Source organism: Astatotilapia calliptera, chromosome 17 (genome assembly GCF_900246225.1).
Source record: "Astatotilapia calliptera chromosome 17, fAstCal1.2, whole genome shotgun sequence".
NCBI classification, from domain to species: Eukaryota; Metazoa; Chordata; class Actinopteri; order Cichliformes; family Cichlidae; genus Astatotilapia; species Astatotilapia calliptera.
This window is the reverse complement of record NC_039318.1, coordinates 14,150,097-14,294,275: the sequence shown is the minus strand read 5'-3', so window position 1 is coordinate 14,294,275 and position 144,179 is coordinate 14,150,097. Positions and strand designations below refer to the sequence as shown.

Here is a 144,179-nt window from a genome sequence, read left to right as displayed (position 1 = left end):
GAGTGGGATAGGGGACCAAGATGATGGACAGACAGACAGACAGACAGGGAGTCAGTGCAGGTACAGGATATAGGGGTTCAGATACACACAGAGAGGTGTGTTTAAAGTCCACAGCTCCCATCTGAGCTGTGGACTTTAAACCTGCTACTATGTAAACCATGTTTTGTTATTTTACAAGTATAATTATAAATCAGGCTAGTTTTAATGTAATGATATAGAGAAAGTAAGCAAATGTAAGTCCCCCTGGCAGTAATAAGGGAGAAGTAAACTTTATCTAATCCTATCTGTGTGTGTTTCTTAGGAGGTTCATGCTAGGAAACAGGGGTGACTAATGCCATGCAAATGTACCTGTTGAAATTAATCCATGTGTTTCTCTCAAACCATTAACCAACATTCAGATATGTCAATACTCCACATAAGACTAATATCTCTTTCTTCACATTCTAAACAAGCTAAAATGGAGATTTTAAAAGCCTGAAAGTCAACAGGTAGTTTGCAAGTAGCTGGCCTAGCATTGACAACCTGTCTTTCAGTTGTAAAGTCCAGTTTTCAGGTCAACAGGTTTAAATTTAGAGTCTGGTGTGAGAAGAAAGCTGCACGGTCATGGTTAGTACCAAAACCTTCCTGCATGTTGATGTTGCACATGGGCGTTACACATCAACGCCATGCTAAATGATCTGCCTAAAGAACGTGATGTTAATAGAGATATGGAAGAGCATTAAGGGGCTATGACAAATGAAATACTTATACACATGGACCAGAGCTAGGTGATCTATTTATATGCTGGTTACGTTTTTGTACAAATCCAAAAACAAGAAAATTTTTGTAAGTCTCCTAAAAGCGCAAACATACTGTAACTCACTAGGTTTTTTTTAAAAACAAAAATATCTTCTTCTGAACTCAAACACTGTGACTGGAAATGTCACCGACCTCAAATTCCTTGGAGAAAGTGTTGGTGGTCTGGAGCTCCATGACATGCTTCACAAACTGCTTCACTGTCAGCGGCTCGTGACCATCTGGAACACAAGACTGAATATTAACTACATCCTGGTCACCTCAGCCTAACAGTTACAATAAGACTACTAGGGGATCCTTTGAGCATGTCACCTGTGGCCAACAGCAGGGGTGTAGATGGAGCAGATACAACTTTAGGCGATGTGTCATCTGGGTAGAAATTAGCTGCCTGGAAACAGTTTCTGTGACATACACACAGACATAAAATCTGAAGTAAAGTGCAAGGGTGCAAACTATACAGACAGGCACAGTATGTTTAAGTTGGCACGTACCTCCAGTAGATGAGTATTCCCACTAGTACCAGCAGACAAAGGATGGTGAGAGTGGATACGACAGCCAGAGGAATGACTGTCCTCTTCTCTCTGTCCACACCCTCAACAAGTCCGACCCGAGACTCGTGGCTGCTGTTGCTTCGCTCTGTAAGAGAGTAGAAGACAAGTTTGAAAGTCAAGAATGAACTATGAATTTAAATTGCTATTATTTACAACACAGAGCAACAGTTAAGAGCACAAAAAAACTTTACATAAGAATTTCAAACTGTTCCCCAAAGGTTCCTGTGAAAAACAACTGGTCTGGAATTAAGTGTGGATCTAATGCCCACTTTTGGACATAAGTAATCATACTTATAAAGGTGGGATTGACTATATTCCATTTAAGAGGAGCTGTTAACAAAGCTTGTCTCAAATCACCAGTGCTTTTCCTACCATCAGAAGTCTGTTATCATCTTCTAAGATGACATATCTAGCATGTTTTCAAACTGTTTCCTACCATGGATGTATTAAGAGAGCTGAATATACTATCAATCAGATTTCCTGTCTTGCCACAGAGAAGTGCAATTTTCTCCTCGAACTCCTGAGAAAAAGCTCTGGATCTTCACCTGCTAAAGATTCAGACCAAGCCAGAACCAGTTGTCAAACATTGTAATGTGCTGTCTGCAATCTTACCACATAACGCATAGTCAGTTGATCCAGATTTAACTGTCCGTGTCTCCACCAGTAATATTGCTTCTGTATTCTACTTGATTATTGACTCTGATCAAGGTTAAATTAAGAGAAGTCCACCACCTCAAACCTCAAACAATGGGCTGACCTCCCAGCCCATCGTTCCTTCAGTGGGCTGGTTTCAGTCATTATGCAAATATACTGTTTATAAGGTTGGGGAAACCTGCAGTCAGCTGAGACTGAAGAAGTTACTTGGATGAGTGACGAAACGTTTCTCCCACTGAAAACGCTACGTCCAGATGAATCAACTTTTGGAGACCTCAAACCTAGTTAGCTGAAATTGGACTTGTATGCATGTCACATTCCATAACAAACAGCCAGGGCTGTGTCAAATACTACAGTATTTACCTTCCAGTTGCTCCTCCGTTGCCTTGTCGGTGTCCGTCAGTCTGACCAGAGGAACAAGAGGTCCCAACTCAGGGTTACTTGCACCATCAAACAATAACCCATCTACACTGGAGAACTCGTGCACACTGTCTTCAGCTATGCCTTCTTTGTCCTCTTTAGTACCTCCTTTTAAGTATTCTTTATTCTCAAAAGTAGATTCAACCCCTAAAAATGGACCTATAAGGCTTTTGTTTTGATTGTGTTTATAAATTCTGTCACCATGGCCTTGTTCTTCACTGTGGTCAAATAGTATGGACTCTGCTTTTTCACTTTTTGAAAAATTGCCTTTAAGACCTTTGGCATTATTGTCACCTACAGTTCTAAAACCCTTTTTACTGTTATTAAGTACCTTTAGATTTTCTCTAAAGTCAAGCCCATCATGCTCCCCAGAGCCACTGACATCCTCAGCTCCACTTCCGCTATCACCATATATTGTCGTTCCTAATACACTTACCACTATCTTTTTTTCTTTCAGCATCTCCTCAATATTTCTTAAACTCTCATTTCTTACTCCCCTTTCTCTTATATTTTCTCCTTCCTTTCTGTTTAGCTCGCTTTCATTCTCCCGTATCTCATTCTTTGACTCTTTTTCATTCTCATAGTTTTTGCTTTTTGTTACATCTCTTTCATTGATCACTGATCTGTCATTATCAGTGACCATCTTAGTTACTGCTGATCTACTTTTGTCCTCGAAGCTAATAGTTGAAATGTCAAACACTGAAAATTCAGTTTTTACTGCAGCAGCTTCATTGATTTCCTCATTGAAGCCATTGCTGCCAAGGCCAGAGCCTGATCCACTGTCTTCTGCTGAACTTTCTGACAAATCCAGACTTTTGGAATTAAAGAAAAATGTTATTGCACTGACATTGTAGTTATCAATTTGTTTATCCGCCCTGGCTTCCATTTCTCCTATCTTGCTATCACTTTGAGAATGAGGAGACTTGTTTTTTTCTCCATCAGCAGTGTTTGTTTTTGATGGGTTTATGGTACTCCAACCAGAATTAGGAAGGGAATAAGTGGCAAATAATTGATCATGTGAAGACGTGGTAGAGAATTGAGGGTTTTCTACATCAGTCTGCAAAGGAACAAAAGTGGGCTCTTCAGAGGACTTGTCATTATGATGAACGATAACACCACTTTTCCTGTTTTCATGGAGGGCAGGAAAAAGATGGAAGATGGCAGGGTCTTTGCTGAAGGGTGTCTGTAATGGAGGGATTACACTGGATAAATCTCCTTCAGCAGAAAATGCCCATTCAGAGACTGTTGCAAGTGCAGGGTTGATGATAATTCCCTTTTGAGTGTTTTTGAAGCCAGACGAGGCATCAATGGTCGAGTCTTCAACCGTCGACGTGGCTGTATTTGCTGCAAAATATTGCAAAGTCAAAAAAAAAAAAATCCAAGACAGAAAGCTTACAGAAATATCTCCTTTCATTTTGTGTTTCTCAAGCCAGCAAAGATGGAAGCAAAGGAAAGAACTGTTCTTCATTGAGTGTGCGAAAATTCTCCATAAAGGGTACTAGCAGATGAGGCACCCTGGAGATGAAGCAAAGCCTTCATTCTTTAAAGAGGACAGAGGAAAAGAACAACCACCAGAGTGCGCTGTTGAGGCGCAGAAAGAATTCAGACACAGAGAAGGAGTCCCAAAGCAGACGATAATCACCAAGCTCGAGTGGATTCAAGTAGATTACATTGAGCAAGGAAAAAACTTGACCTTCTTGAGGTATGTGCTGAAAGATTTGCAAGAGTCAAACATATTTAATTTCCGGACCAAAAACCAAAGCAAGAAAGGAAGCTGCTGATCATCACTCTAATCATCAAAGCCAACATAATTTTCCTGGCCATCATAATTACCACCACCACATTATCCACATCATGTCACTAAACAACTGATCAGAGAGCGCAGCAGTGATTAGCTACACAGCCACAGGCCATTAGAGGAGAAAAGCAAACAACCACCACACTTAAATCCAGCTTTCCACCACAGAAGAACTTAATCATGTTCCTATGCTTTAAAATTCATCAATATGACAATTCACAACTGCTTTTATTAAGACCTGGAGATCAGTTTTGGTGTTTTATTTTGTCTAATGGTGTGTTTGATTGATTCCTAGAGAAGTTGTTACATCTCACCATTGAACATGGGCTGAGTCGTATGCATCAGCACTCTGAGGAGAGAGGAGGTAGTGAAGGACTTGTAAACTGAATCGGCAAGTGTGTTGCTGGGGGTCGCCGTCTTTTCTGTGATCCAGAGAGATGAGGAGGGTAGCGTTTTTGGCAGGGGCTCATTTACAGGGGCATCGTCATCTTCAGAGGGCGGCGGGAAGGCTTCGTCCACTATATAACGGACAAAATGATAAATAAGAAAAGATGGTGTAAACTGAACCTGTCTCATTCTCAATATGTCTCATAAGACACGTTGTGCCGAAACGATGTTCCAGAAGGTCTAAATGTTCTACAGTGATTATAATTTCAGGTTTAGTTCATTTTAAATGTAGACAAACAGTTTCAAACTGAAACTAAACAGTAAAAGATTTACACCACTTGGCAAGTGCCCAGCGGACTTAATCTTCTGTTTGTACCTGTTAGATTAAACTCCCTCCTCGCTCTGCGTGACAAGCTGCAATAGCAGAAACAAACAGAAAGAAACAAGAAAAGCACTTATTCTCTGATCTGACCTGGCACTGCAGAGGCAGGCGTCGTTGGAGGGGAGGTTATGATTTCCTGTGGAGAGTTGTTGACTGTGTCTTCATAGAAGACATCTGTGATGTGGATATCCTCCATAGGAGTTGTGTAGAGCTCTGGTGAAGCAGAAGGGAGGCTATTTCCACTGGCTTGCTGTGGTGGGCCTTGATCTCTTGTCTGCGAGCAAAAGATACAGTGGATAAAAGAACAGATGAAGAACTGAATTAGGTTGAATGAAAAAAATTGTTGCTGCAAGTAACAGTGAGTCTTTATGTTTGTTCAAATTAAAAGTTTTAAAGTGAAAAAATCAAAGTAAATTGCGGTATGAGCAACTACCTCATGTGGCAGCACTGACAGCGATGCCTCTTCTGTGATTTGCCGGCGAATTGCTGGCAGAGAGGTTGTCCGAACAACTGGAAATAGGAAGCCTGGTTGTTCAGTTAGCTCAGTGGTAACCCATATTGCGCTATTGCCCTCAAAGCCTGCATTAGTGAAAGGCTGGTTCATCATCTGGTCACCTTCAATCCAGTTCTGATCCACATCATGTGATTTTTTACCCTGTTTCTTTCTGACATTCTGAGAAACTGGGGCCTCGGTGGGTGTCTTCGGGGTTGGAGTGGTGCCTTCTTGGACTGGAATGTTCTGGCTGGCTTGGGTTCGGTCTGTGGGCTGGTTCTCATGATATGAAGGTTGGTTCTGGTAAACTCTGGTCTGCTCCAGTGGAATCGCCTCCACTGGGCTGTTGTCCTCTGAAGCTAAATGCATCGGATTCTGCTTCACTGGCTTCTCCCATCTGACTATGGACGAAAGCTTAAAAGAGGAATAAAAAACAGGTATGTCATGTGTATACTGTGTTTATAGGAAATTAGAAACAAAAAAATGAAGGAGTTTTACAATTTCACCTCTTCCTCCTGAAAAGAGTGAAAAATTACAGTAGGATTACTGTTTTTTCTGGTAATCCCAACTCAACATGTCCCTCAAAAAGTCCCTCACAACCTTTTATAAAGCTCTCACAGCCTCTACAAACATAATTACATTAATCTGCATAATAATTAGATGCACTGATTTTATTGCCGACAGGTCAAAAGTCAGCACTGCAAAATAATTGCACAAAATTCAGCTCAATTATGTGGTCAAGTGAAAACACAGATAGCTCAGACAAGCTTACCTCCCTGTTTCCATCCAAATCCTTTGTGACAGCTTCAGGGTCAGAATCGCTTTCTAAAACAAGAAGGAAGGAAGGAAGAAAGGAAGGAAGGAAGGAAGGAAGGAAGGAAGGAAGGAAGGAAGGAAGGAAGGAAGGAGGGAAGGAAGAAAGAAAGAAAGAAAGAAAGAAAGAAAGAAAGAAAGAAAGAAAGAAAGAGTTAGCATGTAAAAATGTGCTCTCACCAGGAGCATGCTTGTGTGTCTTTGTACCTGGGTCTTCCAATGGCATGTCCACGATTATCTGGTCGCTCCATCGTCCTCTGAGTCCATTGGTGCAAACAGCCACCACCTGGACCACATAGCTGCTGTTGGCCAGCAGGTTGGAGATGATGGCACCCTGCAAATTTACATGTTAGACTTATGTTAGATCCTTTCAAATGGACCCTCATTACCAGGCCTCTGGAGAACTTCAAGACATGTTGGCTGTGTCCAAATTCAGGGGTAGCATGCTTCGAAGGACCCTACCCTACGTGGAGTGGATAGGTTGGGTCCTTCGAAGCATGCTACCCCTGAATTTGGACACAGCCTTTGAGGAGGTAATTTAGCCATTTAAATCAGCTGTATTGGATCAAGGACACATCTAATACCTGACACCGGCCCTTGAGGCCTGGAGTTCCCCCACCCCTGCTCTAAGTGAATTCAATGCGAATCCTCTTGAGTCGAACCGAATGTCTTTTTACAATGAATCTGCAGTCACAATGACACTTTTAGTATCTTAAAGATATACTTAACCCTCTTAACAGTTACTAAGTATCTATTTGCATTTATCTGCCTGTTCACTTGCTTCTTTCTACACACAGTCACTCATCTTTTTTCATGTACTCTCTCTCAGAATTACCCACATGGATGACACATGACTCCTGGATGTCTTTAAGTATAAGGAAGTTAAATTCACCACCACTATCACACTAAAACAAATATGAAACTACAAGTCGACAATAAAAAAAATAATAAAATAAAGACTGGAAATGAAAATCTCCGAAATCTGAAAATCTTGTACTCTGAAATACAAATACATGGATATTGTTAGTCACAATAAGGGATGTTCAGTGACTCACTGACAGGCAAAAACTGACTGTCACCACCAACAGCAGCAGCTGAACTATGTGAGAGATACATGGAGAGGAAGAGCAGATGGTAGGAATGCTTGATTTTCACCAAAAGTACAGGAAATTACTGTAATTTCTATCGGTTACCTATTTATCAGTTTAATATTGCTGTGTGGACAGTAGATAATAGTACAAAACAACATGAAATTACACATCCAGGCGCTGTTTTTCAGCATTTTGTGGAGAGATATAAAAAGATCTTGCATACCACATCCTGGTCTCCGTCGGTCCTGTACTCCTGCTTGCGCTGGTCTTGGCCCTGCAGCTTCTGGTATGTGACAGTGTACCAGTCGATGGTTGTGTCATACACTGCACGGGGACGCTCCCAGGTCACCATGATGGTGGTGTCGTTCTGAGCATCAGCCTGAACATTCTGTGGCTCAGAGCTGCAAGCTGGAGGCAGTGCACAGAAAGACAGGTTACTAACAATTTTTATGAATAGCATGCAAGAAACTTTTTTAAAAAAAGAATGAGAAATAAAGAGATGATAGCAGCAACTGCAAGTAAACATCAAGTATGAGCACACATAAACGTTCCCCACATTGAGTTCTGAGTTTCTGAGGCAACTTGATATTAATCAGCTGCTGAAACTGGGAGGCTGAGTGTATGCGTGTGTGCATGGGTGGATGAATTTGTTACAGGGACAAAAAAAAGCCTTTCTGAATTTCTGAAAACGTTATTTCAATTTCAAAAAGAGCTGCAAAATAAATTGCCTGCACTGAGAGAAGCAGGGCCACTGAATTACAAAGTCGAGCTGCTTGGCAACCCAAAAGACCCACTTTATTTCAAGGTCCCCTTTATGAAAATGGAGAGTGCGGTGAATTGTATCTTTTGATGATCATAATCAGGCTAGCCTTGAAGGACCACATTACAACCATAGTGGATGCAGAAGATGGGCAATATTTTTAGTGGAGTGAAAAAACATAAGATTAATAATGCAATACTTATACTGATCCCTGAGCGGTGATCCAATTTTCTCCTCCACGCACGCAAAATTTGGTATAAATTAGATTGGTGAAAAGCTTCAGAGACTCTGAGTCAAACTCTTTAAAACCTAATAAGGATGTTTTTTTTCACAATTTAAAATTATAGCATGCTGTATTGGGATGGGGGTGAATAGCATTGTATCTCAATGTCTTACTTTTGGAGACGCTGGTAAATGCGACTATTAGTGTGCACAGTAAATAATCATAAAAAAAACTTGTAAAAAGGTCAGTAAAAACACATATGATGGATAAATGGATGGCAAACTTTTCCTTTAGACTGTGATGACATACTGGGTGTGAGCACCTCCTCGACTCCAGTGTAAGAGGCAAACACCTGACCCATAAACTGCTGCTGCTGCTCTCTGAAGTTGTTCTGCAGGTAATCCGTCAGCATCACATAACCAGCCTGCTCCATAGTCATCACTTCACAAAACACCTCAAGCTGGTGGCAGACAGAAAACACACAGAGGTAAACAAAGAGAAAATGTTGCACATCTTCCTGCTAATCTCTATCAGGCTGCTGAAATAAACCAAAAGTGATGCTTCTGAGTGTTTCTCTGTGTGTGTTAAAGTGGCTTGTGTTGGTGCCAGGCTGAGGCAGAGAGGCAGCGCTGCTCTATTTTTGGTTAGCATGAATAGGCCTGTGTCATGCCTTGCCACACTGTTTCAATCATGCATGCACTCACAAAACACACACAAATATTCATGTACAATACACACGCAACCATTCGCAAGGCCTCATTCCCTCTCCATTACTCTGCTGCAAAAGTGATGATTATTACACAGATCAATTCGTCAAGTCAGGGGTCCTTAAGCGTCGTCAGTCCAGAATCAAAATGTAGTAATGCTGCTGCGTCAGCCCGTGATGCCATGTTTACCGGATTACCCTGCTACAAAACCCTGCTCTGTGCAGTTTGACTTAATGTGTCACACTGCATCGCTTCAATGCAGCATTTTGTTTTATTTTGTGCAGAGATGTCAAAGACAATTGACCTGATGCCAACCTCACACAACAACCAGACACAACTGCAGGCAGTTCTGCTGTTTTGTTCATGCACATCATGTGCTGTGCATAGGGCACCAAGTGCTGGAGGGGACGCCAATACAAGATAATGAGATATATATAAATGACAGGCTGACACAGACCTGTCTCTGTATGCGAATCTCAAACCTGATCAGGTGATAAAATAAATAACAGTAGCTGAATTTCTTGCTTGTAGCTGTTTGTAGGAGTCTTTACTTCTGACTTAATTAAATACCAAAGGTCCCGAAATTTAAACACGTAGAAGCATCAGCATTTTCATGATTATATAAATAATGCTGTAATGTATATTTGAATGGTTTTATTCTATGTAGTATTTTTTTTTTCTTTTGAATAAATAATTCAGTGTTACATTTGGCCAGTTTTGGGGGTAAGCGTGTGTGTGATTCAGTGTACTTACCTGTGTTTCCGATATGGGCACAACATGCTTAAAGACAATCCATTCCACCATTTCAGTGCATGGGGGGGAAGTCAGTGAGCCGTTGTAGATGTAGTATTTGTCTGTGTTATTTGGCAGCAAGGACCTCAAGGTGAATGCCTCCACTGACCCACTCTTACCTTGCAAAAAACAACAAATAGCAAATCTTTTCTACAAGCTGCAAGAACATCTTTAACATTTTAAAAATATCCCTAAATGTTGTTCTCTGGTCATTTATAGCACTCCTTCATAATTTTTCTCAGATTCATTCTGGTTGTCGTGCACTGTTTACCTCAGCTGTATGTATGACTGCAGTCATTCTGAGGCTGTGAAGGTTTGCAAAAGAAGTCCCATACGAGTCGATGAGTCAATGAAGCTCACTTCTGTTTAATAACAGCTGCACTAAGGTGAGTTGTTGATATTCTGAACTTTTCTGTTGGTAAGCACTGTTGTTTTTGCTGCTGTTAGCTGCTGTTAGCCTCGGTCAGTTGCTGTTATCAGTGAAACTTTCTTTAAAGCGGATCCAACATTGTTAGATTTGGACACTTAACAAATAAACTCTTATACAGTTTGAGAATGTAATTTACCTGGGGTTAATGTTTATCAGAGGGGAAGTGTGATTTTTATTATGCTCGAGCCTAATGCATAACTTTAGCTAATAACTAGTTGTTGTTACTGCTTATCTGGCTTGTTCTGAGTTGGTCTGGAGACGGAATGGAGTCTAAGCAGTCTCATAATTAATAGCAATAATACTGGGAGTAAATGAGCATTTCTATGCATGTTTTCATGTATTAGAGCCCTGACTTCAGCCTAGGAGGTGATGCTTCTGGTGAGGAGAAAGAAGATTAAGGTAGAAATTAAGAAATAAGAGGGGAAAAACAGCAGTGGTGGAGTAGGCAGATAAAGAAAGACATGATGAGAAAAAGATGATGAAAATATTGTAGGGTCTACCTTACAATATAAAGCGCCTTGAGGCGACTGTTGTTGTAATTTGGCGCTGTATAAATAAAATTTAATTGATTTGAAAATATGTTAAATGGTCACAAGAGTTTTGTGATCTTTAAATTTAATTTATAAGACATACTACATATGTGGACAGTCTCTAGTCACACATATAAAACATGATAAGGCAGAACAGTGATGTCTAGCAGCGCTGCTTCCTATGTACTTTTAATGGATTAATTCTTTTTGAGAACACAAAACTTGCTGTAAGAAGTAATTTCACACTATTTGATGTATATTGAGTACAACATTCTATCTGAGCTCAAAAGAAAATATTTACTGTACCTTTAAGTGAAAAATTGAAATTAGGCCTGCTTTCCCTGATTACGTGTTTTGGGTTATATTTGCTAAAACATACGCTTTTGTTTATCTCTCGATTTGATAGCTTGATATTTAATGTTCATTGTTCACAAGCTGCAATGCACTGTCCTGTAGCTTCAACCTACCAAACCTGCTGACAGTGTTAATGGCTTCCACAACAGGAATTAAGTTCTCATTATCATCCAAGCTAATCTGCAGACAAAAGCACAAGCTATTATTGAGGATCACATAGACAAACAATGACAATATTACATTTACAGTATCTGAGGAGAAACCGATTGGACCCTAATAATGACACTTTAGTTATCAGGTGATCAGGTCAGTTATCAGATCAGCCTACCTCAAATAGCACAGCTAAGGCAGCCACCCTTCCTTCTTTCTCTATAGCTTCATCCAGACTTTGGAACTCCTCTGAATTGTAACAATAGATCTGCATCTGATCCATAAGAGACACAAAAGTTATCACGGTGTAAGGTTATTGGTTAAAAAAGCCAAACTGATGCTGTGCACCACTGTCCTTTACCTCCAGAGGGTATTTCATTCCATTCAGACTGTGTTCAGACCCATCTGATGTTGCATTGCAGCGACCCCAGTGGAAGGTGATTCTGCCAACACGAAACCTGGACCTCAGCCCTCCGCCACTCACAAAGAACTCCCCATCCACATCGATTGCCACTAAAATGCACAATAGAACACAAGTTTAAAAGAGTTTCACAGAAGCCAAAAAGGCCGATCATCAATCTTGTTTAGGCAGGACTCATTACTTATATGTATTCAGTCTCTCCTAACTTCAAAGTATGTCTTTAATGTTTGACAGCCTAAGCAACAGATTAGACAGTAGTAACTTTTAATTCTGAAACATACTTCTCACCTCATAAAAATTAAAAACTTCATGTGATCAAATTTGGCACAATCACCCCTTCAAAATTATCTTCTAAAAAAATTAATTAATTAAAGAAACACTTTTTAATCCGAGTTTAGCATCAAGCCAGTTAAACCTCTAGCATATTGATCTGATTAGTTAAGTGGGAGAGGGAATTGTTAATCAGTTTCAGCTGCGCTAGAGCAGCAACAATTTAAAAAAACAATAACAATTTTTTTTTGTCATAAGCACCACAAGGCTGGGCTCGAACCTACTTAGTTACAGTGTTAGCATTAGCATTACGGTCTCAGAGAAGAATCAATATGCCAGTGTTATACTGGTTTAGGTGCTCACACAGCATACTGCTACCAAGCAGAACAATCACAAGCACGGGCTTATGAGATCAAAATCTGATACATCTGAGGCTGATTGGTTAGGTTCCTGTCATGGCCCATCAGCTGAATACTGGTGATCACCAGATCAATTGGTATATCACTTTCTACTTTGCTGAAAAATATCTCACAACATAATAAAACATTTTAATGAGACTCTGTAGGCTATACATTTCTCTCATGAAAATCCTGCCAGCAATGGAATATCTGTTTAATATGCAATTTCCTCTCAGACAGAGCAAGAAAGGATTAATTTTGGAACCATTAACATATACAGAGCGCACACAGAAGCACACACTCCCACAGCCCAGGCAGTATTGGAAAGAGGGTGATGATAGCTCAGCCAGCTTTCATTTGTTTATCAGACCAGACATCACTCCACATGTTGCCTCTCCTGCCTGTCTCTTCACATCGTCCTCATTTCATGCCTTCCCTCTCTATACGTTTTCCCTTTGCTCTTTTGTCGCCTCTTTTCTTTTGCTCAGTTTCATCTCTGCCTCTTGGCATCGATCTTTCTTTCTCCACACGGTCTCCCTCTGCTGCTGTCCCTCTAGTTGCATCGCTCTCAATTACTTAGTCTCTTTCTCTTCATCTTCCTTTGACTTGTTCTGCTTTAAATCCTAGCTGCGCTCTCCTTCATTAACCTCAGAACTGTGAATCATTTTTTTTGTGGTATTTAGAAAGTTAAGCTTATTTCCACAGCCAGAGATTAAGATGTTGTAATTTCGAGCTCCACGAGTATGTCAAAATCATTGCCGTAAATTGAACTGACCATATATTGTATCTCTACCTCATGTGCTCGCTACTTTAATACTTTAATAAGCTGGTGAAATAGTTCAGTAGAGATGAACTGGCTTGTCGTTGGACAGGACAGAATATTTTTTTAAAGAAAATTAAGAAACAGCACTGGTTAAGGTAAAAAGATAGATGCTGGAAATTATACGTATTAGGGTCAAACACAAACAAAAGCACACAAGGGACAGTAGAGGGCTATCAACATACCAGTCTTCCCGTTGTTGTGAATGGTGGTAGACTCTGCTGTCAAGCTGTTCCAGCCCTCTAGCTGTAGATTCTGGTACTGCAGCCTAACCTGGGTAAATGTCTCGTCGATGTCCACAGGAGACTGTCTGGGACTGTTACAGGATGGATACTTCTTACCCCACTTGCGCTGGTTTAGGGTACCTGTATACAGTATGGAGAAAGTGGATTAGTGCTCATAAAAGCTATTAAAGTACAACTGTTACCACCAGACAATATTCACACGAAAGGCAAGGATTACACCTGTACATTGTGGTGTCACAAAACTAAAAGGTAAAAATACTCAACAAGGTCTCATATATCATAAAGGTAAAAAGTAATACTAAAAAAAGACAAAAAACAAATCATCTGATATCACCAACACGTTCTTATCCCATAACGTAACATACGACGCCATGTGACAAATGTCGATATGTTACACTTTCGGCCATCCAACCTGTCTGTATGTTACGTGTTCGGAAACACGAGAACCATTTGGAATGAATCTACAGATGTATATTTATTTTCTCATCAATAATCGCTTTGGAAAACACTATCTAATACGATTAAGATTGTGGTTAAGGTTAGGGATAAGGTTATGGTTGGGTTAGGGCTGGAATAAACAGCTGGAACATGTGTTACCGCCAGAAGTGTCATTCTGTTGGATTCCATCCACAATCCGGTGCTCCTCATAGGGATGCGACAGGTTACCTTTCACGTTTCTATGGGATGCCTCGAGACGTGACAAATCGTTGGTAATGTTATGCGTTGAGAATGAGAACGGTCTCATACCACTGTTAAAGGTATTATTTTTCATTTTTGGCTGATCATTACAATTTAAATGAGTGCTAGAATAACAACTGTACAAAAACAGTAGTTAATAACAGTTGTTACTAAATGTAACTCCTGTTCTGTGAGTAGGCACAAGGCCACTTACAAGTTTAATCACTGAATGTGTGGACCCAGAAGAAAGAAACCACTTCTGCTTTGTGCTAAAAAGAAATCTTCCCTTTAATGTACAGTTCAGTATATTGCACAGTAATATAATGTGTACAGTACAGTTTAGTGGTCCATTCAATTAGAATGTATTGTGTCAGTTTCAATTTTTAGTCAGTTCAGAGCAGACGGTCAAACTCAACAGTAACCAATTGGCATCAGTCAAACTTTATGCTAGCATTTTAATTACTCTATATTTTAATATTGATGTGCTGTGGTTGAAGAGATGTCTTTTTTTAAACAAGACTGTATTTTTCACATATAAAGATTAAAAATAAAAACTAAACAAAAACACATTTGTAGTGAAAAATGCAACATGAATAATCCCAATGAGGTAAACCAAAAGCAGCATTCCTCTTTTTTGAGGGAAGGAGTTTTATGCTAATTTTCACCAGCTCAAATGTCTTTGTGCTGTGAATTATTATTTATGAGACCCTGTCAGAATGTACGTATATGATGATTTTCTGAATTTATCTACTGCATGACACATACTCCGCATTTAAATCCACCTGTATAATGACTGTTTTCTGCTTTGGCTACATTTGCTTCATATTCAACATTTATTTAATTTTGTTCATGTCTGAACTGCACCTTTGTATTTATTAACAAGATATATGTGCAAGTGGTTAAAACATTACTTGTTATGTGCAACTTATATATTACTAGTCATGCATTCAGGCACACACAAGTACATGTTTCTGCATAAATAAATGTTTTAATTTATTGTGCATCCAAATCCATGACATTTACTCAGTTCCTCCAGGCATATCTAGGGAAACGCTCGTTAAATGCATTTATTATGCTGACTAAACTTACTGAGCTTTCTGCAACGCTGATAAATACCATAAAAGATAGTACTGTAAATATCATATTTTACATAGGTTTTACAATAACAACTGGGACTTTACTTCATTCTTTTCAATCTGATCCATTAAAAAAAAAAAAAAAAGATGAATGCATCAAATATGCATCTTTACCAATAACAATTGAGCAAAGACCTATTGTGAGAATTAACATTTCTGCATAATGAAATTGCATAACTAGACGCTTCTTTTCTAAAATATAATCATTAGCATGTGTATACTTAGTATAGTATAGTATACAGTAAAGACAATAAGTCTAACGAGGTCAGAGCAGATGGTTTAACTGTAACTTGTCACACATGACCAAACAGCTATTGGCTTTACATTCCTGCTTGCGTGTGTGAGCATGTGTGTGACGGAGAGAGCGTTGATCGAAATCGATCGCTGTGATCCTTGTTTCGCTGTGCCCTCTTTCAACAGCTGAATACGGAGGGTGAAGGCAGGTGCTTTTTTTCTATCCAAAGATGCCACATGTACGATAAGCAGTTGTGTTACTTTTTCCTCTAATGCTGTCGCCCGGGGACACAGCTGAAGCGACATTCACTCTGCTGTTTTCCAATATAATACAAAATTGAATTTTTCAAACCACTGAAGGGGATTCAGTCACCAATCAACAACCCATTTTTTACAAGCTGAGATTTGTGACCCAATTTGTTTGTGCACTGACCACTCAGAAACCCAACACACAACAGCATCTATCTCTGCATCAAGTATAGATTGACATATGACCTTCAGTATCCGAGTATAATGCTACACCAAGAGACTGTGGAGACTGAAAACCTCAGAGCTACCTCCAGCTCCACTGAGGAATTATCGCATTCTCCAGCCATTCTACCAGTGTATTAAAATCAGCTAAAGGGAGCGCACTTAGTGGCTGCCAGTGGTGTCACCTTATAACCTGGTTCACAGTCTTGGTGTGTGTGCTAATGGGTGTATGACAATCAAATTGTAAAGTGCTTGAATAACAAGCACAATATAAATGTATAGCTGTTTGCCAAGTTTAAACAAGCAGTAAATGGGATGATTTTTCAGTGTTTGCTGGTGAAGCTAAGATAAAACAGTGGTATCATTCTTTCCAAAAGAAATATTGGACTGTCCCTTAAAGACTCTTTAAAGTGCAACTGTGATTTAAGCATATTTTAAGCCTTTACATTGGCTAAGATTTGAACACACAGTATCTGTCACCAAAACCTCAAATCCTACTTTACTTCACTGACTGCAGGCAATCAAAGTGGAGTGCTCTAGTTAAAAGGTCAAAGCAGAATGCTGGTCACACTGTTATTTTGGTCCCAGGTTTAATGACATAATTTTGCATTTATTCTTTATGTGCATTACTGATGTTTGTTCACACGTGGGTGTCGGAGAAACGTCTCTATGTATCAATAAGCACATCACCCCTACAGCTTCATCTGTCAACATCATAAAACATACACACATACACAAAAACAAACAAACACACACACACTCACTCTTCTGACATAATGCTACCATGGCAACAAGTAGCTGACAGGTTGGTGAGAGGAATAAAAAAAAAATCCCCTGAAGCTAGACTTGGATTCAAATGAAGACAGGAGTCTTCATTTGAATCCATAAATACTCACTCGCACACCAGCTCACACTCGGTAAAGGAGTCAAACAGATGATTAAATATGGAAATTACATTTCATATCTCTGAGTTCCACTTGCTTTTTCAGAGTAATACCAGAAAAAAGTCAGCCAATGCTGCCAGTGCTACTGGCTGTTGTTAAAATCATATAATGTATTTTTTTTGTCAACATGTGTTTTTCATGTTTTAATTTTTACAACTTAGAAAGATGAATTTTAATGATTTCTACTCATTCATATAGCATACCAACACAGCCACCACCACAGACATTAAGGCAAAACTACCCTTCAGCCTCCATTGACATGTAACCTCAGTAAAAAAAAATTCCTGATGAATTTAGAGTCTCAGATAACAATGTCAAGTCTTATTAATTTTAAGGTGGAGATATGAGTTTTTTTGGCAAGTTAATAAATGCAGTAAGGTGCGCTTTCCTACAATCTATCTGTAACAGGTAAGAGGAATAATGGTATTTACTGTATTCATTCTTAGCAGAGTGGCACAAGTCCTTATATTCCATTTAAATTGAAGCTCTAATAAGTTTCCTGTGCTCAGTAATACAGTGTTTTTATTATTTCTTACCGAGGTGCTGTAGAGCAAAAATATTTGACCTAAGTATTTATTCACTGATGGATTTTTTAAACAGGAATAAATATGACTAAACACGACTGAAAGCCAACAGTTTGTTTGACATGGACAGATCCTTGATCTTATATAAAAAAAAAAAAACTTTAGTTACCCATATTTTAAACCTCTGGGGCCTCATTCATATCGCCGGCATACACACATAACCAGGTCTGAAATATGTATAAAACAGTAGTGTTCTGTCAGGGTCTTTCTCCTTTCATCTCAGTATTGTGTCAGAAGTCTTCTCACACATCTATTTCCATCACAGGTGATGGATGGGAGACTAGCATAGTAGACAAGCTTACATTGCTTTCACTGCACTTGAGTTGAATTGAGTTTCTCCTGTTGACCATCACAGCCAACATGTGTAACATATGTAACTTGTTTACCATGTTAGTAAAGAAAGCTTCAATGAAGGAGAAGGTAACTCCTCCTGTGTCAAACAGATTCCACAAACGCTTTCAGATTAGCATCAAGTTTAACCAGCTGTTTTTCTAATACAAATCCTACTGTAGATATTGAAAGTCAAAGGCTCAAGCCTTTAATTCACCTGTTTTTAAATAAATATATTTAATATACTTCGGTAAATCAAAATGTAGGCCTGTGTTTCTGAGCTGATTGTAAGCAGAATGTAAAGTGTTTAAAATGAGCTCACAATAATGCTAATCCATGTAACGCTGAGGAGGAATATTTATTTTTGCTGCTTTGTCTGGAATTTGCCAATAATACAGTTTTATTTGTAGTGAAGTATTTTACATCCAACCATTTTATTGCTTCTTCTACTAAAGCAATGTTTCCATCACCTCACACTATTTTCAGCTAATAGTAAATGGCAACACACACACACACACACACACACACACACACACACACACACACACACACACACACACACACACACACACACACACACAGTAGTGAACATGCTCCAGGTACAAAACATGTCCCAAATTCTAGCATTTTTAAAAACCAACCTGATGGATGCACAGCTGGTTGAAAACTCATGACCCATGACAAAACACAAAAATTATAATACTGTATAACTGTTGTTTTGCATTGTGTGGTACATTTTCCTTTTTAGTTTGTCGTTGTTACAACAGGTTTTAAGCTGCTAAAACTGATTCATTTGCTTCGAAATAAGCAATTTGTAATTAATTATTAGAATTGTCATTTAGTCATCTCTGAACTAAAGCACCACAAAAGACAGATAGAAAGGAAAGAAATCATAAATAAAAGTTATTTTTCAGCCAAAAGAGCAGTCAGCTGTTAAAGTGGTCAAGACAGAAACCATTTACACCTGATGCTGCTGCTCCTTTTTATCCCCAGTCATTTGAGCTCACCTCTCACTCAGGGGAGGAGAGAAAACACAGGAGAGGAGGAGAGTGGATAGATGGCAGAAAGAAGAAAAGGAGATACAGCAGCAGAGGGCAAGGAAGCTAATGTAAGAACAGAAAGAGGAGCAGAGAGAGGATGATATGCAAGACAAGTGGGAGGAACAGAGAAGCACAGAATGAGACAAAATGAGGACAGCAGTGTGCATATGTGCAATGAGGTACAGTGCAGATGTGTTTCAAACAGCACAGGATGTGCACATAGACGTATGGCATGTTTGTGTAGTGTGTGTGTGTCTGTCTCCCCTCGCCCACGCTTACACCAATTAAGCTCCCATGGACAGCATAAACACACAGAGAGCTGATTTCACTGTCTGTCAAAGGTTCTGCACTGCCGAGTGAGCGAAGTGTTCGGAAAACATGCGGGATTATTACTCTGAATAATGTAGGGCTTGACTTTTTTAGTGAGTGTCTGCTCCTGTTTGCATCACTGGCGGCAAAGATAACTGGATATGTATCAAATATTAAATACCGAAAAACGGCCTCTGGTTTAGTTTAACTCGCACTGCCTATTTCGAATCTGCATTATCGTCTGGCTGACATAGATAAAACACCAGTTAAACAGCTTAACCTCATTTCATGCACTGAGAGCCCACTATTTCTCAAAGGCCCTGGATGTAACATTTTATGTACTTAAACACGTTCTTATTGCTTTCATTACCCGCTGGGTTGTTTATCTTTTTTGGCAGGGTTTTTTTTAATCATTCTCTCTAGAAAATGACAGAGATGAATGAGCAATTTTAACAAAAGCTGTAAAGCTGTGAAATCGATCTATTGTACTGTCAGTTTACTGTTTATTACCTCATATCAAACATGCCCAAAGTTTCTAACAATGAGGTCAGCATATGTGTTTTTTCTCTATGACCCCCATCCACCCTGCTGTTAAAATCTTCTGTTTGTAAGAGGCAACCAATGAGAAGAAAGTCGGATTAGATTAGTATGGGGGCAGGGAGTAGATAAAATGACTAAACCGAGGCCAAATAAAGATTATTTTGGACTGAGACTAATGTAAAACTATAACATGAAGCTGGAAATCAGCATAATTTTGGCAATGAAACTTCCCTACTTGATTAACTTACATTAATATTACTACGTTGTAGTCATCTGAGTTTTCTGTAACCCTCCCAATTCAATGCAAAATCCTAGCTACGTTAGCCACTGTAGGAAAAACAACTATGGTTGTTGTTTGTCTGTAGTGAGTGTAGGAAGTCTGTTGCTGTTTAGATGCTAGAGAAGATTAAAACTTGAAAGTAACCCAATGTGTTAAGTGATGTTCACTTATGTCAGATGACAACAATACTGAGGTCCGATGTTGAGGATGTCCTGAACTGTTTTTAACCTCCTAAGGCCCGAACTCTTCCACAGCATGCATTTTTAATTTCTCTTTGATATTTGAGCTAAGACCCTGATGAAAAGGACACCGAGGGAACAGTTTACCCTGCCCGGGACAGGGTTACCGGGGCCCCGCCCTGGAGCCAGGCCCGGGGAGGGTGCCCGAGGGCGAGCGTCTGGTGGCCGGGCCTTAGTCCATGGGGCCCGGCCAGGCACAGCCCGAAGAGGAGACATGGGCCCATCCTCCCGCAGGCCCACCACCCGCAGGAGGCGCCATAGGGGTCGGGTGCATTGTGTGCCGGGTGGCGGCCAGGAGCGGAGGCCCTGGCGGACTGACCCCCGGCTGCCAAGACTGGCAATAGGGACATGGAATGTCACCTCTCTGGTGGGGAAGGAGCCTGAGTTAGTGCGTGAGGTTGAGAGGTACCGGCTAGATATAGTCGGGCTCACCTCTACACATGGCTTGGGCTCTGGAACCAGTCTCCTGGAAAGGGGCTGGACTCTGTCTCAGTCTGGAGTTGCCCCTGGTGAGAGGCGGCGGGCTGGGGTGGGTATCCTAATATCCCCTCGGCTTGCTGCCGGTACGTTGGGGTTTTTCCCGGTGGACGAGAGGGTTTGTTCCCTGCGCCTTAGGGTCGGGGAACGGGTCCTGACTGTCATCTGCGCTTATGCGCCGAGTGGCAGTTCAGAGTACCCAGCCTTCTTAGAGTCCCTGGGGGGGGGGGGGGGGGGGGGGGGGGTGCTGGAGGGTGCTCCACCTGGAGACTCTGTTGTCCTGCTGGGAGACTTCAATGCTCACGTGGGTAACGACAGCGAGACCTGGAGGGGCGTGATTGGGAGGAACGGCCTCCCTGATCTGAACCCGAGCGGTGCTCTGTTATTGGATTTCTGTGCTAATCACAGTTTGGCCATAACGAACACCCTGTTCGAACATAAGAGTGTCCATAAGTGCACGTGGCACCAGGACGCTCTAGGCCGTAGGTCGATGATCGATTTTGTAATCGTATCAGCAGACCTGCGACCATATGTTCTGGACACTCGGGTAAAGAGAGGGGCTGAGCTGTCAACTGATCACCACCTGGTGGTGAGTTGGATCAGGTGGCGGGGGAGGACGCTGGACAGACCTGGTGCACCTAAACGCGTAGTGAGGGTGTGCTGGGAACGTCTAGGCGCAGCCAAGTGGCGGAGGGCTTTCGCTTTGGTGGCCTCAGAATCTCATCTCTGATTTTTGCAGATGATGTGGTTCTGTTGGCTTCATCGGGTGAGGGCCTCCAGCTCGCACTGGAACGGTTCGCAGCCGAGTGTGAAGCAGCGGGAATGAGGATCAGCACCTCCAAATCTGAGGCCATGGTTCTCAGCCGGAAAAGGGTGGAGTGCCCACTCCGGGTCGGGGATGAGTTCCTGCCCCAAGTGGAGGAGTTCAAGTATCTCGGGGTCTTGTTCGCGAGTGATGGGAGAAGGGAGCCGGAGATCGACAGACGGATTGGGGCTGCAGCTGCAGTAATGCGGACGCTGCACCGGTCCGTCGTGGTGAAGAGGGAGCTGAGTGTAAAAGCGAAGCTCTCAATTTACCGGTCGATCTACGTCCCTACCCTCACCTATGGCCACAAGCTGTGGGTAGTGACCGAAAGAACGAGATCGCGGATACAAGCGGCAGAAATGAGCTTCCTCCGAAGGGTGGCTGGCCTCTCCCTTAGAGATAGGGTGAGAAGTTCGGCCATCTGGGAGGGGCTCAGAGTAGAGCAGCTGCTGCTCCACATCGAAAGGAGCCAGCTGAGGTGGTTCGGGCATCTGACAAGGATGCCCCCTGGGCGCCTCCTGGGTGAGGTGTTCCAGGCATGTCCCACCGGGAGGAGGCCCCAGGGCAGACCCAGGACACGCTGGAGAGATTATATCTCTCGGCTGGCCTGGGAACGCCTTGGTATTCCCCCGGATAAGCTGGAGGAGGTGGCTGGGGAGAGGGAGGTCTGGGCCTCTTTGCTTAGGCTGCTGCCCCCGCGACCCGGCCCCGGACAAAGCGGATGAAGATGGATGGATGGATGGATATTTGAGCTGATTGGGACCTGATGAATGTAAAAACAAAGAATTACCAGATTTTGTTTTTATCTAATTTTTGTTTCTAAGAAAAATACGAGCCACATATGAGGATATTCATTTAAAATTTTGATAGAACAGTAGCAGTATTATGTCCTCGTAAGTGGATATCAGGCCCTTGTAGAGCAAAATTGAGTATTTTGGTCTAAATAACCCAAAATGTGATGTCCACATATGTGGACGCCAGGTCGTAGGAGGTTAAGGTAAGAACTTCTGTTTTTGCTTCTGTTAGCTGTTGTTAGTCAAACTTTCTTTGAAGTGGCGAATAGACTCTCATACACAAGAATGTATGCAAATTGTTTATCACATGTAAAGTCTATTTCTTTAGGACAAATGAGCCTAACAATACATGTCTGTATCTAGAAGTCATCAGAATCATCATCATTAGCTCAGGTCAGGTCATTATCAACCATCCTAGGGGGCGTGTCCCATTTAAAGCTTGGAACTGAATCGACACACTGGAATCTGGGAAATTCCTAATTATCATAAATGATTCCTACTGGGGACAAATAAGGTGAGTGTACGCTACCAGTAGTACCGTTGCCAGTATCCTAGCCAGCTAAATGTATCTATTTGTCCTGTGAGAGACTAATTAGTGATGAAGCTCCACACTCCACACATCTCTCTCTTTGATTAAGAGGTAAAACCTGTGAAGCTGGTTAATGACCTGCTGCATTTTTTATGTTTTTGGCCTTTTGTTTTGACAGAGCAGGCCCTTATCACAGGGATGCTAATGTAATCAAGCCACACACAAACGACAGAGGCTACTATTCCCGTTAATTAACCCTTCAATATGACATAGGTTATTCTGTATTACACTTTTTCTTTTCTTTTTTTCACTTAAATGACCTCGGACAAGAAAGCCAATTTTTTCTGTTGTTCAATACTGAAGAAATTTAAACTTTATATGCAGAACATTGTAGAATATTTTTAAGGTTATCTGCTATAAAAAGCCAGACCAGGGAAAATCTCCTTCATGTTTTTCTGTGTTTTATTCTCAGTTACTTTCACACAAAGGCATCTGCTGTGATTTTCACAATTCTGAAGAAGTCTCATGTGTATCAGTACTGATAAATGATCAGAATTATAATATTTCTGACTGTCTGAGGCTAAGTTGAATCGAATCGGGACTTTGAAAACCGGAATCGAATGGATTATAGAAATCAGTGATGATACCCAGCCCTAGTGAGCAGCCTAGGCACGACAGAAGTGGATGTAGCTGTAATAGGAAAAGAACTATTGCTAACTTTTCTGTTAAGTTAAGGCCTGATCCTTCTGAAATTCATAGCCAGTGCTCTGACACGGTGTCATCAATCTTTGAATGCTGAAAAAGCACAGTGTATCCAGAAAAACACATTAAATTATATAAATTATTAGAAAATAATTACGCCTAACTTTTTAAAGTTAGGCGTACCGGTACGCCCATGGCAAAAAGTTAGTCTAGAGCCCTGTATAAAGAGCAGATAACAGCGAGCACAGATCACTGCTATCGCACTGCAACTGTTATGTAGGGTTAACAGTTAAGCACTTTTATGCACTACAAATAAATAACCTTGTTCTCGTAAACCTCAATATTCAGTGGTGGATTTTACAATTAGAGAGCCATTCTTCTGTCTCAGCTGGAGTCAGGTGTTTCGATTAGCATCTCAGCTAGCAGTATCACTGATTAAAAGCTGAGCACACAAATAAGAATCATACCTTTGTGTGAGAGTAATTTTTATTCATTTGCGAGCACATACAGACTCACACAGACTGACTGACACAAAGAAGCGAGTCTGTAGCTGACAAGATCTGAGCCACTAAATGAATCCTTTCTGAATGACAGAGAATAGACTACACACACACACACACACACACAATCGCACATCACTCATTCAACAAGATCGACTACAAAGACAGATTGTCACACACATGAGCAGCCAGCATATCTGACAAACAGACCCGTCAGAAAATTCAAAAAGAAAGCAAGCGGGTGGGGGGAGTGAATCAGAGTTCCCATATGAACTTTACGTTATCTCGATGACTCGATAAAGTGGTGAACGTGAGAAAGTCTTCAAACCGCCGCTTGCATAAATATTAAACACCAACTGGTAGACTGGCTCTCTGAATGAATTTACTATTTATCTGAAGTTTTCAAATAAAAATATCTGTATTTCTTACAGAAAACGAGATTCACTTTGACCACTAAAATTATTCCTACTGCCGACACGAGCTTGTATCTTTTAGAATCCCACCTGTTGACCTGTGACTGCTAGGCAAAAAAGACTAGACTGGCCATGCGGGTACACATAAGCGTGAAGTGTGGCGTTTGAACATTTTTAAATGCTGAAGTCACCTCATAACATCTCCCGTCAAGGCTGTGTAGTGCTGCCAGTGCGCAGGGGGGGAAAACCCAAGCAAAGAACTCATTAACCCAACCACATACTGGTGAGAGCAAGTGAAAAGGAGAGAAAATAGGGAGTGCATATTGTGTATTTGTGAATAAAGAAGCACACCTCTGCATCATTACCTCATGTCTCCCACAAGGCTCCAAGAGCAGCCACACAGGCTGAGCAACAACTGGAGCAGAAGAGCAGCCGGCGTAAAGTATTTGGTGACTAAGAGAGCTGTTGAGAACATAGTGGGTGGTGAACACAAGCATGTAAAGGGAAAAAGAAACAACAAACGCATGAAGGAAGGGTGCAATGCACTGCTAGCTGCCTGAGAGATACTTAAATAACAAGGATTTAATGTTTTCTTCATGTCACAGTGGAAATGGCACAATGAGAGCTTTTAAACCGGGATCTGAAAGCTTGTTTCTAAAATTTTCACTCATCAGAAATAAAAGCGGTAAATAAGATGGCTGAGAATAATTAAAGCGACAAATCAGATCTCAGTGAGGAAACAAAATCATGCCTGATGTCTATACTGATGTGAACTGGGTCATGTGCTAGGAATGAAAGGATGCCACACCTTTTACTAGAAATATAAATGACCAACCTACAGAGGGCAGAATTCAAAGACACCTCAAAAATTAAAATGAAAAAATGATGTTCTGTGAAAAGCACAAGGTGCCAATGAGGAACCTGCCAGTTCTGATATTCTATGGCAGATGCCAATCGGGTTCCACGGTGCCAGGCAGCAAGCACACTAGAGGACCATCAGGCCTCCCTCATGAAGTGGCCAGGGGCCTGTTGAAGGTAATTTTGTAGCTCTGACGGGGCTCATTCTCTTCCTGTTTGAAAAAAATGAGCAGATATCAGTCCTGCAGATAGGTTGAGGACCTTCTATGGGTCTGTCTAGCTTTCCTAGAGTAGCGGTCTATTTCCTGGGAGACACAACAAACCTTCTGGCAATGACATATATTGATGTGCCACTCTGGAAGAGCTGGACTACCTGTACAACCTCTGTATGGTCCAGGTATCTCCTCATGCTACCAGTGCTACACTTACCCTAGCAGTCAGTGTCACTAGTGTCAGTGTAATAAGCAACAAATGATAAATAACTAATTAAAGACAATGTCGTTCAAAATAATTGCAAACGCAAAAGGAAGATAACTGGCACTTCTCACATTTAAATAACTACCACTGAAAGTATGGGATTAAAAAGTGTGTTCACAAATCACAAATACAGCAGTGGCCGTTTTAATCCCGAACAGTTTCAGTGTTGATTTGTCATCAGACAGTCAAAACGACTGAGTCTGGTGTGTCACAGAGTTACTTTTCTCCACTCTTACTAAGCACCTTGGGGAATAGGTTTCGCTCTACAATGCTAAAACATCTTCACCCCATTATGTAAGATACAAAGGAAAGACCTATGCTAGGTCTGGCACTTACGGAGCCCCTCTGATGACATGGTCCAAAAAATAAATAAATTGTGGCCACAAAATACTACTTTGTGCCCTCGAAATAGTATAACGTGCCCACAAAATACTTATTTGTGGCCGCGAAATACTATTTCGAGGGCAACGAATGTGGCAACGAATTACGCATTTGTGGCAACGAAATAGATAACGTGCACACATCATATTGATACAATTCCTGGACAGCTGCGTAGAGACATAAGCATAAGAGTAGGCTAAACCTATACACCATGGACAGAGACAGTATGATTGAGTTTTATTTTAGGCTGGGAAAGAGCTACAAATGCATTTTGAAAAGCCTGGCAATGCAAAGAACCATTTTTACGGAGAGACATTTAAACAGGATATTGAGAGCCCAGTTACTTTACAAACTAAAGCACGACCTGGATGCCAGGATAGATTTTATTGTCAACCAACTGCAAGGGCCTGGGAAGGATCACGGTTATCGGTCAAGTGTTTCATGCCCACTAATTAGCATTACACGTTATGCCTATTTCGTGCCCTCAAAATAGTATTTCGTGGGCACAAATAAGTATTTCGCGGGCACGTTATATCCATTTGGTTCCCACGAAGTAGTATTTTGTGGCCACAATTTATTTATTTTTTGGACCATGTCATCAGAGGGGCTCTGTAGTCACTATACAAGTCAAATAAATATGAAAACTGTCTAGCCCGTAGATTTAAAAACAAGATTTGTCTTAATTTGTGTTCCATTTAAAGAAGGCAGAAATAAGCAGAAGAAAACAATTACTAAACTATTTTCTGCTTAATATATTTATTTTATCTCTTTATAAGCTTAATGGAACAGCCTTGAAAATGAAATGATTTGCCCACCACTGCTTAAGGTCAATGGATCATGCAGATGACACAACAGTGACTATATCCCCACCTTACCTGAGTGGGGCCGAATAAGTCATCAAACATCCGATTAACACATCCAGCAGACACAGAGTCCAACATTCCCCTCTCTGCTTTAGTGGCCAAGAAATCCTGTAGCTGATAAACACTCACTGTTCTGGAAACAGCAGCAGAATCAGGCTGAGACATTGCACACAGCAGGGGATAGTTTGCATCAGATACTAGTGGAAATCATGCTGCCTGACTAGAGCATTCGAGAGGGAGAGCACAGAGCAGTCGCTCACAAGCTGTGAGAGGACATGCGCTATCACATCAGCACAAATCGGTGCAATCGGACTTCAAACAGGCTTTGTGGCAGGGAGTTTGACGATTATGGGCAGAGTCTCACGTGCACCTCAGGTGATGTCGACAAAAGTTTAGAACTGCCTGCTGTTTACTGCAGACAGAGCGATGTAAAGTGTGATCCAGCTTTTGGTTTGCTTGTTTGCTTGTCATAGACTGCATCTGGAAACAGCATTGCAAAAAAGGACAAGTGTGAACTATGAAGGTAAAGCTTCAAGTTGTAAAACTAAAAGAATGACACAATAAAGTCCACATAAAACAAATTTCTGTCATTTCACATCCAGTAAACAGAAGAATAACGAATGCTGTCAAGATCTGCCGAGCTCTTATTCCTTCCTTTGTTTATTTGTTACATACCTGTGCTTGCTTTTCCTACTAAATACTGAACGTGTATACACATACACACATGGACCAATCAGGCATGACTACCTGCCAAATGACTACCTCCCCCTTTTCCTGCCAAAACAGCAAACAACAACAACTGTGATGCACGGTGGATTCTGACACCTTTCTATCACAATGAGGCTGTAGTAAAAAAAAAATAATAATAAAATAGCACTTTGAGTGCTCTATAGCGACCAGTCGATTTATTTTCTCTAATGTGAACAACTAAGAACTCTGTTTGCATGATATGACTGGAAATGCAAAAATTTTGTTGGTGCCTCCTTTGTCTGAATTAACATTATGTGATATCATTGAAATGAATGAGTGATTGCATTTTTATTCATACTGTGCTCCTGTTCCTACATGAAGAACATTGTATAGCTGAACTACGTTGCCTTCCCATTATGCACCTCTCTATTTCATTGGTTGAAATAAATACTTTAGCTTCAATGCAACTTTCTTCGGATTGGCTGCCCCTCATAAACAAAAGATTGTAACAGCGGGTGGGTGGATTTTCCGTGCTCTCATCATAAAATGAGTGTTTAGTGCAGTCTGAAGCCTGAGCCTTTGGCTAAGAGGAATTAATGGTGACCTCATTACTTGGAAATTTTGGCCATGCGTAATATGAGAATCAAATATGATCATTTTCTTTATTCTGTAGAATGTTTTCGACCAATTCTTCTAAAGAGATTTGGGTTAGGTTTTTGTTTATATAAAAGAAGATAATTCAACAAGCACGGATGCTCTCAGGCATTCTCTACCATTATAAAATACACGTACAGAGTCCTAAATTTTCTCATAAATTATTCACTGCTTTTCTCATTTAATATTCTCCCAACTGAATCAACCTGCAGTCATGATTTACTCTTTGGTCCTGGTTTTAGATGAGTGTAACCAGACAGTTCAACATGATATCAAGTCACTTTTGCATCTTTTGTTTCGGGATGTAACCTCTTTAGATGTGCATGTGTTAACTGCAAACTTCTAAGATGAAAATGAGTTAGCTTAATTTGTTTCAACTTGTCGGATTGAAAAATGTCAGACCTCGTCTTTCTTTTTCCTTCTGCCTCATCCATGGATATCAATCAGCCTGTGTGTACAATGGATCAGAGGAGAAGCTGTGCAGCTGCTAACTGAGATCACAATACTGTGACTGTCCACAAAATAGTGCTATGGTTAAAATTAAGATTTCTGAGTCAGAGACATTCCTCACTTCCTCACTCGCCTAATAGTACAAGTGCAATATTTCCCCTCCATCCATGCCGAAATCCACACTGTCTGAATATTCACAGACTATAAACCCACACACAGAGCAAATCACAAACTCCTCTGAGATTTGCCAAAATTAAGCTATTACGCAGTCTCTCTTTTTAGTCCTAATGATTCTGCTGCATGAAGAGCAGCGCTCTGTTCAACTGCAGCATAGATACAGGATGTTTTCTTGGAAACCACTGCACAGTTTAACCAAATGTGTGATCTGAATCTAAATGTGAAAATATATGGGTTGATTCATAGTCTGCTTCTCCTTCCAATCAGATAAAATGAAAACTTTAGGGGGGAATTTTACAAATGCATAAGGACAGAGGTATTCATATTTAAAATCTGCAAATGCATGCATGTACATGTGTGTGCGTTTGTGTGTGTCTTCCCCAGACAATGAGGGGAGTATTGAAGCCTGCATTGCCTTCGGCTATGACTTAGTTGGATCAAGAAGAGGGAAGAGGCAGAGAGACACACAGAGAGGCTCAGATACAGATACTGGGGGGGGGGAGGACAAAAAACATTCAGCATTTCCATTCAATTAAATTCTTTTTGTCTTTGTCATAAGGCCAAAGCATCATGTTGTTACTGCTTCAGTGAAAATACTGTCTTATATAACAGTGATCACATCTATTACGAGGGCTCATTTTTATGTGGTTCTGAGGTAAGTAACTTAAAGCAAATAGAAACCACTGACTTATTTTTGATATCCATTAATAAATAGTGCTATTGTATGTCTATTTCCTCTATAAGGATATGAATATAACAGGCAAAAGCAGGGGAAACTCTGGGTTATCAGGCCACTCTTACATCCACACATACACATAACAGATGGGGCCCTAAGGGGTGTCTTCCAGGCAGAAGGATCCAATGGACACCCTGAAGGCAAAGCACAGTAATGATGAGGACAACACAGAGGAGAAGGCGATGAGGAGGAAGAGGAGGAAGGACTAACACTGATACACTTTGCACACAAATATGGCCTCATGTATGAGTATGCCAGAGTGTGCAGGCAGTTTCTGGAGGACGAAGGAACTGATACCACTAAATGGCCCCACAGTTACCTGATCCAATGAAATCCATCAAAAGTGTGACATCGTTCCATTCCTCACACATTACCGAGTCTATATCAGTATACATATCCACATGTTTTTTTCTTATTGAGATTCGATGTGTTTTTAAAGTGTTCCTTTAACTCTTTTGAGCAGTCTAATTTATTTCTCAAGTAGATGAATCAGCAACTTAAAAAAAACAAACAAAAAAACAAACTGTGAATGGTGCAGCCACATGCTGTATGTAATACATTTAATCAAATCAAATCAAATCAAATCAAATCAAATCAAATCAAATCACTTTTATTGTCACATCACATGTGCAGGTACATTGGTACAGCACATGTGAGTGAAATTCTTGTGTGCGAGCTTCACAAGCAACAGAGTTGTGCAAAATACAATAATGTAAACAAGCAAAATACAAGAATGGCTACATCTGAAACTAATAAATATATGTACAATATATAATAGTATATGCATTTCTGGATGTGTATACTAAATATTTTTCTACGTGTGTGTGTGTGTGTGTGTGTGTGTGTGTGTGTGTGTGTGTGTGTGTGTGTGTGTGTGTGTGTGTGTGTGTGTACACATACAGTGGGGCAAAAAAGTATTTAGTCAGCCACCGATTGTGCAAGTTCCCCCACTTAAAATGATGACAGAGGTCAGTAATTTGCACCAGAGGTACACTTCAACTGTGAGAGACAGAATGTGAAAAAAAATCCTTGACTTCACATGGTAGGATTTGTAAAGAATTTATTCGTAAATCAGGGTGGAAAATAAGTATTTGGTCACCTCAAACAAGGAAAATCTCTGGCTCTCACAGACCTGTAACGTCTTCTGTAAGAAGCTTTTCTGTCCCCCACTCGTTACCTGTATGAATGGCACCTGTTTGAACTCATCATCTGTATAAAAGACACCTGTCCACAGCCTCAAACAGTCAGACTCCAAACTCCGCCATGGCCAAGACCAAAGAGCTTTCGAAGGACACCAGGAAAGGTATTGTAGACCTGCACCAGACTGGGAAGAGTGAATCTACAATAGGCAAGCAGCTTGGTGTGAAGAAATCAACTGTGGGAGCAATCATCAGAAAATGGAAGACATACAAGACCACTGATAATCTCCCTCGATCTGGGGCTCCACGCAAGATCTCATCCCGTGGGGTCAAAATGATCATGAGAACGGTGAGCAAAGATCCCAGAACCACACGGGGGGACCTGGTGAATGACCTGCAGAGAGCTGGGACCAAAGTAACAAAGGTCACCATCAGTAACACACTACAACGGCAGGGAATCAAATCCCGCAGTGCCAGACGTGTTCCGCTGCTGAAGCCAGTGCATGTCCAGGCCCGTCTGAAGTTTGCCAGAGAGCACATGGATGATACAGCAGAGGATTGGGAGAATGTCATGTGGTCAGATGAAACCAAAGTAGAACTTTTTGGTATAAACTCAACTCGTCGTGTTTGGAGGAAGAAGAATACTGAGTTGCATCCCAAGAACACCATACCTACTGTGAAGCATGGGGGTGGAAACATCATGCTATGGGGCTGTTTTTCTGCCAAGGGGACAGGACGACTGATCCGTGTTAAGGACAGAATGAATGGGGCCATGTATCGTGAGATTTTGAGCCAAAACCTCCTTCCATCAGTGAGAACTTTGAAGATGAAACGAGGCTGGGTCTTCCAACATGACAATGATCCAAAACACACCGCCCGGGCAACAAAGGAGTGGCTCCGTAAGAAGCATTTGAAAGTCCTGGAGTGGCCTAGCCAGTCTCCAGACCTCAACCCCATAGAAAATCTGTGGCGGGAGTTGAAAGTCCGTGTTGCTCGGCAACAGCCCCAAAACATCACTGCTCTCGAGAAGATCTGCATGGAGGAATGGGCCAAAATACCAGCTACTGTGTGTGCAAACCTGGTAAAGACCTATAGTAAACGTTTGACCTCTGTTATTGCCAACAAAGGTTATGTTACAAAGTATTGAGTTGTATTTTTGTTATTGACCAAATACTTGTTTTCCACCCTGATTTACGAATAAATTCTTTACAAATCCTACCATGTGGATTCATGGATTTTTTTTTCACATTCTGTCTCTCACAGTTGACGTGTACCTCTGGTGCAAATTACTGACCTCTGTCATCATTTTAAGTGTGGGAACTTGCACAATCGGTGGCTGACTAAATACTTTTTTGCCCCACTGTATTTTACAAATTAAATAGAGTAAACAATAAATAAAATATATAAAAATATACAGAGTTGAGACATGTGCAAAACAGTGGCATTACTGTACAGTATGGAGTGCATAATGTTAAAGTTCCAGTAGTGAAGCTGAGGTGTCTATGACGTGTTCATCAGTCTGATGGCCTGGTGGAAGAAGCTGTCTCTCAGTCTGCTGGTTCGGGACCGGATGCTGCAGAACCTCCTTCCTGATGGAAGTAGTCTGAACAGTTTATGGCTGGGGTGACTGGAGTCCTATCCAGGTGTCTTAGTGACAGTAACAAGAGGCCCAATAATATGCCTGTCCAGCCATAAACTAAACAGATAACAACATGACAAGGGATCTATACTGACTTCATATTATAGCTCACTATCTGATATACAGTATCTCTCACTATTTACTTTCTCAAGCTTTTCCCAGCTTTTGCCAACGATGATGACGATGATTTGAAAAACTATCCCTTGTACAGACTACAAAACACAGACCAACCACTCTTGCTTTGGACTAAAACGTATAAACTATCACTTCTTTAAAAAGGCAGGCCGCCACAAATTCCTAAGCAGGAATTGTGTTTCAGTTCTTTACTTTTAAACATTATTAGGACTCAAACCATAGTACGTCTGAGGTAAGCATCTCAAAAAGGGTATTGTGATCTGGATGTAACCTAATTTGAAACCTTCTCCAACTCTCTAACACGCCCCCCCCCCCCCCCCCCCCCACACACACACACACACACACACTTTCTTTTATTTCCTTTTGAGCCCGCACCCCCCACCCCCACTTCTGACCTAACTAAAACACAGTGCACAGTGCTTCACAATGAAGTGTATTTCTTTCACATGTTAATGCTTTTACTCATGGCTCAGTGCACAGCACAAGGCAAGAAACAGAGCTGGTCAGGAAAACAAGACTGCGCGCACACACACAGATAGAATGAATCTAAATGAACTGCCACTGACTTACCTTTATTTGTGATAATGACATTTGGATGAATGAAAGAATGAAAGAAAGAACCATGTCTATTGTAGACATTTGTCATTGTTTCTAACCATTTACACAAAAAACCCTTTTCCACATTGACAAAGAGGGCGTATGTGTGTGTCTGTCGAGGAATTGATTGTACAGATTTGACAAGGGGGAGGAAGAAAAAAACAGAGATGAAAATACATATGAATATGTTGACATTCATGCTGTTTGACAAATAGAACTACAGCGAGTCTCGGAAACAAAAAATAACACAGCTGTATGCGAATTTTGTGTGTGTGCGCATGTATGTAACTCCTCCTTCAAAAATGCACGAGAAGTGATTTATCGGTTCATTAATTAATTAAATTCTTCTGTGACGGCCGATTCGATCCCGTTTTATCCTTTTTGCTTCATTGTTTTTAACATGTTTCATATTTCACCCAGTTAGCAAGGACGTGGATGAATTGTACTTTGGAACAAACAGCCGCGACATTTCATTTTCACAGGCTAACGATATCTGTTTCGGGAATACGGTGACAATTCATCCACCGGTAAAGCAGATTGCGAATGATTACTTTCACATGCTAAATTGTGTGAGAGCTGGAGACACTGTCATGGTAATTTGCAGAAATTCAGGTAAAGGAATGAAGACCAAGAGGAACATTAATCTTTTGCTTTGCGGTGACGTTAACTGCGAATCTCTGCAATGGTAAGCTTCCCTTTTAAGGAGCTGAAACACAGGGATTCAAAGAACAGAAACCCAAACAGTGGATTTGGTGTGCAGGAGAACAGCATTGCCATCTGTCTTCTACAGAAAAAATGTTTCTGTCTGCTCAGTATGCCCATCAATAAACATTTCTAACAAATACTCATAGCTGCACATTATATTCTGTGTACTCATCAGGAGTCGGATCAATAAACCAGACAGAATATGTTGCTGATTTGCCAGTTATTGATTTATACAGTCTATGATCCCTGTAAGCCTAAAACTAACCATTTCTCTTGTATGAGCTTCAAATGACGTGCTTATTATCACCAACATGCTACTTAGAAGTGCAGGTTAATAAGTCTAATAGCTCTGCATTTAACCCCCTGATGGCCTGCTAAGCCTGTTCGCTCCTCCCGGTTCCCCTTGAACAGCTAATCTCTCCCTCTGGGACCATCGCTGTCTGTCTGCGTCCACTCTTCGTTTCTGTTAGACCCACGGCTTAGCTCGGGAGGAGCTTCGTGCTGAGTTAGCCTTTATCATCCAACCATATGGTCTGAGGTAGATCAAGGCTCTCTCGTGGGAGATAGTAACACATAATTCCTTTGCTTGATGTGATGTTCAGACGGTCCAGACTGACATTGACCAGTCTGGTGTAGCTGTCTGTTTCAGGAAGCGTCTGAGTGATTTTGAAATCCTCTGGGATTTCTGGCTGAAACCTTCTGTCACTGTTTGCAAGTTTGCAGTGCGCTCTCCTTCTTTTCCTGCTTGTCTTTCACTTCTCCTTTATCGTTCTTCATATTAGCGATGTAAAATATATTTCAAAGATATTACAACACTGCCTTAAAAATAGACCAGAGATTTGATTTGCCATTTATTGCGCCGTGTAACTGACAGCAGATCAGATTTCTGATGATTCTCATCTGAAATTTCCTCTTAATGCCAAAAAAGGTCAGAAAAGGAAATAAGAAAAGCCACAAAAAGCTCACACAGACCTGAGTATGACCAGTCAACATCTTCGGTGAGCCTCCTCAAGCCTTGGGCCAATGGTTCAGCTTCCACAACTATCAGGGACAGAGAGAGATTATTAAGTATGACGTGATCAATGACTTTTTCTTGGGTTCACTTCAGTTCATTCACCAAGCTGCCTATTAGAAAAAAACTAGTTTCATTTAAGCACACGGCAAAGGTAAGATTCTCTAAGTAACACTGAAACAGCCACAACTTTGAATTATTCCATTTTTCCAACTGGTGTTATATACTGATTTATTCAGTGGCCCTATACATTTATAGGACCACTGAAAAAAATTGGGGTGTGTTTTGGATTTTATTTTCCCAGAATTCTGACACTGACAGAAATGTTTTCTCTTCCGCAGAGCTATGTCAATATATGAAATGACTATTTTTCACTTTTGAAGGGCAAAATAAAATCTTGGTCAAGGTGTTTGAAATGCCACTCACACCAGAAACTACCTTTTAAGGCCCACACGTGACAGATTTCATCATTACAAATTTGCAATGTATTGAACGTAATGTGATATATAGTTCTGGGGCGATCGTGGCTCAAGAGTTGGGAGTTTGCCTTGTAATCGGAAGGTTGCCGGTTCGAGCCCCGGCTTGGACAGTCTCGGTTGTTGTGTCCTTGGGCAAGACACTTCACCCGTTGCCTACTGGTGGTGGTCAGAGGGCCCGGTGGCGCCAGTGTCCGGCAGCCTCGCCTCTGTCAGTGCGCCCCAGGGTGGCTGTGGCTATAATGTAGCTGCCATCACCAGTGTGTGAATGGGTGGATGACTGGTTGTGTAAAGGACTTTGGGGTCCTTAGGGACTAGAAAAGCGCTATACAGATCATTTACCATTTTTTCCAAAGTGACAACATCCCACCTCACACTGTACTTCCCATGAAATACAATAGTTTCAAAGTTACAATTCATAACCAGGAATATAAATAGACATGTTTTTAATTTATGTTTGCAATGAATGCAGGTTAGGTGGTTTACAATAAACATATTCTATATCCTGGGTAGTCCAGTCCAGAGCCTTTTGATGTCTTAATTAAACAAACCAACAAATGAATTCTATACTGAATCAAAACATCTCTATTTTTCATCAAAATGACCTGTGTGTAGCCTTGAGTAACAATCTGTCTTTGCTGGATGGGTTTAATTAATGAAATAATTCCTTCTTCCCATTTTCTGCCACTTGAGCTCATCATGCTCCTCTGACTGTTAAACTATTCTCTGACACAGGGATCAGCAACCTGACAACAATAATTTATGATAATTTGGATGTTTATTATGATTATGATACGATTGCACAATAACACCATGCTTTGGTAGTATTTATGAAATTATTAAACTAAAATAATAAAATTCAATCACTTCTTTTATAATTTTTGTTAAAATCTAAACAGAATAATCATGGCACAGTGAGAAATATATATTCGCATGTACAGGCCGACTTTAGTTACCTGTGTTTTTGCAAATGAATCCGTGTATATTTGCCTGCTTTGATGATGAATGAAACATTGTAAGTTGTAATAACTGAAAATTAAACAGTTCAGTTTCCGCACCAGGTAAAATTGAATTGTCGCCGTAAAGAAACAGTCTTGGCAGTAAAAGTAAATCTGTCTTTCTTAACAGCCGTTCTTCATTTGGACTCTGTTGGTTGCCATTTATGTGTATACACCCATGTTAAACACAGCTTTACAAGTCCAACAAAGATAAAAGAAAAGGGTGCAGGTGATAAATTGCAACAATGTACATATTACAACTTTTCTTGGCAAATGTAACGAATGATAGCAAATCTAAATAACATTTTCCATCTTTTTAACTAAGTATGTGATGCAAATGAAATAAAAGAGTATCACTAAACAAGAGATGACTTTGTAGAGCGCAGGAAGTAACTGTAATTCTGTTAGCATACACGCACACACAAACACACATTCATAGAGCTATCTATCACGGCAGTAACTTTCACTCTGGGACAGATGAGGACACGATGATGAATGGTGTCGCAGCTTCAGTGTATCTGTGGAAGTGCTGCTTGCATAGCTAATAATTCCACTAGCTGTACATTTGCTAACAGCTTTGTGCCCTTCCATAACCACCCTCTCTTCTATTATCACAGTGTAACAACATAAAAACGCACAACGCTCTGTTCCTTGTGCTAAATCTTGTTCAGACTCTTGCTTTCTATTTTCACATTCTGCATACCAATCTTTTTCTCTGCTTTAGTTTTCCTTCCTACTTCAAACAGGGTTCGGTAATGAAAGGTATTTAATGAAAGAATCGACTGCATGTGAATTTATTTTCTTAACTTGGTTGGTTGGTTTTTAGGAGAGCTGAGTGAGTACTATCAAGTGTATTTCCTAATCATTTCTATTCATGGCACAAGGGTAATCTCAGCTGGATAATAATGTCAACAACATTATCAAGGAATTCTCAGAATTTTTAACAAACATACATTCAAAATATAACATGATAATTTTAACCGGTGATTTTAACCTGCACATAGATAATCCTTCTGACCCTGCAACAAAAGAATTCTTAAACATTCTTCACTGTTTGGATTTTACCCAGCACGTCACGCAGCCGACTCACAACAGAGGACACACTCTGGACCTGGTCATCACCCATGGGCTGTCCACCAGCGTGTCCTCTGTTGTTGACTTGGCTGTCTCTGACCACTACTGTGTGTTTTTTAACATCACCGGTTTTATTCAGCGGGAGACCTCGGTGCGAACTGTGAGGAGGCGCTATCTAACCTCTGAAGTGGCTGCAAATTTTACCAGGGTTTTAGACGAATGCCCCCCTGTGATTTTACCTGCATCCTGCGATTTGATTTTTAGTTATTTCAACAGCAAACTGAAGAAAAGCCTTGACTCCGTTGCTCCACTCACCACCAAAAAGATTAACGTAAAACATGCATCACCTTGGAGAAACGAAGAAGTCAAAAAACTCAAAAGAAATTGCAGGGCAGCAGAAAGGAGATGGAGGAAAACTAAAAATAATATCAACCATCAAATATTTTGCGAGCAACTTAAAGTGTACAATAATACATTAAGGAAGTCAAGAAATTCATACTTCGCCAAAATAATCAGTATTAACAAAAATAATCCCAAGGTCCTCTTTTCCACCATAGATCACTTATTTAACCCTGATTTTAACAGCTCCCAAAGAACCCCCACAGACTCGCTCTGTGAGCAGTTTGCAGACCACTTCAGGGGAAAGATCAGCGCCATCAGATCTGATATTTTATCTAATCGTGATATGATTTTAAATACATCTGAGGGCTCGATTGTACCTGAGGAGACACTGGACAGCTTTGTCCTGGTTAATGCTGAGAACTTTCAGAAAGTTTTCTCCACAGTGAGACCCACCACATGTCTTTTAGATCCAATTCCTTCTTCACTCTTTAAAACACTTTATGGATTTTTTGAGGCTGAGCTTTTATGCATGATGAATTGCTCTCTTCAGTTGGGTGTCTTCCCTGCTGCCTTTAAAACGGCGGTGGTGAGGCCCCTTCTGAAGAAGAGCAATTTGGATTGTAATGATTTTAATAACTACAGACCTGTATCCAACTTACCATTTTTAAGTAAAGTCTTAGAAAAACTTGTTTTTACTCAGATTACTGATTTTCTCAATGATAGACAGATCCTGGAGATATTCCAGTCTGGATTTAGGGTGAACCACAGCACAGAGACGGCTCTCCTAAAGGTTTTAAATGATCTTAGATGTAACTGGGACTCCCAAAAGCTCTCAGTCCTGGTGCTACTGGATCTAAGCGCAGCCTTTGATACAGTAGACCACGCTATTCTTTTAAACAGACTGAAACACATGGTGGGCCTCTCTGGTGCTGTACACAACTGGTTCACTTCCTATCTCTCTGACAGAACTTTTATGGTGAGTATGGATACATGCTCCTCTAAGATCCATAAAATGACATGTGGTGTGCCTCAAGGGTCGGTTCTAGGCCCTGTACTTTTTAATTTGTATATGCTCCCTCTCGGCGGTGTCATCAGGAGGCATGGAGTGAACTTCCACAGTTACGCTGATGACACGCAGCTGTACATCTCCGTGTCTCCTGATGACACCAGACAAATGGATGCCCTCTTTAACTGTATCTTGGATATAAGATCTTGGATGGCAGAAAACTTTTTACAGCTTAACCAGGACAAAACTGAAGTTTTAATTGTCGGTCCTGAGGCTCAGAGAGAGAAACTCTTGTCTAAATTAGAGGCATTTTCACTATGTCCTTCGCTACAAGTGAAAAACCTGGGTGTTATTTTTGACTCTGAGCTTGGTTTTATCCCACATATTAAACATGTAACCAAAATTGGATTTTATCATCTAAAAAATATAGCCAGAGTCCGCCCTATTCTCTCTCGGGCCAACACGGAGATGCTGATGCATGCTTTTATTACCAGTCGCATTGATTACTGTAATGCCCTGCTCTCTGGTCTTCCTAAGAAGAATATTTCAACTTTACAACTCTTGCAAAACTCGGCAGCTCGTGTGCTGACGAAGACCAGAGGGCGGGCCCACATTACACCGGTTTTAGAATCGCTGCACTGGCTCCCCGTGTGTTTCAGGATCGATTTTAAAGTTCTTTTATTGGTTTTTAAATGTCTTAATGGTCTTGGGCCTTCCTATCTCTCAGATCTGCTTTTACCATACGAACCCTCGCGGACCCTGAGGTCCTCTGGTACTGGCCTTTTGATTGTCCCTAAAGTCAGGACACATACTCACGGAGAGGCAGCTTTTCAGTGGTATGGTCCTCGTCTGTGGAACAGCCTGCCGGAGGAGCTCAGGGCCGCAGAGAACGTACATGTTTTCAAGAACAGGCTCAAGACCCACCTTTTTAATTTAGCTTTTACTTAGCGTTTATTTATTTTATGCTTATTTATTCTATCCTGTTATTCTATTATTAATTTAGGATTTACCTAATATTTGTTTGATTTTATTCTTATTCATTTTTTAATCTTCTTATTCTATTTATATTTATATTGTATCCTGTTCTTATTTATTTTATCATTTTACCCTATATATATTGTATTGCGTCATATCTCCAGTGTTTCCTCGGAGGGCGCTCTCTGCACCGGGGCTGTTATTGACCGTGGCTGCTGGGTCTCTGGGGTCCTCTCAGCCTGGCTGGGGGGCTCCTTTGCCTCCCTCCTGCTGTGTGCCCAGCCTGGAGGCTGCGGTCTGTGACCGGCTCCCGGTGCAGACGGCTCCCTGTTATAGTGTTTCCTCACTTGGCTCATGCGAGCCCAGCCCAATTTTTACTCTTTAAGTGTGCGCGTGTGTGTATGTGTGTGTGGGTGGGGGGATATATGTGTATTGAGAGTGTGGGGAGTGAGTTGGAGGGTGGGGTGGGCTGCTTTTAACTATGTAAAGCACTTTGTGCTACATTTTCTCTGTATGAAAAGTGCTTTATAAATAAAGATTGATTGATTGATTGATTGATTATAAAAAAAAATCTTCGCATTTCTGTTAATCAAAACTGCAAAGATGTCTATCTTTACGTGTGGTCCAACAAGCCTGTTGCTACACTGAACCCCACAAAGAGAGCAGCAGGGGGCTCCATGACAGTCCAGACTGCAACATAGAATCTGAAAGGTTTGTGTCAAAAACAACATGAATAAATAAAAAATAAGAGGACTATAAGAAACCATCTTCTCTTTCTTTGATCTTTTACTGTGTGCAAAAATACAGAAAACCTGTCCTCCAGGAAGATGAAAGCCCTGCGCAGAGTCAGATTTAGGTCACGGACAACAACCATCATATCCACAACGTTAAATCTGTCCGTGCGGCTCAAGAATAATCCCATTGTTTACTGCATAAAGCAGCAGGATAGAAACACTGGGTAAATTACTGCACATGTGACATATGCACTTGTGTTGTTCAAACACCAAATATATTTAATGCAACGCTGCCACAAATCCTTTCTGTATCATCTGTTAAAACTCCTTCCTAATGAATATTCAACAAATGCTGACAGAGAATCAGCCACAGGGGGATGTAATGTATTTTACACTTGTCTGACTCATTGTTGCTTCTTCCGCGTTTTTACCCCATAAGTGAATTAAGGGGAAAAAATAAAAGAATCGTTGCTTTCTTCTCTCTCTTTTTGGAGTTTACAGACAGCTCACTGCTAACTAGCTGGCTGAAGAGTTAAAAACAGAAAACATTTTGAGGGAAAAAGGGTTCTGGAAATATCTGAACAGTGACTTATGCTTCAATCCACAAAAACAAACAAAAAAACATGAATCCGCACTTCCTTTACTGTGCTTCATCGCTTTTACATGAATCCAGTCCCACAGTCACCGATGAATCCACTACATTTGGAAATGTATGTAGTTAATGCGTGTATTACCCTGCATATTGCCTGTACTGCAAGAATGAGAAATGATGTGTATTTAGGTGTATGGTCAAGTGAAGAAAACTACAACCAGATCTGTATCTGTGAATTATTATGGTCCATGTAGTCACAATAACTTTAGATGTGTATTATGTGTCTACAAGGGGCGAAGAAAAGCACTGAGGAGAAATGAATGGAGTCAGCTGGAGCTTTAATAATGACTTCATTAACGTCACACTATGCGCAATCTAATTTGGTAATGCTCTTTGGTAAACTTGGATTTTCAAGGGTTTTTTTTCTAGAATTAAATTTCCATCTGAAAAGGGATTTGAAGTATTTCTTTGGAGAAAAACAGGAGAACCGGAGAACTGCCATGGGCAATGCGTGGAAAACAAATATTCAGAATTGAATGAAAATGCAGAATAAATGCATCTCAGCAGTATTTCCTTCCCATGTGATCACTGAGACGACACTTGATTAGACATCCATGACCCGCTGTGCAGTTATGAATTCATGTCCTTTCTCACAATAAAAACGGTTTTCTGCTTAATCAAAAGACAAAACCTTAGTTTACTATGGGACAGAAAATACAGCAACTTTCAGGAGAAACTTAATAATAACTGTATCAAGTCTTCTCTAACTCAAGTGACAGGAATTCACGAATGAACACAGCAAACTTAGCACGTTTTTCACTTCATAATACAGCCTGTGACTAAGAGTGTAATTCCCAAGTAATTAAAGGAAATTTCTGTATGTATTTTATTTAAAATTACAGTATCTACTAATACTTAAAGGTAGGCATACTGGAATAATGGGTAACAAATCAAGTTTTTTAAAGAAACCAAAAAAATAACTTGATTGTAACAAATTTTGAATAATGCCTAAGTAGTTTAGGTAGATTATGAGTACGTTTAAGTACTGCAAAAGTTCAGGTATTTTCCATAAAGGGATCCACAAATTATATTTGCGTAAGTACTGTGAGTGCTGAGTACTTTCTTGGTAATTTGATGAAAAATCACAATCTTACAATGTAAGTGCACTGTACTTTTCTGGACACTGGCTGTATTGTGGAGCGGCTTAATCTTGGCTAAATTCATATATTTTGCAGGAAAAGAGACACTGATGGAGCTTTAGAGGTTCTGCAAAGACAAAAGGGAGAAGCTGCCCGAAAATAGGTGTGCCAAGCTTGTGGTACCATACTCAAAACGTCTCGAGGCAGTGATTGCTGCCAAGAGTGCTTCAACAAAGTCTAAAGCAAAGACTGTGAATGCTTACGTTACATTTTTGTTTTGTTTTTTGTTTTTTTTATATATAGTTGTAAGAATTTCAAGCAAACTTTTTTTATTTTGACATTATGGGGTATTGTATGTAGAATTTTGAGGTGAAATTTTCATATAAAATTCATTTTGGAATAAGACTGAAAAAAATGACAAAATGTGGAACAAGTGAAGCGCTGTGATTACTTTGTGGATGCACGTTATGCTGGCAGTGCCCTGCATGTGAAATGATGCTGGTAAAGCAGGAAAAGATTTCTCAAAATTAGACAATGAAAAGGTTCTCACAGGTGCTTTTCCAGAGTGCTGCCCTTTAAGAGAATACTGCTCAGCAGGACAAATGTAGATGGAAGGCCAGAAGGAGGAAACCAAGACAAGCATTCTCTTAAAAGAGCTGGCAGAGAAAGAGACAAAACTCTCCATGAACAGGAACCAGCAGCTTCAGGTATACTGCCTGAGCTCATGATGTTCCTTTACAACAGTGGCTTGTTGAATCCTAAGAGATTTTTTCAAAAGTGTTTCTCAGTTTAGTGAAGAATCCTTAAAAATAAACTTTTTTTCTGTTCAGCAACTCCAACTTTTACGTCCTTAAATACTTGAAAAAACTAACTGTCTAAACCTACCTACCTAAAAATGTTCTTAGTTTCCTTAGAAGAGATAATGGTATAATAAATAGTTTTAAAGTGTTTTGCTGATATTTTATTGACTCCTTTTACATATAGAGGATTTTCATACTTACTTACTTCACTGAAGAGGTATGTGCCACCCTGCCTAGACCTCTTGCCCCTCCTTTCCCCCCTCATGTAAAGTTTACAAAACACCATTTACACACAAGTCCCAACTCTCTGCACAACATGCACATATTGTCCAGGGTTACTACTGTCTTCACTGCAAGTTATAAGTACACAAGCAGCACTGCTAACGAAAATACCTTTTGTTATCAGTAATGAATACGTTATGCTGAAATGCACACATGTGGAAACTTTTGGGGGTTTTTCCAGTGCAAAAACTGTAAAGTTGAAGCTTTTAGCAGATAAGATAAGGCATATATTGGGGGGTTTGTGGACATTTTGGATCACACAGATAGGTTTCATAGCTACAGCAGGAGCTAGCCACAAGAGCCACAAAGCCACATTTGGTCTGTGGCTGTCAGTCAGTTTTTAGACACTACTTGAGGGAAGAGATGACGAGACAGTGAAAAGCCAGGAGCAAAAAGACACTGGTGCTCTCTGCTTTAAGAGCATAGCGGAGACTGATGGGCTTTCACTGCTACAGGCTGGCCATGCATAAAGCTCACAGCTGAATCACTGTATTATTCCACCCATCTGCACTTTATCTGCTTTATCAGATTTCCTGATATTAAAATTTTAAGAGACTGCTGCAGAAAGAAGACTTTCTATGAACGGTGTTTTATTTAGACAGGAAAGTCAAAGGACATGCAGCGCTCCAACAATGTTTCACTGTCAAACAATCACACGGCTACTATCTGATACCTGCATCAAGGGCATCCAGAAGTAACTGATGTCCTGTGATAAATGAAAGTAATTAAGATGAATGAAATCCTGACTGAAAGGCGTGGAACAGGCACTTGACACTGACGACACTGACTACACTGACGTGTCAGTCAGTGAGGATAATTTGTTATCAGAGCAACACTCATGCATATAAGCACAAAAGATCCTTCGTTTTCACATGTGTATCAGCTGGTTGGGAAAAACTATTTTCCTTAAAAAAAATAAAAAATAAAATAGCATCACACAACCACGTTTCTTAAATTAAATAGCAGGTATTAGTAGTAGGTGCATTTTTAATTTACAGTGCCACTTTTCTTGTAGACAAAATTTAAAAAACAACTTTTAAATGGAAAAGGGGACAAAGATCACAAAGGCAAAGGTCATGAAACTGTTACCTCCTGCTCCCATCACCCTGACGGGTTAGTGCTACCTCTCGAATTTCATTACATCAACACTGATTCATTCCAGACGTGATTTGGTGATGAAGTGCTGAAATTTACTGTTTCAGTCTACATATTTGACCGTGACCTTTTCTCCTTCTTTAGTTACCAATCCCCCTCTGCCCAGAGCAGGGACGTGAACTTACCAAATTAAATCAAGAATTGATGTTTAGGCAAAGAATTTTAGTGTTGCAGTTTGTGAACCTGCATTAGTTTTGGATCACTGGATTTCTCATTCACTGAATTAAACTGATATGTCACTTGTTTTTTGGTTGTTTTTATTAGATTTATACAGCAATAGCATTGGTTTTCTTCTGGTGAAGGCTGCGGTGGGGGGATGGAGATGCTGCGGGAATGATTCATTGAAACCTTCTCACTGTTATTAGATTAAGGAAAAGCGAAGCTGTCCCAGCTGAACACTAATGAATAGCACCGTGTTGGATTACATGACTCCTGGGGGAGATTTAGCCCGACTCCTGAGATGAGGGAATAGGCTGCTATGTTTACACCAACACACACTGATTTCTAATGGTAGATGTTATTACTGTTGTCCTCTTAAATGAGTCTCAGCACTCCAACAGGAAGCCCACATGTGTTCACCCACAGAGGGAAAGGTGTCTGTGAGGTCCTGTGAATGTATTCATTTATAAGGGGTTTACTTTGAAGCCTGGTAAAAATCATATGTGAATTCAATTGTATGTACGATGTTACAATGTTACAATGTTAATAATACATGTAAATGGATCTAATTTGTACAGAGACCATTTTCAAGCAGAAATCTATGATACTTAGATTGTTAGTTTTTCTGAAATGATTCCAACAAAGGCTTACAGTAAGCAGACAGGGAGCTTTTAGGAAAGGGGACCCTAAAGAGACATCCACTAAAATAGATTTTTTTTCAGACCATTGCTTATCTAACTAGGGTTACAGAGGGCTGAAAGCTCATCCCAGCTGACATTGTGAAAGAGATGGGGTACACCCTGGACAGGTCATCAAACCATAACAGGACTAACACAAGGAGACAGCCTGCTATTGCTCACATCCACCGCTGCAGCCAATTTAGGCTCCACAAATAGGCTGGCATGTACTGGCACAGCGAGAACATGCAAACTTCACACAGAAAGAAAACTCAAAACCTTCAAGCTGCGAGGCATCATATTTGTCTGCTGTAAGATAAATGAAGACTTTTTTAAATAAACATCCAAAGCTTTAGTGAACAACAAAACATGATGAATTCCACTGTGTCACTATTTATCTAACAAAAACTAAATCAAAATGCAGAAATAGACTGTTAAAAAAAATGCAGTAGCTTGTAGAACTGCCTGGAAATAAAAACTCAAAATAATCATTCTCACGTGGCTTTGTCAGGCTCTCTCGCTTCAGTTTAAGCATAGCTTTGTTAAGTCAGGTCAAAGTCTGGACTTTGATTGGGTCATTGCAACATTTTATTCTTTTATTTTTCAGCCATTCTGTTGTAAATTTACTGCTTCAGATTATTGTTCTCGTGCATGACCCCAAGCAAGGTTTAGCTGTTGACAGATAACCTCACATTTAACTCATAGAAAAGTTTATGATTGACTCAATGACTGTGAGATGTCCAGGTCCTGTAGCTGCACGACATGCCCAAATCATCACACATCCACCCCCGTGCTTGACAGTTGTTATGAAGTGTTTCTGCAGATATGCTGTGTTTGGTGTTAGCCATTATGGCCAAACATATTAACTCTGGCCCTTTGTGTCCAAACCTCATTATTCCAAAGGTCTTGTGGTTTCTCTAGATACATCCTTACAAACCATAAGCCGCGCTTTTATGTTTTTGAAGAGAAGAGGCTTTCTCCTGGCAACCCTTCTAAACACGCTTTAATTTTTTCATCTTTTTCTAATTGTTCTGTCAAGAACTTTAACATTTAGGATGTTAACAGAGGCCTGTAGAGTCTGAGATGTAACTGTTGGCTCATTTAATAAACTACATCATACTGAACAACTCTAAGAAGAAGGACACAATAGTAGATTTGCAAAAATTCAGAGCTCGTCTCCACCCTGTGAAAGTTTGTGGGTTGGACATAGAAGTGGTAACAAAATCTAAATATCTAGTTTTACCACTAGATAACAAACTAGACTGGCCCCTGAATACAGACAAACTATACAAAAAGGGGGAGAGTCGCCTCTTTTTGTTAATCTTACATTCATCTTAAATTTGACCTGAGTGTCAAACCAACATCCAAAGCCAAATTGAGGCATTCAACCATAAACTGAACACTGCTAAGTGAAAGGACGCAGTGACAAAAACTGCCCTGACGGATCTCTGATGAACACACTACATCCGCGTCACATAAAACGTGACACCTGTTGACCTCAGCGTCAGAAACACAAGCCCAAACACACACACAAACGCACACAGGCACATACCACCAGGGGCCATCTTATAACTTATATAGCACTCAGCTGTGTTAGCCATCAGCTGGTTAAATTAGTATGCATGTCATCTCTCACCGTCTCACTATGTCTGTTTCCTTATCGTACTCTATCAGCCTCGGTCTGATTTCCTGTGTGTCATACTGGAAACTATGCACAGGTCCATTAGCAGAATGGTTAAACAGAACAAAGATTTAAACAAGAGACAGCTTAAATGTTGGTTGTACCACAAGCACCCTGTTATTTACAAGTCTAATTAAATATCCATTAAATGGTTCAATGAACATCATTTATTAAACTGTCCATCTAATAAAATCCCAGTAATTTAATTACTTATAGATAAAATGCAGATTTTGCCCAGTTTTGCCTAGTTCTGGGACCTTTTCTGGTCTTTCTGTGTGTTGCTGTGTTTAAGATGTCTCACATATATCTATGTCCACCTGAAAGAATGAAACCTCAGAATAAAGTCCACCAGTGCAGGTTATGAGTTTAAGAGATTAGGCTCCATATAAAATGGAGGATATTGTTTCTGTGTGCTAAACAAACCAAACATTGTTCCGCAGAGAGTCAACGACATTAAAAGCGCAATATAAAACCTTATCACAAAAGCCTATCATTGCACTCTGTGTGTGTGTGTAACAGAGCATGTGGACTGTCTTGCACTCCAGCTGTTCTGAAAGAGGCAAAGAAATAAGCTTTGTGAGAAAGTGTGTGTATGCGTGTGCATGTGACTGGTTTAGAGGTGACCATGAAAATATGGGGCCCTGTCTTGAACAGCTGGGAAAGGGAGGGTTAAAAGACACATATGCAGACACACATACACACACACACAGAGCGTTGACACCCGACTATGTCCAGCCAGATGAGGTATCACATATTCCTTTCCTGCCATTTGGCTCCATGAAAATCTAATAAAACCAAGCTTGTTCTGTAATTTAAAACTCTTCTCAGCTTTAACCAGTTTCATCTACACACTGCCTGACAACTCAAAAGTGGCTGCTGGGTCTCCATGGGACAAAAGCTTTAGTGTGTTTCAGGGTGCGGACTGTACTATAAGGGAATCCCCACACTGGCAGCAGGAGTTAGTAATGTAATCAGAGTTGCATTGAGTTAAACATTTTCTTTCGCCTGTGCAATATTCTTGTTTACTGCACACAATAAATTGAATGACAATATCATACGTAGGCAGTGTCCAGAGAGCAGCAATTACCACAACAGTAAAAATTAATGAGCAGGTGTCCTCTTGCTGTATTTTTCTGTTATTCTGTTAAGATTTTTTGTAAACAATTCCTGGAATATTTTAGATGTAGGCTCAGATGGCCCCGCCCCTCCCTGAGCCTGGTTCTGCCGGAGGTTTCTTCCTGTTAAAAGGCAGTTTTTCCTTCCCACTGTCGCCAAAGTGCTTGCTCATAGGGCGTCATATGATTGTTGGGTTTTTCTCTGTATGTATTATTGTAGGGTCTACCTTACAATATAAAGCGCCTTGAGGTGACCGTTGTTGTGATTTGGCGATATATAGTGAATTGAATTGAATTGAAGATGGGCACAGGAGGAGTGTAGCCAATTTGATCGACAGGTGGATGCTTTCTAATCCTTTTCGGCGTTTAGTTGTAGCTGCTGAAAAACACTGTAAGGAGTCAACTATACGATATTCCCAAAAATAAAATTCTTTTTTTAAAACTTATTATTGTGCATCCAATTAAATATCACTATTACTAACTAAGCCAGGCTAGCATTAGCTAATAACCCCCCCAGCACTACTGTCTCAGACATATATGATCATATCTAGTTAAAAAAAAAATTATCTAATGACCTCAATGGCAAACTTGAGATTAAGAGAAATAGCTTTCAAATCAGCGGGGATCACCACTCTGGCTGGATCCATCTTTGATATACAGTATATTTATTTATATACAGTACTTTATTATCTTCCTGTTCTATTAAATTAGGATTGAGAGAGCTCTTGTCTTGTTCATTGGGCTTCAGTATAATCTTCTAAGTTAAATGAGGTAAGCTCATAAAGCTATAGTGTTAAACTCTGAAAAAAAGATCCCAGCCTTGGGTTAAAGCCAGATGTTAAGAAGATGAATGAGCATGTTCTCTCCACTTTTAGCCTGCAGCTGGGATATTTCTGATGAACTGTGAGTAGCAGAGGCCCTGCAGGGGACTGACCTCAAATTTTTTCTCCTAGATAAAAATCAAACTAGCAGGTCAGACAGGAGCCTTCTTATCCAAAGCCTATGAATAAATGCAGCACATGAAAGCATATGCTCTCTCTCTCTGGCACACATACACATGTGAGTACGTGTCAGATCATTTTCTTAGTCAAATGAGGTGAACACACAATTATCAAAGGAGATTAAATAAGCCATGACACACGTATTACCAGTAACGAATGAGTGATGTGAGGCGACATCTAGGACACACATATGTATGCAGGAAGGAGCGCAGTGGACTGAAGGAAAGCAGCCAGTTGGCACGCACAACTGTTTATCTGTGTGTGTGTGTGTGTGTGTGTGTGTGTGTGTGTGTGTGTGTGTGTGTGTGTGTGTGTGTGTGTGTGTGCATGTCCGTGCTTAATGTTTCAACCCAATTCCCGTGTTCCCACTGGTTATGTGTTGTGGTTACTGTTGTGTACATGTCCACCTTAGTCATCAGCGAGCTTTGTGCGTCCATGTGTGTGTGTCTCACTAATCTGCCCGTTAGAGCAGTGAGATGTACCATTTCCATCTGCTTGGCACAAACTGAGAAAATACCACACAGCATCTTTGGATATGCGCGTGTGTGTGTGTGTGTGTTTGGAATATGCGATTAGTAGTCTGTAGTTTAGTGGGGCCAGGTTGCACACTGATACATCTGTTTGTGGTTTTAAACAAAGATCATCTTGAAGATTTCCTAGGATCTGCAAGATTTGTTTACTCGAGGAAAGCTAACAAATCTGAATGCACAAAAAGGACACAAGGAAAAAAACATATGGCTTCTTGAAAGCTGTTTTGTTTTCTCTGAGAATTTTCTGCTCTAGGTTGGTTAAATCTTACGTTATGTTACGACACAGACCAACAACATCGCACAGTCTTGTTCATCTGGTGATTCCTTAAAGCGTAATTGTGGAAAAACTTCCCTATCAACAAGTGTCGAGACTCATTGTAGAGTCTATTCAGCATGCTTTCCATAAGCATTCAGCCTCAATCAGCAGAGTTCCCATGACAACAGTTCACAGCGTCATGACAACGGAAGAGCCCCTGATGGCGTGCTGAACACCCTGACTTCCTGTCGGCTTCCTACTCTGACTCTCTCTATCTCCATGGATACAAAACCATCCCCTCTCCTCTCTATTTTTCAGGGCAGGATCACGCCCCCAATTCTTCTCCTGTTTAGCAGAAAGCGCTCACACACAAACACACATAGGCTGGAATAGCAACACAAAAACACATGGATACACTTACAGACTTCAAAAACAATCCCTACACATATACATTTGTATTTATGCACGTATACAAAGGTATTCAAGGGCTGTTGAAAAAGTGTTCAAGCACACAAATATAGGGGAGACTGCTCCAAGAGCTCACCCAAATCTTTCGATTCAAGAATCTCTATGTGCACGCAAGCATGTGTGACTAATGGGGTGGCTGGCTGGTGGGGGTTAATCAACTTTCAAAAAACTCATTGGTCACAGCAGCAGCAACTTAATGAACGTTCCCACTGGAGAAAAAAAAACTTAATGCTCTGCTCAAATTCACTCAACCTCTACTCTTCCCCTCTCTGAATTTTGTGCTTGAAAAAGTAAAAGCTAAATCTCCTTTAACTTTCAATACAACCACTTTTTTGCTCAGTGCCAGGGCCCTGGGGTGCCCCGACTTCCTTAAGGCTCTGGATGTTGTAGGTCTGTCCTGGTTGTCACCTTTCTGCATTATTCAATTAAATTCAATTTTATTTTTACGGCGCCAAATCAAATTAACAGTCGGCTCAAATTGGATTTGATTATTTAAGACCTTGTATGTTCCAAATCATATAGCTCAAATTAAAGCAACTGAGGAATAAAGGGGTGCAACAAACAATTAATATACTGATTAATTTCAGTGTCACATATTATTTTATCCATTATTCCATTTTCTTTACATCTGAAATTTTTGTTGTCAATAAAACAAAAAACAATACTGTGCTGTCATGGTCAGTCTAACCTCTGATATAGGTCTAAGATGCCAAACAAAAGTATTTGCAGTTATAGGTCTATCAGCAGCACACATAACTAAAGATATAAATTGGTATTTAAATAAAAGTCAAGTCTGAATTACACTTTAGCATAAAGCTTAACTTTATTCAATTATCTAACTAAGAACTGTCCTAAAAGTGTGATTGTGTGAGTTCAGAAGTACAGAAACATACTAGAAAGGTACTCCCTCTCCAGAAGCCTTGGTCCTTGTGCCAGCCTCTTAAAAAAACCAAAAAAAAACAACAACAGTAGCTTTTGTATGTGGGCAGAGACAGAGACAGACGGCCATTGTCAGCTGCTGTAACTTCAGACAGACTTTCTCAACTGGAGAGACCACAGAGAGAGCATTGGCATTGGCATTGTATATCTGAGCACTGGTTTCACTGGCTTAGTTACTCTCTTCCTCTCCTTTTCACCTTTTGTCCCCTCTTATCCAGACATTGGCCTTTTTAGATGCAAACTCCTCTGATCCTTATCTTCATCCTCTTATCAGCTCCTGGAGATTTTCAGACTTAAAGCACTAAATGGTGAAGACAAATTTACCACCATTTCAAGTCTGTGACGGCCAGTTGCTGTGAAGTGACAAAGTAACATGGGTTTGAACTTCTCTTACTCTCCAAGTCACCTAGCATCTAGATACCACACAAGAAAGCCGGGCATCTTATTTCTCAGAGAAACATTTAACCACACATTGCTGGGCCAGTGCAAGGCAGCTGTATGGTTGTATTTCAGGCATGATGAATCCAATCCCAGGTTCTAAAGAGGTAGTGCTGATGTTGCCAGTATCAGTTGTAGCAAAAGAGGAGATCATTGAAAAACTGAAGAGCACTGAAGGCTTTTCTAGTTGGTAACCAGAACTCGTCTTATGTTATCAGCATTGTGTTGCATGGTTTTCAGAGAATTCATAGAAACATTAATGAAATGTTGATCCTCCACCACGTTACAAACACTGCCAAAGCCACGGAGAAATGTAGCATTACTAGCTGAGGTCAGAGTTGCCATAACACCAGACAACTGAAGATATCTGGTGAAAGAAGACTTTCACCTCTGCATAGAGTCACTTCCCCAGCAAACTAAGTTTCACTAAGGTCGCTACAGGTCATACTTCTTGGAAGGGGCTGGAGTTTATTAGTGAAGCCGGTCAGCTACAAATCAGAAGGTTGGTGACTTCCCAGCTACAGTGGGGCAAAAAAGTATTTAGTCAGCCACCGATTGTGCAAGTTCCCCCACTTAAAATGATGACAGAGGTCAGTAATTTGCACCAGAGGTACACTTCAACTGTGAGAGACAGAATGTGAAAAGAAAATCCATGAATTCACATGGTAGGATTTGTAAAGAATTTATTCGTAAATTAGGGTGGAAAATAAGTATTTGGTCACCTCAAACAAGGAAAATCTCTGGCTCTCACAGACCTGTAACGTCTTCTGTAAGAAGCTTTTCTGTCCCCCACTCGTTACCTGTATGAATGGCACCTGTTTGAACTCATCATCTGTATAAAAGACACCTGTCCACAGCCTCAAACAGTCAGACTCCAAACTCCGCCATGGCCAAGACCAAAGAGCTTTCGAAGGACACCAGGAAAAGTATTGTAGACCTGCACCAGACTGGGAAGAGTGAATCTACAATAGGCAAGCAGCTTGGTGTGAAAAAATCAACTGTGGGAGCAATCATCAGAAAATGGAAGACATACAAGACCACTGATAATCTCCCTCGATCTGGGGCTCCACGCAAGATCTCATCCCGTGGGGTCAAAATGATCATGAGAACGGTGAGCAAAGATCCCAGAACCACACGGGGGGACCTGGTGAATGACCTGCAGAGAGCTGGGATCAAAGTAACAAAGGTCACCATCAGTAACACACTACAACGGCAGGGAATCAAATCCCGCAGTGCCAGACGTGTTCCGCTGCTGAAGCCAGTGCATGTCCAGGCCCGTCTGAAGTTTGCCAGAGAGCACATGGATGATACAGCAGAGGATTGGGAGAATGTCATGTGGTCAGATGAAACCAAAGTAGAACTTTTTGGTATAAACTCAACTCGTCGTGTTTGGAGGAAGAAGAATACTGAGTTGCATCCCAAGAACACCATACCTACTGTGAAGCATGGGGGTGGAAACATCATGCTATGGGGCTGTTTTTCTGCCAAGGGGACAGGACGACTGATCCGTGTTAAGGACAGAATGAATGGGGCCATGTATCGTGAGATTTTGAGCCAAAACCTCCTTCCATCAGTGAGAACTTTGAAGATGAAACGAGGCTGGGTCTTCCAACATGACAATGATCCAAAACACACCGCCCGGGCAACAAAGGAGTGGCTCCGTAAGAAGCATTTGAAAGTCCTGGAGTGGCCTAGCCAGTCTCCAGACCTCAACCCCATAGAAAATCTGTGGCGGGAGTTGAAAGTCCGTGTTGCTCGGCAACAGCCCCAAAACATCACTGCTCTCGAGAAGATCTGCATGGAGGAATGGACCAAAATACCAGCTACTGTGTGTGCAAACCTGGTAAAGACCTATAGTAAACGTTTGACCTCTGTTATTGCCAACAAAGGTTATGTTACAAAGTATTGAGTTGTATTTTTGTTATTGACCAAATACTTATTTTCCACCCTGATTTACGAATAAATTCTTTACAAATCCTACCATGTGGATTCATGGATTTTTTTTTCACATTCTGTCTCTCACAGTTGAAGTGTACCTCTGGTGCAAATTACTGACCTCTGTCATCATTTTAAGTGGGGGAACTTGCACAATCGGTGGCTGACTAAATACTTTTTTGCCCCACTGTATATGTTTCCCGCTACAGATGCATTTAAGCCTAAACCATGACCTTATTAGGAACATAACCAACTGAAACAGTGAATCGGAATGAGACAACTGAAAATTAAACACTGATTAAAAACGAAACTAAACTGCGAGAGAAAACTGACTAAAGTTTATTTTTAAAATATAGAAACTAAGTTGGGTTTTTTTGTTTTTTTTAAATCCTCAATCATTCCCACTACCTCTTTGTGCAGGTTTTGATGCCCTTTTATCTTTGACACTTTATGCATTTTTAAATCACAACTGACAACAGCAACCAAAGTAATTTGTGAAAAAAAAAAAGAAAGCTCTGACTGACATAAGCAAGCTGAGTTTCCTGTTCAGGCCGCTCAGTATCAAAGAGATCCGTCAGTCCTCGTGGCACAGACCAGCTCTAAAATAGCCATGACCAAACGCTGTCACAGTCGCAGCAGAATGCGTCTGAGTGGATTAAAGAATAAGAGCACTTACGAGTATAATGCTTTAGATGGAGGGGCCAGACAGAAAAGTAGCTGCATGAGTGGGGAAAAACAGAGGGCAGGAAGAAAAATTATCAAAGTAGAAAGCAGCCAATCAATTATTCAGTGCAACAGCTGTGGTTTTTAGCAACACCAACCCAGCAGTGGCTACGGACAGTTCTTCCTACCTCTGCATGTATACTCAACATTCAAGTTTGGCTTTCAATACGATTTGCTGTACAAAGTCTGCAGAACACAGAAATGTTAATAGATTCCTCAACTTTCAGAATGAATCTTTTTTTTAATGCAATATCATCCTCTCCCCAGTGTGTTGTCAAGAAAAAAAGAAATCAGATTTTATATATATATACACTTTTTTTTAAATCCCAAATGCCAGACAGTTAAGAAGGCTTTGGAAAATCTTTCTAACAAGATTTATTTCCCTCAGTGAAGATTTTTATTTCGTTGGTTGACCAAGCTTGACTCCACCAGCCTGCACACGTGTGTATGAATGTGTGTGTGCATGTGTGTAAATTAGTGCGCACATAATCTCATCTTAAGTATGGAGTTAAAGGTAGATGGAGACTGACAAACAGACTTTATCTTAAATGCAATCCTATGTACAAAACAGCAGGGCTCCGAAATAGAAATATGTAGTACTTCTATGTTATGTTGATGCTGACACCAACTAAAACGCTCAGAGGGTTCTGGATTTTTAAATTAGGCAGTGACCTGATTTTTCTATGAGGTATCCTTTAACATTGCCTCAAATAGATACATTGGATATCCCAGTTCATTTTTAATTTTCAGTTTGATTCAATTTCATTTATGTAGCACCACATTATATTAACATTATTTTGTCAGGTGAAGACCCTACAATGGCTCTGTAATCAGTGACAACAGAGCAATCTAAGAGGTCGATCTGCTCAATTCAGTTCAGTTTTGCCCACTATTGACATCACTGCACAAGCAGTGAACCTGAAAGTAAAATCAGGCAGAGCTTATAGTATAGTATGTGCAAATAAATGAAATTATCAACATAAATACATTTATTAGTTTAAATTTTTATTCATTTAGGTCTGTAAGTTGTTGGACAGTGAAATTTCTTTTTTTTTTTTGAATGTGTGTAATTATTTCTTTGTTCATCACCACAGTGAATTTTAAATCAAACATTCAAGATTTGATTTGGGTGCAGCTTTAATTCAAGGGTTTTACAAAAGCACTGTAGTAGTTGTATTAGTTGACTCGAAGTGCTGAACCTGCATTCAGTAACTGTTTGCTGGAACAATGAAGTTCAAAGATATGTCCATGTGAGTGAGGGAGGCCATCATTAGGCTGAAAAAAACAAAATAAACCTACCAAAGAGAGAGCAGAAAATAAAAATGTAGAAGTTGGCTAATGTATTCTATATTCTTAAAAAGAAGGCATGTACGGGCAACACCAAAAGGCCTAATGCCACAGAGGACAAAGTGGATGATCACAGAGTTATTTCCAATGTCACATTGTCAAGAACAGAAGGGAAGTATCTCATTGTAATTGGTTCGTTGGAGAGATAAAATTAAGACTTGTAACTTAAACCAGTATGTTTGGAAGAGAAAGGTATGAAGGAAGGAAAGGAACAGCTCATGATCCAAAGCAGTATTATGGCACGTGCAGGAATGGCTCGGCTAATGTGTATATGATATGACTACTGATAGGAGCAGAAGGATGGCCTGTGAAGTGTACAGGGTGTACTTTCTGTTCAGATTTAGTCAAAACTGATCTCCAAAACTAACCAGACAATGTTTCACAGTGAAAATGGATACTGACCCAAAACATAATGCAAAAGCAACCCAGAAACTTTTCATGCCAAAGAAATGGGATATTCTTGAATGACCACAGCAGTCACCTGATCTTGACCCAAGGGAGCATGCTTCAGTTACTGAAGACAAAACTAAAGGCAGAGAGACCCACAAAAAAAACAGCAACTGAAGGCAGCTGTAGTAAAGACACAGCAGAGCATCTCAAGGGAAGCATGTTATGTGTATGTGACTTCAGGCAGTCACTCACTGCATAGAATTTAGGCCCAGGTATTAAAAATAATCTTTATATTTAAAATTATGTTTGCTTGTCCAATTACTGTTGAGCCTCTGCAAATGGCTCTCTGTGTACAAGAATGGCTGCAATCCTTAACAATGAATCCATTACTTTTGTAAAACCCTTCAAATTAAAGCTGAAAACGTGCACTGTCTGTCATGATTTAATTTAAGGCTGGGCCATATCATACCATTCACGGTATAATGTTGGGCAACGATAAGAAAATGAAATATCGTGATATGGGTAAATGCGCAGTGCCTTTGTTTTCATACGCACATGGTGGAAAAAGCATGGCGGCGACGGAGAATGAGAAGGGCGAAAGCGGATCGTTGAGTGAAACAGATGAACCAGAATTGGTTTGTAAAAATGCTGCAACTTCAGTGGTGTGGAACTGGTTTGGCTTTCGTCCGTCAGATACACAACAAAGCACTATTTTTGGTAGAACATGCTAGCAGGCCGTCGTTATTGCCGTGTTTTTTGGAAAATACGGCACACTTAAAATCAATCCTTTGATTTTTCTGAAAATCGACAGTGCCGCTTATAATCCCGTGTGCCTTATGTATGAATTCTGGTTGTGTTTACTGACCTCGAAACGATTTATGTGCTACACGGCGCTGGAAAATCTGTCAAATGTTTTAGTACGACTTTGCTAAGCTACGAACCTGCACAGCTTATCGTGGTGTTCAATTTGCCTACGAAGATTGATAAAGTAACAGATTTAATGTCAATATGGTTGATTTTAAAGTTCGCTTAAAGAACTAATTTTCATTCATTCTTAATTCTTAGACTTGTCACAGAGCCCAAGAGAATGATCACAACCCCTTGGCAAACTCCGGTCACCAGCGAAAAATGGGCATTGTCCTGCTGGTTAGCAATTGGTTGTTGCACCTTCTGAAACGTGTTGGTTGCACTGATAAGGCACAGCTTTTACATTGAAGGAAAACATTCTCCGTTTCTGGTTTGGATCTCACTTTTTCAAGTTTCCTTATGGCTCAGTGAGCAGTTGGCAACAGTTTGGAGACAAGGTGGTGTCTTCATTCAAACTGAGGGGACACAGGGACAGTCGTATGCACTGTATGTATCAGTTTATGTATTATATTCTCTATAAACCTCTTATTAGAGTCTTCGACCATATCTAATATGAGCATCAACCACCATAGCAATAAATATTCTATAATGTATATTAAAAAAAAGGAAAAAAGGCAACAGATCTCATTTAAAAGTAAAAATTTTAAATCTAACTGTTACAGAAGAGACACGTCTATTGTGCATTACCATCTATTTGACTGATTCGACTGCTTCTTTTATATAATTGATGTGTTTACACATGGAGCATGCTCAGTTCACTAGGGGTGCCAGGATGTACGTGCCAATATTTTGTAGCCAATTACTATTACACCATCAGGCATCCTATCCTTATGTCACCGGATGCAACCCCTTTGGTTCAAATTCCCAGAGTGCACTGGCCAGCCAGATGGTATCTCACAAGCACACCGTACAATTCGCTGAACACTTCAGAGATGACAGTGCATGGTGCTGTAATGCTCAGATTTTCTGCACAGGGGGCTTCATGAAATTCATCTGATGATCAGAGGAATTTTGATGAGATTAGTACACACTACACTCACAGATCAAACACACACACACACACTGATCAATAGCATGCAGCCTGTTGCTGTCTCACTCCATCTAACTATCTGTCATGCACTGCCAAATCTATTACAGCCACAGTGCCTTTGCTACTATTTCCAAGCTCAACACTAGAGCTAAACTCAATACAAAATGATTGGTGGTACCGCGCAACCAACTGCAGAACCAAGCTGGGGAAAAAAGCATCAGCTACAAGGTGTTGTGTTTGGAAAGCTGAGTTTAACGTGTGAGCTGAGCGAAGCCCAGAGTGCTGTGAAGTGGTAAGAGCACCAGAGGAGACAACCACCATGCTGAGCTGAATCAGATTAGGTTTAAATCTCTAACCAGCAGGATCACAGGATACTAAAACTCCATGTTATGGGGGTTTCCAAACACTTGGTTCTTCATATGTACAAAGCCAAAATGTTGTATCCAAAAGGGAACACAAGCTCACATCCTCTCCTTCCTGCTAAACTGCAGATAGAGCATGAAAGGCAGCAGGTGTGATACACACTGAGAAGTCAGATGTACGCTGTATGGAGACTGTGCTGTTAAAAAGCATAAGGCGCAGCAAAAAGGACTGTGTTCACTGCTATTTGTATGTGTGTGTGTTTGCACGGAGGAGTGTGACAGCAAGGCTGAGCAAGAAAATGTGTGTGATGTTGTGTGGTGTCCAGGCATATTGGGAGACAGATGGTGGGGGGAGACGCTGTGCTTCCTCGAGAGAGGGGAGACAATATTTCTCTCACTATGTATCTGAAAACATAAGCTTTCACATAAACATTCAAAAAGCAATGGACCAAACTGCATCAGATAATTGCAAAGAGAATCAACAACAAGTGGACGCCAACAACTTCATCTCAAACTTTGACCGTGCAAAGGCTTTTCTTAGAAAGGAACTCCTCTAAAGTTCAGTAGAAAATGATCTCAGCCGATCACACCAAATCTCAGATGCACAGATCTCTTTATTCCGAGCATCTCCATTTAATTAAGATATGGCCTTTACCCTGTGGTGACAGCAGGTGGTGGAAGGAGTTAAAGGCCGGTGGAATTTATGCAGATTCTGATCCTCTTCTTCTTCTTTTTTTCTTGACATGAGAGCAATAGCAATTGCACTGCTATTATTGAATTCAACCATCCAACCAATCAACCATGTAGTAGAGGAAGATTTCAGGTATCTTCCCTCCCTCGTACCATCTATCATGATGCATCTATTTCTGTACAAATTTAGAGTTTATCAAATTAAAAGAAGGAAAAAAAAGAAAGGATGTCATCAGAGAAAATCTCATCAAATGGGAGCAGACAGGTTTGTGTTTCGGGACGTGAAAACGTTTGAAACCGTCTGATCTCGGCTTAATAACTGGACCGTCATGGGATTCTGCCTTTTGAACAGCTGATTGAATAAAAATCAGTTGGATAACCTCATTAAGACTCAACCTTGAACAACTGACTGTTTGTTATGAGGTCAAAATCAACATTTTTCAACCAGCTTCTGTCTGAAGCTGGTTGAGATTGGCAGGCGTCCCTCTAAGTAGTTCAAAGAGCACCTCAGCAAATTTAGAAACGTCTTCATTTCATTCTTCACTTTTGAACTCTTGTTGAAAAATTCCTGACTCTGTGCCAGGAAAATCCCTCCTGGGGCCACTTCAATTTTACTGTTTGCCTCAGGTTTTATGATAACACTTAGATATGCCATATTGGTTATATTTCAGCATCAATTTACTACTATAATATATTTCACAGTGAATGAAAGTTACCATCTAAAGCTACACTGTTCGCTTTAATTCATGTAACTTGGCTTTGCTCCATGAGGGGGCTAGATCTTGGAACTGCCACTAATCTGGTTTTGATGAAATCTGAACAGATCGGATGCTTATGTATTCCAGTTATTAGTCGTTGGTAATGTGTTTGCAGTCAGGATACACAGAATTCACAGTTTCTTCCCCACCTGTTACGCAAATCTGTACCAATTTCAATACACGAATGAGTATCTGTGATTTGGCATCAACAAGCTATTAAGGTGAGGTTAAAATGAGCCAACAAGGTCAAAAAATAATAACTGAGGTGAGTAAATGTTAAAGGCGTGAATTCAGCAGCCAAACCAAAAAGTACTTTCAAACATTATATAGAACCGTACTTAAACCACAATGTGCTAAACATTAAGCTTTCATATGGATTCCCGCGTCTTCCAATTTGAATGAAAATGTAGATTGTATCTACATGTTTGTGACTCAGAGAAAGCCCAGTGGAATCCCGTCATGTCACTGAAAATGTTGATTAATATTTATCTTCTCAGATGCGTTTAGAAGACCGCGAGCGTTCACCAAATAAAACATCAAACACCGAGCGCGCTCACAGCGAGCATCACATTTCATTCACTCTTCAACTTGTCTTTGAAAACGCTTCAACACGTCTAAAGCATGATCAGGGAAACCGCTGCATGCACTGCGCACGCTTCCTCTGAAACAACAATCCTGAAACCCCGAGAAGCCAGCGGCAACATGTGTAATCCTTCTGTCTTTTCCACCGATTGCACATTTGGAAACACGGGCTGAAAGTGTGCCGAATATTCCGGGGGAATAACACGGACCCACCGCTCGGTCTTTAAACGGCGTTCAGAAACATTCACGGCATCACTTGTCAGCCACCACAATCACTTAAATTGGGATTCTTATCATTTTCCTCCTCAGTTTCTTACCTATTTGGATGAAAAGGAGAAGCAGAGAGAAGATAATATGGGTCCTTAGAAGTGCTGTGTCCATGATCTCAGCACGCGAATCAAGCGCAAACAGGCGGAATGTGAGCTTTTAAGGGACGGACAGCGGGTCGAGTGCGTAAAAGATGCGTTAAGAGGTCATCATTCCGTCTCTCCAGCCTTGGACTGCGCTGGCGGGGATGTCGATTCGGATCGTTGTAGTTCGGCTCGGGTTGGTTCGGCTGGGTCTGATTTGAGGAGTGCGGGCTCGCTGGCTGGTTGGACGATTACGGACGCGCATGTACATCGCAGTAAGAGACGAGCTGTGCGCGCGCGCCGCCCACTGCCATTAATGGAAATCACTGTTTCGCTCCTGCGAAATTCCTTATGGTAGTAGGGACATTGTGTGTGTGTGTGTGTGTGTGTGTGTGTGTGTGTGTGTGTGTGTGTGTGTGTGTGTGTGTGTGTGTGTGTGTGTGTGTGGCATGCGACTGTGATCAGGCTCTTATATCCCAGGGCGGCAGTACAACACATAATACAGTATTCCTCCTATCTACCCAATGAGATCTTGGTAATATGTGGCACTGTGGGAATGACAAGGATATGCAGTAACTGTACCTGTGCTCTCTAATGTTACAGTGCTGTATAGTGACACACTCATTTCTCACTGCATAGCTCACTTTATTGATTTTTTTCATCCCTTACACAATATTGTGCAAAATTCTTGAGCCTCATTTCTTCATATTTGGCTAAAAATGGAAATAGCTGCAGTGATTTACTGAAATATTCAGTCAAATACTGCATATATAACAAAAACCGAGTTTGTACAATTCTCACAAGCTCAAAAGTCAATATTTGGTGACACAGCCTCGACTCTCTTATGCGAACTTTCTTATAATTTTCAGGTACGGTTCATGTCCTCCACACGTCAAGAAATTTTGTAATGACACACTGCACACCATGCCATGTTAAACCAAGTTTTTGGCTAATATCTCTTTAGGAATCACCTTGTTCATGCAAAAATAATACTTTATCCCTGTCAAACTCTGTCATCTTTGTTATTTTTCATAGATTTGGTGAAAGAAATGGAAAATTGGTTCTTTACTATGTGTCTAATTTGTGCAGACACAAAAGTTGTTCATCCCTTCAGTTACGACCCTTTCAATGCATTACTGATTCATAGGTAAGTGTTAAGTAGTTTAACAAACAAGAAAGAAATTATACTAAAAATGGTCACATACAAGACTGCAGTGAATGAAAAAGCAGACAATGTCCAAAGAAAATCTTTGAAAGTTCTTTAGAAATCTGAAAAACTGCCACTCAAGGCTGCTTTAAAAAATTCCAAGACAGTCTGGATCCTTGGAAGCAAAATATAAAGAAATTAGGGATGGCGGCTTTTGCACAGTTTTTGTGACCCAATGAAACCTGGAGATGTGGGCTACATCTGGGCTTTAGCCACTGGTACACAGTATGGGTATTTGGGCTGCATCCAGCCTTCTTTTCTCCAGGATCAAACCTATATGATTTACACAACATACCACGAGTGCCAAAAGTTTTCCTGGCCCACAGATTTTGTGGTGTTTTGGAACTGTATTTATTATTAAGTCTAGATTTCTGTTTGGGTTCACTGTTGTGGTGATTGAATGTTGTGAGGTTTCCTGTCTCGGTTTGGTTTATCTGTGCATGCTCCCTTGTGTGCTGAACATCATTCCTTTAGGATTCATCCCTTTGCTCCATTCTGTTTACTTTTTGGATTTATGGTTTCTTCAGTTATTAGACTTTGTTGCTCCTGGATGTTTCTCACAGCCATTAAAGGCTCATTTTTATTTCAATCCTTTTTGTTCTCGTGTCTGTTTGTGGGACTTCCCTCCAGCCTTCATTATTACAAAAATAGTCGAAAGGTTGTGGTGTGTGTTTGTGATAGGAAACCCATTGATAGGAAATGAGCATGGCTTTTCATGGGCTAAGCGTCCCCACAGGCAATTTAGACAGCTGTGATGTCACAGAAAAAACAAAAACAAAAGCAGGTTACTTCAAATAGCTCTAATGTCACAGACGGACATCAGGTGGTGACCTTTAAAAAAACAACAACAACAAAAAACCAACTTGAATTTGCGCAGCTAAGCAGAGAAATGACGACAGTCTGCTGAGCTGAAGCAGAAACAAATAACAAAAACAAGAATGTGGAAGCAGCCGAGCCAGCGCAGTCCCACAGAGGAAACAGGGTGATGGTAGAGAGTTTTGGCTGTAGTTGGTTGTGGACTGATGGATTCAGGAGTTTTTGTGTGTCTGTGAGACAGGCATCAGTCACACAATAACACACAGCTCTTGTTGCTCTGTGTGCATTCATTAGCATAAATTAAGAGAGCTAATCCCCCCCTTAACTCAGGCCGGAGCCTCATCTCACTTGTTGGACCAACATTTTTTCGGATGCTTGTTACAATATCCCCTCTGGCGTCCGTGCTGCCGGCACATAAGAGTAAAGGTGCATGCATGTTTGTGAAAGAACGGGAGTGTTGTCTGTGGAAAACATGCTGATTGGACCCTCAGTTTGTGTAATTACTCACACGAATAGAAAAGTTAAGCTTCGGAGGGAATCTTCTCTCACCGAGTCTCATTCAAACCGCACAAACATTACCTTTTATAGTCAAAGCCTGTAACATGAGTGTAAGAAAAGAGGGGTAAATGAATCAAATCATCTGATAACAAACATGTCAGACCCACACACGGTCTCCTCTGACAGTTGCAGCCTGATGAAGGCCTCCTGCAAAAGCATCCAGAGCTTTCTCACATCCTGTTACTGAGTAAAGCTGATTCTGTTTCCAGTGCACACAGGCAGCTATGGATTATGGATTACGTGTTTGCTCTCTTTCCTCACTCTCACTGTGCATTCACATCACGACTGGAACAAGGTCAATAACCTGACAGGAGCTCATTTAGGTTACCCACAGAGAAGATTTGCGCCACGTTATCAGCGGCGCCTCTAATCACTGATTTAATGACACTTTAAGAAAAGATTCACGCCGCAGCTGCCCTCCATTCATCTTTGCCTCATATACTTCTAACTGTGGATGACTACTCAAGTAGTTTTTAACATAAATAAACCAGTTTGACAAAAACCCTTGTACCCTGTTCTGAATTTTCATGCACTGATACACCAAACACGAGCAGAGTCAGTACTCTTCTTGCCAGCTGCTGTCCAGGACAGTGGACTGCATGGAGAGGCAGCTGACTGAGTGTTTTAAAACACATAGAAATAAAAAAATCTTTGCAGGGTTCATGTGGCTTCTTTCACATTTACACATGTGCATATAGTGTCAACAAATGTTATTTAAATGAGTGTGGAAATGCTAAAACTTCTGTTACCATGACAGTGGATGTCATTTCCAGACTGACAATGATATTGACTGGTTGACTGGTGGCAACGGGAGGTCAGCATCCTGGACACCACTGGTTTGGCAAATACTGCTCGATGTGTTCGTTTGTGTTTGTGGGTGAAAGAAAGAGATGCCTCCGCCGTGGAGTGAGTGATTTAATGCTTACTGTAAGTGCTGAAAACATTGGGCTGCACATTATACAGTAGGTGGTTGCTCAAACACTGTACAGTACATTGTGTTGAGAATTCGTGAGCCAAGCTTCCGTGTTCTCTGCGATTAAAAGGCAAGCTGACCTATCAGTCAGTGTCAGGAGAGAAAGGGGTTTCTTTTTCTTTTCTTTCCACGGTCATCGATTTATATTAGCAGCACCTGAGTGTAAGTGTTTTCATCTGAGAGTGAAACTGAATGCGAGCAAGTGTGTGACTGTGATCTGACATTTACCGTCCTGGAATACTAAAGTTTCCACTAACAATCTTGAAGTCAAATGACTCATCTCTCACTCTATTTATCACGTGAGCAGGGAGAAAAAGGACTTACTTATCTGTAATTCTGTTTTTACAATATTCAGACCTCATTATCGGCTCCTTCATTTCTTATTTGTCTCTGGGGAATAGATGCCATCTCACAACACTCATAAATATTCTGATATGATGGCCCCTAGCACATGTTGATAAATGGACTAGCTGAACAAATCCAGACGTGCAGATCATTTATATCACACAAATTCATGTTAACATCATAGTCTCATTAACCTTGCTTGAATGAAGTGTTTACATGACAGTTTCTATGAGTCACAGAAAGATAGAGGCACACAGTGAGAGCAGGAGAACAAGAATCAGACTGGTAGCTGAAAGATTCATTAAGGATATTTGGACAGATTAATGGCCTAGAGACAAAATCACATCTGCCCAATCATAAAATCTATCATAGAAGAATACAGTGAAAAAATAGAAAGTACAGTATAAAGACTCTCCTTTAACGTCAATAGATTGATCTGAGCGTTAAAGTGATAATAATGCTAAATAGGACTATTTAAAACAGAAAGAACAAAGAGAAAACAGCTTTAGTGAAATGTCTCTGTAGGTTTCTCAGTCATCCAAGTCCTGCTAGTCTAAAGAGCTTTGAAAGAAAGCGACTGGACATTTTTAAGTTCTTGAAGGTGTTTCAACTCTCATCCAAGAGGCTTCTTCTGTTGCAAGATGTATTTCATTGCAATATTTAAAAATCACAAGCAAGGATAAAATTTTTAAAGTTTAGCTTACAGACAGCGTGCACATTATATCTGATAATCCCTTTTAAACTGCTCTTAGAACTGACTTTAAACCTAACTGTCTTGTCACAAGTACTGTAAACCTCTTCTTGACATACAGGCCGAAGTGACACTGACTGACAGGTGACAGCAGACTGATGGTCACCCCAAAGGAACAGGTGCTCATACAATTTAAAGCATGCATTAAAAATATAGAAAAAGTACTTCTTCCACTGGTGCAGCTTTTTTTAAATTCTATTTGTGGCATTATTCCTGACAACTGTGAATGGATAATACATCACACTGCTCCAATCTAACGGTCGCTGCTCACATTTCTGGTTCTCTCCGCAAAGAATCTGTTGCCAGATCAGATGGTGCTTCTGCTGCTGACAACATTGCAGTAGGAGGAAGAGGAAATGCTTTAGTGCTTTTAATAGCTTTGAAATGACACAATGGATCAACCACCTCACCAGTTCATTTAAAAAAAAAATGAAAGCAAGACTTTCAAACAGAATGAGAAAATAACTTTGAGATCTATCAGAGTCAAATGAAAGTGGTGAGAGCCTACATTACCCAAGTGGTTGATCCCATAGAATTAAGCTTCAAATTCCAGAGATGACCCACATTGTATGTGGAGTGTGCACACACACACACACACACACAAAATGATACAACTGTCAAAAACAGCCAGGTCATTTAAGAGCAAAAAAGAGGAGGAAATGAATATTCATGAAAGCACAAACCTTCCAAACCTCTGAGCTCTGCTTTATTTCTCTTTTAAACATTTTAAAACTTTCATAATAGCCCGATGTATTTTTGATGTGTAGTCACATCTCTTAATTGTGGGGTAGGAGAGATTCTTCTGGAAACAAAAACTTCATATGGACAGATCACGATCACAGCAATGTGCCTGCTCCATTTAATCTTTATTCAGTGGTTCATAACATTTTGTCTTCTTTTTGCTTATTATCACAATTTGTAACAAATAAATAAATAAAATATGAAGCGCTTTTTCAAAAACATACACACGTTTCAGGAATGGCGCTTCATTTAGTTTATTGCAGACCCAGCCCTCCGTGTTGGATCTAAAAGCAGCTCTGCTCCTTCACAGAATGCAGTTACTAAGCCTTGGCTTTATAACCCACTTCCATTTAAGGTTATTTGGTTTGAAGCAGCACATAATGTGGCAGACCTTCCATGAGAATGAGAGTGAGAGTTTGCAGGGCGAGGGTATATAGGGGGCAGATTATAATTGGGCCGAGAGGTACAGTATACTTCATTTGGAGTTCCTGATTTTGCAGAAAGCAGTGGTTTTTAAGTGCAAAGGGTCACTGTGAATGAGGTTTAGTTTTTAACATGGCATGAAGTGTGGCGTCATCAGATGTGTGGACCTCTGTTCTTCAGCCTGCACTCATTATTGAAACAAAGTTTTCTCAAGAAGCCAGTCTGAACTCTAATGCTGCCTGTGACTGCACTGCAAATTAAAATTCACTTCAGTTCAATTCAGTTTTATTATATAGCACCAAATCACAACAACATTTGTCTCTTTATACTATATGTAAAGATCCTACAATAATACAGAGAAACCCCAACAATCAGACAACCCCCTATGAGAAAGCACGTGGCAGCAGTGGGAAGGAAAAACTCCCTTTTAACAGGAAGAAACCTCCAGCAGACCCAACGCTCAGGGAAGGACGGCTATCTGCCGTGGCTCTGCTTTGATTCTGCTTTATCAAAAAAGAAAACAAATTAAAAAGCAGACAGGGTGCCAGTCTCAGCCTCAAATCCAAAGTGAAAGCTGGTTCCACAGAAGAGGAGCCAAAATGCTCTGCCTCCCATTCTACTTTTAAAACAAGATGTGTTCCTGAATGTTTGTGTTTTTCTGTTTTGCCTCCATATTTGTTGCTCTGTGTTGTGTATTAGTTTCAGATCTTAATCCAACAGTGCTTTCCATGGCTGTGGCTTTGCACTGTCACAGTCCGGCGAGGGCAGACTGTATGTGTTGACAAAAGGACCCAAAACGCAGACTCCAAAAACTGAACGTGGCGTGGAGTTAACAAAAAACAAGCCGTTTATTGAGGCTAGCAAAAAAGGGTACAAACAAAAGGGCATTGGTGAAACTAAACAATAACCTAAACTGGGTGAACTAAAACTAAACATGAAAAAACCTTAAACATGGTGAACTGACATAGATTCCTGAAGTTGTGACGTGGATGAGCAGACGACCTGACAAAGAATGACTGAAAGCACACGGACTAAATACACACAGGAGGATAATGAGGGAAGTGGGAACACATGGAGAAACAGCTGACACACATGAACACAACGACGTCACAAGGAGAGAGTAACACTAAAAACATTGAACATAGGAACACAGGACCCCTTCAAAATAACATAGGAAATATAATGAGACGCAGACCTGACAACATAAGACACACAGACATGAAACACACGAAGGGCAAGGGAGACTTCACAGGGGTTGAAAACACAAGGGGGAACTAATAAGCAAATGCACATAGGAAACCTAATGAGCTTAAACATACACTATAAACATCAAAAGAACTAAAACTCAAAACACTGGGTCATAAGACCCAGGATCGTGACATGCACTCCCTGTTTCTCACCGTGTGAAGTCTAAACTTCAACTCGTGTGAAGTTTAGAGCTCAAAGACTCATTCAATAATTAAGCTCTTGCAGTGTGTATACAGTACAACATGGTTCTTAATTCTCCACCACATTGTTCAATATAACCAAGCGGCAGAAATCTTATGGTATTCAATTTCAATTCAATTTGATATATACAGTGCCAAATAACAACAACAGTTGCCTAAAGCCACTTTATATTGCATGGTAGACCCTACACAATACATACAGAGAAAAACCCAACAGTCATATGGTCCCCTCTGAGCAAGCACTTTGGCGACAGTGGGAAAGAAAAACTCCCTTTTAACAGGAAGAAACCTCCGGCAGAACCAGGCTCCCTGTTGGTATTGTCAACAATATTTTAAACTTAAACCTAGTTTTTTTTAAATTCTTTAATTAACCCTCTGTCTCATCCACTACCATCTTTCAAATTGCAAGTCAGACTATTTTGTAAGCACTCTTAAAATAACTGCAATTCTGTTACAATTTTTGCTAAAAGTCAGAAATTTCCTGAAAGATGAGATTGATTTCTTTAATTCTATAGCTAAAATGACAAAATAAGTCCATTAGGTCTGTATGGATCCTGCTTGATAAGGGGTTGAGCCTCATGTATGGTTTGCTTCCAGCAATCTCAGCTGCCTGAACCACTCTGCTGCACTCAACTGCCTCTGATTCTCAAATAAAATCTATTGAACTATTTAGCTCTAATCTCTGAATCCAGCTTTTGATTCTTAAATCCTTTAGTTCTTAATAAGTGTGTGTCCCAGATGAAACGAGTCATCGTAAGTCCGCAGTCAACTGAAATAAGGATGCAAAACTGCGAGTCACAAATTACAGACATGAGGGAGACACTCATTATTCATCACTCAGAGATTTACAACGCATCTTCAAAACTTTGCAGCTTGCCTTGGAGCCTAATGCATTTTTTAAGCTGAGTTACTTTTGCACAGGAGCTACATAAGCCGACAAGCATGTTTACCATAAGATTTGGCGGAGGGTTAGAGCCTGGTGGGATAAAGCTCATGGCAAATGCATAGGATTCCTCCCACATGAAACAGGCTCTCTTTTTAGATATTAGGACTTTATCTTACAGCACTGGTTCAATGTGAGTCAATGTGAGTTGTTGATGTATCTATGATAGCATGAAATATGCATCTTGTGTGCCAACAAAAATCCAATCAATGAACTCATCACACTGTAATGTAACAATTTTAGTAGTGTAGTGTAATTGCAGACAATTTTAGCCACTTTAAGACTTTTTTGAATATCACAGCCCCTCGTTTATTTATTGGTTTTCCACGCACTTCCAGAGAGCTGCTCTATACCTGCTGAAATCTGTGTAATGAAGTAAGCTCAAATGAAAACCCCTCATTAACAGAGGAAGTAACACACCAGACGTGAGGTCAGTAAATGGTTTGTGCCATAAATAGTGAATGAAGTTCTGTCTCTGAAGAAACGCACTCAAGACACGCACAAACACTTACTTTCCCCAGAACAGGGTGAGCCTCTCACCCTTGCATCGGGGGTGCTTGTGTTTTTCATTCCCTTCAGTCTACACACCAACTAGGGTGGATTTCTGCTGGGCGCCATGGCAACCAGTGGGGCTATTCTCCATCACAGTGGCTGAGGGAGGAAAGAAAAAGGAGAGTTAATCAACAACACGCATTTCCCACTAAGACACACATGCACACACATACACAAAAAATCATTACATTCACTTAGCGTTTGCTGAGGCTTCCACGGATAATATGGAGGTATGAATAAATTCATGACCTCCCATACAAACAGACTCAAAGTTTTAGCAAAATTACCCACGGTCACAGCTGGGGTTTCCTGTGGTCCTGTGTTTACTGACATTAAACTATTCCAAACCAAGTTGCAACTAGCAGCATTCCTACCTTTGCCAAGGAGGTTTTGTTGTCTCGCTCAGTCTGTTTGTTATCAGGATTACTCACACTTATGGCTTTAACACTTAAAATGTTTAAGTTTTGAAGTTAATCTGGATCTGGATCCAGGAAACAGAATTTTTTGGAGGGATTTTTTTTTTTTTTTTGCCATTATGAGACAGAGTCTTTTTCCCCTCATATCTTTACAAATGCATAAGAAAATGAAAAAAAAATGAAATTGAGAGAAATCATCTACAGTTTGAAAAATCCCAAACCAATCAACAGGTTCTCCCTGTGTCTGTGTGGGTTTTATCTGGCATGGCAGCTTCATAAAACTAGACTGGAGGTACTTTCTTCCCTGAGGACTGACTTGTCAATAACAATACTAAAAGACTTATCTGGCAAATAAGAATAAAACCACCTTAAAACCTAAACTAGAAATGCCAACCCACTGTTGGAGACAACTCAAAAAGAAAATCTAGCGATCCAAGAGTGTCAAATACAGCGCTTATAATTCATCAGCTGTCTCTGTCCTGTGGTTTTCTCTAAAACCCAAGTGGCCTGTTTCAAAGAGTCCACTTCTCTTTAACGATTTTCTAGTCCAATGATTTCTTCTGTCCAGACACCACTGTAACACCTCACTGCATTTGGCACATATTACCATTTGGACAGTGTAATAAATAAATAAATAAATAAATAAATAAATAAATAAAAATATAAAAAAGATGTGAACGTTTTACAGTGGGTAGAATAGAAAAATAAATGCTGTCAGTGGAAAATTTGCTATCAATCACTCACATGTTGCTTCCTTTAGGAAATACCGTCCTGTAATATACATATAGAGAGAGAGATGTCATACCACCCAGACAAAACCTGCCTCACAAGCAACACAGTTTAAAAATACAATTTAATTAAACGGATGAATTACTTAATATTACATTAATATACAAAAAAAACAACCTTCAAAACCTGTCGTCCTCGCGCTTCTTTGGTGTAACAATGGCGCCATCACCTGGTACATTTCAGTAGCTACGTCCGAACGTCATCACGGCGCGACAAGGAAGCGCCTCTGTGAGCGTCCTTCACTTTGCTCTACGCTACAAACACCCGAGCAGGTTACAAAAGTCTGTCTGTCGTTTGTGGAGTACAAGTAGCTCTGTGCGGGTGGTCGGGCTTTATGGAGTGAACGCGGGAGACTGAAGGGAGACGTGCTCTGAGAGGTTTCCGCGTTTTTATTCAGTGAGTGACGTTTAGCTAAGTTTATACAGGTGAAGTTGGTTTGGCAGCTACCGGTGTGGTGCCACAAAAGTCATTTCTAATATTTCTCTGCTTTTTTAGTGCCCAATATGTTTGCTTATATTGGTAAATAAACTGTATTCAAGAGGATTTATAAAGGTGTTATATATAAAAAATAATGATTATTTTGCAAGTATTTTTATGACTCTTTGTATTTGCACCCACATTATATCCAATCAGTTAGTCCAGTCATTTACAACAGATGAAATATAGTCATTTTTGGCAAATACCGGAAATTAATTGTTGTCTGACTTTTTGCCACAGCACCTGTTGTTGTGTAAGGTTGCAGTCTGGTATTAAAGCAGGCTTAGAAGATGTGCAAGTTCTTTTTGAGGCTGTTTTTTCAGTGTGAACACAGAAAGTTGTGAAAACCTGGACAATATGTGAAGGTAAAGTTTACCCAACTGTATATACAAAGCTTAGATTAACTGTTATATGGATGAGGGGACTTTCCTGACTAGAATAGATTTCTGTGGTAGAGAAACTGTTATATTTTAACAGTTTACCTGTGCTAAGTCATTAGCTATTAAAATTTCTGTTTTATTGATGATTAATTTTCTCTTTGTGTTTGGGGCAGTGATGACAGCTCCAAACTCAGCAGAAAGGAAGACCTGCTGGGATGCCAGGGATCATCTCTGGAAGTGTTTGGATGATAATGATGACAATGTTGCATCGTGCCAGAGGTTCCAGAGCGAATTTGAGGCCAAATGCCCGGCCCAGTGGGTAAAATATCCCATCTTTTTTATTAATGGTTGAAGTTAGGGTTGCAGATAGTGTCGATAGCAGTGTCACAGATGAGCAGCCGACAGTGTTTATTGGACAATTTTGGAAACTTTAAGTTAAATGTAGACATTTAGAGAACATTTTAAAGAACCTAAGCAGCAACAAGATTGTCAGCCTTCAGTAGCTTCTTGCTCCTTTTCATTCTCCCCTGCAGGTGAAGTATTTTACCAAAAGGAGAGACTTCCTGAAATACAAGGAGAAGATGCAGACAGAGGGATTCACACCTGCTGAAGGCCCCCAGGGGGCATCCTAATCACCTAGAAACCATCAAGAGCTGCAAGTTGGCCTGGGTTTGCTGAGGTGCAGGACTTGGACAGGAGCTTGTGGCTTTGTTGCGGACAGAGTGCGTGAAGATCAAACTAATAATGTTATTTATTTTTAAAAATAAAGGCTGCTTTAGGAAATACAAGTGGCAGCACAGGGGACCTGTTTGAAAATCCTCATATCTTCCATCCCCAGAAATGCTAAAGAGTCCAGAGTTATGGAGTCCAGTAGGATTTCACCTCAAAGTAACGTGTCATTTTGGACAGATTTTACTATCATTACCTCCTGCTGGAATTCTGAAGTCTCACATTCAACCTGTTGCCATTAGTTCTCACAACACTGTCCAATATTAATGTTTCTGTGGTTCTCTTCAAGCAAAACAATTTTTTTCCCTAACACGTATTTCTCTCAGCAGAACAGAGAATCTGTTCTGCTTTTGCGTCTGCCTGGTGTTTTTCTTAAAAATATGTGATTTGCAAATAAGAGCTGATCTGATAGTGGAGATTTAAACTCTTTACTCTCATTTTTTGAAAATCTTGAAAGCTTGAATGACTTGTGTCGTTCAAGAATAAATCAAAACAACAGAGTGGTTTTAGTGGTTTTATTGTTGCACATGAAGTAATATTGGATCATCTTGACTCCTAGGTTGTGTTGTGGCTGGATATGAATGCACTATCAGGGTCAAACAAAACTTAAGAATGTTACAGCTCATTTGAAACAGGCAAGGACATAGTATGCTTATATTACAAGTCTTTAAAGTATTTACAGAAGAGTGTGGCCCCTGGGTCAAAGGTCACTGCTGTAACACGACTGAGATGTACGAAATCTTCAGGAGAAGTCAATAAATTACACAAGAAAAAGACATGCTTCTGATTGAGGCTACGCTAAAGGCCCATACTGTACTTACAATGCCGTGATATTAAAAAAAAAAAAAGTGACTAATGACACTTAAAATCTGTGTACAAATATATAAAGGCATATATTTTACATTTTTGCACAGTACAGTGAGTGTTCTGTGCAAACCTTTTTTGTGATTTGACAGTTGATTGAACAAACTACTACACCCTTCCACTCCTTGCTTGCACAGTCTTTTCCTTAAATGCTTTCTTTGCGTGCTGCATTAAAGAACCAGTACCCAGAGGGAGTCTGCGGCCTCCCACAGTGGCATTTCATTTTTTTTCTTTACATGCCAGGAGAAATGTTGCTCCTCCCAGGAGACAATGAAAAAGTACAAAAAGCGGTCACGCTATGGTGCGACAAGTGAACGATTTCGTGAAACCAATTTTTCTGCAGTTACTAAAAAAGCTTTCTGTATTTCATAAAGATCCTTTGTTAATGTTTGACTAACATGAGCGCCACAGTTAAAGCTCATACTTCAATAAGTAGGTAAATTATCTTGTTCGACTTGATCTACCTTTAAAAATTTCCAGATCCTTTCAACATGTGACATGAATGCAAATCAGGAGCGCAGAGACAAAGACAAACACCCTGCTGGGTTCACTGGGTAATGACCAGAGTTGGTCTATAAGCTTCTGCAATTAGGAAAAGAAAGTTCTGGCATAGGTCGAGCAAAAAGTAACTGAAGGCAGCTCAAGTCTTTAGCGTAAATACATCTTTTCTAAACTTCGTTATGTTATGTGATTGAAGGAGAAAGGTAAAAAGGCTGGTTGCAGTCGAGTAGTCACAAAAACCCCAACTTTTATGCCTTTCTGATCATTTTTCCTTGGCCTTCATGGAAGTAAAAGAACCGTGGTCCTGTGCTTCCAGCTGGTCTTCTGAGGTAACATTAAAACTGACACACTTTAAAGGGCACATTAACCTGATTTTTTGAAAATGGACTTTATTGAACCTTCTGACAATTATTGTTAATTAATAAAATAATCATTTGAATATCTGAGATTTAAATTGTGCCATATTTGCTACATCAGATTTTTCTTTTTTTGCTTAAAAATGTACTGTGCAATTTCTTTACAATTTGGGGGGGGGTCACACTGATGATGTAAGACATTTCAGAAACTCACGTATCATGTCTGTGATACACTAGGAGTCACACTTTTATTTGCCAGATGGCTGGTGGAGTCAGGGAATATTTTTCCTAGCGGTGGGTCCCAGGGGGTTGCCGACTGGTCACCACCAGGGCATCTCTAGATATGCTAAAGGAAGCCCCCTTATTTAGTATTTACCATTTAAGCTGCTCTTGTTATGGCTGCCAGGTGCACATCATTCATTTTATGAATCTTCCTAAGCAAAACTGACTAAAACTACCGCAACCAGGGTGAGGATGAGGGTGGAGTGTGCTTTGACATCACAGGAAGACATGAACACTGTTGGGATAAGAAGTTTGATAGTAGGTCATGTTAAAGTAGTGTGTAAATTCATTAACACAAGGCACTGTAAAAGGCACTGCAGTGTTCGAGTAACATGTAGCAACAAGAATTGTAACGTTCACAGCATTTTAGGACACAAAAGCAGCTTCAGAAACTTTGGTAAGAATGTGCATGAAATGTGTAAGGAAGGCCCACGGTGTTCAACGTAAAAAGTACAGTAGCTCTACATATACAGTACACTGGCAGCCACGGTAGATTTCTCTTTTCATGCTCTTTTCTCGCTTTAATCCAGCAACCACTTCTTCCCTCTTACACGAAAGACAAGACCGATTTTTTCCAGAAATGCTGAAATGTGTTCAATTTAGTTGTAAAAAGTATATTTCATTGGAAATGTTTAAGTTCAGCAAACATGCAATAAAAAGAGACTTGTCTACAGTGGCCTTATGTAGCTTATTTCTATCTAAAAACAGTGAAATGAAAGGATGTTGTAGATCTGAAAATGTATTTCAGGTTTACTGTAAAACTGTAACTTATCATTTTTCTTCTACTACAAATCAAAAAAACTAAATCAGTTCTTGATTTTTTAAGGTTTCAGTTGGAGTTTAATGTCCTCCAGTGGCCAAAGGCGTTTAACATTCCTTGTAACACACCAGTATGGCCAGTATATAATAGTATATCTAAGCAGCTGGTGAGGGTTGTTTCTCCACTTCTTCTCCTTCTCACCACATCCATGTTCTTCTTTTAAGGTCTGTTTAATCAGTATAATTCTGAGCAATCGCAACACTTGCCCAGTCTCTTCCTCATCTGTTTTTGAGTTCATCCCCGCTTTGTACCACCAGCACCTGCCCACTGTTAGTTATAAGCTCCCAGTGACATTCCTGGCCAGTGCCCAGGCTGGGAACTCAGTCAGATTGAAGAGTGGAACCCCCCAGGTGGTGATGGCCAACATTACCACTGCCACGCCAATCAGATTCACCCCAAAACCTGCTTTGACCTGGAGATGAGGAGGAGAAAAATTACTTCAGTAAGCATCAAGAGTTTCTGTTTGCCACATAGTACGAAATAAAAAGAGCCTCGAATTGGATACGCTGTTCCCGGAAGTCTTTTGATTCCGCAGGTGCAAGAAGATTGTGGGACAGTGAGTGTGTGTTTGTGTGTCGTACCATGTCCCTGATCTGCACGTGGCCGTAACTGAAGACGATGGCGTTGGGGGGGTTCCCCACTGGAAGCATGACCCCAAATGACACGCACATGGTGGAAGGGATCAAAGTGTGGAGGGGGTTGATGTGCAGAGTCTCCGACTGGACAGAGAAGTACGCAATGAAGAAGAACAAAGGGGGTAAAGAGAGAGTAATGAAGAAAAAAGACAAGTGCGAAGAGGAGAGGTGAAATGGTTGGGAGTACAGAGGTTATAGATAACTCGGAAAAATGTAGAAGGAGGGAAGAGAAAAGAAAAAAGGATGATAAAGAAAAATTTAACAAATGGGAGAAAGAGAAGGTCAGAGTTACCAACTGCTACAAAAGTTGATATGACACTTAAAAACAACATTTTCACATAATATAATCATAAAAATGTTTGTCTAGAATTAACGTCACAACTGACCCATCCTGTCGCTATGATGTCATACTTTTGCAATGTGGGGAAAAATAAAAAAAAATTGCACATGTACAATTTTATCTGCTATTACAATGGTAAGCATTTTAAGGTTGTTTTTTTTTTAAACTGAACTTTAAAACATGCAACAAGAGTGGTAATAAAAACCCACAGAAGCCGACAGACATCACTGACTATATTTTAAGGGCCGGTTGAGATTACATAGAACAAGACAAAAATCATTAAAACATGTTAAAAAAAAGACTTTAGCCTTAATGAATGCAGTGTAGTTTGGAGCCGGAAGCAGGGTTCATACATCATCAGTTAACAACTGGACAGAGGTGAAGTATTATGGCACCTGCTGTGAAATAAAAAGAGCCTTGATGTGCACTTTATGAGTAAGTGCACGAGGAACAGGCGCCATTCTGCAATAAAATGGCTTGTGACGTACTGGTGAGAAAACGTCACCACTGACAGCTAAAATGGATTATTGCCAGTACAGCAGTTTTTGGGGGGGGTTCTGAGTAAAAGGGTCATAATGTGCAGATGCACAAATATTTTTCCCCTACTCTTACATGTGTTTGTGCTGCTATCCCAGTATAGTATAAGAGTATAAATAACACAGGTTGTTTTTATGGAAGCCCGTTTCCGCCAATACAAAAAAAAAAAAAAAAAGGATCCATAACTCAAAATTCCGAGTTATTTTCTCGAAATTTCGATTTATTAACTCAAAATTTTGAGAAAAGTAACTCGAAATTTCGAGTTAGCGCTGCCAATCAGTAATCTACGTGAATGACGTCATTTCCTTGTTACCCGGAAGCTGAAGCCCTCAGCTACAAATGCTACAGCTAAGCTACCAGTATTACATCCAGTTGTGAATGCACAGATTGCTGAGTGTTTTCAGCCTGGCTTCACAAATGATGAAATCCCTGTGTTATTGGCTGAATCACATGGTGTTACTATCAGCAAACATACTCGCGAAAGCGCCAATTTGTTGGGATCCGTTTTTGAGTGTGCGGTCCTCTGCGCCATATGCTTCCGGGTAACAAGAAAGTGACCTCATTCACGTATATTTTTGATTGGCAGAGCTAACTCGAAATTTTGAGAAAAGTAACTCGAAATTTCGAGTTATGGATACTAGCTTCTTTGTTTTTATTTAGTGGCGGAAACGAGCTTCCATATGTTTTAGATATCTATATGTATATAAAAAGAGAACTCGGCCTCACAATCAGTGCCACTTGCCTCAAGCTTTACATTGTTTGCACTGTTACACGCACGCACTTATGTAATGGTTATGTAACCAGTACTATTTAGACCACCTGGTAAAGATTATTCAAATTCGTGGCCCACATCAGAAGTAATTAGCACAGTTTAAAAATGAAAAAGTATTTTCAAGCAGCACATTAGTGCAGACCTGTTAGACTGAATATCCTCCAGGTCATTTATGTGAGTGTTTTTAATGATTTATGACATTTTTATGATCATTAATGAGGAACAGGTGTTGCGATATGAAAGAGAATATGTCGTACCAGCGCAGACAGGATGGGCAGGAAGACGGTGAGAGTTGCTGGGTTGGAGGCGAACTCGGTGACCGCAGAAACCAGCAGGCAGGCTAGCAGGGTGACCGCCCAGGGAGGAAGACCACTCATGGGCTCCAGCTGTCTGCCAATCCACACTGACAGGCCGGACACCTACACACACACGCAACATTAATCAGCTTTCTACATGCTGTTCATATCCCCACCATTACCTAATGTAATAATATGTGAAATGATTCTTCTCTTTTATAGCTACAGTCTCTTGTAGATACGTGTTGAAATCACATTAACTCCATCAAAGTAATCAAGAAATTTATAATGGTGAAAATGGATCGCAGATTCAGATTACCCAGATGCTATGATGCCAGAGCAGTAGAGTAATACAAGAACACACAGACATATATTCGTAGTACCTTGCAGCCCGCTGCCAGTGCATAGCCTCCACCAACCAGGATGACGATCTCCCACGGCATGAGTCTCTGGAAGTCCTTCCAGGTGATCATGGGAGCCAGTGGGTCAGACTCTGAATCATCATCTAATATTTTAAATTGACAGAAAAAAATGTCAATAGAGCAGGATCTGGGGGAATAATATCATGTAATACTTGTGGTTGACAAACACTTGAAAAGTCATTTATTTTACCAAATCTCAAATGAATGGCTCACAACATCTGTAATGTGCTGTTAAAATAATCTGAGGTAGTATACGAATGTTAACGAAGCTAGCTGAACAACATCACTGGGCCCTTTTTTATTATTCAATATGTTTTAAAGCCACCAAATGGAGCCCTGATGAGACAACCCAAAGGTGCTCGAGTGCTGACCTGAGTTTTTACAGCAAGAGGAGGAAGAGAAGGGCCGCCTGGCAGGGATGAGGAAGAGGAGGAAGCCCAGAAGAACAGACACCGTTGCATCAGTCCTGTAGCCTTTCCTGAGAGAGAAATTAAGAATACACAGATATAAAACAGATAATGCAAAAGTACTCTAACAGAGGCCAAAAATCAAAAATATGGTGTATGAAAAGAGCATAAGCACTCCTTACTAAGTGTCTATTATACCTACTATTATACCTACTCTATGTGACAGGGTGTGTATTTGTTACGGAGAACCAGTGCTTCCCTAAAGTGTCTGACCACTAACACTTCTGAACGTTTGTGGTGATCCGGCGCGACATTATCAGTACTTACTTTTCAAAGAGCGACGTCCAGCCGGGCACAAAGCCAGGCTCTCTGGTGAACCACAGCAGTGTCATCAGGATGAAGAAAACACCTGTCACCACCTCTGGGTAGCTGCACACACAATCCACAAAAGCGCGTCAGCAACAATTACATGAGTGACAACACGATGGGGACAAAATGTCACGTCTAGGCTCGTGAGTAAGATGCAAATGCATAGCTTATATTTACACACAGGTGAATTTAGTCCTTTAAATATACATAAAAAGTGGAAGAGTTGACATCAGAGTTGGAATTTCGGGAAATTATTTTGCATCGTTTCAGCTCTGGCACACACCTGATGGGTCCCAGCTTTGCGTACTCCTCGTGGATCCTCCTCTCTGACAGCATCTCTCTCCTGGTTTTGCGTTTCTTACTGAGTGAGCAGGTTTCTCTGAAGCTGAACACACAGACAGCAACAACAAGATCAACCACACGGTGACCTGATACGGTCGCTTTGTGCTTTTCAAGCTGTAGCCTCAACAACATACAGGCAGCAGGATTACCATGAGTCCATAATGACAACATGGAGATGTGGGCAAGTAGGAGACCCACCTCTGTAATCACACCCCTGCCTGTGACCATTAGCACAGCAACTAGCAACACAGCACACACACAAAGATCCTCGAACGGGCACTCACTTGCAGCCGAGGAAAAGGAAGTGCAGCCACAGCCAGGTGAGAACCAGCATGATGATGGCGATGGGGAAGCTGAAGATGAACCATGTGCCAAAGTTGATCACCTTTGCGTCTGGATAACGGCTGGAAAGACAGTTGGAAACAGCAGCTTTAAACCACACTCATCGGTATTCATTTCACTTTAATGTGTAATATACGCATTGCTACACACTGGCTCTTTAGGGGCTGAGCCTCATGACTTGTGACGGCATGTGTCACGGCCGATAAAAATGGAACCTTATCACGTTTAAAAATAGCAGATTAACTCACATCAGCTACACACATTGACCCAGCCTCGGTCACGTGTGTTTGCTTTGACTGACAGATGTTGTCATTCTCATTTACTTATCTGTGCAGCATTACAGCTGACTGTCCACACTGATAAGACTGTGACTATCACAGCTCAGAGAGCTATACTACACTACTGGACAGAAGCCATAATGGGTCACCGAAATTCTCTTAAGAAACACTTAAGAAGCTTCTATAGAGCAGAACGCAGTTACAGAGTAAAGCAGCAGCATCTATCTATTTTAAAAGAAGAGAACCAACATGACATGCCAGAAAGGATGCCACTTTCTAATATTCAGCCTTATATATAAAGCTTTGTAATATCTTTACACATTCACCTAACAAGTGGAAGATATTAGTTCAATCCCGGGAAGAGACACAAATCCCTTTGGGGCTGCATCAGGAAGGTATCTGGCGTAACATTTGCTATAACAAAAAATGTGTGGAGGGACTTGTGTAGCGCCCCCTTGTGGATAAGAGAGCAGCCAAAAAGTATCCATTAATGCCCTACATCTAAGTTCACATTCACACTCATATGAGGAGTAACTCAGGGATACTTTAGCATGCAGCCTGGAGCATCCAGGTGGGAATCAAACTACCAACCTTCCCCTTACTGTAGTAGACGACCTGCTCTAACCACACGGTTGCTACACACTTCTGCAATATACTATTAATATTTACAACCCTTTATTGATAACCTATTGAAAGGTAAGTTTATCACCTAATTAAATGTATTCATGTTTAAAGAGTAGTGCTGTTCATACATCTAGAACAGTGGTTTCAAACATAAGGCCCGGGGGCCGGAATTAGCCCAGCAACTCCTCCAATCCTAGAAGGTTTTGGAAAATGTGTATAAATTAGGAACTTCTGACTGTATTTTGAGAAGTTTTCCAGGTTTCCCTACTGACAAAACCTTCTCCATTGCCATTCATACTGCAAGAAACTAACAGATACACAGGAAAATGACAAAAATGTTCCTGTTTTTTCAAGATTTACTATATTTTCTGTGATTAACTAGAACGTCTATTTAATTTAACACATTTGTCATGTAGAAAAGTTGAAATGTACTGTTGAAACTGGACTTCTTTTTCTGATATTAAGAGTTATCAGGGATTAAATGTTGAGTGAAATGTCTTTATTCTGACAGAAAGGGTTGATTCGCTGATACGATTGATACGATCAAAGTGGCCCACCGTGTAGTTTGACGTCACTGATGTGGAATGTTTAGGTGTTAGTTGCTCAGATTTGGAGATACTTTGAATCTAGAATCCACTGGAACTAAATGACATTCACTGTTGCTTTCTAAGCTCATAAATGGTTTCAGTTGTTTGTTTTTTCAAAGATTAAGTTTTTATTCTTATTTTAGCTAATTAAAATGTTGTTGTTTTTTCAGTTAACTATGTATCCTTGGTGATCTCTGTACCCTAATTCCACCCAGTGACAGCTGGGATAGGTGAGGATAACCTCCCCCTTTTTTCCACAGAGAAAAAGAAATCTGAGAAAACTGTGAGGAGACCATATCATCAACATTAATAGCCCTCTGTGTAGTGTATCAGTAGTTTATGATTAGTGCACTTTAAGCTATAAGACAAGTTGTTGGTCTCCACTGTTGTTTCATTTAAAGCTATATAGGTAATAAAGTGTGTTTGCTCTGATATGCTTCACTGCTCTGTAACGACGCTAAGCAGAGTAAAGGTGACATGCAAATACGGTGATCACGTATCTGCTGCACAAACAACTCTGCCATGCCTTCTCTGACCTCCGGGCATTCTCATCGTGGATGGAAAAGTGAAAGCGAGCCAATAAAAAGTATGGGAAAATGACTGGGCTGCTTGTCATCCTCTGAGGATCATAGATATCTGCATCAAATTTTACAGATCCCATCACCTAGATAATATGAGGGGAAAACCCCATCAACCTCATAGCTCGACAGAAAGAATCAGGGAAAACAGACCTCTGGGAACCATGAGTTTCTATATAAAATAACAGCAGAGAGAAAAAAATGAGATATTTCAGGCAAATAGAAAGTTTCATTTATGAAAAACAAGAACACAATAAATTAAATAAAAGTATGAAACTATTCTAGAGCTTTTAAGATTTCATGTTAACACCAAATTGCATTTTAAAAAGAACTAAAGTAATAAAAATCATAATATGTTGACAACATCAGTGTCAGTGTCCATCAGGATTTCCTGTGCTGGGTTAAATTTTATGATCCGTACTAAAGAGACACATTTAAAAACGCTGACAGTCTGCTGGTGGGGCTCTGGAGCCATGAAACACTGGATTCGTTGCACAGTTTAAATAGTTGGAACCCAGTTTACACGAGTATCTTTAATAAGAGCAGAACTTTCACCACTGAAACACAAAATCCAGCTTCTATTACCGCAAAATTATGTACAAATGGAGACAGAGAACAATTAAGCGTACAGTGGAGGGGGTAATAATTCAAAGATGCAGTCCTGTCAGAAAAAAACAGAACTAAATTTTTAAAGTATCTCACTTAAAAAAAAAATTAAAAAAAAAACAAAAAAAACAAAACAGCCTTTCATCAGCAGACAAAAGTGGAAGAAAGTTATAAGATGTGAGGCTTCAGCACAGACGTACATAAAAGATGGATGTTGCTAGCAGGATTTTTTTAACCTAGATCTCGTATGGGTATTATTTGTCATTATGGTAACCAGCCTCTACTTGTCTTTATAGTCCTTTTTAACTCTAATGGGGACCATAATGTATCAAATGAGCATTACAGTGTATTCAATGAGAATTAAGATAGCGACTGGAGACCATAAACTCATCAGGAAAATGTTTACTGAGATTATAGATCAAGCCAACGTTGGCAATTAGTCAGAGACTTCAACATAAACTGACTTTAAAAATAAAACCAAATATCCTGATTTCAGTTTTAGGATACTACATTTCTGAATCATCAGTTAAAAATAAAAAGAGTTGATTCAGAAAGCTATGAGTAATGATATGTTTGCAGTTCCATTCAATCCTATTTTATTCATATAGCACCAAACCATAGTTGGCTCAAGGTGCTTTATATTGTAAGGTAAAGACCCTACAATAACAGAGAAAACCTAGCAGCCTAAGTCTACAGCAGGTTAACTAAGGAAGGATTCAGGGATACCTGATCTAGACCCAACTATAAGCTTTACTAAAAAGGAAAGTTTTAAGCGTTCTTTTAAAAGGAGACAGATTATCTCCTGAATCAGAACTTCCATAGAAGAGGGGCCTGAAAGCTGAAGATTCTCCCTCCCATTCCATTTTCAATATTATAGGAACCACAAGTAAGCCAGCAGTCTGAGAGCAAAGTGCTCTACTGAGGTGATACAGTACTATGAGTTTCACAGATAAGACAGAGCCTGATTGTATGTGAGGATAAAGATTTTAAACTCAATTCTGGATTTAACAGACAGAGCCAATGAAGAGAAGCCAGTGTGGAAGAAATCTGCTCTCTCTTTCTAGTCCTTCCCAGTACTCTTTCTGCAGCATTTAGGATCAACTGATCGATCCGTTGGGCATCTTTCCATCCGTTGGGCATCTTTCTTTGCCTTTAGACAACAATTCTGATGGCAAAAGAGCCAAACGGGACAGGCCAAACAAAAAAAAAAAAAAAAGGATCAACTGAAAGCTTTTCAGGAATATTTACAGTAGTCCACCCTAGAAGTAATAAATGCATGGAATAGTTTTCCAGCATCACTCTGAGACAGGATGTTTCTAATTTTAGAGATTTTATGCAAATGCAGGAAAGTAGTCATTACACTGGAGGCCAAGGTAATGCCATCCAGAGTAAATATCTGGTTACATACAATGTTTCTAAGATATTTAAGGGCCAAGTACAATAATCTCACAATTGGAGGTCTTCTAGGTCATTATGTCTTTAAGAAATCCCTGCACTTTAATTAATTGGAGTGTGTTATCTGGTTTAATGGATATATAAAGCTGGGTATCATCTGCATAGCAATGAAAATGTACACAGAATACTGCCTAAGTGATGAATGAATAATTTGAATAGAACTGGTCCCAGGCAGAACCCTATGGAACTCCACAAGTAGCTAGCTAAGAGAAACCTGCAAACAAACAGCTCATTTTCAGCTTCTAAAAGTTAGCCGGGTACTAAAATAACCCTCCGATAAATCTAACATTGCTTTGTTAGCGTCTCTGCCCTCATTCACATATCATGGGACTGACAGTGACAAGTCCTCCACTTCGTGTAGACACATACTAATGTGTCAAAAGCACATAGCATAGATAAAAAGGCTTTTTTGTTTAATTTGTCTGTATGTTTGAATTTATTTTTATAAGTTTGGTTGTATTTGTGCAGCACTGACTAAAATCACATCCACAATCTGTACAAATATGCTTGTCAAAGCAACTGATGTCAAGTTTATCACTTGTTGTACGAGCATGGACTCCAGTTTTGGATCAACTAAACTGAATAAGTACACACAATCAACAAATTTCAAGCTTAAATCTCTAATCTATGAGATTTTACTTTACACTGCTTAGATTTGTTGCTGTCCCTGTTAGCATCACAACTACTAGCACACACGCAATCCCACACAGATCAAAACCTGACCTTTGTCCACAAGCTGTGACATGAAGGAGGCCATTCTGTCAGGCAGTGGCCAGATGAAATCATCTCTGTGAGCACTGTAGAGGCTGATTAGTTTGATCTCTTGTGGCCCCAGACACTCAGCTAACATAAACTTTTTCAAAATAGAGAACACAGCAGCCAAGAAATCAACCAAGCTGTAAACATGTCTGAGAACTGAGGAGATGTCTGCAGTCATCCAAAGCCATTACAGACCAGCATCTCTCTCTGGTTCTGAACGGTTTGTAAAGTAGATTTAATATTACTGTCAACAGATTTTGGAAGCTTATTTAAATCATTACATAAGCAAGCGTTTGTGTAGATACCACATACGTGAGCATACTTACGTGTTAAACTGTTCAGCAAAGATGAGGTTGGTTGACGTGCCGGTGATGGTGATGAGTCCTCCGATGGTCGCTGCATACGTGATGCTTAGTGACAGGCATTTACAGATCATGTGATCCCTTTTGGTGGGATACTGGGAGTCTCTTCTCATCTTCACCCTCTTTACATTTGGGATTTCAATCTCAACCTAGAGTGATGAAAATGTTGTAAACGAAGAGCAAACATGAGAAGCAATCAGGAAGATTGCTTCTAGCGCTTGTTTCCAGCAACATGGCTCTGGCCCACCCTCTTCACTGACACACTGCTCACCTGTGGCAGGTGGCCGTTGATGTTTTTTATGAATTCCTGGTTTGAGATGGGCTTGAGACCCAAACCGTTGACCTCAGCGGTTTTTGTCTGAAAACAACAGAATACCAAATCAGTGAAAGCATATAGATTTTTCTGTGGCTAATTTCCACATTCTGTGTACTTCACGCACACACACGCACACGCACACACACACACACACACACACACACACACACACACACACACACACACACACACACACACACACACACACGTCACTTACGTCACTTACGTCACTTAGTGTGGAGAGCTCCTGCTTATTGTTGTCATTGCTGAAATAAGAAGAGAAGAAAGAAAATCAGTATGGTTGTGTGAGAGAAAATTGACTTTACTTTGGTTAAAATGAGTGAGACTGAAGGAAAACAGTCATTTGATGTAACTTATTAGCACAGATAAAGAGGTAAAATCCTTGCAGAAATACCACAGAACCCTGTGTAGACAACTTAAACAGACATTCACATATCATCGAGTGTACACTGCATAAATAAAGACCCAAAATGTCCACAGACACATACCAGTTGTTGCGGTAGAGCAGCTCTAGCTGGTTCTTGTCCAGGTTCTCCTCTTTGTCTGGCACAGCTGCAGAGAAACACGGGCATCGTCAAGTCAATGACAGAAGTAGTTTGAAAAGTTTGACTGTTTGCCTGTTAACAGGAGACCCTCTCTGCTACAGCACCTTCTAGCTAATGTCCACACTGGTGCAAGCACTGTTGTTATATTTGCAGAAATGTAGTGACAGACCCAGACATACCACTGTCCTCTTCAGGCACCTCTGCTGTTTCAGAGTCGACATGACTGTCTGCCAGACCGGTGCAGATCAGCTGCTGCAGGACGGCCTCAGCTATGGGCATCACCATGGCTGTGGTGGATGTGTTGCTGAGCCACATGGAGAGAAATACGGTGCAGCACATGAAGCCCAGTACCAACCTGCACAAGAAGGAGGTCATTTTATACTTTTGTGTGTGTGTGTGTGTGTGGGGGGGGGGGGGGCGCACATTATGACTACATTTACCATCATTATAGTGTTTAAATGTGCAAAAGTGTGATGCTCACATGCCAGGCTTGGCCCCTGCAATCATCACCATCCTCAAAGCAATCCGTTTATGAAGGTTCCACTTCTCTATGGAGGCCGCCAGGCAAATGACTCCCATCAGCAGCAGAGTTGTGTCTTTGCAGTACTCTGCTGCTACCTGAACACGCACAGAGGTACAAAAATTATCACTTCAAATGATAAGTCTACATCATTTCAAACTAATTCAACAGATGCTGGGAAAATAAACAAAATGAGATGTTGTAGGCAGGAAGAAGTTCCGAGACCCTCCTTTCACCCGGTCCACCCTCCCTCGTACAGGATCAGCACTTACGGTTTGTTGTTCTTAATTTGCTCTACTTCCCATCAGCAGCGTTCACAGGTCTGCAGCGTTACATAATCCCAAGTGCACTCACCTCTCACCTAAAATCTTTTAATTTTCCTTAATAATAATACATTTTATTTAAAAAATAGCGCCTTTCAAAGCACCCAAGGACACTGTACAACAGATAAAAACACAGAAACTGGAAATATACACAATAATAAGAATAACAGATAAAAGTTAGAGCATACAGAGGTTTAAACATAAGCAATTTTAAACAGATGAGTTTTGAGGGTGGACTTAAAAAGAGGGAATGAACTAATATTTCTGAGGTCAGGGGGTAAGGAATTCCAAAGTCGAGGGGCAGAGCAACTAAAAGTCCTGCCCCCTATTGTAATCAGACGAGCGGAAGGAACAGAGAGAGAAAGAGAAGATGAAGATCTGAGGCACCGGGATGGGAAGTTCATCTGTACTAAATCGGAGAGGTATGGTGGAGAGAGAGAATGAATAGCCTTAAATGTATAGAGGATTATTTTTAAATGGATGCGAAATTTAACCGGGAGCCAGTGAAGCTGCTTCAGGATTGGGGAGATGTGGTGGGTAGAGGAAGTCCTAGTAATAATACAGGCAGCTGAACGTTTACACTTTGGTCTTCTTGGGAACAAAAGTACACAGGGTAGGCCCTATAAAATGTCTCTCCACACTGTTTGTTGTCATATAAGATGTCAAAATCCCATAAATGAACTTTTAAAAACAAGAAACCAACTTTTAGCCTGAATGGGAATCAGACAGATGCTGGAATGCATCCAAGCCTATCAGCTGCTTCACAGTAACAATAACAGCTGTTATTAAGCTGTTTATTAAGTTAAAGGAATGACTAAAATAGCTAAAATCTCAGTGTTAGCTAATGCAAAGCTTAGTAGTGACAGCTCCAGGTTTAACAGACACATAATCATTGCTACAGTATTCACATACAGTGTACAGATTATCCTCCACAGCTGTTTAGCACTGAAACTCGGCTAATCGGTTTTCATTTCAATTTGCAGGTACAAATCCAAGTCATAGTCCTTTCCAATCACTTTAAATACTAGCTTTTTTATGGAACACTTATGACCGCAGAAAACTTTAACTGTTAACTGGATGAGATAAGATCCTGTGCATTGTTGATGCTCTTATATTCCACTCTTGAGTGGCAGCAGATGAAGATGGAATCTAATCTCTAAATTAGCAGCATTAAAGCAGCAGAAAATGAGGAGATTACAAAAAAATGAAAGTGCTATAATAGACTGGAAATGTTGCATAAAGCTCTCTGCTGGCATATTTATGGAACACCATCACAAGCGGCTTACAGCAGTGTTAACAGGCAGCTTTTGTCACTGTTTGTCAAGGCGCTTTGGTCACGACTCAGTTTTTATGTAATGCAGATAACAAAGGTAAAGATGATGAAGGTGAGTTTAATTGAGAGGAAACTGTTACTGGTATTATTTTTTTTAAAAGAAAAAAAAAGGGAACTGACGCCAATGGCCACCACTATCAGTAACGCCAATCGTACTGTATTAAGGATCGGCAGTGGTGTTAATGGTCGTAAAGAGGCTGGGTGTGGCCATGTGAAGAACATCAGTGGGTACTGATGATGAGTGCTGGGTTAACGGGTTCATCTGCACTCTCCACTCAGTCATGTCTAATGAAACCTTCACAGTTGACTGACCATGCCTCTGGTTTACACTGGAGTGTAATAGGATAAGCAACAGAGAACTGTAAATCAAAAAACTGATGTATGTCTGAGGAGCACACACGTGGACCAAATTTCTTTAAGCATACATAGCACAGTCCAGAACACAAAAACCATGCACCGTCTGATCTGCACGTATATTTTTACTACCACCTTTTTCTTTCTTTTCTTGCTTTAATGTTGCTTTAGAAAAAAAGTAGCAAACCCCCAATAAAGTAAGACAATGCAGTTTCTAAGGAGAATATTCTTAATTATTCAATAACCTCTTCCTATTAACATGGACATAACTCTACTTAAACAGATATATAGAGATCTGTACAGCAGATTTTTACTTTATAAAAACTGTAAACACTAAAAATTGATGAAGTTTGTAAAAAAAAAAAAAAAAAAAACCTACTGGGGACTCCTGTGCCTCATACTGTACAGTTACAAGAACACTTATAATAATGTATACTTTATTGATCCCCATAGGGGAATTACTCTCTCTGCATTGGACCCATTCAATCAGTGGGCAGCCACTAAGCAGGCGCAGCATGTAGGGACAGTACTTTGCTCAGGGGTATCTCAGGGTAGCCTTTCAGTGGATTCGAACCCCAGACCTTCCGACGATGGGGAACCCACTCTACCTACTGAGCTATCCCTGCCCCACTTGTTTAATTAGCAAAAAGCAAAAACCTTAACAAGAATCTGACCAAGACTTTTGTACTGCTACAGGAGTCTCAGTCCTGGTGCCTTTTCAAACTGAAAGAACGGAGGAGGATATTTGCATAATAAGGCAAAGTTTTAACAAAAGACATCCAGAATTAAGATGTAATAAATTAAAGAATAATTGTTATCGTTTAGATTTACTGCACTGTGTCAAAGCTGTAATTTGCCTTGAAAATATTTAGCTACGCATGGTGCTGTAGCAGGATTTGCAGCACATGGCTGTGTGGGAATTATATCATTTTTATATTATGTTTATTCTTCTATATCCTTTTTATTAAGCTTTGAGTAGTGGCATTTGATGAGAACATTTATTCAATTTATTGAACATATAGTTTTAATCATGTTATTACACACATTGCATATGTGCTCATGAAAGAGTTAAGCACTCAGTCCTGTGAAGGTCAGAAGCTTCGTTCAGCGTGACTGTCTATCCTATTTTACAGTGCTTTTCAATGTTCAAACGGGCATTTTAATCACAAGACACATTGAAAACCCGAGAAACATGATGTGAAAATCTCCATACAAAGACAGAAAAGTGGAATCAGCACACACAGCATTCACTGGTGCACAGAATGACACTAAGATTAAGATATTGTCTTTTCAGAAATTGAGAGCAGGCGATGCTAAAACTTCCTCCAATTTTCAAACATGCAAGCAAAATTTTAGGTATTTTGTGGGACACTGAACTGTCTTTTAGCACCTTGTACCAATCAGTTTAAGATTTCACTTATAACGCATTAAAGCATGAGGTCATAGTCATAGTGTCTCTGCTCTGCATGTTCTAACCCGACTATGTGAAACTGCCACAATCGGTCGCGTTCATTCTGAAAAACGGCTCTCCTTCTCTGCCAGGCTCTGCAGTTATGAAAAATCAAAACTTTTAGCTCACAATAGATGCTACAATTTTCAATATACAACTCACTCTTAATTTGGCATCTCAAATAGAGTTTATAAGACAGGTTTCAGAGAACTGAAGCTCAAACCAGACAATCAGCTGGAAAGAAGGACTCACCTCACTGGACTTGAGTACACCAAAGAGCGGGTAGAGGAAGGCTGGGACCAGAGCAGCAGCACCCAAGGGAACAGCTTCAGACACCCAGTAGACGGCCGTCACCATCAACACATAAGCACAGCACGCCTCCTGCAACCCCCAAAAAAGTCTGTCTATATCATCCACACAATAAGCAATACAGAAAAAAAGACACAGGTCTCTATAGCAATTGCATTATTATTTTAGATTGGTAGCAACATTGTCCACACACACACATCCATGTGTGGATGTGCTCACATGGATGTGTGTGTGTGGATGTGCTCACATGGATGCGCACAGTCTTTTAGAATACATTACAAGTACAAGTACAAATATTGTGTGAGTTTATTGTTGTGGCAGCAGTGGGGAGTGTTGTTTGTACTTAATATCCAACTGGGACACACACTAACACTCTTTCTGACAAAACTCTAGCACACACACACACACACTGATATTACATTAATCTTGTTATTGGTTATATAATGTCAGCATGCCAGCCTCTCATACCGCTCTGTCGCAACACCAGTGGGCTTAGTGACACGCTCTCCAATCTTCAAAACTAAAGTTGAATCTCGTGACATTTGTTAAGACCTTTTATAGCTGACACTCGCTTCGCAGAAAAATACAGTTTGTTCACAAATGAATTATGCTTAATGCTTAATAAGCTTAATTTAGGTCAGAATGAATGTGTCATAGACAGGGTGCACATAGTGCTATTATATATGCAGGTTATCACTATGTTATAATATGAGACTTGGATAGTCTTTTGTTGAACACAGATTTCATATTAGCTTCTATCAAACGCTGCTGGAGTCTGTACTGAAGAATGCTTAGTATAGCATTTCGCTTGTAGCAGGTCACTTAATCTCAAGTTAATAAACCCACAGGGAGGAGAATTAGCCACAGGACTTCAGCGTGAACCATGTCCAGACCTGCTTGAACTCCCATTTAAAAAAAAAAAAAAAACCTTTTCAGAAGTCAAGCTTATCCATGCCTGCTGTTTACATTATGTTGCAAGAAAACCCATGTACATTATTACAATTCAAAGACATTGTAAAAGAACCCTGAAACTTTGAAGTTTCAAAATATCCACAGGTAAGCACAGATGCCTCAGTGCATGTGACAACAACCACAAAGAGACTGTACAAATGTGGCCAGTGTGCAAAAGAAAAAAAATGGTGTTCAAAAGGAACACAATAGCCAAACTACAGTTTGACGATCAACATATCAATGAAGACAAGAAATATGAGAGAATGCTTGTTGGTAATCTGCTGCTCGCAGACCATTTTTAAGGCGGCTCAGTATGTTTGAATATGCATATTGATCTTCAGTGTGTTTATCATGTGTTTGTATTCAAACTGTGAACCACTTTGCAACTCTGTGTTTTGAAACGTGCTATGCAACTAATGTTATTATAAAGCTACAATAAGCCATTTTAATAGCTATATTAAAAGTTTTAATAGCTGTAGAAGTAGTATAGAAACAGTAACAAGCAAGTAAATATTTAAAAGCCTATTATTATTTTCAACTACCACATTTATTTATTTAAAAAACTACCTTACAGTACTATTGATGGGTCTGATTATTCAAGATATTTTATGTAACATGAAGGATTTTAAATTTATTTTGGATTTAACAGCGAGCCAATGAAGAGGCAGTATGGGAGAAATATGCTTTCTGTTTGTAGTCTATGTCAGCTTGTCTGTTGCTGTGTTTTGGATCAAATGAAAACTTCTCAGGCAGTTTTAGGACAGCCTGATAAAAATGAATTACAGTAGTTGAGTCTAGAAGTAATAAATGTTGCAGAGTGATGGTAAAATAGTTTTTCAGCATAACTCCGAGACAGGCTGTTTCTAATTTTAGACATATTGCACAGATGGAGTAAGGTCTTTATGTCTATAAGACGTTCCTGCAGTTAAATTTACTGGTCATCTAGCTTTGTGAGTAGATAAAACTGGGTATCATCTGCACAGCAATGGAAATGTATGCTATGCCTTCTAATAATACCGCCTAAAGGAAGTATCTATAATGTAAACGGAAGTGGTCCTAGCACGAAACCCTGTGGAACTCCACATCTTAACCTTAACCCCAGTGTGTGAAGACGACTCCCTATTTCTGCTCTAACTGATATCACAGACAGCCAAAAATGTTAAAATGTCTCAAAAGGGGCATTTAGAGCATTTTAAAGCCGGAGCTGTTGGCTCACAGGGATTACTTGCACATACAAAGCTCTCATTATATGAAGCACTGGCCATATTTAACAAGCATCTACCACTCTAACAGAAAATAAGCAGAAGCATAAAATGTGCTCTGACGTTGCTCTGTTTTTGATTTGCTGTTGACAACACAGGTTTTTACTCTAAAGACAGGTGCTTACTTTTTGGAAACGCTCCTAAAGATTTAAGAGGCATTTCCAGGCATTAGGTGCAGCTGCCTGATTAGACCAAATGAGATGTTTGGGGTTCATAATCAAAGAGAACTTCGCCACTGAAAAGATTACAACAATTTAAATCCACTAAGAAAACATTCCAGTATTATAAAGAGAGACATTGTGTCCAAATAATGAGTTTTTGCACTTTAACAGCTAGCTTTACAGCTCCTGCCTGTGTCGGACACAACACCACACCGAGGACGTGCTGGAAGTCTGCCAGATCAGAATCAGAATGCTTTATTAATCCTGGGGGGGATAGGATTAAAGCCATGCCAAAGGTCTGACTACTGGTTTGCGGGGGGGAAAGCACACTGATGAGAATGTAAAGAGAAAAAGAAATGTGACCTTCGGAAAGAACAAACAAATGGACAGATAAACAAAAAAGACAAATCAGCAGTAATCCATGATTGATTATTGGTCACTATTTATCAGAGCACAGTTGCCCCACAGAAACTGCAGCTTCAGTTAGATCCTCAAATCCTACTCTTTGGCTTCCTTGTTTGGCTTGTTTTTAAAGCCATTGTACTTCAACCTTTGTGCTGAAAAGACTTCACGCTAAGACGTGTCGAGGTTCCGAAGTCATCACATGAAAGATAACCTCTGCTTGTGCTGATTTAAGGCAGGCTTCTCTGAAGGTTATGTAACCAGTTATTAATCTTAAAAATCATTTCAACTACAAAATTAGCAACTCTCTGTGGTGACAAAATTAAAATCAGCCTACATATATTTTATGAAAGTGCCACCTGCAGGGCCATTTTTGAGGGAAAGTGGACAACTGACCGGCCACCCCGGCTGTGACAGGCATGAAAGTGTGAGATGCTGTTTTTTGTATTCCATCTAGGTGAGAGTTCACTTGATTTCTGCTTCTGTTGTAAAATGTGATATTGGAGAACCAGAGGGAAAATGTTAAACGGCTTAACAAACTGTAATGGACCCTTCAGGCACAATCGTATCTTTCCTCAAGCAAGATGCTGCAGAGAAGAAAAATATAAGTTTTTATATTCTGGGTATTTAGCTGCAGTTTGTCATAAGAAACATCCATAAGTGACAGTGCATCCTATTACTCTCTTTGTGCTAATGAAAACAGTGAAATAGATCATGCTTTAGACCATTTAAATGCATTTAACAATCAGGACACCAAAAGGACTCATAATTTGTTTGTAACAATGCCCTGGACTTGTTGTTTCCTACTTTCCTGTGAGATCTGTGAGGAAGAAAGAGGAATGCAAAAGTTTTCTCTTTACAGCTATTCACTAGACACTTCTTGAGTCTTTTGCATCGGAGCCCGGTGTGGTTTTAGAAGCTTTGAGCAAAGCGATTACTGTGAGCTTACTGGGATGAGAAAAGATGTTTTTCTTTGAAATCTCAGTGTTTTACAGCTGATAGGTCAGCTTTTCTCTAAACAGAAGCCCACTGATTGCCTCGTCAACTAACTGTTATCCGTGATCAGCTTGGGAAATGAACAGGAATATTATTCAGTTTAGAAAAAGAAGAGACAGTTACCTAAGGATGTCTGATAGGCAGATTAGATCACAGCTCAAACGTTTTTCACTGAGTCAATCAGCAGAAGGCTAAACGGCTCAATAGATAACATGCACACGGTTCACTCCTGTGCCCATTTGTATGGAAAAATACTCACATGAAAACTGACTTGATACTGACAACACTGATGAAACTTCCTTTTCTAAGACTGGAGTTTGACCTGTCCAAGGTGTACCTCGGCTATCTCATCAGTTATAGAGTGCACACCTACAGACCCCACTACCCTGAACTGGGTAACAAATGGATGACATATCAGTCAAACAAATTAATTATCCAAATTGCTCTGACAATAAAAGCATTTTTAAAAGAACATCAGTACACATCACAGCTAAAAAGACCATCTTAGGTGAGTCATACACATATTTGTCCTGATCACCACAGTTATCGTCCTACAGGGTACATTCATTGGCAATCCATCCACATGACAAGACAGCTAAAAACCACAAATGCCAGATTTCTGCTAAAGGAAAATTCAGAGGCTCACCAAATATAAATCGTAATTAACTGCCAGTTTTTTAACAGTAGCAGCAATTTTTCAGTGTGTGCATCACAGCAGCCAAGCCAAAGGCCAGGGAACATCTCTTTGCGTGTGTGTATACGTAGCTGTCTGGACTCAGCAAAAATTCTGGAAAGTTGTGAAACTGCACACGTGCGCCTCTGATAAGCACTGTGCTTATCTGCCACTGACTCTGCTTCTTTGTTCCTGTCCTCAGTCTCTCTGACCTGGCCTGACTGCATCCTACAGATGTCCTGTTCAGCTGCAGCTGGACACAGGACCTCTCCAAACACACACACAATGTTTCTCTGAACCAGTCACATTCCCGACACAGTCTGGGGTCCCTGGTGTCGTAAGGAAGCCACGTGGGGGCTCAAATCCAGCGTGGTTGTGGGTTGATTATATAACTTAATTGCTTGGGTTGTTTCTTTCTTTTTCTTTGTAGTCAAGTTTTTGTTCTTTTGTTCTTTCTTGGCCTCATCCTGCACCACTTACTCATGCCAAACATCCACCACCACTGACATAACAGCAGGGCTCCTTGGCGATCGCTCTTATTGGCTGACGGTCAACTTGTGGAGCATAACACTTTCTTTGAATATGAATGACATTAAAATAAACACAGAGAAACACCTGTAGTTACAATTGATATATGTGTAGAAAACACTATGGCCATGTCCCAGAATATGATCTAAAGCGCATCGCCTCTCTTACGACTGTTTTATCACAGAACACCTTGAGGATTTTGAAAATGCATTGCGCATGCCGTGAGTTTTGAAATGACGTGGGCCTTTCAAACCAACACATTCTCACTCCCTTTAAATTGATTGTTACCTCTGTGACTCAGATTGTAATACATTAAAGTCACAAACTGGAGCTAATGTGTACCATTTGCATCATAAATACAGTGACGTGCTCTGATAGGGTGTTTTAAAGCTTCAATTTTGGTTTGCTGATTGCTACTGTCTTTCACTGGTCACGGGAGAAAAAGAATCCTAATCCCAATTGAGGTGTTCTCAGTATGACCTACACTAGAGGGAAAAAAGTGCTTTCTACTGGATATCATGGAATCTGACAGGTGACCACGTTAACCAGAGAGGCTCTGCAAATCAGAGAAATGCACTGGTCTGAGCCTCGGTAAATATGAGACCACACCACAATCAGAAAGTCTGAAACAAACAAAACAAATATTCAAATATTTTTAAAAAAATACATGAAACTCACTCCCCAGCAGCAAAAGTTTAAGGTTTTAGTCTCAGAATGGCGAATGCTTGCACATGGCTCATGTAATTTTGTGCTTTTCATTACGATTTCACTAATCCGAGGACACTGAAAACAGAGCTATCCCAGATTCGGAGGGAAGACACGCAAAAGAGGAACGGACCTCTCTCCTTTTATTCCCATCTTTTCCCTCTTCACTTTTTTATTTTTCAGGAGCACGATGATGTTTAGGTCATTAACATGTCGCGACATCTCCTCTCCACACACGGCTCAGCTGATGATCGGGGGAGCTCGAGACAAGCGATTATCAAAACGGAGGACAGTGCGCCTTTCTCTCTCTCCCTCACACACACACACACACACACACACACACACACACACACACACACACACACACACACACACACACACACCAAGATCCCATCAGGACACTGAGGCCAAGAGCAGCAGCATCACCACCCACAGATCAACTGGATATCTTGTTTACTGCTGTGCCGGATGGTTGCTAGGTATTTATTAAGAGTATTTATTGGCGCATGATGTTTGATTTAACCTAAGTTCGCATATACTGATTATTTTTAACATACATCTTTAATTTATTTCTTATAGGCACTGGTATATCCATCACATTTAATGCTTTGAAGAGATTTTCTGGTGCTTTAAAAGTAGTTTCTCGTCATTTCGTCTTTAAATGTTTCACATCTGTGCATTTAAAAAAAAGTGTATCTGTCGAACTACGAATTAACTTCAATAAATTTGACGCATTTATATGTCAATAATTTCCAATAGAATATTAATACCTTTATATTCTATCCATCAAATACATTGATAGTGAAAATTATACAGTTAAACTCTACCGTGCTCTTATTTTGAAACCCATTTGGTTATGGTAAGCGTTCTGTTGCGTGTATATGCTGCGTGTAATGATAAAAACTTCACATTTTTTCACACTCTCTCTCTCGTACTCACACTGGTAGGGTGGATGAGCGGTAAGGGAAGCAGGGACAGCGGAATGAACACCACAAGGATCAGCTTCCTCGCTCTCCACAGCTTCCTGAACAGATCCATCCTGGCTGCGGCCTCCAGCCTCATGGGTGACCCGGGGCTCTGGGTGGAACCGGCCACAACTCAGCAGAACCGGGCGTAAGAGTCAGAAGTGGCCTACGGAAAGCCTCAAGGCAGTCAAGCAGGGAGAGCCGGAGGAAAGAGGAGGGGGTGGTACGATCCTCCAGGGAGAGCGTAAAGTTCTCAGTTTGGGCTGTGCGCCTTAACGCACAGACGGCGGAGCCTGATCGGGTTCTCGGTGAGGTGAGAGAGCTTGGCTGAGCTTTACTTCCACGGTGACTTTCACTCGCACCGTACACTACACACGAAGGTCCCCCTCTTCCTCTCTGTGTGTGACGCTCTCCGAAGCATCAGGTGAGCGTGCCGGCGCATTTATCGGACTGCACAGGTATGCTAATTAATCCCAAGGTTTCCCCACCCTCTGTGGCTGTGAGGCCACCAATCAGGGCGGGTGAAAAAAGTTTGCGCAAGGGTGAGAGTGTGCGTGTGTGTGTGTGTGCAAAGCACACATACACACACACAAAAACGTGTTCAAGGGATGAGAAGGAAATACTTCTTAATCAATTATGTAAAAAAAAAAAAACAGTGGCTCGTACACAAAAACTGTTTGTCTTATAAAGTGAATCATAGCAATTATCAGAAGGTTTCTAAAGTCATAAAACAAAGCGCCTCATAGAAGCAACAAATCAATCAGGTCAAACAATCACGAAACAGTGATCCAATGATGACGATCAAATAAAACAAACAAGAACGCAGCAAGAGGACAAAACATTATTCTGTTATAATTATACAATTATTCTAAGTAATCGGCCTGTCTGTCTGTTTGTCAGCAGTCTATTGTCCACAGTTGTTGAGATATCATTTTCAAACTTTGAGTGACGGTAGATACCAACAATAGCTCGAGCTGATTTAATTTAGCTGAAACATCAAGGTCACACCAAATGTGAAAACCAGTAGAAACGTTTTTTATAGATCATCTTCAAACTTCACAGCAATATACTGGCCTTGTGCGACATGAGTACCCAGGCTGAAGAAGCATTTGACCTTGACCTTCATGTTAATGGCCAAGATCAAAGTTGACCTTGAAGAAAAAATTCAGGGAACCATATCGCGTAATATGTCATACAAAAGGCCATCAAGACAGCTGCACAACACTTGTGCAGAGAAGTGACACAGTGTATTTGATTAGATCTTTTCAATATGACATCACAAAAAAATCACACATTGCATTAATATCTTAAAATATCAAGTTTTTAGAGCTTATAGAAGCCAAAGATTTCAGAAAGTTCTGCTCAAGTCATATGGTTAAAGATAATAGCATACAAGGTCAAAGGTCAGTGTCACACAAATTAGGGAAAAAATCTGTGGCTCATATATTAGTATGAATTAGTCATCGGGGGACATAAGCAACAGGCTAATGTCATGTTGTATTAAAAGCATCATAAAGCATCAAAGTGTTAGCATAGCTCTTGACCTTCTGTGGAAATGTCACTGTTGTTCTTTAATGTTTCAAAATGCAAAGTTGGGAGTTTTGCTTTGAAATTGTTTTTGGACAGTGGGTGTGCATAGTCCTAACTTTTGGAACTGCAACATAAATGAGGGGTTAATGGAGAAAAATGTATTTATATAGGTTTAAACTATGTTATTCTGTATGTAACAGAAATCCCTACCACACCAGCAGGTATAAAAACATAACACAGGAGGCCAGTATGGAAACCATTGACGTGTGGCCGCATTCATACACTGCCATCTAGAGGATTCACAGAGTTAATGGCATCAAGTGAAGTTTCTAAACAGCTTTCCTCCACCAGACTCCTGCTGGCCCTGACAATGATGTTAGTGTTTAGCCTATTGCTAATCCAGGTAGAGAAAAACTATATATATGTTTTTTATTTTTGCTGAAAATTTTGACTCTGTTGGGATTAATACAACCTTTATCTTTAAACAGTTATCAAAAGGTAACTGTTATTGTATCTTCTAATATATGAAGAAATAATGAAATGTAATTCATAAAGTAACTTCTATTATAGACAGATAATAACAGTTTAATTTTTTTTAGTTCTTTGCAACAGTAAAAACAATATTTCTATGAATGTTAAGAATTTAGTACTAAGGGTTCCCAAATCATTTTTCTCTTTTAACAGAAAGGATTTTTAAATCTCTGTTTTAGTAACGCTACAGAGAACAAAAGCTTTTTCTCAGTGAATATGTTTAATCCCAACATGGCAGTTTTCCATCCATTTTCAGTCCTTTAGTATTTTTCTAAGACTGACGCTGTTATTAAGGGTGCTGATGTTTATTAATAGCCTTCGAAAATGTCATGATTTTGTTGAAATCATCCTATTGTTAGGAATATGATCTTAAAACAACAGAAATTGTCTTTGTGGATCCATCTCCATTGCTTGCACCAAACAGTTCACATCTGTGATTTATTGTCATATATATATATATCTAATTGTAGAGTCTAGAGCACGCTGTCGATATTGAAAGTTTTGCCCTGCTGTTGTTTCAATCACATCTTTCTAATAGAATCCAATTTATTCATGTAAACAGGAGTCTTCTTCACACAAAAAGGTTCATTATGTAGTTCCACTGGGCTCCATGTTAGAACCAGTTCTGTTTACATTATGCACGCTTCCCTTAGGCAGTATCATTCAGAGGCATAGCATACATTTTCATGGGTATGTTGATGATACCCAACTCTAGCTATCCATGAAGTCAGATAACACACACCAATTATTTAAACTGCAGGAATGTCTTAAAGACATAAAGACCTGGATGGCCTCTAATTTCCTGCTTCTAAATTCAGATAAAACTGAGGTAAGTGTATTTGGCCCTGAAAATGTTAGAACAATGGTATCTAACTAGATTCCAGTTCTGGGTGGCATTACCTTGGCCTCCAGTAACACTGAGGAACCTTGGAGTCATTTCTGACCAGGATATGTCCTTCAATGCACATTAAACAAATATGTAAGACTGCTTACTTGCATTGACACAATATCTCTAAAATTAGAAACATCCTGTCTCAGAGTGATGCTGATCACTCAGAGTGATTACTTCTAGGCTACACTATTATAATTCTTTATGATCAGACTATCCTATAATATAAATATAAATAAAATATATAAATAAAATAGATTTGAATTAAAATTAAAATTATCCTCATAACAAATCATTCAACAGAAAATATGATAGTAAGGAAACAGTTGCACATCAACAGGCTTTGTATACTCTGAGACCTCTCAGTTGTTCACACCTGCTGCATGTTTATATCACTTTACTTATTAGATATATTAAAGTTTTATGCGGAGCTTCTCTGAAATCCTGCTTATCCAGAGAAGGGGAGCTGTCCACCCTTCTGTGGTGCTGAAGGCTGCTCATTAGCAGCAGTTTGCTTTCAACACATCATTAGTTCGAGGCATGATCAGTACACAACTGTGCTGACTACAGGTTAAATGTTGTGTTTCTATGTATTTATGATAAAATAATAGAATGTTTAAAAAGTAAAGAATATTTCTAATTAAAATAGGAGTAGAGACAGTATATGAAATGTTTAAAATGGATTTAAAAAAATAGGAGGTCTGGTTGAATTTGAATTCATTAAAAAAAAGCCAGGGGCAATTTAAAAAAAAAACTGGAAAACTTCTTCTATGCTGAAAAACCAACTGGTGGACCATCTCACCGCTAATTAGTTTAATTAGTAACATGACTGGGTTTCAGAAGTAACGGTAAAGGAGAAGGGTTCAGGGAATCCACAGAAATCTCTGTACACTCTTCAGTGCAAGAGAAAATTGTAGCATGCAAAGAAAATATACATATGTACACAAGATCCAGAAACAATGCTATCTTCTCTGGGCCTGAGCTCATTTTAGGATGAAGTGAAGATAGAAGTGAAGATTACATGAACACAGGTTTCCACCCAGATGTCTTTTTGATGTCAAAGACATTCTACACATTCGGCATCAGCACAGATTTGTGGTTTTTTTAAAAAAAGGTCAAGTGCTACACTAGTCCTTAACTAGTAAGCCACTTAAAGCAAGACATTTTATCAAAAACAAATGCAACACATAAGACTCCAGCATGTAGAATATCTTAAGTAGTAGCGAGGGAATGAGAAGATTAACAAAAGGTGAGGTTATCGCAGGATCAATGGGCAGGAAGCGCGGAGATATCTTGCCCTTGAAACACAAAGGTGTGGTCAAATACTGTTCACCTGCTGTAGATATTTGTTTTTAGGTCTGCCACTTCTTCCTTTGTCATCCATTTGTCCAGTTTCCCCAGATATCTTCAAGGACACGCTGCAAAACATGCTGAAATATGTCAGTAGTGCTTTGTGATTAACGTTTTTGGTGTAAAAATACTATTTTATGCCAGTGAAACTGTCATCTTTGGCATTTTTCATAGATTTTGCTAAAGATATGGGAACAAGCCTATCACAAATTTCTGTGATAGGCTACAAGTAACAAGCAGCCCAAAGATATCATTTAAAATTGGTTCTCTGTTATGTGTATGGTTCATACCTTGGGTCGCATGCTTGAATGCTTGAATGTTTTGGTGTTTAGTGGTTTAACAAGAATTTTAAAAAAAATTCTTATGATAATGGTCAGATACAAGGACTGGACTGAAAGAAACTCCAAAGAAAATCTTTTAAAAGTTCAGAAAACTGGAAAACTATAGCTCAAGAGCACTTTAAACATTACAAAAAAGCCTGGAGGATATCAAGAAATGAGGGGTAGCTCAAGACTTTCGTATAGCACTGAAGAAGAAGTAGAAAAACACTGCTTCATAATCTCTAACAAGCATAGAGGTAGTGTTTAAGTGACACACCCGTGTCCAATGTTTAATGAGGGAGGCATCAGCTTTAAAAGTAAATTATATACACTTTAAAAAAATGTAAAAAAGTTCTACATTTAAAACGTTGTGTTTGTACTGTTTTCAGCAAAATATAGGTTTCAATTCTTTGCCAATTGTCGCTTTGTGCTCTCTGATTTCCACCGTTGAACTGCATTAACCTCTGATTGCTACAAGATGGTGCTGTATACCTCCCCAAGGTATGTTTTTGGAGCATTTGGCATGGTTTGTTTTATAGATGGCACTCTTATAGATACACATCCACTGTAAAATAAAAGGTAAACAGAAATGGAATCTAGATTAAGGCTGAACATTTTAATTAATTTATTATTAGAAACAGTTGATATTATATTATGATAATCGAAACTGAGAGCCAAATCCACCTCAGTTCACATGAAATAGTTTGTAGTTTTCACTCAATTCTTTTAAAACGATAAACGTAGTTTTAAAGACATTTATATCAATTTGTGCTCCTATTCATTTTTTATAAATTAAAATGCCTCACTGTCATTACCTCTTCTTAAAACAGCAGCGTCTAATCACTTTTTGTACCAGTTATTACTGGACTCTTACTGCACCCTGCGGTGTAGATCAGACAGGAGTTCAGACACTCTACAGGACTCCAGTCCCCCAGCCTCTTGACGTGTCACTGCAAGTTCACATGTTTATCTGACTGCTTATTTTTAATCTGCCACTGTTACTTCCCTCCCAAATTAACGTCAACGCTGTGGGGAGTCACCCAAAGCTCAGATCTTCCCTTAAATCCTCATCCTACAGATTAGGAAGTGGTTAAGTGTTCCAATCCTGAGAACTAAATTGAGTGTCCAGGTGTGGAAACCAAAGAAGAATCAAAGTGGAAGCATTAACTTTTAACTTCTGATTACAGTGTACATTTAATCATTACATTACATTTAATCTCAGTGTTTTCTCCTCCCTCGTGTATCATGTTTGTCTTTCCCTTCTATTTTACACTCCTTTGGTCTTCAGATGCTGTGATGGTGCAGTTTCCCCCACAGAGATCAATGACTTCTCATCTCATGTGTCACAGTTACCTCAGTGATGGCAAAGCAGAATTTTCAGGCTACACTCCAGCTCTCAACAAGTCAATCAACCAGTGTGGGCAGTACATTTTCCCCCCATTAAATATTAATAACAAATAACAAATAAAACTAAAAGCACTTCTGTTTAGTCCAAACAAATAAGCCCAATCTTGTGTCACACACGACAATACTTCAGTAACCGCTCAAGGAACCTCTTGTGGGAACTTATTCCCCAGCTGGGCCACAGTTTCTGAACAGTCTATGATTTGAACCAGCAGCTTTGCCCTTCAAATCCCCTCTGTCGTGTTTGACTGCTTCCTTCCTCTGGGGTCAAATGTGGTTTGTCTCAGCAGGAACAGATGCTTCAAGATACAACTGGTTCTCATCAGAAAAAAAAAAAAGAAACTAAAAAAAGAAACACATCATTAATGCCGTAGAAAGATGAATCCAATCAGGGCAGATCTTTTTTTAATCTACAGTTTCCCACTGTGCTGCAGTAAGACCCTGTAAGCTGTTTATCGCTGGGTATGATGATGTTGTGTCTGCGTTATATGCAGTGCAGATAGACTGAAAGTAATGAGGCAGCTTCATTTGGAAGCAGACAGGTCTAGAGCAATATATATATATATATAATATCATTCTCAATCATAACAAAATCAGTATAAAATATGAACGAAGCCTTTGGTGACATAGATCCACAATCTTGCAACAGTTGGCGACACCTGACTCCTAATCTTATTGCAAGAGTGTTTACAATCTGTCTAAGCTAGGAACCAAATAAAAGACACGAGTCAGGCAGTCTGAGCAATAAGACTTTTTTTCATCTTCAATTAGATTTAATGTCAAAGAAAAGGCACTGAGTAATACTTTAGAGAAGTGATGTCTAAAAAAAATGTTAAACATAAGGAACTGAAGAGCACAGAGGACAGGAATGCAAACAGACATCAGACAGGGAGACGGGACCATAAACAGACAGGGAACTAATAGGGAACGAATGAATAGGAAAACAAAAAGAAGGCAGGCGGTGAATCATAAAGGAGGCAACAACAAAAAACAAAACACACATGCAGGAAGTAAAAACACAATAAGATGCGTGAGCAAATTACTTTGTCAAAATAAAACAGGAAGTAAGGAAAAGAGAGGGAATAACTCACACAAAAAAATATGAAGACAAGAAATGAGGGAGAGAAGTCAGAAGGAAACATACTAGGAAACTAGCATGGATTGAGAAAACAGCAGTCAAATATAGCAAACAAAGACCCTCTGTTTTCTATTCACGGCATCCCAGCTTCACTTTCCCATACCAATGGTGAAAGCACATAAGCATGCTGGCCAATATACAAAACTTTCAGTGCTGCAAAGGATGATTTTGGCTTCTTGAGGTCAGCTGAAAAAAATGTTCAGTATAGGAGCTGATAGCAGCTAAACTTTGAGAAAATAGTGCCTGCTTTTATATCCCTACATCAAATTTGTACCTGGATTTCATTTTTTGAAATGAAAACAGAAAATGAAAAAATCTGATCGGTCGGTCTGGTTTCAATGAAAATGGAAGAAAAACAGTCACAACAAAATGACATAACTGCAGGAAAACCTAAATGATAGTATAAGGTCAAATATAGTGTGTAAACAGTGTCTGTCACTTTCAGGAAGGTCCGCTTCCTTTCCGGGTGCTGCTTTATTGTAGGTTTTTATGAATACTCTGCAAATATTAAAATTTACTTCTCTCTTGAGATCTTTTAGCTCTAGTTTGGTCTCCACCTTCTTCCACCTTGGAAGAATTTGAGGCTCATTATCTGTTAAATCCTTTGATAAGACCACAAACACCACAAACAAGTTCCAAGACTCAGATTATCTGAGGTGACGCTAAGCTAAACTAAGCTAAGCTAAGGCAACCAGTGGTTATAGTTCTGTGGTTATACAGGGTGGGCCATTTATATGGATACACCGTAATAAAATGGGAATGGTTGGTGATATTAAAGTCCGGTTTGTGGCACGTTAGTATATGTGAGGGGGCAAACTCCTCAAGATGGGTGGTGACCATGGTGGCCATTTAGAAGTCGGCCATCTTGGATACAACTTTTGTTTTTTCAATAGGAAGAGGGCCATGTGACACATCAAACTTATTGGTAATGTCACAAGAAAAACAATGGTGTGCTTGGTTTCAATGTAACTTTATTCTTTCATGAGTTATTTACAAGTTTCTGACCGCTTATAAAATGTGTTCAATGTGCTGCCCATTGTGTGGAATTGTCAATGCAACCCTCTTCTCCCACTCTTCACACACTGATTGTCATGGTCCTGGGTCCTTTTGACCCAGGGTTTTGTGTTTTCTATTAGTGTGATTTTTGGTTCTGTTCTTCCTCTGTTTAGTGTTTACTCTGTTCTGCCCGTGTGTTCCTCTATCTAGTCCGCGTTTCTTAGTCTGTGTCCTTGCATGTGTAAGTTCCTGTTTTATTGTGAAGGTCTGCGTCTTAGTGTTTTCAGTTCGCCTCCCTAGTCTCGTCACGTTAATCCCTCCCAGCTGTGTCCCCCACCTGTGTGTAATCTCCCTGTGTTCTCTGTTGTTTAAGTTCTAGTTTTTCCCATTTTAGAGTATTTTCAGTTCTGTTTCTCGCCACCCCTGCTTTGTGTTGTACTCCACCCCTTTGGTTATTAAAGCTCGCTCACAACTACGCAGTCTGCATCTTGGGTCCGTTTATATTTTCACACGGCCTGCCTCGGCACCCCGTGACACTGATAGCAACACCGCAGGAGAAAGGCCAGCACAGGGATCCAGTATCCGTAGTTTCAGGTGCTGCACATCTCGTATCTTGACACCATAGACAATTGCCTTCAGATAACCCCAAAGATAAAAGTCTAAGGGGGTCAGATCGGGAGACCTCGGGGGCCATTCAACTGGCCCACGACGACCAATCCACTTTCCAGGAAACTGTTCATCTAGGAATGCTCGGACCTGGCACCCATAATGTGGTGCTGCACCATCTTGCTGGAAAAACTCAGGGAACGTGCCAGCTTCAGTGCATAAAGAGGGAAACACATCATCATGTAGTAATTTCAAATATCCAGTGGCCTTGAGGTTTCCATTGATGAAGAATGGTACCCCATATACCACACCAAACCATCACTTTTGTTGTTCCAACAGTCTTGGAGGGATCCATCCAATGTGGGTTAGTGTCAGACCAATACTGGTGGTTTTGTTTGTTAACTTCACCATTCACATAAAAGTTTGCCTCATCACTGAACAAAATCTTCTGCGTGAACTGAGGGTCCTGTTCCAATTTTTGTTTTCATTGAGATCCTCCGAAGGGATGTTCGACTAATGCCAGTCTCCAGTGACATGCGGCGAGTGCTATGCTGTGGGCTCTTGCTGAATGAAGCTAGGACAGCCACTGATGTTTCTTCATTAGTGACAGTTTTCTTGCGTCCACATTTTGGCAAATCCAACACTGAACCAGCTTCACGAAACTTAGCAAGCAGTTTGCTAACTGTAGCATGGGAGATGGGTGGTCTCGTTGGGTGTCTTGCATTGAGATCTGCTGCAATAACCCAGTTACTGTGTTCACCAGATATCAACACAATTTTGATCCGCTCGCGTGTTAACCTCTTCGACATGTCAATGGCTGTGAACAAAGAGAAACTTGTAAATAACTCATGAAAGAATAAAGTTATGTTGAAACCAAGCACACCATTGTTTTTCTTGTGACATTACCAATAAGTTTGATGTGTCACATGGCCCTCTTCCTGTTGAAAAAAAAAATTGTATCCAAGATGGCCGACGTCTAAATGGCCACCACCCATCTTGAGGAGTTTCCCCCCTCACATATACTAATGTGCCACAAACAGGACTTTAATATCACCAACCATTCCCATGTTATTACGGTGTATCCATATAAATGGCCCACCCTGTAGTTTTGTGTAAGCACCCCTGACATTCAAAGCAGGCATTAATAATTTAAACCTTGGGTGCTAATTCAATTTCAACACTATATAGTAATTCGCCTCCTGTACTGTTGTCATGAACTGAGACATTAGCTATAGCCACCCTTAAAAACCTTTTTTTCTGCTTTTTAACCTGCTTTTGGAGAGTCCTACATTTGAAGAGCTTTAGCTTCATTTTTTAGCACTTTAAATGTAGATTTTAATCATTTTGAGTTTCTGCAATCTACAATGTGTTTGTTTTTGTACAAGCAGCTAGGTATACTAATCTGCTCCTTTCATTGGAAATAATGAGCTGAATGAATTCACTCGTGGGTGCTGCCAGCATACACTGTTTGAAAGTTAGAACTTTTTTGCAGTCTAATCTTTAACAGTATTATCAGAAGCTGTGACAATTAAGACAAACTTTACATATGAAGGCTTTAATATTAAGTTTAAAAAATACAAAAACCGTTAAAAAAAAAGACTCAAACAAGAAACAGTGTTGCACATTAGATCTGAACGATTCGATTAACATGGAGTAATATGTGTAATTCAAACCACTAAGTCCTTTATTAAACAGAAAGAGTCAAGTCCAAATCTAACTGTTACTTTTGGTTCGAAATCTATTTTAATGCGTGGCCATAAAACCAAAACAATGAGCAAAAATGCTCTGCACTGTGGGAGAAAGCTGCAAAATTGGGTGGCTCTTAAGATGATGTCATAACATTCCCACATAAAGCTATTTGACATTTAAATTCAAAATAAAATATAAACTATCAGACGCTGACGTTTTTATAAATATATATATCCATGTGATGCAGTGACAGAATACATAAGAATGTATACAACTGCTTGAACATAACAGCTACAGACAGACAGAAATGAAAACACACAGAGAAACACGAAAACGTGAGTGTTCTGTTTCTCTATTATATAACAGTATTTAATGTGCTCTAAGATGTCGCATTAGGGATTAGGCTGATAGTGACTGTGCTGCAGATTGTCTCCGCCTCAGTGTATACGCACACAGACAGACTTCTAATGTTTAATATTCCTCATACTAACCACACTGTACATGCAGGCAGCTTTATTATTCATCAGAGCAAAATGAGGCTTCTCTCTCTGGTTGATAAGCTGGAGTTTTTATGTTGTGATGTTCCACGCTCTCCCAGACATCAAAACTTAAGACTGATGTTCGCAAAAACTGGGAAATCTGGTGTTAATATTCTAGCTTTTTAAGAAAAATGCTTTAAAATTAGTATGCTGCTTTTTAGCTATTTCTATAGCTACTTTTTGGTTGGTTTGTTTTTGATTTTGATTTTGATTTAAATAAAAACTGTGATCACAAAACTCCCCAAAATTAGTTATTATGTACTAAATCAGAGAGTCAAACGCTGCTGTTCTGTCAAATGCCCTTGGTGTTGCAACTTATATACATAAACTGTCCTTTTGCATCAGTGCTTTTAGTGCATCAGTACCAATATTAGATCATGGCAGATTATCTTCCTCTTTTGAGGTGTGATATAGTTCACAGTTGGTGATACGGTGGCAGCAGAGTAAAGTCAGCCAGTAAAGTGTGGTTCTTTTGGAAGCCTTGTGTTTTTTGCATGTTTTTATCTAAGTTTTTCCATTCATTTTCACTCACACATTGGTAAGATTTTAATGCAAGGAATTACTTCCTTAGATTGTTGTTTGATTATAATAGTATAACTGTGCATGTTTAAAAATGCCAAGTTGTTTTTTTGTAATCTTCTATATGTGACAACGTAGCAGCAAGATCCTACTGATGACTCTGCTCCAATTTACTGCTCTCACTACCAGTGTTGGGACTAACGCGTTATTAAGTAACGCGTTACAGTAACTACGTTATTATTGTGGTAACGAGCACGGTAACTAGTTATTATGCCAAAATCAGGAACGCGTTACTCGTTACTGGGATTTAGATAGGGTCGTTACTCGTTACTTCGTGTGGTGGCATCGCGGAGCTTCCACAGATTCAGTAACATTAGCAAGTGGTGGAGGCAGCAGGTGGATGAAGGAAAAGAGACCCGAGGCGGCCGCCGGTCCAAGTGTGAACTGAACTTCAGGTAAGAAGTTATGACCTGCAGTCTCTCTGGGTCAGATATAAACCAAGTTTAGGTGGAGTTTATTTTCGTTATTCTGACCTTTTCCGTACTGCGTGCTAGCTAGCATGACGGAGTTTCTATACAGCTGGGTGGTGCTATGAAGTTAATGATGTTGAACTTTATGTTGTTCATAAGTTATTAGAGTTGCCAACCGTCCCGTCTGGTATTCAGAGGAAATATTACGCGTTTCTTATTGAGGTGAAAAGGAACAGATTGTCCCGTAATTCAGCTGCAATGAAAAAGACACAAAGCTGGATTTATTCTGTGTCTTTGCTGCACAGCTGCCTCTCCTCTCATTCTCTCCCCCTCCCTCTCCCGTTTTTACTTCAATCATGAAACTGATCAGTGATCAGCTGATCAGCTCTCTCGTTTGTTTATCGCTCACTTTGCGCCGAAAGAGGAAACCAGCGGATGTCGCGCTAAACAACAGCAGCACGTTTAAGCTTGATCAGCTGTTGTTAGAATTTATTTAATATTAATTTCTAGTATCAGCTGATGTTTGCTGGAGCCACAGCTGTAAAGCTGCTGGTCATGATATGGTTTGGTTATCTGGTGAGAGGGAAACATGAAGATGAAACCAGGAGATGTCCTTACTGAATCATCAGAGCTGTGATGGAGAAACAGGTTTACCTTTTAGGTGACATGAATGAGTTGAAGTTATGAACTGTTTCTGAGAGACAAATAACACCAGGATCCTTTTTTAGGTAGCTGACAGCTGGTAACTGTGCAGGGGCGGGTCTAGCAAAGTGTTGCCAGGGGGGCATGTAGGGCATTAACAGGGAGAGGGGGGCACAAAGAAATACTTTTCTTTCTTATTCTCATTTAAAATGTCTAGCTTTTAAAAAATAATTATCTGAATCTTACAACAAACGATTGATAGATTGATGCATATATACCATCAGAACAGTGAACATCACTGTCACAACAGTGTTTATTTTCATTCAAAGGCTTTATGATTTTTCCTATAATGGTGGGCCGGTCTCTAGTCAAAATGCCCGGGCCAGTTTTCTGTCCCAGTCCAGCCCTGTATGCAGCTCATCTGCAGTCTGGTGTTACCTACATCTTCCTATTCAGAAGGCAGAATTTCCGAGTTCTGAGTACAATCGAAAGCACCACGACTGCAGTTTTTGTGTTGGATGTAAAAGGCGCACATGACGCTGTGACGTAGGCTAGAATCATGGCAGCAGTCAATGACGGTCCAGGCGTGGGATTTCTCTCGTGGAAATATGCACATTATCTTTTCCTTTCTATTGGTCGGTGGCACAGTGCACTGTGGCAAGTAAGCAAGCTAGAAGACTGCAAAGTTATGGGAGCAACACATTAACAAGAGAATTCTGAGTAAAACCAAAGTTACTTTCCCTAGTAACTAGTTACTTTGAAAGTAACGAGTAACTTGAAGTAACTGAGTTACTTTTGAGAGAAGTAACTAGTAATGTAACTAAGTTACTATTTTAAAGTAACTTACCCAACACTGCTCACTACTGAGACATAGCCAGGTGATGCCAAGGGATAGCTTGTGTCATGAGACACAGCTTTGACAAAACACCAGCATTTGACGCCCTGGGAATGAGAAAGAGCTGGGTAGTAACAGTGTCCTACCCTGTGTTTTATGGCAGATGGCAAACAGTGTTAACTTGCAATACCTCCAGCCACTGTGTTGGAGTGTTAAATAGTTACTGACACTGGATTATTTTTGACATTATTATATTTGTATGAAGGCACATTAAACTTTGTCATCAAAAATCCTAAACTGATTATTGTCTTAGTCAGTAGGCGAATAGTAGTGATTTTATTCAACCGTATCAAAGGTGTCACTGAATCTTACTATACCGCTGAAAGAAGACATGTCAATAAACATGTTTGGCTTAAAAGTGTGAACATGTCGTGAACATCTGTCACCTCCCCTTGCTATCCATGTCTGTCGCTTCTTAACCCAGCTGACTTTCAGTTTCCTCTTTGTGCTTTTCTCCTCTTTTTAAAGCAATCCAGCTGATTGCATTCAACATCCAACCTCCTCACTCACAGTGTAACATGCTGAGTAAATGCTGATAGTCTGTTCAGGCTGTTGGCATGAGATATACAGTGCTGTGAAAAAGTATTTGCCCCCCTTCCTGATTTCTTAGTTTTTTGTATATATATCACACTTGTTTCAGATCGTCAAACACATTTTAATATTAACCAAACTAAAATAACCAAACAAGTGATTGATTGATTGATTGATTGATTGATTGATTGATTGATTGATTGATTAGACAGCCTGGTGATTATTAGGTTTGGGTGTGGCTAGTACAATTGGACTCCTTTTACTCAAGCTGTGGTTAAGTTAAGTCGTGATTTAACATGGCAGTAAGTATTTTTTCACTTAGGGCCTGGCAGGTTTAAGCTTGTTTCCTGACATAAATTAGATAATTGTTTAAAAACTGCACATTGTATTTGTTTGGGTTATGAGTCACTTATATTAGAACATGTTTGATGTTCTGAAGCATTTAACTGTGAGCAAAACAAGAAATCAGGAGAGGGAATGCAGAGTACTAAAAAATACTTTCTCATTGCACTTATTATTGAATTTGTTAAGCATTAATGTGGTAATTATTTATAGATGTTCAAAAAACACAGCAAGGAGCACATTATACATAATCTGATCAAACTGTGCTTAAGTCAGTGAGAGTAGAAACCTGAGTGTGAACTTTTTAAACAAACCATACTTGTTTGGAAGGGTTTACATACTGCTTCACTGAATTTTGTCTTCTTTTTTGTTAAATAAATAATGAGCTGGCATGCTATGCAGTTTTGCTCGTAGTTTTATTTATGTAATTTTATGACTGGATGTTTTTCAAGTATTTTATTAGCCTGTTACTTAGCATATCAGCATATCCTCATTGCACCAGTGCAGTTTATCAATGCATCTTGCAAGCTAGCAGAGGCTAGCTAGCATCCAGACGCGTTACTGTAATCCGATTACTTTTTTCAAGTAACGAGTAAAGTAAGGGATTACTATTGCAAAAACGGTAATTAGATTACCGTTACTTTCCTGTAGGAACGCTGCATTACTGCGTTACAAAAACCGTGATTTTTTTTGCGAGAAGGTCTCATGACAGTGACGTAAGCAAGTGCGTCGTTTGTGACAACAGCTGTGTGCAGATCAACAATATCCAGTGCGGGAGAGAGTATGAGCGTGCAGCGTTTAAAGCGTGGAAGTACTGACCTTACTAAAAACATTAGCGTCCGTTGTGCGTGGGAAGGAAACTTCTTTTTAAAGCGAAAAACCCCCCTAAACTTCCAAGCAAGCACCGAGTGCGCAACGACGTAATGGGAAATTCATAGAGAAACTCGCGGATTCTTCAACTGACCGCTGCGGCACACCTGCACCAGGGTAAACCTACGCCTACGCCACTCCTGCTTTACAGGTGAAAATAGAGCAAAAGGACCGCTAGTCTTTGACTTTATTTATTTTCTGATGTGTTTTACTTGCATCTATTTGAAAGAGTGAGTGTAAACACAAAAATTTTTTTTGCTTGATGCATGAAGTGAAAAGATTAAAACTAATAAAACAAGTTTAAAAAAGAGACTTTTCCATTTGATTACATTTTGTATGATGGATTATGTAAAAAAAAAAGTAGAATTGGGCTGAAAGATCTATCGCTTTATCACCTATTCAGGTTGTAAATCGTGTTTTTAAAAAGTAACTAAGTAATTAATTACTTTTGAAAATAAGTAATCAGTAAAGTAACGGGATTACTTTTTGGGGGAAGTAATCAGTAATTAGTTACTGATTACTTTTTTCAAGTAAGTTGACCAACACTAATACAGACAAAGGAACTTCTCAGTCCAAAAGGCCAACACGGTAGTGGCCAAAACGCTAATGTTGAAGCTTCAAAATATACAATCTAGGATCAGTGGGTGACTCCATCAGTTTTTTTTATTGTCTATGTTCTTAACTTGTAAAACTTAAGGGTTTTCCAGCTAGCAGTTAATTTTTGGTTCGGTGCTGAGCATGTGGTATATAGTGGGCTCCCAAGAGCTTTTCAAGCCTCAAAATTAGGTAAATGAAATGAGCTGTGTGTCTAAATACCACAACAGCCCCTTTTCCATTATTACCTACTTGAATCGACTCGCCATGGTTTGCCACGGTTTTCAGGGTTTATCATTAGGTCATAGTACCTGGTACTGTCATGGGTGTATACTAGAAGGGAAACTGGACGAGCAGCAAGGGATGATCACGGAAGCAGAAAGACAAAAAACCCGGTTAAAATAGTTAAATAAAAATAAATACACTTTATTTACAGCATAAAAATACCCTGACCAGGGAAGAGAATTTTTTTTAAAACATAAAACTCAGCACAATAAAAGTCCAAAAGGTCCTCAGTCAGTGAGCTAAAGTCCCAAGGGTCCCAATCAGGCTCTGCAACACTTCTTGGCCGTTAAGGGTCCGCCGAGTCCACCAGTGGGAGCCAGGCTGACAGCGTCCTCCGTCGTCTCCTCGCCATTCCACACCACCTTCCACCCGCGAGGGCAAAGCTCCAAACTCTGCCTGCCACTGCTCCGTGCCTTTAGTGTTTAGCTGCCATCAACTGGACCCTCTCTCTTCTCCTGCTGTCGCGCCCTTCCGCCAATTGCCACCCCACGGCTCTCACTGCCTTTGCCAGCTATGTTTCCCTTTTCCGACCAACAACAAGGGAGGCCTGATTGATTGCCGTCCTCTATGCCCTCCAGGTGTATCTAATTAGTTAGGGAAAGCAGGGGGGAGGAGTCTCTCCAGAAGAAGTCCCAATAAATACAGTAAAAGCATGCAAAAAAAGAAAAATACTCTTATCATCAAACACAACAAAGCATGCAACAACCAGTAAAGAAAAATCCTTCTGCCCTAGATGGCAGTACCAGGTACTAAGATAGTACCTGCTCAGCCAGAGTTCCTAGCAGGTACTAACATGTGACGTTCTCAGACTGCATGCCACAGACTGACTGGTCAGTAGTTTCACTCGATTGTGAGAGCATCTCATTCAGGAAAATCAAAACCGCCTGGTATATCTTTGCCACGAAGTCCACTTTTGTTGTATCGTTCATTAATTACATCGTGGGATGCTAGGACGTTTCTATGACAATGACCACGCACATTAGGAGGTACTCAATTGTAATGGAAAACCAGTCGATCCGAGTAGCTAATATTGGAAAAGGGGCTTAAGGCGCTCCTTATAGCTAAGGGGAAACTACAATGAGAGCTCAGTGTCCCTTCCTATGAAAAACCTCTTTAATGTTACACATAAAGTATTTGTTTTTGCTTTTATTGACATTTATTTGAAAAGAGACCATGTACATTATTAACACAAATGCCCCCCATTGGATGCATTGTACCAGAGTTAGCTTAAAGCTAACTCTGCTTTAAGAGTTAGCTTAAAGCTAACTCTGCCATCCCTTGGTGGGTTACATGAAGATGATAACAAAAATGTCAAATCAAAAGTATATTGCTGACTACATTTTTAAAGTAGAAATTCACATATCACATATGATATAACATGCTGCTATTGAGAAGAATTTAAACATTCACTGTGTTTGAGTTTTCTGCCAGCATTTTAGTTCACACTTGCATTAGAGGTTAAAGCTCAAACCTGAAGCCACCTTTTCTCTGTTCTAGCCACATTTTGTGATTTATGCCAGCAGCACTTTTCCCATAAAAACCTGGTCTTGTTCAGCTATAATTTGATGGCTTAAAATAAAACCTTGGATCAGTCCTTTGAAGCCATCCCTGTGTCCATTTTGGCAAAGCTGTAGCTGTAAATAATGTAGTTTGCAGCAGCGGAGCCTAGTGAGCCCCCATTTACTGGCCGAACATTTGATAGATGGCAGTTTTCGCAGGCTAAAAGGGCCAGATCACTCCATCGTTCTTTCTTTTTCAATCTCTTGCCGTCTTTCTCTCTCCCACTGCTTTCCTCCTCGCTCTCATGTCATCGCTCACTCTGTCCGCTCCTCTCTTGCTTTTTGATCCTCTCAGACTCTACCTCCTTTCCTTGCTCTACACATCTTGTTCTCTCTCTGTCTCATTCTCCTATTTTTGGTCCCAGCTGCATCAATAATTCATATCTTTGCATGGACTTTCTGACTTGAGAGCTATCAACAAGAGCTATCAGGGTCATCATGTTACACCTGTGACATACGCTGTCCCACATGAGGATGCATGCACACACACACACATACAGTTAAACACAAATGGACGATAGTGCACACATTTAGTGACGCAAGAGAAGGCAGTCAGGTACTCAAGTCACGTTTTTGATCACATGAATGCAGCAAAAAAGATAATCAGAAACAGTGATGATAAATTAATGAGCAGAGAAACTCAGTTTTGGACTAAGGCATCAAACTCACCTCACAGGCTTCAGTGTCTTATTGAAATAAAGCCTTGTGCACTGTGTCACCAAAACACATCCTCCTTGTTGTGATTTGAACATGCCTGATGCTCACTGTTCATTTCTGTGAAAGAGTCAACAACTGGTGAGTTATTGGGGAACGGTGACATATTGTAAGATAGTCACAGGCTGACCTGGGAGTATAATGCCAAACAAGTGTGTACTTTCTCAAACTTTGCTTGAAGATAGCAAGACACAGTGCATGCTAGATAATTTCTTACACTGCTGTCACCAAAGCTTCAAATCTGCCTCACGGGGTAATCTAGGGCTACTATTTTTGGATTGACAGACAGTTTTCACGGCTGGATGCTGGGCTGAGTTCCTGACTTCAGTGAACACAAGAAAAGGCTTATCTTATCTTGCAAGGCTACAAACATGTGATAAAATGTCTCTTTAATATTTTGAATAAAATCCATCAAATAGGGTGCAAATCAGCCTGCTAGACTTGCTGTTTGACATGAAGGTGCAAAATTTAGAAGGTGTGCATTCTTAATAATAATAATGGATTGGATTTATATAGCGCTTTTCAAGGCACCCAAAGCGCTTTACAATACCACTATTCATTCACTCTCACATTCACACACTGGTGGAGGCAAGCTACAGTTGTAGCCACAGCTGCCCTGGGGCAGACTGACAGAAGCGAGGCTGCCATATCGCGCCATCGGCCCCTCTGGCCAACACCAGTAGGCAAGTAGGGTAAAGTGTCTTGCCCAAGGACACAACGACCAGGACAGAGAGCCCGGGGATCGAACCGGCGACCTTCCGGTTACAGATACGCTTCCCAACCCCCTGAGCCACGGTCGCCTTCTTAGATCTACTCATCTCTCCCTTTTCTGCTGTAGGTTTGCTGACACATTCATGTGTGTCTCTCCAGCATAAGCCAGCTAACCATAGCAGCTCCCCTTCCTGTCAGGAGCCCTCTTTAATCTGAATTGACATTATGAGACCTTTGCTGAACAAAAAGCTGGACCTCACTTCAAATCTTCGTATAGCTAATCTCACCTTCTGATTTGACCATCTGTCTCTTAAAACTGTTTTAAGGTGATGAAACTGTCAGAAACTGTCACGGCCTGGGGGTTCAGCTGGTCGCTGATCAGCTGTCTCCCCCTCTTTTTCTCTAGTCCTCTCTCTCTCTTCTCCGCTTTCTCGCCAGGGCTGAACTCATTATGGGTTCACGCCCTTGGCCCACGGCCTCGGAGGAAGGCCTTGTGCCTTATCAGTGTGGTATTTAAGAGGGGAAGCAATGGCTGTTCTTCGCTGGATCGTTGCGAGAATCGCGTCAGTGAAAGTCGAGCGCCCCAGCAAGTATTTTCCCATGCAGTGTATGTGTTCAGCATTTAACAAGCGTCTCTTTGTGTACAGATTCCCTGGACTGTTCCCCGGGTGTGCGAGTGGATTCGTGTCTGGATTGTGTGGAGTGAGACGAGTGTGTTCCCCTGGATTTTCCCCGGAGCCCTGCCCCCCTCACCTTTTGTACATAGCACTGCCTCATATCTGTGTATATACTCTCTTTGGACATTGTTCTGCAATAAATTTCCTTGTGTGCATCATCCCCGGAGTCCAGCGCGTGAGTCCACCCCGTACGTCGTGACAGAATCACAACAATGGGGAAAAAAGAAATTCAAATTAAATTCAAAGTGCAAAGAGAAAATTTGAAACAGAAAACAAACTCAGTTCTCCTGTGTTTAAGATGTTTTGTCAGCCCGTACATCCACCCCAACCTCCTCCCTAAGCAGACTTTGTGGTTCTATAACCCCTAGTTTTTCCTTCTCCCAGTTTCTATAGGCACTAATAAATCTAACAGTTGGTCCAGTGAACCCAGGATTAATATTATTGAAGGACAAGGTAAGAAGAAAAGGTGGCCAAACTTAAAATTGCCAATGCGGCAGATTTACCAAGCAAAGAAATTGCATAAAATTGCAGCAAAATAGTGTGTTAGCACAATCACCAAATAGTACTTATAGGTTTGCTTAGTTTTACAGGGGATTTACAAAAGTCGTGCTCTTTTCCAAACACAGGTGCAATCAGTTCATTTCAACATCAAGTGCAAAAAATAAGAATTGCTTTTTTTCTGTGGTAAAGATTGGTGCAATCAGCAGCAAACTGCGTGTCGCAAACATTAGTAAATCTTTTTGCGGGCTTCATTTAAATATTCTCCTCCCTGCAGTTTTGTGCTGTCACTTCATTCTCTTTGTAAATACCCACAGTATTTTTTTACACCAAACACCATCGGTGCAACGTGTTGGTAAATCTGTCCCGTAGTCAGTCAAGTAGTCTGCTAACACCTGCTGTGCAGAGATACTGGTAGACTTGACCTGAGGTGTCAGCCATTCTATGTTGGGCCATGAGCTAAATCAAGTATTTGTTCTCTGTGCCACTTGGTGTGTTTCACTGCCTATGTAGTCGATATGTTTGAGTTTGTTGCAGGACCTTGTGTTTTATGCAGTCAGACTTTCTAACCACATACTGTATGGGATAAAAGTTCCAGGCTTTCCATTCTTTTTTTCTGCCAAAAGCTCTGGAAGCTTTAACTTCTCTTAGCATGGTGTAGTCTAATCTCCAGCTTGCAATCTCCTAGCTGGCTGTCATCAAGTAGCGAATAATCATCAGTCTGAATCGTTTAATGTAAACACCAATATTCAATGCTCCATGCATGCAACCTGCAAGAGGGTGAGAGGGGCAGAGAGGGAAAGAGCAGCCACCAGGAATATCAGGACTTAAGGCTGCATGAGTTACAGCTCAGCACGGCTCAGCGAGTGAGTTACTGTTATGCAAGAGCTCAGTCAGCCCAGCTGGAGATCAGGGAGAGAGAGAGAGAGAGAGCAGCAGCAGTCCGAGTGAGAGCACAAGCAAGTAAGCCGAGAGACGGCGAAGAGCAGGCTGGAGAGAAAACAGCAGCAAGTGAGCAGAGAGCAGGCAGATTACAGCTGGATCTACTACACATGCATACACGAACACACTTATATACACGCTGTCACGATCCTTTCTTCTGTCTCATGCCTCTATGCAGAGCAGCAGCATCATGAGAGGACACACAGAGGGAGTTTACCTCTCTTCACCAAGGGAGTAAGGAAAAGAAGAGAGGAGAGGAGAAGACTGAAGAAAGCAAGACAGAGAAAAAAGGAAAGAAAGAAGAAAACTTTCCTCTACAGGATCTTTCCTCCACGTTTTGAGACTTACCATGAGGCTCTGAATTCTCTTCCTCTCTCATAGCTCTTCTTCAGTAGCTGAACCCATGTCTCTAAAAGTGGCAGCCACCAGTAAAAGTGCCAGCACCCACCTCTTGATGCTGCTGTGCCCCCTGCTCTGTGCTCTGGTCCCTGCTGGAGGCTCCACACTGAGCCCCGAGGACTCGCGGAGCACTGCTGCCACGTTGCTGCCAGAGGACTTGACCGGCACAACAATACAACTCCAGCCAGACCTGCAGACTGAAGCCCAGACACCAACAGAGGCACAGACAGAAGCACAGACAGAGGCTGTGACAGATATGCAGACCCAGGGTGTCACCAGCAATTATACAGGTTGGTCTAATGCCTTACTTTTACTTTTACTTTTACTGTTTTCACTGCTTCAATATTTCAGTGTGCATGAGGGGCAAATGGTCATTCTTGCTTATTAGCAAAACATTTTGATGAGGATGACTGAGTGCCAAAGCTGAATCTATGGAAAGACTGAAATCCCACACTGAATAAAACATTCATACAAATAAGACAAGCAGCAACAACAAACAGTGTATTAAAAAGTCAATTTAGTCTTTTTTTAAAGTCTAACCCTTTACACATAATCCAGGAAAATTGCAAAAACTGTGAAAAAAGGACCACAATAACAACATAACACAGTATGCATAAAAATCCAGGTAAATGGGGTATTTACAAAAACACTACAAAAAGATTTTTGCATATCTACCTCCTCTCCAGTCAACCTCACTATGGTTTTATCTGGTTCCTTACCTGAACTCAACCTAAGCACAAAAACCACAACAACAACAACAAAAATTCTCTAAGATCATTTTCTTTAAGCAACACTGCATTTTATCTACAAAAGTGTCTTTGAAAGTACCTAAAAGTCCAGTGGACTTGTGTTTTATGCAGTGCTTTACTTGTGTTTTATCCTTTGCTTAAAGCTGGTTTGAAATTTTCAGCTTGAGCACCCATAGAAAAAAAGCAACTTACTCACTCTGAAAGCTTCCACTTTGTCTTTCAGTTCACTCACAAGAAAGATGTAAAAAAACAGAAAGAAACCAAAACAAAATAGAACAGGCATGTTATCACTCTGGCTGTTATAGTGGATGAGTGTGCCTCTCAGTCATTTGGACTGTTTATGAAGGCCTGCCTTTACTTTTGATTTATAGTAAATCCTTCTGTTTGCAGTTAAGTAAGCTTGCAGTTTTGTAATCGTGCGAACATTTGGCAGCACAAGTACATGCAAGGACACACGTGTAAAAGGAGCAAGACCCCCGTACAGAACAGAGCAGGCTTCAGTCACAAGAAATCTGACAATAAGTCAGATAAACAATACATAAGCTGTGAAAGATGCGGCTTGCAGATTTGCAGCAAATGTTGGCAGGATAAAACAGCCTAAACCTCTCATGTCTAAATTATCATCAGTGACAACTGTAACCAATCAGGATAAGTTGTTCTCCCCAGTTAAGAAAATAATCATTGTCACATACATCAAAAACTACTGTTTCTTTCAATGAAAGTCTGTTATTGCTTTCTCCAAAACGTAGAACGGGTTAGGGTTAACAGCTATGATGGCTTAAGTCTCAGAGGATTACCACAGCCACTATGAGATTTGTTAACTGGATGCGTGGTAGTGTACCAGCTGAGCCATTAGCAGTTGTGGGCTGACATTAAGATTGGCAGATCTGCCCGGATTGTTTGGGGTGGACTTTGTGGCCTGCTGCAACTAACAGTGTGCTCAGTTTGATTATTAGCATGAGCTGGTATACAATAAGCAGATAGTTCCCTCTTGTTTTGTGCAGGAAGCTGAAACTATTGTGTTTTTAGGGTCTAGTAGGTGCTTCCAAAACACGAGGCGTTTTGAGTGACACAATTTATATATAAGTCATTTAAATGCAATCCAGTTAGCCACGTAAATGGCAGCTCTAACGTTAGCGCTCACATTTACCAAATAAAAGACAGAAAAATGAACCAGCAGTAAAAACCTGACTTTATTAAACCTATGTGTAACAGAGGAAATACAATGTGATTTTGACTTGGCAGACCTAAATATAAAAATGTATAACAGTCATTTTTTTCAACTTGTTAGGCATCCATCACACTATGGAGCAATTTAGAGAGAAAAAACAAACAAGCTCAAACAGCATTAGAAGGAAATAAAAGGCTACAGCAAGAGATGCTGTTGGATTACATCACTGCAGAGCTCATATGAGCAACGTGGAAAGCAAACAGAGAAAAAAAATGGTAGCTTCCATGGGATCCCTGAAATGTTTGGTGTGAAACAACTTTAATATTATCAGTAAACGCAAATCCGTAAATGTAAGCAACAACTCTGTCATGCAAAGAGGAAACAAAGCCATTCAAAAAATAAATGCTGCTGTCTCCTGTCAGCTTTATATACAGTACTACAGTCTTATGAGATAAGTGGAAAAGTTTCATGTCCTGTGATTCTACTTGGAACTCATGGATGCCACAGCTTCTGTGGTAAAAAGGAGGTGAGGTCTAATAGTGCACCGAGCATGAGCAACACACATCTGCGAAGGCACTATCAATGAGTAGCAGACAATATGTTGCCATCCATTTTCAGGAAAAGGCTTGCCTATTTGAGCAAGATAATATCAAACCATAGTATGCACGTATTCCAAAAATATTATTTTAAATAAAAGAAAAAAAAACACAAAATACCAAGTTTCAACATTTCATATACGATGTAGTTGGATTATGATTTGGCAGACAGCTACACTTGCAGCATGTTTAAGTACAAACTGAGGGTTTCCATGTCTGGCTCTCTGATGCCTCTTTGGCAGCGGTCCCCAACCTTTTTTGCGCCACGGACCGGTTTATGCCCGACAATATTTTCTTTAAGGTGTCGCGGATAAATACAGCAAAATAAAACTAGTACCGGTACCGAAAAAAAGAAGATTTATTCATAACACATGTGAAAAAACCCAGGAAAACCGATAAAAACGATAACAAAATAACGCTAAAAACCCTGAAAACCATACATTACACACCCGAGCCTCAACTCTCGCGGCCCGGTACAGAAGTGTAAGTGGGTGCTGTGTGAGGCGGCAGGTGATGCAGTTAAAGAAAGTTCATTATGTCCACGCTGGAGCAGCTCAGCCTGAAGAGAAAGCTGCAGCGCCACTCGCATGACTTCATCTCTACTGGAGCATGAGCTGCCTTTATCTTTTCCTCCTCTCCCACTGCCCATCTAGGCTATTCCTCTTTGCTTTTCTGTCTATAAGTCTCTCCGTTTCACCAATCCCTGTCTCCTCTGTTTCTCAGTTAATTGCTTTTTTTTATCCTCTGTCACTTGGTTTCTTTCTTCATCTCATCTCATTTCCCTTCTTTATTCTATTATCATTTGTATTTTTTCTTTTACTTTTTCCCACTGTCTCTCTCTCTTTTTGGTTTTCCACCATTTATTCTTACGTCCTCGCCCACCCTCCTCTCAGTCACACTGCCCATATCCTCACGTGTACACACAAACAGCCTACAGCAGATGACAAAATGCAAAGCTCACGTGGCTAATACACACATAATTCACTTTCTCTCTCTCTCTCACACACACACACACACACTAGAAATGGACGCACTCAGCCCAAACGACAGCAATCTTCTTAAAGGTTTAGAAACAACACAGTTGCTCATTTCACAACTGCAGCAATCTGTCTGACCAAGCAGGAATAAGCACTTCATGCTTTAATAACACACACACACACATACAGGTAATCAGCTGGCCTGCCACACTGCACCACATGGAGGGTTTTCACTTGACCAGAGGTTTTATGCAAGAGAGTGCCCAAAAATTTTAAATCCTAAACGTGTGATTAATGTTAACTCTCCTAAAAGCAACATGTGAGTGGTAGCTATGTTTATGAAAAAATCAAATCCTAATCAGCTAGCTTTAAGAGATAAAAGCTGCTCTCCAGATTCTGTTTACTTACCCCCATCACTTTAAAGCTGTTTGATTTTTTACTTTAGGACCAGATTACAGCAGCAATGCAGTGTTTATGTTTAGTCATTATAGGTGTTTTAGTTTTGGCTTTGTAAGTATAAAGCCACTGTCAGGTGACAAAAATTAATTCAGTTAAATATAGGAGATGCAGAGCACTTTGATTCAGCAGCCAAATTAAAGGCAATGAACAAAGTCAAATAATAAAGTAAAAAGTAAAAAAAAATGTCTAGCATGATAAAGCATATAGTCGGTTCACCATGTGGATGTCACCCATTTCCTCTCCAAAGCGTGGTAGACAGCATGCAGAAGTTCCAGTACCAGTAGGGGGAGAAAATTTATTTAAAGCCAAAAAGTCATCCTTCTACTCCAGCTAGGCAGCTAACATGTAAAGTCTGTTTAAACACTTTCCCATAATTCTTTTCATGTAGGCTTGAAATGAAATATCTCCCTCTGCTGTTACTGCAACTTATCACACGTGGCCATTCGGCTAATATCACCCATTAGTCCTTGATATTTAGCTAACCATTTGTTCATTGCTTTTAACAAGTAATTCAGCCATCTGTAAATCTATTTCTCTAACCTAATTCTGCAGTTTTTACATTACATTTGGCTAACTAAATGTAACACATTTAGCTAACTCAATTTACTTTTCAGTAAACTGATCTATTTGTCCATTGCTTTTAGCTTGTTTAGGCAAGTGTTTCCCAACCACTGAGGCACGGCACATAGGTGTGCCATGAGAAATTATCAGGTATGCTGTGGAAGATTATCTAACCAACGATCAGCGTAACAGGCAGAACAACATTTTCTTCCACTGAAGGGCAGTACAACTACCTGCCCTAATTAAATGGGTTGCCGACTGCCAGTAAAACAGAAGGAGAGGAAGAACAAATCACATGATGTGAGCCGATGCAGCGTGTATTAGCAATAGATAAATATTTGAAAAGAAAAAGTAGTCAGTCTGACCTGGGTCCTGGAGAAAATTCTGACCCAAATGAAGGCCCTAGCATTAGTAGTGGTCAGAAGAACGCAAAAAAGGTATACTGGGGACAAACTAAGCCAATTCCCCTACGCCTGGTGTGTGGGGGGAAATGGTGAAAATGGTTTTTGTGACATTTCTGTTTGGTGGTGTGCTGTGTGATTTTTCTAAGGTGAAATATGTGCCGTGGCTCCAAACGGTTGGAAAAACTGGTTTGGACCGTTTAACATTCACTTTGAGCAGTTTCATTGAGCCTTTAATGCATTATTTACAGCTGTTTCCACCACTTTTCAATTACTTTTGAGCTGTTACGATCAGCTAACAGCTTTAACCATTCAACACTACATGACTATAAACTAACCAGCCATGTCAGGAACTCTTTTATTTATTTACTGCCTTTAAGCATGTAGACATGTTCAAGTAATCATGCTGAATTTCAAACTGAGTATCAGAATGGAGAAGAAGGTGATTTAAGTGACTTTGAATTGGTGATTGCTGGAGCCAGACGGTGTGAATATTCGAGAAACTGCTGACATACAACCACCTCTAGGGTTTACAGACAACGGTTGAAAACATTTTCCAGTAAGCAGGCAGTTCTCTGGGTGAAAATCCCTCATAACAACCAAGAGCATCTCTGAATGCGTAACCTATCAAAACTGAAGCAGATTAGCAGCAGCAGCAGAAGACCACACTGGGTGTCCATCCTCTAATGACCACAGTGTACCCATCTTCTTATGGCTGCTTCCAGCAGGATGTCCTAAAGATCAAACCACATCAGTTCACTGTACTGTAATAATATGCTTTAAAAAATCTGCATCTATTATAAGCAAGGTCAATTCTTTTATTTATTTATAGCTATTAAAGACAAGATTTAGTGTCTGAAAACACAACTGAGATGTCCTGTTAGCAGAATTCACAGTGTTAATATCGATGAGGCTGGCGAAGCAGGTGTCTTAAAGTTTAGTTCAAAGATCCTTGGAGTGTCGGGTAAAACAGAGCTTTCAGACTGAATCGATAGAAGCTGCGATTCATTATGCAGCTCATCCAGGAATCCTTACCACTGCCTGGAAGTAAATTGATCTCTATTGATCACGTTATCCTCAAGTGATTCTTCTTTTACATCTGACTATGTTTACATTTCTCTTCTTTTTCCTCTCTTCTTGTGAAATGTTTCAAATAATGCACGTTTATTAGTTTTTACTCATACTATTAAATTATCGATGGATTTTTATCTCAGATCGAATCAGATCAGAATCAAAATCAGATCATTATGATTCACAGCCTTCATTTCACCTACCATCCAAAACGTTCCATGCAGTATCTTTCACACAGAACTTACATTGTACATAATGTTCCTTGCATGAAAGGAGACATTTAGTCATAAACTACACAAGATTCATCCTGGAACTGAATGAATGATTAAAATATTAGGATTCATGAAGCGACCAGGAAGGTGCAAATTATGAAGCTAAAACATGCAATATGTGGTTTCCTTGCTGATGCTGAAGGTAAAAAAAAAAAAACAATCAAAAAAGGATTAAGACAAATTTTTAGGGGAATAAGATTCATCAAATATTGTATGAGGATTTGAAGCCTAAATGTTAAACTGACCAGTAGACTGACATTGGCAGCTCTACACCCCTTCAGATTAGCATACAGATAGAAATAATAGACCTGAATAAAATTAGAAACCAGTTGTCTTAGGGTTGGAAATTTTGGAAAGTAGGAACTTGAAACGAACTGAACACTGCACACTTAGATATCAGCATAAAAAGAAATCATTGGTAGAAATACTTTGTTTTGTACGACTTTTCTCAGGTTTATATAGCTTTAAATATGTGGTCAATAGCAGACTGAGCTGGAGATGGAGTGAGAAGCTGCAGCAGTGCATGTTGATGTCCAGATCGACTTCCTGCGGAGGAACTGGCAGACTCCTGATAAGCAGCAGTTATTTCAGCTTTAGAAAAGCTGTAAGCCTCAAAGTTAACATGATAACACAACCTATTAACCACGACAGAGTGTAAGAGTTAATGTTAATCCCTAAATTAGGCCTATATCTGTTACTTGGCAGACCTTTGGGCTATTTAATCTAAACAAGCCAAAATTGACAGCGAATCCTTTTTAGACTGTCTGGGATATTGCTTATTTTCCCTCTAAAGACATTTCTGTCCAAAAAATCTTTATTAAAAAATCTACAATTGTTTGACTGAATGAGACAACATATGTATGTATATATATATATATATATAGATAGATAGATAGATAGATAGATAGATAGATAGATAGATAGATAGATAGATAGATAGATAGATAGATAGATAGATAGATAGATAGATAGATAGATAGATAATATTTTTAGTGTGTTTTTAATGAAGTTAATCAAGTTAAATACTCTAAAGCGAATCAACTTTGCGAATAAGAACAATAAAGTTCAATTTTAGACACATTATCTACTTAAGTGTTGCTTGTAAGCTGCTTTTATTCACTCTGAGTTGCTTTAAATAAAAAGGTCAGCCAAAAACGTAAACGTAAAATGTTTTAATGCTTTTAATCTGATTACCTTCTTGGCAGAGCCTATTACCTTTGCCTATTCCAGGTTACATCTAGTGCAAGAAATCCTGTTACTGACACGCTGACACACGCGGATAAAGATGCATTCATTGGTAGCAGATAGAGTCCAGTGTATTTTAACATGAGTTACTTCTGTCCACTTGTATATAAAAAAATTTTCTCCACCAGCTAAAAATAACATACGTTTCTCCCATTAGCACACCATTTTAATCTTCTTCCCTTATGTATAATACTGTTGCATGTTTTTAGTCTTACTAACCACTCAAAGCACATTTTTTCCATATGCCATTTAATTGAATACACTTTACTCAGTTTATCTACCTTTAGCTAGCCCATCTGTGGTTAGTCTAGAATCACTAATCTCATGTTTTTGAGTGGAACTCACACAGGCACAGGAATAACATGCAAGCTCCACACAAAATGGGCCATAAATGGACGTGCTGTGGGGCAACAGCGCTGCCCATCCAATCCAACCTCTAGTATCAGTTACCGCATAATGTTCGCTAATTTCCCTTCAGCGAGAAACACTCAAGAAAGGTGATACACAGAGGAGCGTTTTGGCAAAGATAATGTTGGCAGTTTCTAGATTTCTGCAGTTTGACTGACAGGAATTTATTTGGGGACAAGTATGGTACAAGCCACGACACACACACTTGTTTTCATATCTTAGTGAGGACATCTAACTGACACAATGCTTACCCTAACCCTAACCATCAAAAATGAATGTCTAACCCTAACCATAATGTAATTGTAACCCTGAAAGTAAAACCAAATTTGAGTCTGAAAAATGCCTTCAAACTCGTTCTATGGGCATTTTGTCCCATAAGCGACTGTTGGTCCCCACAAGTATAGTAGCACTCCTACTTTTGGTCCTCACGATGATGTATAAACACACACACGTAGATCCAGGGGTATTTCTGTCAATGACAAACACTGTCGTCACTCCAGAGCTGTCCAGCTCGGTGAGCTTCAGACAAAAAAGACTTGCCTCTGTACCCGGCCTGTCAATCCAATATGGCGTTTGGCAGTGACTCAACTTCATTATTACCTTCCCACAGCTTAAACCTAGCTCAACAAAGTCACTAAGCTGGAGCTGGAAATGAGCCTTCTCTCTTCTTTGATGGGTGAAGCAGAAGGGGAACAACTGCTCTTGCACTCTGTCATTTTTGATTTTCTTTTGTGATATAAGTATACTAATTTATCCTCTCAGTATTTCCATTTCCTACATTTTTAAAAGGCAAGCATGAGTTTTATTTGACTCTCCGCATTTGAAACAAAGTGACAGGCACTATGGTGGAACATGCACGCGGAGAAAGTGGGAATAGTCCTGTTATATAAATTTGATGAAGCCTTTTTGCTTAAATGTGTGCTTTTTTTTCTTCTTTTTTTCCCCTTTTTATTTTGTGCAGAATGTACTGAATTCATGGAGCTGTCGCCAAGGCTAATAGAAACTCAAAAGACACTATCGATGCTCAAAATTCAGTCCTACTGTCAGATCTCTACCTGGAAAAATTATCCTTGGTCAAATCTGGCAGCTTTCGGCTAACGTCTGTAGTTTTTGCACACTCAATGAATAAAGGAAAACATAAACCAAGAGATAATCCCTCATAAATGTGATGATCATTTCACATGTTAGGAAAAAGGATTAAACATATGCCATAAACACATGCACTAATTCACAGCTGAGGTTTTAAGGGTTTGCACAGGAGCATACGCTGCACAAGCAGAGAGAGCTGCGGGCATTAGGTAATCAGCTGTGATGCAGCGCATCAGCGAGGTGCCACAGAAATAGATCCACTGATGGATAGGACAGGGAAGCACGATGTTTGTTTGAGCTCAGACCATGTAAGAGAGCAGCTGGAGCAAATGGAGCAAAAAAAGAAGTGCTCAAGAAGATAGGAACTTGAGGACAAACAAGATGCAGCAAGTCAGCCAGATACCCCATCTCTCATTAATATCAGTTCAGAGTTTTAGCATCTGCGTGACTCAAATGAAGTTTATTTGGAAGCATTGTGTATCCAAGGATAGGTTTTGTGGACACTAGCCATGTTTTTCCTGAACTATCCCCCAACTCTGTGAAATGCTTGTTTTTTTATACATAAGACAAGTATTACAATTGCCTTTTTTAGGTAAGATTATAAATTTGAGTTTCTATAAGTAGCTGAAATTGAAATAAAATGGGTAAAGGGCTCTATAAACCTGCTGTTAATAAAAACACGCATGCATTTTTTATTCACTGCATTTTCATTTGTGCATGCTGTGGGTACAGATAGTGTGTATTGGATGTGTTCCCTCTGCGTGTGAATGTGTTTGAATCTTTAATGTGGAGAACCTAATCTTTATTTAATCACAAACTATTCCGAGTGCTTCCATGACAGAGACGAGTGAGGGAGGTGATAAAGAAGAATACAACCCAGTGGATGTTTGGTTGGACAGTGTGGGGTTGCCTGGTTTGGGGAGTGGGGAGGGGTGGGGGGCAGAGTTGTATTAGTACCCTGCTGGCAGCCAAACTCTTTGATATTTTTTTTCTGAATGGGTCTGAAACAAATCGACTGGGCAAACACAGCACAGAGCTAACACACACACATACCCTCACTGCGCTCATACTGTCTTCTCTCTGGGGAAAACACACAATACCTGAACACCAGCATACCTCACAGAAGCAAACGAAGTCTGTGCTTGGAAGCTGCTGTCAGTCCCCCGCTCACACGTCCCCTGTGAGCATTCATTTCAGTTAAAGTCAGATAAAGAAAAAAGTACACTCCAACACAGCCAACACAGATTCAATCTTTTCAGCATTAATTTTGCTTTTCATTGCTTCTGAGCACCACTGAGGACACTATGCTTGTTTGCTCTACACTGTCTTCATTGTTCCTTTTCTACAGTAAAAACCCAGAGGGAAGAAGCTAAGAATCTCAAAAGACATCTCAGAGTCTTAAATAGTGCACCCTGTTTCCTAATGTGTTGCTTAGTAAGTTCACTTTAAACACTGCTGATAAATGGATATCAGTTAATGGGATGACTCTGACTTTGTCAAAGGACTACATAAAGCCACCACGATAAACCTCATTGGATTTTGAAGCTTTTGGCTGGTGGAATCTTAGATTTTTTGAAACTGGATGAATAATTGGCTGGCCAACTAATGGTTAATTATATCTGGTGAAAAACAGGCTTAAAATAAAATAAAAACGACAGTTGACATTCAACAGTACTTTTAAATAGCCACACCCTTTTATGGTCATGAGCTGCAGAATTACATAAAGAGACCATTTTTGCACCAGCAATACACAATTAACATTATGGGCGATCGTGGCTGATGGGCAATCGTGGCTCAAGAGTTGGGAGTTCGCCTTGTAATCAGAAGGTTGCCGGTTCAAGCCGCGGCATGGACAGTCTCGGTCGTTGTGTCCTTGGGCGAGCAGCCTCTCCTCTGTCAGTGCGCCCCAGGGTGGCTGTGGCTACAATGTAGCTTGCCATCACCAGTGGGTGGATGACTGGTTGTGTAAAGCACTTTGGGGTCCTTAGGGACTAGTAAAGCCCTATATAAACACAGGCCAGGCCATTTACCATTATTTCGTGTATAGTGTTTTAACCTCGAGAGCGAATAGGATTACTTTATGTTTATTTATTTCTTATTGTTGAACACTAGTTTTGTCACAATATTACAATTTTCAATACAGCGGGGAAAAATATGACCCAAAATGACTAAGCACAGCAAGAAAGAGGTTAAAACAAAGAGCCATTTTCCGGCAGGTTTAAGGTACTTTATGTTGGCTGTATTTTTTATTTTTTAAATCGAGTTGGTAAAGTGGGCTGCTACTGGGACAGGGCTGGTAATGATGACTGCTAGCCACTACTCACTACCTTAATTGTAACTTAACAGATAGCTAATGCAGCTATCAGGTACTACTAATAGTTAAATGGCTATGGTTAACATGTGTGCCAGCCAGTTTAGCATTTGTGATAACTCTTTAAAATTTAAGTGCTGTTGAAATGGGAGCTTTAAGTTCCTCCTTTTTTAGCGTCGTGAACCACAACTACTGTTCAGGTGTTCAGCTGCTAGTGAGAGGAGGGGCTGTGAGCCTGCCTGTCCGTTCCTTTCAGCTTTACTGAGCATTTTAGCATTAAACCTCAGTGTCTCAATTGTCATCACACCAAGAACCTGTTGTTCATTGTAAACACACTGTAGCTCAAGCCCAGTGTCCACTAGCTGCAGATCACACATAGCCAAAGTTAACTGCTAGCTGTTGAACAGGGTGAACCGTTTAGATGGTACTTGCCAGGAATTGTAATTATGAGTAAGTGACAACCAAGAAAGTTACCTTTGAAAAATGTAATAAAATGAATGCTAATGTTGCTTTAGTCATTAAAGTATTTAAAATTGATCTTGTCTCTCTGAGTACTACAAATCCATCCATACTGTAATAGCCTGCTGATTTAAAACAGAGTGAGTCCATTGCTGAGCAACGATAGTGACATTGTTTTGTTATAGTACACTGTTAATGCATGCTGTGGTTTGTGGTCAGGAAACACTGACCTCCAGTCATTGGCTCTCTGTAAATCTGCAAGTTCCTTTAGAATCCTACTGTAAATAAAGCAGCTAAATGCAAATCCATATGGTTGATAATCTCCACCAGTTGATAATCAATATGACCATGAGGACAGTGAACAATGTGTTGTTTAGTGCGCTGCCTTTTAATAGGTCATAAACTGAGAGCTCCTGGTGCCGTAATAATGTCTGGTAAACTCACCAGATGAATCTCTGATGATAATTGCATTCACCTCGTTTTAATTAAAGATCATTTAGCTTTCATTCAAATGCAAATTTATCTCTTTAATATTCTTTCTGTGAGAGGTTTGCCCCACTACAACACAAATGAGCAATTACTTTTTATTTCCACAGCAGGAATATTGAATGTTGCAAAGGAGCAAAAGAAAAGAGCAAAGTATTGGAAAATAAAAGAAATTTGACTTGAGTCTGATCCACATCACTGATGACATCTTGAGTGTGTAACTTTTCTTGAACAAGGTTAAACATAACGTCTTTTATAAGTTAAAGGTGTGCTGTATTTCATGACTGTAAAGCAGATTGTTTGAATCATTTAAACAGATGATGTCCTTTAATGTCATTTCTTTATCTTAGTGCCGTGTGTGCATGCTCTGCCAATACAGACATCAGGACCTAAAAAATTCAAGCGTTTGTTTTTTTTTAAGTACACTATAAAGCCCCCTCTACAAAATACATGATGGTCGCCAGATAGATATATACTACATACAAACACAAAGCATGAGTAAAAGGTCTCTTAAGGGAAACAGAAAGGCTTTTAGTCCCCCGTTTAAAAAAGAACAGAGTCAGCTTGTCCTTGTTTCCCTGTACTGTAGCAATCACGCACGTGTCTCGTGTATGCTGTGCTGTGTAACTCTGTGTGTGTGTGTGTGAGGGAGAGAATGCTGTCATCTTCGCATAGGATCATGGGATCCTCTCCCTCACTGTCTCTAACGCAGCAGAAATCCTCCCATCTGTCGCTCCTAATCAGCAGAGAGCAGCTTGTATGTTCATAGGGATGATATCTCTCTCTCTCTCTCTCTCTCTCTCTCTCTCCCATGCACACACACACACACACACACACACACACACACACACACACACACAAGATTACACTAATAGTGACACAGCAAAGCATTCCACGGTATCACGCGCTCCTCTGGCCATTACTCATTAAAACATCATAATAGCAAACACTTTCTGTGTTTAATTCTTTAAATGGTAAATGGCCTGCATTTGTATAGCGCTTTTCTAGTCCATAGGACCCCAAAGCGCTTTACACTACATTCAGTCATTCACCCATTCACACACACATTCACACACTGGCGATGGCAAGCTACATTGTAGCCACAGCTGCCCTGGGGCGCACTGACAGAGGCGAGGCTGCCGGACACAGGCGCCACCAGGCCCTCTGACCACCACCAGTAGGCAAACACGGGGTTAGTATCTTGCCCAAGGATATTTGGCATGCAGCCAGGATGCAGCCTGGGATCGAACCACCGACCTTCTGATTAGTGGCTGACCTGCTCTGCCACCTGAGCTACAGCCACCCATTGAATCCATTTTAAAGCACAAATGATTATTTTTTTTACTAAAAATAGAAAATATTACTATAGATAGAACAAAGGTGTCCAACCCACAAAGAATCAACCTGGTCATCCTCCATTAGCATCTTTCAACTTAGCATTTAGCTTTAATCTCGTGCAGATTAACTGTTCAAGTCTAAGAAATTCATGTTCTAACCTGCTTCCAGTTGCTGTGTTCAGCAAACCTTTCTGGGCTGTTGTGATATACCGATTTGATATTTAAAACATGAAATATTAGGATCATGATGGCACTATACATACCACACATCTAGTGTGAACCTACACTGTATCGTAAAAGTAGATGAGAAAGAGAAAAAAGTTAGCCTATATTCAAGGATGACCCAGGGCTACTTTCCAAAACCGAAATGAAATCACAATAAACTAAAGATAATTTTACCAAAGGAAATTACATATTTTTACATTTTTCCATAGGCATGAAATAATATAATTATAAAATAATTATATTATAATTATTGGGCCAAAAAAAAAAAGTGCAGCAAAAATTTGATTGCTAGCATAGCATTTAGCTACTAGACACTATAGAAACCCTAGTAACTGCGTTAGTGCGTTCCAATAGTAAAGTCAGAAAACAGGATTTGTTTTGCATTTTAGAAAGGTCAACACATTCATGCATCACTATCGATACAGCACGATGCTTATTTGCCACCGCTGCAGCATCTTCATGGGTGGATCCTGGTCAGTGCTTTGCGTGGGTTGTTTTTTTTAGCAAATCTCAAATAGCAGTGGCAGTATAGATTAAAAGTTCATATTAAAATTTTACATTGTCTGGCAGTGAAGCAATCAGAATTGTTGTCTGAAGTCCAAACAAAATGCCCAACAGATTAAATTGGGCTGAATCTGATGATTTTCCAGTTGAAAATCCCAACTGGGACTCAAAAATTCCAATTTCCAAGTTAATCTGGACCACATTAAAAGTCAACAATACTCTGAGACTTCAGGTAACGATGGGTGCTATAAACACTGGTGACGCAAAATGGGTGGACCAAGTTCAGCGTCTACGTGGGCAACTGAAGCAACTAGTTGATTAGTGTAGTTAGCTAAAGTATTATATGACAGGATAATTAATCCATTAGAGGGTTACCAGAGCCTGGAATATTGTCTAGTGACCAGCCAACACAATAAACCGATTGGTGACAAGTGTCTTGTTTCCTTTGTGAAAGTTTTCTTCAGTTAATGATTCAAGTGATAATGCAGCTTTCCAATTCCATGATGAGGTCAAAACATATTTCTGTACATTCTGCTGGATATCCGCCATTATTAGTATAAAACTCTGCAGATATAACTCAAATGCAACATTCTGGCAAAAAATTTTTAAAACCCAGAATTTCTGCAGTTCAATTTACACCTGGTGACTGCTGAATCGTCACTACTATCGACTGTATGCACAACCCTGTCAGCCCCTATCGCATGTTCATTTTCCCCCCCAGATATTTTTGTTGAATTTTATGCATCAATTTTACAAAAGACAAATTGCACAGTATGCTGTTTTCTTTTTGAAGAACGTAAAACAATATGAGACATACATTCCCACATCATAATTACAACAGTGCCAGTAGATGTAAAAAAAATAAATAAATAAAGAGAGAGAGAGAGAGAGAGAGAGATCCAAGCTAATAATACAAAGTGGACCCACACCCCTGCACAAACAAACAAACAAACAAACAAACAAAAAAAAGGTCTAAGATTTAAAATAAGTGGTCAGCTTAGTCATCGTAATAAGTCAAATCCGTAAAAAAAAAAATATATATATATATATACAGTGGGGCAAAAAAGTATTTAGTCAGCCACCGATTGTGCAAGTTCCCCCACCTAAAATGATGACAGAGGTCGGTAATTTGCACCAGAGGTACACTTCAACTGTGAGAGACAGAATGTGAAAAAAAAATCCATGAATCTACATGGTAGGATTTGTAAAGAATTTATTCGTAAATCAGGGTGGAAAATAAGTATTTGGTCAATAACAAAAATACAACTCAATACTTTGTAACATAACCTTTGTTGGCAATAACAGAGGTCAAACGTTTACTATAGGTCTTTACCAGGTTTGCACACACAGTAGCTGGTATTTTGGCCCATTCCTCCATGCAGATCTTCTCGAGAGCAGTGATGTTTTGGGGCTGTCGCCGAGCAACACGGACTTTCAACTCCCGCCACAGATTTTCTATGGGGTTGAGGTCTGGAGACTGGCTAGGCCACTCCAGGACTTTCAAATGCTTCTTACGGAGCCACTCCTTTGTTGCCCGGGCGGTGTGTTTTGGATCATTGTCATGTTGGAAGACCCAGCCTCGTTTCATCTTCAAAGTTCTCACTGATGGAAGGAGGTTTTGGCTCAAAATCTCACGATACATGGCCCCATTCATTCTGTCCTTAACACGGATCAGTCGTCCTGTCCCCTTGGCAGAAAAACAGCCCCATAGCATGATGTTTCCACCCCCATGCTTCACAGTAGGTATGGTGTTCTTGGGATGCAACTCAGTATTCTTCTTCTTCCAAACACGACGAGTTGAGTTTATACCAAAAAGTTCTACTTTGGTTTCATCTGACCACATGACATTCTCCCAATCCTCTGCTGTATCATCCATGTGCTCTCTGGCAAACTTCAGACGGGCCTGGACATGCACTGGCTTCAGCAGCGGAACACGTCTGGCACTGCGGGATTTGATTCCCTGCCGTTGTAGTGTGTTACTGATGGTGACCTTTGTTACTTTGGTCCCAGCTCTCTGCAGGTCATTCACCAGGTCCCCCCGTGTGGTTCTGGGATCTTTGCTCACCGTTCTCATGATCATTTTGACCCCACGGGATGAGATCTTGCGTGGAGCCCCAGATCGAGGGAGATTATCAGTGGTCTTGTATGTCTTCCATTTTCTGATGATTGCTCCCACAGTTGATTTTTTCACACCAAGCTGCTTGCCTATTGTAGATTCCCTCTTCCCAGTCTGGTGCAGGTCTACAATACTTTTCCTGGTGTCCTTCGAAAGCTCTTTGGTCTTGGCCATGGCGGAGTTTGGAGTCTGACTGTTTGAGGCTGTGGACAGGTGTCTTTTATACAGATGATGAGTTCAAACAGGTGCCATTCATACAGGTAACGAGTGGGGGACAGAAAAGCTTCTTACAGAAGACGTTACAGGTCTGTGAGAGCCAGAGATTTTCCTTGTTTGAGGTGACCAAATACTTATTTTCCACCCTGATTTACGAATAAATTCTTTACAAATCCTACCATGTGAATTCATGGATTTTTTTTTCACATTCTGTGTCTCACAGTTGAAGTGTACCTCTGGTGCAAATTACTGACCTCTGTCATCATTTTAAGTGGGGGAACTTGCACAATCGGTGGCTGACTAAATACTTTTTTGCCCCACTGTATAAATAACACCCAGCACGCCCCTGCGGGCGGTTTATCCTTCAAGCTCGGGTCCTCTACCAGAGGCCTGGGAGCTTGAGGGTCCTGCGCAGTATCTTAGCTGTTCCCAGGACTGCGCTCTTCTGGACAGAGATCTCCGATGTTGTTCCCGGGATCTGCTGGAGCCACTCGCCTATCTTGGGAGTCACCGCACCTAGTGCTCCGATTACCACGGGGACCACCGTTACCTTCACCCTCCACATCCTCTCGAGCTCTTCTCTGAGCCCTTGGTATTTCTCCAGCTTCTCGTGTTCCTTCTTCCTGATATTGCTGTCATTCGGAACCGCTACATCGATCACTACGGCCGTCTTCTTCTGTTTGTCTACCACCACTATGTCCGGTTGGTTAGCCACCACCATTTTGTCCGTCTGTATCTGGAAGTCCCACAGGATCTTAGCTCGGTCATTCTCCACCACCCTTGGGGGCATCTCCCATTTTGACCTCGGGACTTCCAGGTTATACTCCGCACAGATGTTCCTGTACACTATGCCGGCCACTTGGTTATGGCGTTCCATGTATGCCTTGCCTGCTAGCATCTTGCACCCTGCTGTTATGTGCTGGATTGTCTCTGGGGCATCTTTACACAGCCTGCACCTGGGGTCTTGCCTGGTGTGATAGACCCCAGCCTCTATGGATCTTGTACTCAGAGCTTGTTCTTGTGCTGCCATGATTAGTGCCTCTGTGCTGTCTTTCAGTCCAGCTTTGTCCAGCCACTGGTAGGATTTCTGGATATCAGCCACCTCCTCTATCTGCCGGTGGTACATACCGTGCAGGGCTCTGTCCTTCCATGATGGTTCCTCGTCTCCCTCCTCTTTCTTGGGTTTCTGCTGCCTGAGGTATTCACTGAGCACTCGGTCAGTTGGGGCCATCTTCCTAATGTATTCTTGGATGTTCGTTGTCTCATCCTGGACTGTGGTGCTGACACTCACCAGTCCCCGGCCCCCTTCCTTCCGCTTAGCGTACAGCCTCAGGGTGCTGGACTTGGGGTGAAACCCTCCATGCATGGTAAGGAGCTTTCTTGTCTTTATGTCAGTGGCTTCTATCTCCTCCTTTGGCCAGCCTATTACCCCAGCAGGGTACCTGATCACGGGCAGGGCGTACGTGTTGATGGCCCGGATCTTGTTCTTACCATTCAGCTGACTCCTCAGGACTTGCCTGACCCTCTGCAGGTACTTGGTGGTTGCAGCTTTTCTAGCGGCCTCTTCATGGTTCCCATTCGCCTGCGGGATCCCCAAGTACTTGTAACTGTCCTCTATGTCTGCAATGTTGCCTTCTGGTAGTTCAATCCCCTCAGTTCTGACTACCTTCCCTCTCTTTGTTACCATCTGACTACACTTCTCCAGTCCGAACGACATTCCAATGTCATTGCTGTATAGCCTGGTAGTGTGGATCAGTGAATCGATGTCTCGTTCACTCTTGGCATACAGCTTGATGTCATCCATGTACAGGAGGTGGCTGACAACTGCTCCGTTCCGTAGTCGGTATCCGTAGCCAGTCTTGTTAATGATCTCACTGAGGGGGTTCAGGCCTATGCAGAACAGCAGTGGGGACAGAGCATCTCCTTGGTAGATCCCGCACTTGATGGTGACTTGTGCTATGGGCTTGGAGTTGGCCTCTAGTGTTGTACGCCACATCCCCATTGAGTTCCTGATGAAGGCTCTTAGGGTCCCATTGATCTTGTACAATTCTAGGCATTCCAGTATCCAGCTGTGGGGCATTGAGTCATAGGCCTTCTTGTAATCAATCCAGGCAGTGCACAGGTTGGTCAGTCTGGTCTTGCAGTCTCGGCTGATTGTTCTGTCTACCAGTAGCTGGTGTTTTGCGCCTCTGGTATTCTTGCCAATTCCTTTCTGTGTCCCGCTCATGTATTGACCCATGTGCCTGTTCATCTTAGCCGATATGATGCCTGACAGGAGCTTCCATGTAGTACTGAGGCAGGTTATTGGTCGGTAGTTGGAGGGGACCGGTCCCTTCTTGGGGTCCTTGGGGATCAGGACCGTCCGGCCTTCAGTTAGCCATTCCGGGTGTCTCTCGTTAACTAGCAGCTGGTTCATTTGTGCTGCCAGACGCTCATGGAGTGCAGTTAGCTTCTTCAGCCAGTAGGCGTGAACCATGTCGGGCCCTGGTGCTGTCCAACTCTTCATACTGGAGACCCTTTCTTGGATATCTGCCACTGTGATGGTTACTGGACCCTGTTCAGGGAGGTCGCTGTGGTCTGCCCTCAGATCCTCTAGCCACTGAGCATTGCCGTTATGGGTTGCATCCTTCTCCCATATGCTCTTCCAGTATTGCTCCGTCTCCAGCCTTGGTGGTGCTGTTCTCTTATTGTTCCCTTGCCACTGAGAGTACACCTTTGCTGGTTCTGTGGAGAACAGCTGGTTTATTCTCCTGCCTTCTATCTCTCTGGTGTACCTCCTCATATATATATATATTAAAAAAGTAGATAAATAGATAAATAAATGAAATCATAAAGTGCAGGCTCAATAGAGTGTGTATAATTAAACATAAAATAAATAAAACTAAGTCTGAGCTGGCTAAATGGGAGTGTTGCATCATATGTTCATTTTTTTCTATCATTCTTTGCAGCGATGCAAAAAACAAACAAAAAAATGCTTGCATTGCTTTTCTGTAAGCTGCAGTATAAAAATGTGGCACATTTTGTGCAATCAGTGATGCTGTATGTTTACATGAGATTTTCTGAGAGCTTCAAAAATCCCCACAGCACAAGCTAACAATAGCTGCTGTATCACAAGACCTCTCAGAGGTATTTGTGTATTGTAGCATGAGGAAGATAAAAATAGTGCTGCATGCCTCTGCTTTTCTCCATCTATCGCTCTCTGCTAGTGAAAATGGTAATCTAAATGCCCCACCACAGATTGCAGAAACTTGGGAGCAAGCTGTGGTTATGCCTGAAACGAACATGGATAAAGAAGCGGGAAAAGAGGGGGGGGGGGGACATTAACTCTGCTAAAGATGGTCCAGCTATTGGAAAAGACATTAACTCCACAGAAATCAAATGGCACTAATCCATGAAAAGGCATAATGTTGGCTCACACACACACTAACTCATGACCTCAGTGAAAAAACCTTTAGAGGGCTCTACTATACTTTTCCTTGCTCGGTCGCATACATATACTGTTATAGGACCTAAAGTTGATATTCCACATGGATAAAGGTTAAAATGAGGTCTTTGTAATGAGCTCTAAGCATCATTTTTCTATTCTAGGCTCTTGGTGTCTTGATGCCTGCTCTGCGGTGTCCCTGAGAGTAGATATCCCTAACATAGTTATCTCTGGCACACCTCTGGCTGTGAGTGCAGCAGCCCTACTCATCCAGCCTTTTGTTTGCAAGGGGCTTTCAATCAGAATAAAGAAGGCTTAAAGGAAGGTGTACCTTCCTCAACTCACTAAACCTCAGTGCCCCCTTGAGGACTTTTGGAGGGCGCCCTGTCTAACTTAATCCCCTTTTTCTTTAGCACAATGACCATGTGTTTGGTTGATCTAAGCACTTTTGTCCCACATCCCATCAGGTCTGTCCTGTATGCCTGTCCTGCCACCACGTCGGGGTTCCTTCTATGTGGAAGGTGGAACAGGTGTGTCGATCGGGAGTGCTTTGGCCTTTTGGTGCAGAGATGGATACCAGCTGGTTGGCAGCGACAAAATCTACTGCCATGTCAGGAATGGTAAAGCGCAGTGGAGCAACTACCTGCCTGTCTGTGAAGGTGTGTAGATTTAAGTATGGAAAACCTAAAACTTAAATACATTAGCCCAAAGATTTCTCTCCTGCATTTACTTTTTTTTAGTTTTCACCATTCAAACTTCTACTTTTATAAAAGAAAGAAAAAAAAGACTCATTGACAGTACACAGTTCTTTTGTGTGCTCAGGGAACAAGTCTAACTGTTCCTCTCAACATGCAAGCAATCAAAGCAAAGAGGAAAGAAGAGAGAACCTGAAGAGTCATTTCTGCTCTCCCAACAGCTATCCCCAGGCCGGAGGACCGTGGACTGAGAGTGGCTGTGCTGGCCTCAGTTGTTAGTGGCATTGTCATCCTCGCCATGTCCCTGTCCTTTCTCATCTGCTGTCTGCAGGAGCGATCCAGCCGGGACCGTTCCAAGAAAGATGGACGGATCAGGTAGGAATGGGGATGGCGGTGCGGAGTTATGTTGGTATCAAACTCTCAAAAACTGATAAATCTCTCCTGTGACCTCGTCAGACGCAGAGACAAGCGCTCCGCCCGTCGCAGCGAGTGCTGGCTGGAGAGAGAGGAGGGCGAATGGGAAGCCTTCCCTCCACCTAAGATCTTCCACCTGTCCCAGAGGATGAACCCCCGTCTTGCTCCAGACAGCCCGCTCTACCTGACGGGAGGCCTCAGTGGATACGAGAACAGAGGATACCAAAGGTAACCTGGCAACATTCACAGGAACCAAACACACAGAAAATCTTTTTTAAAAGTCACTAAAAACAAAATAAACTCAACATTTCTCCCAAATTGTGCCGAGACAAATATAGTAAGTAAGAAGGTTTACACCTTAGACCTTTATTTTGGATACATGCGACTGATACAAGTAAATTGAACATGCCTGTATTGTGTTATACATGTAAAAAAAAAAAAAAGGGAAATGAATCATGATCATTTGGAACCAGACCAAGACCACTTCCTCTTGAGGGTCCTGGTGGGGTTGTTTTGATCTGCACTTGAGAGCAATTACGGTGTGAAAACACTCACTAACGGTTCTGTGTAACAACCATCTGCTGAGTCAAGTTAAACTTGGGTTATTTTATAGTTGTAGCATTTCTATAATTCCTGACATGTTTCAATAAACCAGTTGTTTGTTTCGATCTGTACTTTAATCTAATCTTGAAGTGAAGCCTTAGCCTAACGTGGATACATTTCATATGAGTTCTCTTGTTTGTAATAACAGATGGCTTATTGTGCTTCTGTCTTTCAGGAGTCAGGAGAGTCTGCTGAAGGCCTCCATGCCCGGGCTCTACCGCTCCGAGTCTCAGCTTTACCCACATGTTGTCCTGCAGAGGGTCCCAACGCCGACTGCACCGTCCGCTCCGACTGCTCCCTCAGCTCCTCTCTACCTTCACCTCCCTGACTCCTCTTCTGCCGCTTCCTCTCCCGCCCACACCATCCCCCACAGCCAGCCACACGGCATGCCACAGTACCCCACCCCAACATATCCTCCAAAACCCAATGTAGTGCCAAACTACCACCACCCAACACCGGCGCCCATCTATCCCAACCCCAATCCAACACCACAGAGGCCATGGCAGTAAGCTACGTACTTCCGCTTCCATTTTTTCTGGGCGCTGTGGTGCTCCTACTGAAGAACGGGCATGTTCAGAGACACATGAAGTCTTTTTACTCTTTCTTATCCCAGTTTTCTCCCACAGAGGTCTGCCAGTGCCAATAATCTAAAGCAGACATGTAGAAATGGACATGCAGCCAGCGTAGAAGCTCCCCTTTGTTGTGCATGCTTGATGGACTTCTCAGTTTGGACTGAGCGGGAACCTAACAACTTTTTTCCCCTTGATTCTCACTCAGATGAAGCTATGTTACCAGCAGGGGGAGACTGGTGGAGAAAACCCTGCTTTTGTTTAACAACCACCAGATCGTCATTACTGAAACCCGATGTAGCCTAGCAACAAAGGGACACAAAGAGTTGTTATTTAGATTCCACTAATTTTGTTCATTGAAGGAAGACTTTGTTTAGGCAGCTCTCAGAAATGTACATTTTAATAGCTAACTGTTTAGAAATAATCAGCCATCATCGCACATATTATTCTCTTGAGCTAAATAAATTGACAAATATATATTTTTTGACATATCTTCTTGGAATCATACCCATCTTTTTACCAGAGCCATGTGTGATGTAATGAAAGCAGCTCTTGTTAATACACTGAGGTATTTTCCCACAATGAATGGGTAAAACACAGTAATGAGGGCTTTTATTGGCAGCAAGCGCCGTTGTAGCAACCACTGAGCAAAGCCAGCTTGTGTGGATTTAACAGCACACTGGCTATTGTTAATTCACATATTCTTTCTTTCAACACTGTTAACTACTTTTAACTTTTTCTTCTGTCTGTGTCTGTTTATGTTTCCTTCTTGCAGCTATTTGTATAGTACAATAAGAAAATTAATAAGAAAAGCTTTAGTGATCAGCACTGTGGCTGGTGAAACATTCCAGCGTGGTTATTCTGGGGACGCTTGTGGGTTATAATAAAAAAAAAAAATTATCACGTTATAATTAATTCTATGACAACATATTTAATTTTATGAAGATCTTTTGTGCAATGTTAGTGAAACATGAGGAAGTCAGGCACACTGAGTCTGCAGTGGGTGGAGATGCTAAACCTTTATTGTTCCTTTGAACTGTTTAAATGCATTTAAATCATAAACTGTGCAAGGCCCATTTACTTTTATTTTTAATAGAACACTAATAAATCTGCACTTTAACCCTTTTTTAAATGGCTAGTCTTTTACTGTAAACTATTTGTATAACAACAGGACTGCCATAAATGCTGAATAAAGAGAGTTCAATATGTTCAGTATGTGTTTTAAGAGTTTTTCAAAAGGAATGCATGGAGAGATGATTACAGACCCAATTCATCACTGTGTCCGGGCAGCTGAAAATGACAAGCTGGCCTACATTTTCAGCATGTTTTTCACATTCAGCAAATCACAACAGTTTCCTCAAGACACTTTATGTTGTAAGGTTAAGACCTCACAATAATAGAGAGAAAAAACCCAACAATTAAAAAACCCCTATAAGCAACACTCTGTGACAGTGGGAAGAAAATCTCCCCTTTAACAGGAAGAAACCTCCCATAGAACCAGGATCTGGGAGGGGCAGCCACCTGCCACGACTAACGATAACTGGGGATCTCTGATGACATCATGAAATCTGGTACATCGCTCATACCATCTTCCCAACCTTGGGTGTTTTTGGAGGAAAGGAAACCCTGTCTGTCTCAAAGGTAAAGGCAAAGGTAAAAGTTTACATAGCCACAAGTCCACTAACTGGACATTTGATTGCAACTAATGCAAGACCAAGATTATTACACCGCCCGGGCTTTTGTGTCAACACGATGAAGTGTGACTTAGGTTAGGACATCATGTAAAATCCAACCCCAGAATCTACTTCACTACATTCAGATATCTGTAACAGCTTTACAGAGCTGGCACATGGTGCAACGTGGCTCATACTTTCTGAGGTAAAAACAAGGTCTATGACTCAATCACAACCTTAGCACTCACAAACTTAAAGATTTTGAGCTTATTCCATCAACTAAGCTTTAAGCTCACAAGACCCTTAGACCTCAGGGCTGTCCTGCTGTCAAAATGTCCAAGAGCATGGGGACATTTTCCCAGATATTAAGTGCTTTTTATACACTCCTTCCAAAAGTCTGCATTTATATAGACTTTGCACAAGGGAATTACCCACAGCATAGAAGACTGTGATGTTTAACGCAAAGTTGCTATGGAAACCCTTGCATTTAGAAACTAAAAAGAAGTAGCTGTTTCCCTAAAGGCTTTGGCGATGAAGAAAGTTCCAAATCTGCAAAAACACAAAGTATGTTTTGACACTGTTAGAAACTACAGTCACATTGCTACTTATACCGTTTACATTCTACTTATGCACAGCAAAGTTTCAAAGTGTCCTAACAGGTGATATTAATTAGGCCTAAAAGTGTTTTGTCCCTTGGCGCCCTAAAACATACTAAAGTGGGTATGTCATGTAATCCATGTACATCCAGCTAATTTAAGAATACTTACCAGGAGAGAGACATCAAATTTTTCCAAGTGTACCATAAAAAGAAGACTTTAAGAGAGCAAGCAGAGAGAGTTCACCACAAGATCAGCCCATACCAGAGGTTGATCTTATAGAAGATCAACCTATACCTATACCATATGAAAAGAGGAATGTCTGCTGAAAAAATGTAACAACTGCAATCCAGTGTTTTTGTTTAAAGCCTCAATTTAAAGCAGAGTCTTAGCTTTGGTTGTGTTGTGGTTATTATATTTTATATTATATTATATTATCCATCCATCCATTCGCTTATCCTTTTTCAGGGTCGCGGGGGGCGCTGGAGCTTATCCCAGCTGTCATAGGGCGAGAGGCGGGGAACACCCTGGACAGGTCGCCAGTCTGTCGCAGGGCCAACACACAGGGACAGACAACCATTCGCACTCACATTCACTCGCACATTCAAACCTAGTGACAATTTGGATTATCCAATCAACCTATCCCCACAAGCTGCATGTCTTTGGACGGTGGGAGGAAGCCGGAGTACCCGGAGAGAACCCACGCAAACACGGGGAGAACATGCAAACTCCACACAGAAAGACCCCGGCCTGATGGTGGAATTGAACTCAGGACCTTCTTGCTGTGCGGCAACAGTGCTAACCACCGTGCCACCGTGATAAATACATTTTTATATTATATTATATTATATTATATTATGTTATATTATATTATATTATATAAATCTATTGCAGAGATGAACATAAAAAATGAACCAAAACTAGCTATATTGTAATCTAAGGTTATCTTGAAGTTTAGGCATTGACAGAAAAAAATAGTTGCCATTTATAAGAATCCCAGTGTTAAAGGAAGCAGGCTTCTTGTGTCCGATGTTCATATTGAACTGAACCAAGGTTGAACATATCTAAATCTGCTCCTGTAAGCCAAAACTGCTCCTAATAGTATAATATTAATGATTATCTGCTTTTGTTCTGAGACAACAT

The 144,179-nt window shown here is 40.5% G+C and overlaps 4 protein-coding genes across 13 annotated transcripts in view; 2 read left to right on the top strand and 2 right to left on the bottom strand.

Moving 5' to 3' along the window:
* ptprz1b (protein tyrosine phosphatase receptor type Z1b) overlaps window positions 1-61,216 on the bottom strand; it is a 68,238-nt gene extending 7,022 nt beyond the window's left edge. For 2 of the 4 annotated variants that reach the window (XM_026146602.1, XM_026146603.1), the window contains exons 1-18: window positions 60,841-61,216; window positions 34,963-35,031; window positions 13,425-13,604; window positions 11,692-11,843; window positions 11,509-11,604; window positions 11,294-11,360; window positions 9,828-9,985; window positions 8,677-8,827; window positions 7,608-7,792; window positions 6,501-6,627; window positions 6,253-6,305; window positions 5,421-5,894; window positions 5,078-5,261; window positions 4,533-4,736; window positions 2,364-3,764; window positions 1,287-1,431; window positions 1,108-1,196; window positions 931-1,016 (exon numbers count right to left, since the gene is read on the bottom strand). In XM_026146602.1, coding sequence (XP_026002387.1) covers window positions 931-1,016; window positions 1,108-1,196; window positions 1,287-1,431; window positions 2,364-3,764; window positions 4,533-4,736; window positions 5,078-5,261; window positions 5,421-5,894; window positions 6,253-6,305; window positions 6,501-6,627; window positions 7,608-7,792; window positions 8,677-8,827; window positions 9,828-9,985; window positions 11,294-11,360; window positions 11,509-11,604; window positions 11,692-11,843; window positions 13,425-13,604; window positions 34,963-35,031; window positions 60,841-60,904 — 3,885 coding nt within the window. In that variant the 5' untranslated portion in view covers window positions 60,905-61,216. The remainder of the gene's footprint in view (window positions 1-930; window positions 1,017-1,107; window positions 1,197-1,286; window positions 1,432-2,363; window positions 3,765-4,532; window positions 4,737-5,077; window positions 5,262-5,420; window positions 5,895-6,252; window positions 6,306-6,500; window positions 6,628-7,607; window positions 7,793-8,676; window positions 8,828-9,827; window positions 9,986-11,293; window positions 11,361-11,508; window positions 11,605-11,691; window positions 11,844-13,424; window positions 13,605-34,962; window positions 35,032-60,840) is intronic. The other 2 variants (XM_026146604.1, XM_026146605.1) reach the window with 1 other exon arrangement.
* A 9,810-nt stretch (window positions 61,217-71,026) lies between these two features.
* coa6 (cytochrome c oxidase assembly factor 6) lies at window positions 71,027-72,926 on the top strand. Of its 2 annotated transcripts, none has more exons than XM_026146355.1 (3): window positions 71,027-71,231; window positions 71,866-72,011; window positions 72,226-72,926. In XM_026146355.1, coding segments are annotated over exons 1-3 (246 nt in total). In that variant the 5' UTR covers window positions 71,027-71,230; the 3' UTR covers window positions 72,325-72,926. The 2 variants fall into 2 exon arrangements, with proteins under 2 accessions (XP_026002140.1, XP_026002141.1); XM_026146356.1 differs by having other exon boundaries at window positions 71,030-71,107.
* Window positions 72,923-97,195, bottom strand: slc13a4 (solute carrier family 13 member 4). Of its 2 annotated transcripts, none has more exons than XM_026146347.1 (16): window positions 96,744-97,195; window positions 90,070-90,198; window positions 86,319-86,455; window positions 86,017-86,192; window positions 85,781-85,844; window positions 85,489-85,537; window positions 85,227-85,313; window positions 84,920-85,104; window positions 79,649-79,768; window positions 79,306-79,407; window positions 78,981-79,082; window positions 78,618-78,724; window positions 78,208-78,329; window positions 77,786-77,947; window positions 75,826-75,963; window positions 72,923-75,656 (listed from the first exon to the last, which is right to left on the bottom strand). In XM_026146347.1, the coding sequence occupies exons 1-16, from the start codon at window positions 96,864-96,866 to the stop codon at window positions 75,519-75,521; spliced, it is 1,941 nt and encodes a 646-aa protein (XP_026002132.1). In that variant the 5' UTR covers window positions 96,867-97,195; the 3' UTR covers window positions 72,923-75,518. The 2 variants fall into 2 exon arrangements, with proteins under 2 accessions (XP_026002132.1, XP_026002133.1); XM_026146348.1 differs by having other exon boundaries at window positions 85,498-85,537.
* Window positions 97,135-141,979, top strand: LOC113008711 (sushi domain-containing protein 3). Of its 5 annotated transcripts, none has more exons than XM_026146354.1 (6): window positions 97,135-97,193; window positions 118,194-118,699; window positions 138,954-139,145; window positions 139,403-139,556; window positions 139,638-139,823; window positions 140,374-141,979. In XM_026146354.1, exons 2-6 carry the CDS (start codon window positions 118,414-118,416, stop codon window positions 140,705-140,707), a joined length of 1,152 nt encoding a protein of 383 aa, XP_026002139.1. In that variant the 5' UTR covers window positions 97,135-97,193; window positions 118,194-118,413; the 3' UTR covers window positions 140,708-141,979. The 5 variants fall into 5 exon arrangements, with proteins under 5 accessions (XP_026002139.1, XP_026002136.1, XP_026002134.1 ...); XM_026146351.1 differs by having other exon boundaries at window positions 97,136-97,193; window positions 118,189-118,699; XM_026146349.1 differs by having other exon boundaries at window positions 97,140-97,193; window positions 116,541-118,699.
* The last annotated feature ends 2,200 nt before the right edge of the window (window positions 141,980-144,179 follow it).

Coding starts and splice junctions, on each gene's coding strand:
- coa6 (XM_026146355.1), top strand. Junction 72,012..72,225: donor CCAAATGCCCGGCCCAGTGG/GTAAAATATCCC, acceptor TCTCCCCTGCAG/GTGAAGTATTTTACCAAAAG.
- slc13a4 (XM_026146347.1), bottom strand. CDS start 96,866: ATGAGGCTGGAGGCCGCAGCCAGGATGGATCTGTTCAGGAAGCTGTGG. Junction 79,083..79,305: donor GCAAAGCTGGGACCCATCAG/GTGTGTGCCAGA, acceptor TTGTGTGTGCAG/CTACCCAGAGGTGGTGACAG. Junction 75,657..75,825: donor ACGTGCAGATCAGGGACATG/GTACGACACACA, acceptor CCTCATCTCCAG/GTCAAAGCAGGTTTTGGGGT.
- LOC113008711 (XM_026146354.1), top strand. CDS start 118,414: ATGTCTCTAAAAGTGGCAGCCACCAGTAAAAGTGCCAGCACCCACCTC. Junction 118,700..138,953: donor TGTCACCAGCAATTATACAG/GTTGGTCTAATG, acceptor ACATCCCATCAG/GTCTGTCCTGTATGCCTGTC. Junction 139,557..139,637: donor AAGAAAGATGGACGGATCAG/GTAGGAATGGGG, acceptor TGACCTCGTCAG/ACGCAGAGACAAGCGCTCCG.